The following is a 144179-nucleotide window of genomic DNA, read 5'->3' as shown; positions in this document are numbered from 1 at the left end:
GTGGTTCTCTAAAGAAATCCTGGAAGTGTGACCGGTGTAGGAAGGCCTCACAGAATGCTGATGACTCGGAGAGGCCATGCAGAGAGAGCGGCTTAGCAGCGGACCTCTTGGCAATGGAAACCAATCTTGTTTCTCTCCTGACCCTCCCTAAAATTGTAGATGAACTTGACTCCAGCGTGAAGTCAATTCCTGTCAGACAATATCGACGAACTTGAGGATCGTTTTCTAACTCACTCAAGGGAAAGCGACAAATGAACTGGTCAAGCGCTTGGATCAAAGAGAAGAAGCCGACTGGTCCAATGAACTACATCAGATAAACCAAGACGTCGATAGCCTTGAGTTTCATAGCCGTCGCTTCAAGATTGAAATTCACGGCGTTCCAGAAGCTGAAAACGAGAACTTGCGAGAAAGAAATCAACGAATAAGCCCCTAAACTTCGCATTCATCCATTGACCGACCGAAATATCACCGCACTGCATCGGCTTCCAGCAAACGCAGGCATAACACAGGGGCATCATTGCTCCCTTCGTCAATCATGGGCTTCGTGATGCCTGGCTGGCAGAGCAACAGAAAAGTAACCTCGAGATATGTTCATATGTGAAAACATTCCACGACTTTCCCGCAATCTGTTATCCACAGTAAAGAGAGAGAAGAGAGGTAGAGGAAAGGCAGCGAGAATAACCGGAAGTATGTTCCGGTTGACTACTGTGCACGGGGAACGAATGGGTGAACAGTGCAGGCTACGCTTTTGTATCGCACAGAAACGCTAAAGTGCTAGTTTTAAAGAAGAGTGGTGATAATGCTGTTGTCATTCGCACGGCATATCACCTATACGATCTGCACAAACTTGGATTGGTTTGGATTGGATGTGGGGCTTGTCCCGGGAGGAAATTACGCCAAAGTCCTAGCCAAGTTTGAGACGCTACGCCGGAGTCTGTCCCGCCGTGTCTTCAACGCCACCTATCGTTTAAAACAATTTTCAAGGCGGCGTTTTGTAGTTTCGACCGCCCTTTGTGGCATGTTTTTGATTTCTATTTCCTAAAACTTTTCCTCCACAATGAAAAAACCAGCGTACACTTTCACTCTTTCATCTTACTGCCAGGAGTTTACGAAACAGATATGATGAAGTAATGTCTTTTTTTCCGAACATGGACAGTCTTGTGACATTATTTGTTTTACAGAGACATGGTTTTCATGGGATGATGAGTATTTCGCATTTTCCAGCTAGCATGTTGTATCTGTTTGTCGTTCTATGAAGTGTGGTGGTGGTGGTGTCGCCATATACAGTTGCAGATGATTAATGATAACTATGAGCGCTTAGTTGTACAGTGCTGTAATATAGTTTTTTCGCCTATATATAGTCCTCAAGCTGTTTCAGTCAACGATTTTGTACATTTTACTGAAAAGATACAATTGAGCATTCAGCTCGAGTTTGACAGTGTTCTTGTAGGAATTTCAATGTAAATGCTCACACTGAAAATCAGATTTAGTGACAAAGTGAAGTCGAGAGTTGGACAAAAACTCGTCTGGTCGGGAACAATCATAATAAAACTTAAAAGGAGGACGCCGACCAAAAGTAAAAAAACAAAAAAACAACAAAATGACGTTTCGGCTCCCGTACGGGACCCTTGTTCACAATGAGAAGGATTAGAAAGTGCATCAGGAAAAAATACGTTTGAAAAGAGGCGCAGGGAGCGAGCGTATACAGGAGTTAGATATCCAGTGTTGCGATTGAGGGTGCGATTAGTCGTTTGAATGAATAATGATTCGAGGTGAAGGCGACGGTACAGATTCTTTTCAGTTGCCAGCACGTGTGCCCTACCCCAGTCAATATCGTGGCCAGTTGATACGGAGTGTTCGGCGATAGCATTAGAGTTCACTTTTTTGTTTTTAACGTCATTACAATGTTCTTTTAGGCGTCTATTAAAATCACCAGTCTGGTGACAGATAGTGACAAAATTAATGGGTTCGAATCCTGGCAGGCTCGCGATTAATTTTGTCACTATCTGTCGAGAACGTGAGTCAGAACCAGAGAGGTGTACGTCTCCAAAAACAAGATTTAATCAAACAATGCACATCAACTGCAAAACTGAATAATAAAAAGGTGGTTTACATCACATCGATAAGCATGCACAAATCAGTCAGAGTTTCCACGCGCAGGTGGTGGTAAGAATAACGCCAAATAGTTCTAATTAGAGTCTTTTGAGTCAATGTAGAATAATGAAAACAGTCCAATCGGTACTCAAAGTGGTTGGTGGTGAGGAATGTCGCTGGAGGAGACCTCGCCGGGGCCTCCGGAGCGTAGCCGAAGGAGCGTCTCGACGGTCCGGATCGTTGCCGGGGTTGCGTCGGCCCAGGAGGGCAGCCTCGGTGCGTGTTTCCTACACCGGCGTCAAAGCTCGAGTCTCTTTGTCCCAACTCGGGGCGGCCGCACGGAGGGGATGCCGTTGCATACCGTTCTCCTCTCCCCGCGGGTGCGTTGCGCCCATGTATCTTCGCGGCCGTGGATTCACACGCACTTGCGGTCTCCGGAGCCGTGCGCCCAGCCCACGCCGTCTGCTTTTCCTCCGTCTCCACGTAAACGATTATTGCTTCCGCGCAGACGCGCGCACTTTGCACCGTCTGCTCCGTTCCCTCCCAGTGTCTATGTCGGTTTCGTCCGCTGCGTGCCGTGGTTTCTTTGGCGGTTTGACTTCTTGCCGCGGCGTCTCGCACTCACTCGTGACACAGCCACTAAATATCGTGCATCATTGCGCTCTGAGTATTGTTGTCGGTCACAAACTAGCGCTTCATCCAGTCGACTCGGCGGGGCTTTGAAATCCTGGTCATCCCTGCGGTGTGGAACACAACGTTATCGTCTGCCTTGATAGCTTTGTGCGGGCTCAAATCTGTACCTTTGTTGACCGAGCAAAGTAATATAATCTAGGCTGGGCTGTCCTGAGGTCGATGTATTCTCTACAACTGCCTATAGAGATGAATGACATAAAACTACCAGAGATGTCCGCCATTGTGGATGAGTGGCGTGTAGTTGGCATTCGAAGAATTTCCGTTAGGAAAGGACTCTCTTCGGCCGCTCGGGTGCCGAAACAGGCACTCGGGTGCCGAAAGAAGCGTCGCAAATTGTGTTTCAATGGTGACCGCGAGTTTGAAGGGTCCTCAAGTACTGTACTGATGCTGAAAAAAAAAAAAACGCTGAATGAAGGTATGCTTTGATGTAACCTTGTGTCGATATAGCACATCGTTCCAACGAAAGAGATGCTACTCTGGTTGAAAATGAAGCTTTTATAAGCTAGACTTGAAATGTAACAATAAATGAATCAGAGGTATGCTCCAGCAGTGGCCATTTTCGGAAGCCAACCGCAGTGCCCCAAAACCGTTTTGTCTGAATCTCGGATCCCTGAGGCCATGCGCCACTGCCATTCATTTTCCAACGGTGATCACGGAGCTCTGTTCGGCTTGGACGTCACGACTCTGAACGGAGTGAGGGGCGTGAAAGGGTTTCATACTTGGAGCCAATTTGCTCAGCATTCAAAATGCCCCTTCGGCCGAGTGCGAACATATCGGAGGAACTGCATCGAGAGGCGTCCTTCAAGCGGCGTCGGTGCCGGACTGAGCTTTCCCGCGGACAAGTCCGCTGCGGCCCCCATTCGCGTGTCCCCGCGCGGCCGGCACAATGGCGGTGAACGCCCGGCCCTGTTTCCGTCCGTTTTTGCGCCCGTGGTCGTGAGCGCGGGAAACAGCCTAGCGACGATCCCCTCTCCCATCGAGGCAGAAATCGGGCCCTGTGCGGCTTATGTTCCCAAGTTCTCGCTGGAGGCTTATGCGAAATGAGCCTGGCGTCGGAAGGAACGCGTGGAGGCGTAGCGCGCGGCGAAGGTATGGGCCGTTCTTTTCCGAAGCCGTGTGCCCTTTGCTCCAGCGGGGCGGCGACCAGCGTTTCCGCAGGCTCGCTCAAATTGCGCAACTCCCCCGATGAGTGGCCATGGATGGTTGTACCTCGAAGCGTCGTCTACCGAGCCGGTAATTAAGGTGCCTTGTGGTATTTGCCATGTCTGGATGCGCTTTGTTAGAGAGAGACACTTCAAAGAAGAACTTACCGATCGCGTTAGGTCGCCGTGACCTCTTCTTTACATCTGCTGCGTGAACACATGGCTAAACAACGGAGGGGTATGCGAAAAGCACTTTTTCCAAACCGAATCGAAATCTAATACTGGAGCTTCGCTAACGCATCAAGTGCGAATAGCGCAGCTGTGTTCGAATATTCGCCACTTTGGCGAACATTTCCTGCCCCTGTCGTCCGACCAGAAAAATTGAAGCGCTAGGTGCAGCGCTGCAACTCCCAGAATTTAGCGACAACTGTGAACACGCAACACTAATTTCCTCAGGGCGGAGGCAAGGCCATCGTATGATACGCACAGGAGAATTAGCTTTTGCTGCCGACGGTGAAAGCAGTTTAACTGATAGGTCCAAATAGCGGTAGACCAGAGGGGCGCGAGGCATGAGCCAACGCCCCCAATCTTCGAGGCCATGTTAGGGAATCGTGAACGCCGCCACGCAAAAGGACCGTGACGCGGCGCCGAACCCTCTTTGCCGGGCCGCAGACCGATCGCGACAGCACGCTGCACTGTGTCGGAGTCGGCCCCGTTTTGCGCAAGTCGTCGAAGAAAACTGTGCCGTTTCTCCGCGCCAATTATTCCAAAGCTGTACGAAAGCGGATCGAAAATGCGACAACTTGTTCCAACAGTTTCGAATAATTTTGCGTGTGCACTGTTAGGTTCGTTGAACGAGGTGAACGGGGGATGTTCGATTCGCTGTCCGAAAATTTCGAATATTCGCACACCCCTGCTATGACGAAGACAGACGTAACACTGCTATATCGTATTTACACGCGTCTTGCTTGAACTGGAGCGTAGAGACGCCATTGGCATTGTTGCCTGTGTAGTGTTCGTTCGGTGTTGAGGGTTACCTATGCCGATTTGTTATTAAGTGCTGCTCGGAGGCACGGCTCCTGCTGTCATCTCTGAAGAGGACGAGAATTAAACACGGCTTAATGGAAGAGATCATTTTCCTGCGGTGTAACTGGTCAGTGCGGAGAAGACGTCTCTCAAGCTGGCAGTCTCCCAGGCTGGCACTCAGGCTGGCAGTATTCGTCTAAATAAATACATTATTAAATAAATAAATGTCTCTTTGTGACATTGACCCGCGCGGCAAATAGCGGCTTATGGCAATGGTGAGGGAATACCTCTAGGACACCATGGGTTGCCACTATCGGTGACAGTCTGTGTTCGAATTTGAATGACAGCTGCGCGATCGGCGGTAGTCATCCCGCTTGGCTTCATTCCACTTCATATCGGAACATCTTCAAATGGAGTGTAAGCAGTGACAGCGAGAGGACAGCTATCATTCTGGGTTTTTTGCGCAAAAGACACGACACAAAAGAAACGAGGTAGACAGGACAAGCGAACCCAAAATGCTTAGGCACCAACTAGCCTGCAAAAACATACTCGCAGCTATCACGAGTGTGCCGTTATCACGCGCTCGCGAGTCAACGCAACAGGTCTGGAAGCCGTCGCTTCTCACCTTACACCTCTCTGCCACAAACAGTGAAGCCGTTCGAACGCCGCGATCCGGTAAGTGCGTCACGTCGGCTGTATGAAGGTGTGGAGGCTTCGAGATCAATTTGCGCCACCTCGAGTTCTCTACCGCGTGGCCCTGCACACGAGTCCCTTGCATTTCGTCGCGACCGCGGGAGGAGCGCCCAGCAGCCGAACACCTTAGCCACCGCGGCTGGTCTGGCGTCGCAGTCAGGTGGCGCCTGAACTGACATTGACGTCCCTGCTGGACGGCAGTATGCAAAACAATGCACGCGACTGGTGGGTTGGAGAGCGTCTGGCGCATGTGAAAATCCGCACGCGCCCTTGTCATAAAAGCTATTCGCCCGTGTGGCAGCCGTGTCATAAGCGTGTAGTTTGCGGAGACTGAGTACCGTACTGTCGTTCGTAACGCCAGCTGGGATCGGAAAAACAAGCTAAAGGTTAAAAGCGACGCGGTTTTTGGAGGTCTCCTAAAGGAACACAGACCTTTGGGCGAGTTGGTGCATTGCAATTATATACAAGCGCAAAAAAAAAAACAGGGACAAAGAAGGACTGGACAACACGAAGCGCTCGTGTTGTTCAGTCCTTTTTTGTGCCTGTCTTTTGCGCTTGTACTACATGATTCGTAAAGGAAGAAGCGGGGAGCTTGCATCGACCCGGTGGTTGTGCCAACGGCGCCATTCGTATGCTGCCAAACATACTTCAACTGAAAATTAAAAGCACACTACTGTAAAAAAAAGAAATCAAGCAAAAAATGCAGAGGTGGTCATACGATGTGACGGCACCAATCTGCGTTTGCAGTATTTTTGTATTTCTTATGTTTGCTGTGATCGTTTTTCATTACGCATTTCAATGGGATTTTGACATCCCTTATATTGATCCACTCTTGCATGGGGTTGTGGTGGTGGAGGCTTCTGGAGGGTAAAGGTGGCTGAAAGGTGGAGTAAGGGGGTATGGCGGGTGGAGGCTTGTAGGTGGAAGAGGGGTGGTTGCTCCGAAGGAGGCATCCTCCGAACCCTGTAGGTGCCCTGATCCGTTCCGATCCGCTAGCGGCGCAGAGGAGGGAAGGTGAGGGAGGAGGGTGAGGAGGGGGCATAGTGTTAGAGGCTTCACACACGTCTATCATGAATTTTTGAAAGTGAAAAACGAAACAAAAAATGAGCCGCGTCGCAGTGAAGAACCAAAGTTTCCAAATGTTCTTTTGAACAATGGAGTAAACATTTGCGTGTTTAATCGTTCAGAACTTTATGAACATGAAAATAATACTTAGCTGCACTGTGCCTTTTAGAAAAGCGTGATACCGCAAAGCGGGAATTATTTAGGAACTACGTGGAATTCCTGGTTCACTTTGAAATCGGCGTTTCAAAAAGTTACTCGTGGTTTAGCTCTGCTTAACCCTGGTCGAAAGCGAAAAGCTGCACCTCCCTGGCTACGTTTATGGTCGAGCGACTGGCGGTTTCCATTGGTAGCCGTACTGACGCACACACGCAGTAGTAGGCATTTTAAGACGAAAGCCTTAAATGGCTCATACTCGCGGCCACGATCCTGTCCGTCCGTTGTCACGCTCTTCTGCAACTCGATTAGAAAAAAATCTTTGTACACGATGGGATTCAAACCACCATCCTCCCGTTCCACAGCCGAGCATGGACTACGCTACTTCTTTTTTTTTCTTTATAGGACTACGCTACTTCCTGCCCACGCATATGTTGTTCTCCTTGTCTAGGACGCTAGAGAGTGTTCTCGTAAAGGCATCGAATCAGACCGATGCCTCCCAAACGCCCTCCAGTGTCTCCAGCATTTAAGATTCACACACAATTGTGTACTTAATAAACATCTTAAGCACACATCAGCGACACAAGCAGCAACACCGCGCTAAAGGCTTTCGCCTCACCGCACTCTAGGTCAACGAAGTGCCCCCCTGAATATTTTTGTTATTGCTTAGACATCTTGCTTTCTTTGAAGCAACATTAAAGGTATGTGAGACAGGTGTCATTTCCTTTCCTTAAAACCAACTTTATTTCACTTTCCTTCCCTTGCGGCGCGATTCGGGTGTACACCGAGATATGTGAGACAGGCGTCATTTCCTTTCCTTAACACCAACATTAATTCACTTTCCTTCCTTACGGCGCGATTCGGGTGTACACTGAGATATGTGAGACAGGCGTCATTTCCTTTCCTTAAAACCAACTTTATTTCACTTTCCTTCCCTTGCGGCGCGATTCGGGTGTCTACCGAGATATGTGAGACAGGCGTCATTTCATTTCCTTAAAACAAATGTTCATTTCATTTTCCTTCCCTTACGGGCACGGTTCAGGTGTCCACCGAGATGTGTCAGACAGGCGTCATTTCCTTGTTTGGCCTCTAGCTAGATTCAAGGCCAAACTTGCGGGCCCGCTGACGGCTGGAAAAGCTAGGTTAGTGAAGCTTTTCGCTTCAAAATGCCGCGGTGCTGTAGGCCGCACGAAGAAAAGGAATTGAGATAAGATAGACATTGGCGTGCAGTTCCCGATCTTTTTATGCCATACCATTTAAGCTGTCGTCGAGACGAAACCCTGGCTTTCTCTGTGACGGAATTCAGTGAGTGGTCGAGAACTGGGGCGTCATCATGTCACGTGACATCAAGGAAGCAATCACATGATGGCGCCAAATTTCAGAATCCATCACCACCGGACGAGCTGGGAGGCGGCGACAGTATCGACATCGTTGTCGGAGAGGGAAAGCGTTGCAGGCGGCATCAGAGTGTCAGGTGAGCGGAGGACGGATTAGAAAAAATAAATAAAAACTTCATGACCGGTAGCAGGTTTCGAACTAGCGGCGATGCGAACTGACCAGCGCCCCTAGCAACTACATTACACCACTGCACCATCGCTGCTGTTTTATTAATTCGAACAATATGTACACAAGAAGCGCCGCCCAACCTGTGACTGACGTAGGCGCGGGTTAAAATTCTCGAACTGTGTTTAAGGTTTTAATGTACAGGAGCCAGTGGGGTGCCGGGTCCTCGAGTTTGAGTATTTCAATATATCCTACGAGTCCTTTAAAATGCTTTTTAACTGGCCAGTATTTCGCGCTGTACTTCGGACCTCTTTGTCATCCTCGTCAACTTCCATCCGTGCGCAGTGGATCCAGAATACGTCGCTATCGCATTTCCCCCCTATGGTGCGTTAAGCGGCTCCATAATTTTTATATCCTGCCTGCTCTTGTGGAGACGGAAACGCACTACGATTTTCAGGCGTTTAAAAATTTCGTCACCATCCACGAAGTCAATGAGCATGAAAGGAGCAAAATCTGACAGCGCATTACATTTCCTCCCGAGCCTGTGCAAAGATGTTCGGTCATATAATGAGCCTTTTTCTGACGAAAACTAGAAGTAATCGTTTCTTGTTCGCCCCTTGCTCTCCTTTGAAACGAAACGGAAGCAGATATTTGCGTCTGTAACGTGTGAGTACTTGCAGATGGTGCAACAGCATTTATAACAATTAAAAACCGCCTGCTCAAAGCTTCTGCTGCTGCTTCCAGAGTTCCAAGAAAGGAATCGAACGCCTTATGTAGCGCGCAGATTACCCCATTATTGCCTGCTAGTGTCCAGAAGCACGCTCGCGCCTCGGAGGTTACAAGGGCACCTTCGCCACGTGTTTAAGCGTTCACTGAGCGTGTGGCTCTAACCTTAAACTGCGCACGTGTCATGCGGAGCTTATTCCTGCACAGCTAACTCGTTAGGATAACAGGCCCGGGATAAGAATAGACAAAGTCTGTCGTTTGTGGCCACTCGTGTGAGCGCAAATGGGATGCCAAGAGGCGTCTGGCGGTAATTGGGCCTTATCGATCCGTGGTGCACCGGGGAAGTGCGAGCGACTCATCCCAGCCCGCGCTCTTTTCCGAGGCGTGAGCGCCAGTCAGCTCCCAACAGGGCAGACCCGCTCCCGAAGAAGACGCGAAGGGACGCATCGCGTTGTCGACACCCCGCTCTGAGGAGACGCTCATCATGCTATTTGGCGATTCCCGAAGGCAGCCCAGGCGTGGACCGTGCTAACGCTCGTAGCAATATTGGGACCCCTGGTTGGCACTTTCAGTGGCAACAGACTGGCACACAGCAGGTAGCGTGAGAGGTTCATCTGATAGGATTTTGTCCACCGCGTGCTCCCTTCGCGTGTTGCGTACCGCACTGTTTTCAAATGCCCCCCCCCCCCCCCACCCCATCGACATCACTCGCGCGTTTCGCTTATGACAAGGCTAATGATGCCGGCACGTGAGGGATGTGCTTGCGCTTTGGAAAATGTTCAGGGGCAATAGTGCTCCATTCATATTTGAACAGCGCAATAAAACAACGGGACACAACGAAGAAGGACACCACAAGCGCTGACTCGCAACTAGATTTTTAATTCATGTCCAACCATCTTAAATACTAAGAACGCCAAACACAAACAAGAGGAAAAAACCAAAAGAAAAACGACACAAAGCTGCTAATCATGCCCACAAAGGTGACAATCAGCACGAGCGCGAGACTACACATCTTGGCCGGATAAAAACATCATCTCTTTATCAGTTAGTGTGACAGAAGGATCACTAATGCAGCTATCAGGTTCCAAGCAGATGTGAAAAGCCTCCAAAATTTCCCGCGTTAGGCTGTCATTATGTTTTCCTAGGATGACGGTGTTAGACAACAGAGGGGTGCAAGTACCTTCTCTCCAGTGGCGGGCAAGGTTACAAGAAGACCCATTATCTCGGGACCTGTGGTGCTCACTAAGACGAGCGTTGATGCAACGTCCTGTCTGGCCAATATAACTCAACCCGCAAGTGCACGGAATCCTGTAGACAACCCCCACATTACAGGGCACAAAAGGGCTCTTATGGTTGGTCTGACAACCCCCAGTCTTTTTCTTCGCGGTTGTTGCCTTAGTCTTCTCTTCCACCTGCCTGCAAACACCTCTAAGTTTTTTAGGCGCTGAAAAGACCACATCAACATCGTATCTCGCCGCAACATGCTTCAAACCATGTCCCACACCATGCGTGTAAGGCACCACCACAAACTTCTTTTTTTCCCTTTTTGGCTTATCCCCGCTCTTGATCCATCTAAGAAGCTTATCGCATTCCCTGGAAATCACATGAGAAGGGTAACCGCTAGATTTTAATCGGCCAGCTTGACGCAAAATACTTTCATTGATTCTTTCAAGACATGACTTGTTCATGGCAGATTTCAGGCTAGAAAAAACAATGCCATTTTTTACCAGTTTTGTGTGGCTTGATTGGTAATTTAGAAAAGACTTGGTAGAGCGAGGGAAATATTCCCTACACACATGACGCTCTTCCGACAACAGTCTTAAGTCCAGAAATTGAAGTACATCTTGTTTAGGAAGTTCAGTCGTGAAAGTTAGTCCCATCGCGCATTCTCTGAAAACCTTCAGTACATCTACCACGCTACGCGTCAAGTAACCCTTCTTAACAAAAACAATATAATCATCGACATACCGAAAAATCCTCAGAACCAACCCGTCACATCTCCTGTCTATGGATCTGTCTACCCTGGCAAGGAAGATATTGGCTAACACAGGTGCTACTTTAGATCCTATGCACACTCCATCATTCTGCGCAAACGATTTCCCTTTCCATTCAATGACAGTTGAACGGAGGTAAAAAGACAGAATCTCTAAGAAGCTCTCAAGAGACACACCACATCTAGCAATAAAATCAGTTTCATTGTTGTAATCAGTGATGCACATTTTTACACTTTACATGAGGTCATCATGAGGTAGAGGATAATATAGGTCTTGCACATCAATGCTGAAAGCATCACACCTTCCCGGGTTATTGGATTTTAGGAAGTCAACCATAGCACCGGAATTAGAGATGTGAAAAGGATCCTCATTTATCAAACACGACAAATGCTTTTGAAGATAGCTAGACACGAAGAACTGCCAAGTGCCGTGCTCAGACACGATAGATCTGAAGGGAACATTGTCCTTATGCGTCTTTGCAGAAAAGAAAACCTGAAAATGCGATCCTTTTGCGCTCTTAACAGAAGCCGCGAGGCGTTGCAAGTTGTTCTCTTCCAAAAGACGAAGGGCACTTGCCTTGACTTTGTTAGCTCTGAAAGTTACGGACTTGAAGTTCTTCGTTAAGGCTTGATGCGCTTTTTCTTCAAAGGTTCCAGCAGGGAGAACGACGAAGCACCCTTCCTTGTCGGCGACCATTATCCTGAGACCACTAGATGCAGCAAAGTCGACGAGCTTTTTCATGCGGTGGTAATTCCGTGGTTTCTCTTTTGTTCTTTCGAAAACTTCGACACATTCCGAGATGCATTGAAACTGACTATCTTTGCCTGCCAACCGGAATATTTTCTTTGACAAGGCAAGTTTCTCGGTAGCTTTCAACCGTGGCTCATATGCAAACTTCGGTCCCAGCCTGAGACTTGCTAGGTGTTCTTCCGGCACGTCGCATTCGCCCAGGACAACAACCTTTCCTTGCTCCGCAGCGTCCTTCTTCTTTCTCGGCAAGCCTGTCCGGACTGAGTTCCAGAGGAACTCTGTAATAAAATCCATCGCCCCACACCACTCCGGGAACCCTTGCTGCCGATCTGTCCTGCCACAAATAACCCGTAGATGGTCTTTGATGAACCGTGCTTGACGCCACAATTCGGACTTCATGATTTTGCAAATTCGCCTGGTGTGTCCTCTTGACGGCTCCAAAAAACCACACACCATTTGAACGTCAGGAGGGCAAAGCTCGTACCTGACATGCCAAGAGAGAACTCTGGCCCTGCACACACACACAGCGATGATCGACACAATGACAGCAGGATTGCCTACCGAGAGCTGGTTAGAAAGATTACAAAGATTGAAAAGAGGGGAGCCCACGGTACTAGAAATTACATTCATTAAAGCTGCGAACTGGGCGAGTTGGTATTGATTCATATTTGAACACCGCAATAAAACAACGGGACACAACGAAGAAAGGACACCACAAGCGCTGACTCGGCACTTGGCAGTTCTTCGTGTCTAGCTATCTTCAAAAGCATTTGTCGTGTTTGATAAATGAGGATCCTTTTCACATCTCTAATTCCGGTGCTATGGTTGACTTCCTAAAATCCAATAACCCGGGAAGGTGTGATGCTTTCAGCATTGATGTGCAAGACCTATATTATCCTCTACCTCATGATGACCTCATGTAAAGTGTAAAAATGTGCATCACTGATTACAACAATGAAACTGATTTTATTGCTAGATGTGGTGTGTCTCTTGAGAGCTTCTTAGAGATTCTGTCTTTTTACCTCCGTTCAACTGTCATTGAATGGAAAGGGAAATCGTTTGCGCAGAATGATGGAGTGTGCATAGGATCTAAAGTAGCACCTGTGTTAGCCAATATCTTCCTTGCCAGGGTAGACAGATCCATAGACAGGAGATGTGACGGGTTGGTTCTGAGGATTTTTCGGTATGTCGATGATTATATTGTTTTTGTTAAGAAGGGTTACTTGACGCGTAGCGTGGTAGATGTACTGAAGGTTTTCAGAGAATGCGCGATGGGACTAACTTTCACGACTGAACTTCCTAAACAAGATGTACTTCAATTTCTGGACTTAAGACTGTTGTCGGAAGAGCGTCATGTGTGTAGGGAATATTTCCCTCGCTCTACCAAGTCTTTTCTAAATTACCAATCAAGCCACACAAAACTGGTAAAAAATGGCATTGTTTTTTCTAGCCTGAAATCTGCCATGAACAAGTCATGTCTTGAAAGAATCAATGAAAGTATTTTGCGTCAAGCTGGCCGATTAAAATCTAGCGGTTACCCTTCTCATGTGATTTCCAGGGAATGCGATAAGCTTCTTAGATGGATCAAGAGCGGGGATAAGCCAAAAAGGGAAAAAAAGAAGTTTGTGGTGGTGCCTTACACGCATGGTGTGGGACATGGTTTGAAGCATGTTGCGGCGAGATACGATGTTGATGTGGTCTTTTCAGCGCCTAAAAAACTTAGAGGTGTTTGCAGGCAGGTGGAAGAGAAGACTAAGGCAACAACCGCGAAGAAAAAGACTGGGGGTTGTCAGACCAACCATAAGAGCCCTTTTGTGCCCTGTAATGTGGGGGTTGTCTACAGGATTCCGTGCACTTGCGGGTTGAGTTATATTGGCCAGACAGGACGTTGCATCAACGCTCGTCTTAGTGAGCACCACAGGTCCCGAGATAATGGGTCTTCTTGTAACCTTGCCCGCCACTGGAGAGAAGGTACTTGCACCCCTCTGTTGTCTAACACCGTCATCCTAGGAAAACATAATGACAGCCTAACGCGGGAAATTTTGGAGGCTTTTCACATCTGCTTGGAACCTGATAGCTGCATTAGTGATCCTTCTGTCACACTAACTGATAAAGAGATGATGCTTTTATCCGGTCAAGATGTGTAGTCTCGCGCTCGTGCTGATTGTCACCTTTGTGGGCATGATTAGCAGCTTTGTGTCGTGTTTCTTTTGCTTTTTTCCTCTTGTTTGTGTTTGGCGTTCTTAGTACTTCTTAGTATTTTGGTTTTATTGCCTAGACACACTTTAATCAAATCAAAATGGAGTATCACAGCTTCGTCCTACCAGAACGCATTCGACCACACTAACGTTCTCTAAAAACAGTGCTACACTTTAATGCTCGTTCTGCTCATGGAAAGCACGATGACATTATTTGTTTATTAAGTCAGTTTTCTTTTAAATTCAGCATAATCATGATGACTGAAACCTGGTACTATGAAGGCTGCGATATGCTTCATCTCGACGGGTATAATAATTTTTTCATGAATCGTGAAATTCGATGTGGTGGTGGTGATGCGATTTATGTACAGTTGTGTACAAAGTGCGAACTTCTTCCGGAATTTTGCAAGATTACGAATGAATATGAGTTTCTCACTGTAAAAAATAACTTTGAAATTATAACTGTTATTTATCGTCCACCAGAAGGAAACTTGGTATCGTTTTTTGAATTCTTTGATCGGCTCCTGGAGTATGTTCGAAGCTATAACTTTCAGTTAACTTGTGGAGGAGACTTCAATATAAATACTTTGCTTAATACTCCAAATGTTGTTGACTTTACAACTCGTATTCATTCTCTGGGTTTCATAAGCGTGATTAATACACCAACCCGTGTCACTTTATCCACTTCATCTGCACTGGATTTGTTCATTGTCAACTCTGAAACCTCGATTCACAGTGCTGGCACAGTAACATCTGACATCAGTGATCATTGCCCAATTTTTATGTTTTGTGACCCTGTAATGAAGGTGAAAAGTACCTCTGAGGAGATAACTGTCCAGCATATGACTGAGGATTCCCTGAGGGCGTTTCAGCATGACATCAGCCAACAAAACTGGTCCTCGGTGTATAGCAAAGCGAATGCCAGTGAGGCGTATTTAAGATTTCTTGAAATTTTTTCTCAAATCTATTCCAAACACTTCCCAATAAAAACCTTTAAGGTATCAAAAAAGATAAGAAAACCTTGGGTGACCCATAATCATTTAAAAGCTATAAAGCAGAAAAATGCTCTTTTTCATACATTTCTGAAAATGCGAAGTCCCGATGCGCTAAAAAAAATTCAAAACTGCCAGAAATAAATTAAATGCTGAACTCCGACGAGCAAAGGTTGCTTACTATGAAAAACTTTTTGTAAACATCTATAGACACCAACCAGCTGCAGCGTGGAGAGTAATAAATAGTGCACTAGGAAGAGATAAAAAAGATGCACTCCCTGATCAATGATTTATAGAAACCACCCAGTTACCGGTCGTGCTCTTGCCGACTTTTTCAATAAACATTTCATCGGATCTTCTGCACACGCTAGCAGTTACATAACTAGCGAAGATATAGGACACTCACGGGCTGAAAGTATATTTCTTCAGCCAACAGATCAGGCAGAAGTATACAGAACGTTTATGTCCCTGAACAATAGTAAAGCGCTTGATATTGATAATATCCAAATTAAACCCATTAAGTATATTTTAGAGTACATAACTGCTCCACTTACATATATTTTCAACCTATCTATTGAATCGGGAGAATTTCCCGCTGCAATGAAGAAGTCTAGAGTGTCAGTTATATATAAAGGAGGCGATAAAAACTTACCAAAAAATTATCGTCCAATATCAATAATACCTACGTTTGCTAAAGGTTTCGAAAAGATATTGCACTATCGTTTTAACCAATTCTTTGAGAAGAATCATCTCATTTCTGATGCACAATTCGGCTTCAGAAAAGGACGTTCAACTGAGCTAGCTTTATTGGGGTTAAAGGAACACGTGCTGCAAAATATACAAATGAAACTAATAACCCTTGGCCTCTTTATAGACTTTAGTAAGGCTTTTGATTCCCTTGATCATGGTATCCTAACTCATAAGCTCTCAGTCTATGGGATTCGTGGCAACCCTTTATCTTTATTAAAATCTTACTTAGCTGACAGGCAACAGTGTGTATATATTCGAAACCACCAATCATCTCTACTACCTATAATCAGAGGCGTACCTCAGGGAAGTGTACTAGGCCCTCTGCTATTTAATGTCTATTTAAACAGTATTGTGAACATTGACCAAGGTTTAAAATTCATTATTTACGCTGATGACTGCACGATTTTGTTCTCTGGTCCTGATGTGAATGAACTAGTCACCAAGTGTAATCAACTTCTTAATCGGCTTCGTGAATGGTCTGATATTAATCTACTAAAAATTAATCCTGCAAAAACGAAAGGTATGTTATTTTGTGCAAGAAACAAAAATTTTCGTCTAGAAAAAAAGATCATTTGTGGTGGTGAAGAAATTGAAATTGTTCACGAACACACCATACTAGGTGTAACATTTTCTTCACACCTTACATGGGATTCGCATGTTGAGAAGATAATAAAAAACCTCTCGTTGGTAACAGGTGCAATTGCTCGTTGCCGCGCATTCCTTCCTGGTAAAATAAAGCTACAAATATATAATGCATTATTTGTCTCGCAAATAAGCTATTGCTCATTAGTCTGGTGGACAACAACTAAGACCAACCTAGAAAAAATTTACCTTCTGCAAAAGAAAGCTATACGTCACATTGCCAATCTTGATTACCTAAGCCACACACGGCAAGCTTTTGAAACATTCAGTGAGTTAAAAATTCAAAGTATGTATGAATTCCGAATATTGCTTTCATTTCATCTGTCGTCATCCTTTAGGTCTATGATAGAAGGCACTGCGCTACTGAAACAGAACGATCACACAGTTAATACTCGCAACACAGACACTTGGTTAGTTCCCCATTTTCGGACTGACTGTAAGTTCCAAGCACTACAGCACAATCTTCCAGTAATTTTAAATAGATATAAAGACATAAATAACCCTACTAAGAAAGCATTGCGTGAATTATTTCTTCAAAAATAATTCCTGACGTATAATTCGCGCCCAAGTACAGCTGCTCCCTTGTATCTTATGTAAATATGTTTTCTGTATTTCCCTAATGTAATTTATTGATGATTTTGTGCTTTCTGGCTGTCCTGTTTTTTTGTGAAAACTGTAACCTGACTGTGTGTTCGTTTTTTTTGTGTGTATGTAAATGTTCTCAACAAGTCTGCTTCTATGCCTTGTAACGGCTGCCTGGGCCTCGTCAAGCTGTATACCTACAGCTTTTAGTCCAGGCAGCCGCCAGAATTTTCTGGAAAATAAATTGAATTGAATTAAAAATCTAGTTGCGAGTCAGCGCTTGTGGTGTCCTTTCTTCGTTGTGTCCCGTTGTTTTATTGCGCTGTTCAAATATGAATCAATACCAACTCGCCCAGTTCGCAGCTTTAATGAATGCAATAGTGCTCCAAGCGCCGCTTGGTGTTGGAGGAGGGCGCGCATTGGGAGTCGCTCAGCTGGGCGGCTACTGCGGAGTTAATACATGCATGCCTCGCAAATGTGGAAGCTCCCTAGAGAAAGGCTCATGAAGCAACCAGACGCCTGAAAATTTTCCAGGCAGAATTTAAGCCTCCTGTACCGTCCTGCACACATAGCGGAGGGTCGGCTCGCCTTGCCTCCGCCGTCGTACCGGTGCGAAGGCTTAGTGCGCCGGAGAGGCATGCCCGAGCCCGCGTGACGCTCTTGTCTTTCAACCAGTCTGCCGATGTTTAAGAGTGCTTGAAATTTTTGCGGTAATCGCTGTACGGTTTTGATAAATGACGCCTTCGCTGTCGCCAAAGGAGAAAGCTTACTCTTTCCTCTAAGGGGCCCCTGACAGCTGTTCTAATTGTGGCAGTAGGCAGCTTCGTCTGCACAAAAGCTTCGTCTGCACAAGGAAAGTGACCCCCTCCCTCTCTCTCTCTTTCTGACACACACACACACACACACACACACACACACACACACACACACACACACACACACACACACACACACACACACACACACACACACACACACACACACACACACACACACACACACACACACACACACACACACACACACAACACACACACACACACACACACACACACACACGCGCGCGCGCACGCACGCACACGCACACGCACGCACGCACACACCTTTTCTGCCTATGTGGTCTCAAAGCTTCAATGTCTACCGTGGGCTTGAACCTGTTGTGGTTTCCATAAACAAATGTAAGGAAAACCTAGCTCTCCAAATTAAAACCGCTGCCCGCGAGCCCCTCAGTACAAAACCCTGTTCACTTTACTTTTTCTCGCTTTCAACAGAGCTTTGGAGCAAGAAACGACAGCATGCCACGAAGCTGGGCATCTCTATTCGCCCACAGTGTGCTGCATATCAGAATACAACCTCTACACCTGCGGTGGGATCACCTAACCGGATCTCCGTACATCCTTCCAATCCCCCGTAAAATGCACTAGGATATAGGGACTCAGTGAGCCACGGAGCTAAGCCTACTACACAGACGCTGTCTTCTCTGACTAAAATGTCACAGTGCACATGACTCCCCTTAACGGTGTCCACCATGCAAATGCGTTGCTGTGTTCATCACAATGCACACGGACTATCAGAACAGCCCGCGTGACTTTATGCTCCCGGGACACATCCATAGCCAACTGAACACCTACATTCAGATGCAGCCTGAACTACCTGTTGATCAGGAATAGGCACCTGGTCAACAGGATATACAAGGAAACGAGGAGGCTTATTGCCTCGCTCGAGGAACGAGGTCTGGCGACCTCGTCTCTCTGTGGAAGATCACGACCTGAAAACTAGTGAAACGTCAGCCGCCAACATAAAAGACGTCATTAAGGGACACAAATGCTTGTGAGAACAAGGCCAACACGCCCAAGGTCGGCTCGAGGTTAGCTACCGGGATTCGCTCAGAATTCAGACTAACGTTAGACAGCCTTAAATTTGGCATTAGGACCGATACGATTGTCCAATCGCTAAACATAAGCCAGAAACAGCCCGCAGTGAGGCCCCCGAGTATTTCAGAGTTTTGTTCGTCAATCCCTCCTACTGAAGTCAAGGAAGCTGACCACCATTTCAGTAAAGCCTGTGTTACGGTGGCAGCATATGCAGAAAAAAGCCATTAACAACATAAACCAGGTGAATGGAGCCAACAAAAGCAAAGGCAGTTCACTCACCACGGAACCTGATGCATCGCAGACATCATCAAAATACATGTCATTGTCCGCTTTTATATACCCCGGTTCCCTGTACAAGCCCCGCTCCCGTTCGAACGAGTTCTCCGTATCTATATTGGTGAGCACAGCGCCACATGCAGACACGGACAGGAAGGGAGCCGAACGAGCGCTCACCATGTCCATCAGCGACCGCTATTCGCCGTTCATGTTTCGCCCTGGTTCAGCGTCCGTTCGTCTCATTGCCTCCCTCTCTGTGCCTGTTACAGTAATGGGCTCACAAGCAAGGAGCCGTTGAGGAATAACAGCCAGAAGAGGGTGGCGAGAAAGTCCTCCTCGCTTGCTTCGGTGTGGAGAACGTCACATTTGGCGCAGCCGAGAAGTTGTGCGGGTCGCGAAGTGTAGCAGCAGGGTTAAGTGGAGAGCTACGAACTGTCCGTTGCCACGACAGCGGGCCGGACATTCTAAACCTAATCAATGTCTGCGAAGCGAAAGGTGACGACGGCGGAACTCTCCACTAGAAGGCGTGGCAAGAGCCAAGGTGAGGATGGATGATTTTGACAGCCTTTTGAAAATTTGTCGGCGTCGTGAGCGAATGCTCCCCCTAGAAGCGACTAGGTGGGCCACCTAGGTCACGTGACCTTGTAGCGTCATCACAACCTGCCCACCAGATTGTGAGCATACCGACCACCGTGGCAGGTGGCTGTTGATTGGTTGCGAGAGGTTGCACGGGAAGAGCAACCTGGGTCGCACAAGCCCCACCGGTTGCAGCACCTGCCATCGCAGGGCAGTGGCGCTTAACCGCTGCACCACAGCACCAGGAGTGGTATCAGGGCTCCCAGCAATCTGTGAATGTAAAGCGGAGAATGGCCAATTCCGCATGGGAGTTAACACATTAAGGCTGTCGCGTCGTACCCTTAAAGCGGAGTTTAATGTCCCATGCAATTTTTATGAGGCAAGTGGCTGAGCAACATCACATGGTGTCCGGCCGGCCGAAGCGGCGGTTATCACCGTGATGGCAGGCGTCGCAGATGACGCAGGAGCGTCGCTTCGTGACCGTCGTGACGGATGCGATAAAGGGGAAAGACTACAGGAGCGTTCGTCCACTCGAAAATTTCCCTTCGTTTTTGCTTTCTTTCTCGATTGAAGTGCAGCCATTTTCTGGTCAAAACAATAACAGATGGGTATTGCATGCAGTGGATTTAGCGAACGAAGACAAAGTTAGGCAAAACAGCTTTGCACAATAACGAAGATAACAAAGGAAATTCGACAGCTACACGAAACAAAATTCTTGACAAACAGTATGTAGGAGTAGCTTACAAAATACAGCATGCAGTTAGGAAAAAAAAACAAAAAAACAGACCGGGCGGTAATGAAACCTGATGTGAGAAAGCTGTTTGATTTACCCTCGATGATTGCTCTGATGTTTTTACCCGAATGATTGACTTTGCAGGGCCGATGAAGGTGGGTCGAGGGGCGTGGGGGATGCTTCGTTCTGTAGGGCAGCTGACGTTCCTACCGAGTCTTTGAATTCGGTTTCCTCGTCGCCTTTTCGTTGCGCCGATGCGGGGGCTTCTAGTGGGTGGAGGCGTTGTGCAGCATAGAGGCTTCATTCACCGAGGCTGCCCACTGATAACGCCGGAATTTTCGCCAGGGGCCACTGTTGCAGCTGTCGAAGTGAAACGGAAACAGTAGCTAACATACCTTTGAGTGCATGAAACAGAAAGAAATATAAGTAAACAGCTCATAACAATGTCGCTACCGTTTATTTGCAGCGTCTCATCATCATCAGCCTGACTACGCTCAATGCAGGACAAATCCCTCTCCAATATCTCACCAACTAACCTGTTCATGTGTCAGCCTGCGGATACCTTATCCCCGCAAACGTTTTAATCTCATTCGCGCACCTAACTTTCTGCCGCCCTCTGCTACGCTTGCTTGCCTTCTCTTGGTATCCACTCCGTTACCCTTAACGAACATCGGTTATCTTGCCTTCGCATTAAATGCCCTTCCCAAGCCCATTTGCTCCTCTTCATTTCGAACAGGATGTCATTAACTTGCATTTCTTCCCTGGCCCACTCTTCCCGCTTCCAGTCTCTTAACTTTACACCTATCAGTTTCCTTTTCATAGCTCGCTGCGTTGTCCTCCATTAAACGTTCAGTCCTTTTCGTCATCCTTCACGTTTCCGCCTCAGAGGTGTTTTCTTTTGAGTGGTAGCGGTAAGCTGCCATTCATGACACGAAAGTACCTGCGAAGTGCGCTCCATCCTATCTTTATTCTTCTACAGTTATTTCATTCTCGTGGTCCGGATCGGCGGTCAGTGCCTGTCCTAAGTAGTCGTATTTCCTTTCTACTTCCAGCACATTTCTACCTATCGCAAACAACTGTTCCCTTCCAAGACTGTTGAGCATCGTTTTGGTTTCCTGCATATTAATTTTCAGACCCGCCGTTCTGTTTTGTCTAAGTCATTGATCATGCTTTGCAATTCTTCCCCTGACTTATTTGCAACGTAATGTCATCAGCGAATCGCAGATTACAGAGATATTCTCCATGAACTTTTACCTTCATTTAACCCAAGTCCCCGAATGCTTTGCTGTAAACATGCGGTGAATAGCATTGGAGAGATCGTGTCTCCCTGCCTGACACCCGTCGTTTATTAGGATTTTATTGCTTTCTTTATGGGGGACTCTGGAGGCTGTGCAGCCTCTATGAATGTCGTTCATTATTTTTACGTATGACTTTTCTGCACCCTGACTTCGTCGTGCCTACATGGCTGCTGAGGTTTTGACTCTGTCAAATACTTACTAGTAATCTATGAAGGCTCTATATGGGGGCTGGTTATATTCTGCGCATTTCTCTGTCACCTAATTGATAGTGTGAATATGGCCATTGTCGAGTAACTGTTACGAAAGCCTGTCCGGTTCTTTATGTGAAGCGTAAGGTGTCCTGATTCTATTAGCGATTACCATAGTAAATACCTTGTAGGCAACGGACAGTAAGCTGATAATTCTGCAATTTTTCAAGCGCTTTGCGTCCCATTTCTTATGGATTAAGATAATGTTAGCGTTCTTACAAGATTCCGATACGCTCAAGGTCGTAATGCATTGCGTATACAGGGTGGCCAGTTTTTCTCCCTGAATGTCTCCACCGTCCTTGAACAGATCTGCAGTTAGCGGATCCTCACCAGCTGTTCGCCTCTTCTGCATAGCGTCCAAGGCTAACCAACTTGCTTAGATCCAGATCGTCCTGTCGAGAACCGCTTTTGCATTTTACAGAAAGAACACGCGTCACGGTTCCTGCACGAGCTGAACGGCGTTGACCCAAGCTTGAAGTTTATGGTCGAATTTCAGCAAGAAAACAGCCTTATATTCTTGGTTGTTTTGGTCCAACGACAAGGTAGCCGCCTTTCCTTCACGTTGCATAGAAAACCTACGCACACCGCCGGGTACTTGGATTTTAATTCAAACAATATGGGTGCGCACATCTCCAAGTAGCAAGACGATCTCAAAATTTAGTTAGAGTGCGCTGGGAACTTCAGCGAACGGTTATCTGAGCCACTTCACAACGAACATACACGAGCAAGCCACGGATGAGTCCACCACTGATCTTGGACTTTTCGCGCACGAGCAGGTATCCCATACGTAGTACATGGCATCAGCGAAGAAGCGCTTTTCGTGTATTTTCGAGATTCGACTTGCGAGTGAGCCACGCGCTACCGAATAAGCGGCGCAACGAGCTATAATGAACGTAAAACGTAGATTACCACAGAACACGGTCCAAGTGTTTTCAATATGATGCCTTGCCTTAACTGCAATCATGCCTACAGCGGTGAGAGTGGAAATTTTTCTTGACGCATAAAGGCGTAACCAATATTCTGGCTTATGCTATGGCCTCCGAGATTCCCGATTTGCTGATCTCGGAGGCTATGCTCTCGCGCTCCTAGTTCACAAACCCGCCAACACGCGCCGCAGGAAATTGACCTCCGCCTCCTCTTACATTCATCCTCCCTTGTTTGGGTGATCGACGCCAGTAATCTTCGCCCATTGTCCACTTGATGCGTCTTCCGCTCACAACCAGTATCTCGGGGTCCCGTCTGTGTTTATATGTTTCTTCTCACCAAGCGTGTTGAAGGCGCGCTGCTTCTACGGCTCCCCTTCTCGCTGCCTTCTTTACTGGCGTGCAAGAAATGAAAGAAGCCGTCTTCGTTAGACTTAGAGCTGTGATATGTAAAAAAAAAAAATTGGCGGTTTATTGTTGCTAACCGAAAAATATTGTGCGAACGCAGGCTTTTGCAGGTGGGCACCAATTCCACGTACCTGAAAGCGCGATTTAAGCCCGTTTTCTTTCTTTCGTGACTTCCACGCAGATGGAAGTCGATGAAGTTGACGACGGGCTTATGCACTGCGCGAGAACGTGTTGCAGTTTAACGCGAGGTGTGGTCTGCTGCGGCAGTAGCTTTTTCAATGTTATCCATCAATGATCAATCGGCCCTGGGTCAAGGTATTGCTGCGGCGACAGCCGACAGCAGTACGTATCGTACAGTCATCCAACGTCTGCCTGCGGGTAAGCTCGTCTTCAATACTGTGTTTCTGCATGCGGATCTTGCTGGACGTCCCTACCTTGCTCAGAACTTTCGAGACGCTCCGTCATCGACCTGAGTGATATTAGCCCCATCGGACTGTTTCATGTTTCAGGTATGGATGGTTAGCTGCAAGTCAGCGTTAGCAAAGGAAAAACTCATTAGCACCGGAGAAGTGCTAGTAAAAAAATTAATGTGGATTACCTCGGCTAATCCTCGATATACAAAGCGAAACATGTCGGCGTTCACTGTGGTGTTGACACTGTTCTAGAGGGCGATGGCTTTGAGGAAAGGAAGGGCGCATAATTAACTGGCTCCGTGAATATGCGGACGCCTCATTCGTGATACATGTGGCGGTGCTGAGATAGAGATGTGGCCTGAATGCATTAGCGCTGACAGCGTTGTGGCTGACATGCGGCACTGCAGCAATAGCTAGGCCGCAGCGTTCATTTGATGATAAATCTCTCGCGATCAGCCATTAACTGCACGCCACCTCCCAGGGTGGCACGGAGGGCGCGCTGCCTATCCAGTGTGCGGAACGCAATCAAAGCAGGCTTTGCAGTTGGACACCAACGCCACGTACATGAAAACGAGATAGTGGTTTCCACTGACCCACGGAGCCGGTTGTGCGCCTTTCCTTTTGTGAAAATAAACAGCCTTTGCAAAGTTGTCAACGCCAATGAACTCTATGAACGCCATCGGGTCACTTGTTTTGTTTGCTTTTTGAGGAAAGGAAATGGCACAGTAACCGTCTCACATATCTCGGTGGACACCCGAACCGCGCCGTAAAGGAAGGGATAAAGGAGGGAGAGAAAGAAAGAGAAAATTGAAAGCGGTATTTTCAGGAAAGGCGCGACGCTGCGCAGCGGCGGAACACCAGTGGCTCGGTGCTGCTAGTGGCGCATGCGCAGTAGTGACTAGGGAGCGAGAGAGAGAGAAATATCCGTGGCTAGGCGCGCGTTGTGACGTCATGTGCCTCCTCGGAGTACCGCCACGGTGAAATCGCAAGTTCGCGGCCAGTAAAGCTTTTCGCTTTGAAATGGGAAATGCTTAAGCTTCGCCTTTAACAGTGGAACGCGACAGTGTGTTGCAGCACTGCTAGGGAGTCCACGGAACGCCATCGCCCGTTCGGCGCGATGCCTTGCCCGTTAAGGGCGGTTCACATGCAAGCGATTGAGCGAACTCAGCGACCAGCGGCACGGCGCAGCGATGCTTTTCGCAGGGTTCCGTTTCACATGCGTCGCTCCACAGCGTTTACTGCCGCTGCGAATCTCAGTGTTGCTGGCAAAGAATACGAGCTCGCGGTTGGTTTCGGTGGTTTGCAAACGTCAACATGGACAATGTTTATGCATTATTTTGCCATGATTACTCAAATTTTGCTAAGAAATAAAGAACTCTTCTTTTTTAAATATCAACTACTTGTTATCTTGATGGTAATAACATCTTTTTTTAAGTCCGTACGTGCGGTGTAACCATTGGCCTGTGCGCTGCAATTGCACTTCGCACGGCCTGTATGTCCCTGTCAGCAGCCTCAACTTCCTGCCGCCTTTTCTTCTGTCGCTTGTTTCCCCTATGTGGGAGAACCTCTGGTGAAGTTGCTGCCATACAGGATGGTCCTGGTTCATCAGGAAGGCCTGGGACACTATACATGCATTCAAATTCATTTGGCGATGCTTCTACTTCTTTCGAGCCTGGCGATGCTGGGCTGCAGCTGGCGTGGCTCGTCTCGGCTGCTGCGCTGGCCACCTGCACGTGGCTCACTGCGTCGAGGTTGCAGAAGCTCCTGAGTAGAATGTACAGGCTGTTAATTGCTGTCACTTACACATTCAATTCATCATTAGTATAATTGCTTACCGTCTCGTTTCCATGGAGTCCCTCAGGAACTCCATCTGCTTTAAATGTGGCCAGGCCGTCTTTGCAGTGGCTCCTGACCCAGTCTTCTTCCCATCTTTTTCGTGTTTAGTTTTTCGCCTGTACGTATCTTTTAGATTTTTCCACCGAGCAATAATCTCCTCAACTGTTACTGAAATATGGAGCAGTATAGAGCAAATTAGGAAACAATGGCAGACATGTGGCCCAAAGTTTAGCATGAACATGTACAAATTCTCATCTGTTAGCACACAAGAATATTGCAGAAAATGTTTACAACACACGATTCAGTACGGAAGCACGAGTTTTTTTTTTTCTTCTAAAAGGCAGTTTTACTGATTATGCATGCATGCATGACTGAACTGAGGCACACACATGATGAATGATTTATTTTGCGGACACGCACGAGATGATTTTGCGCGGTTCAGAAGCTGCAGATTAATGCTACGTACAAGACTACGATGAGCGGGCAGTGCCGCGGGACGGAGCGCTCGCTCTACATACACGCAAGAGACGATTTTACTAGGCTCTCAGCGCCCGGATTAACTCCACGCCTGAGAAAGGTCGCCTCCCGCAATTACAAACGTAGCTGAGAACATGAAAACGTGCACGTCGTGCATTTCACGATTGAAGTGAAGGGTACAAAATGTTGCAGCTAGCGTGTCTTAAGAACCAAAAACATTTGCTCACGGCTGCGTGATGCCGACAATTCTCATACAGCTCATCTACGCACAATAGCCGGCGCACCGAAAAATAAACACCGAGCAGTACGCAGGAATGCGCGGGGACATAAAACAGTTTTTGACACGCTGCAGAATCCTGCCAGTGTGACGAGGAAAATTTGTTGGCTGCACAATGAAAAAATATGGCTGATAATCTTCGAGCTCGCCACAAAGCGTGCTTTCACTTACCGGTGTCATCAATTGCTCGAATTGCGTCCCTCACTTCTTCCCAAAGGGACTCCTTGGTCGACTTATTGCGGAAGTTATCTTTAACATCCCATAGAAGTGGGCGCTTGGATACTTCGATGATCAGCACCTCATTGAACAGTCCACGCGACATGTTGTCGTGGTGTCGGAAGCGCGTGTAGCATACAAACATTGTCGTCTTTCCCGCACGAATCCTCTTCTTGTCACGTGGCTTTTCCGCCGTGCAGTCATTGGTCAGGGGGCGGAGCTATCGCTCTGTCGCTGCGAAAATTTCCAACTCGTTGGAACCCCGTCGCTCCGGCCCGCCGAGCCGCCGCGACGGGTCGAAACAGGTTTTTCCGTCGCTGCGACAGGATTCGCTGGCATTTTCGCTTGCATGTGAAACGGGCTTTAAGCCCCAACTCGATGGACACATTCTACGCGTACCGGCGGAGCGCCTACGCGCATGGTCGTACGCTGGATCCTGTCTGCGCATGTGCAAAGCGCGATGCGCGCGCAGGGCGCAGATATCTGTACATCTGGACCCCGCTTGCGGGCGTGTCGGAAGCGGGGTCCAGTTTACAATAGGAGGCCCGCGGGGCTCTCGGGGACTTTTCTTCGTGGCTTGAAGTTCTCTCAGGTTCTTGGAACTTTTCTTCACGGTTTAAGTTGTCCTTTCAGCGCCCCCAAATCCCCTTTTTTCACGCTTGAAATTCCTTCGGTCGGACGAGAGGGGGAATGCGCCAGCACAGGGAGCATGGAGGTGGATGCCTTTTTTCGACGCCCGTCGCGGCGCGGCGCTGGGCGCGTAGGCACTCCGCCGTACGCCTAGGATGTGTGCATCGAGTTGTGGCTTTAGACAAATCGCTGTGCTGCGTAGGGTGAAACGGACGCGCGGAGCGGCAAACCACGTAGAACAGCGCTAGGCGCCTTGCCGAAACGCGCGGGAGTCAAGTTGCAGTCGTAGTTCGTTCTCGTACATCGTTCTCGACAAACCCGATGCCAAGAACGCCAGCATGCCTTCCGCGCCGAACGAACGGGCAGCAAGCCGCAAGCTTCGTAGTGAACGCGCTTTGGATGTGCGCTGCGTTGTTCGCCGCTCACCGCGTGATTCCTGCGTGCCCGCACGGCCCCACTGCGCCCGAACGAGACGATCGGGAGTCGCTGCCGTCGCTTGCTATCTGTTGGGGCAGTGGGGTACATTGCGAGGAGGAGGAGGGAGTGGTTTTAGTGGGCGCCGCCTGATGGCGCTACGTGCGCGCTTCTGGGATTTTTCGCTCACAGCTAACGCCGCCGACGACACCGGCTTTTCTGCGACACGGGGCACTTAACGCTATCGCGTTAAAAACCGTCGGTGCATTGTAATTGACCCAGAGCCGAAGGCAGTCAAGATGAAACTCCTCTGGATTCCGAACATCTGGAGGATGTGTACATTCGGGACGCCCTGCGACCTTGCGGCAGAGTTATATCGATTCAATGCGCATGGTAACTAGCACTAAACACAAGGACAGGCGACAGATGGACACCAGGAACGCTAGACATCGGCTGGTTTTTATTCCAGACACATTCAATATATAGGCAAAACATGTAGAAAAGATCCCATCCTAAAGCGCATGTGCAACGGCACCTTCCGGTTCAAGAATTGTAATTTTTTCGATGACAATGATAAGGATGGGTTGCTTTCGCACGACTGTCGTTCCATGTAAATGAGGAAGCCTTCCAGTATTTCACGCTCCTTCTCCTCTGAACTTGAAAAAATGACCCGTGTCTGATTATACATCGGAGCACACTTATCCTCACAACATTTACAATGTGCCGCCAAGTGTCCCGAACACAATAGTGCATCGACAGCCAGCTTGTGATCCATTAGCCGAACATTGATACAACGGCGAGTTTGGCCGATGTAGTAATTTCCACGTGACAAGGGAATTCTGTACACCACATTGGTCGTGCAAGCCACATACGGCATTTGATGTTTTATCAGGCAATGTTTTTTTTTTCTGTTTTGAGACATCTTTAACAGCCTTGCACAGTTTGCCGAGTTTATCTGGTGCAGTAAGCACGACTCGGACGTTGCCGTTCTGCGTCACCTTTTTAAAGCGGTGTGTCAGCCGGTGCGCTCATGAGCCTGAAGGTCTTAAAAATGTGGCCCATAGGTATAAAGTTGATGTGGTTTTTTCGGCCCCGAATAAGCTCAGTAAAATTTGTTCAGCAGTAGAAAATAAGTCCCGCAACCCCAAGAAATCTGTAGCGTCCTGTGGTGTTAAGCACGCTAAAAGTTTTGTGCCGTGCTCCAAAGGGGTAGTTTATAAAATCCCCCTATCCTGTGGTCAGATATGCATTGGGCAAACGGGACGTTGTATTAACACACGACTCGGAGAACATCTCAATTCATTAGAATCTAATCGCTCCACTAATCTAGTTGATCATTGCCGAGAGTGTCAATCATGTTTTCCGTCCTTGCATTTTACTGACATTTTGTACAAACACCCCGACCAGTTGACCAGGGAAATTATCGAGGCGTATAACATGACAAAGAAACCAAGATTATGTGTCAGCCAACCATCCCTGCTCCTGCGTGACTGTGAGGTTGCATATCTGGACATCACATAGTAACACATGCGTTCTGATTTTGTGTTTTTTTTTCGTTTGCTGTTTCCTTTTATAAGTGTGCTTCCTGTGATTAAACTTTAGTTGAGAGTCAGCGCTTGTTCCTGTGTATTCTTCGTCTAGTCCCCGTTTGTTCGCGCTGTTTTTTTGCATTATGCCCACTTGTCGTTGCCTGTTTCCCAGCGTTTATCGTTTCTAACAGGCCTTCAGCAACGGATGTCACGAGCTGTCTTGGGGAGCCTAGACCTGGGAGATGACAACGTTTGCGTCACACTCTTTCAGCGGGTTGTCTCCTGTTTCTGAAAACGAGCATGCCCTATTCTGACCTTGTGTACCGATTAGATACGGAGGGTCGGTTCATACGTTGCGACTCCGATGTATGGCGAGTTGTGGCGGTTCATTACGTCTATGCTTTCTGCGCTTAGGCAAAGAGTAGTTGTTTTTTAGCGTCACGTCGTTCTGATGGGGAACTTTAACTGCGTTTGTAGCCCTAATGACAAAAAAATTCGAGGGGACAGATAAGGGTATGACGCGATAGGGTGAATGGGTTAATAGAGAGTTATAGCATATCGTTACTGTGTTTACGTTACCGTTTACCGTGTTACCGGACGCCGGATTTTCCGGTTAGCGCAGCGCACGCCAGAAGACGTTTTAGCGTACCGTCTCTCTCGTAACAAGTTACCGTAGGGCTAGAACGAGTGATGATGATGGCAGATGCCCAGCTTTTAATGATAAAAACGGATGCATTGCAATCATTTCTATGAAGTGTAATGCTACACTTTAATAATCCTTTTCTCTGCATATAAAGACGTACCGACTACACTTCAGCTAACAGCCGGCTCAGCGGCTTTTCAAATGTGCCCGTGAAGCTAGACACCTTTGCCTACCCTGGCCAGTAGACAATTTCACTACGTAGACCTCACTAAACTTGCATACACAGCGCACGTTGCGTTGCGAGCGCTGTAAAAAAAAAGCACAACTACGACACCTCTTCGCCATGCCGCAGCGTCGCTTTTTTGTGTGTTTGGATGGGAACACTGTGGCGCCATCTAATGGCAGTAAGTTAAAGCGCGCCAACACCGGGCCGGAGAAACTTTTTATTTTCTGAAATTACTGATGAATATTGCCAGAGAATTACCAGTCTTTTTTGAGGAAAAAATCATGAAAATATAGAAAAATGTTAAATCGGGCACGAAACTGAAGAGCTGCAGTGTAGTCGTTGCTATTTGGCTATGTACACGACAGATAGTCAGGCTTAACTGCTCAAAAATCGGCACATAATCTCAAAAACATGGCCTAGTTGTTACTCAAACCTCAACGTATGAATGAGAGTTTGCAAATTAAAAGCGAATGCCTTCATATATAGCGAGAAATGGCGCCGAAGAACGCGGCGGCGGTGCTGTATTTGGTCCGAAGCGGCCGTGCAGGGCGCCGCCATGTTTGTTTACAAGCGACCGCTAACTCTCCGCAACGATAAAAGGGATTCCGTAAAGTGTTTGCGGAACGGTACGTGGCGGCGCATGTGCAGACGTCGCTTGCCGGGCCCGGTAAACGGTAACGTAAACATGGTAACGATATGCTATAACTCTCTAATGCCCATATATGCGGTATTGGTCATACTCTACTTTCATTCATCTATCGCTCAGAGTCCTCATACCACTCCTGGCGCAGTGGGCCACCGGTGGGGCTTGTGCGACCCAGGTTGCTCTTCTCGAGCAACCTCTCGCAACCAATCATTAACTGCCACCTCCCACGGTGCGCAGTTTGTTCACAGTCCGGTGCGGTGGGCAGGCTGTGATGACGCCACATGACCTAGGTGGTCCACCTAGGTTGCTTCTCGGGATTTTTCGCTCACGGTCGACGACACTGACGCCGACGCCGGCTTTTCTGCGACACGTGTTTCTTGACGCTATCGCGTTAAATGCGCTCACGGATCACGCACACGACAGTGGTGGATGCCTCTATCTTATCCATAGAGTAGAACACGATGACGCGCCTTCTGCTTCAATCCCTAATCACCAAGAGAACGCAAACAGATTTAAACAAAAATGAAAGCCCTGTGCCAAGCACCTGCACCAAATCATTGCGTCATGTTCTTCGTATACAAATCCGTCATCTCTTGTGTTTTGCTCACTCTGAACAGGAAACCCGTACGTGCTTCGAAACGACTTTTATTTTCTCGACTCCAATGTGGTCATTGACTGCTTCATTTCATCGGATCACCATGCCTGAGCAAACTGATTTCCGTCGAACTCTTAACTGTGCCAATTTATTTGACGGGCGATGTGGGAGAGATTTGATGGAGGCGAAACACAAAGGTGCCCGTGTGCTGTGCGATGTCAGTGCACGTTAAAGATCCCCATGTGGTCGAATTTATTCCAGAGCCCTCCACTACGGCGCTTCTTCCTTTCTTCTCTCAGTCCCTCCTTTATCCTTCCCTTATGGCGCGGTTCAGGTACCCGCCGATATGTGAGACAGATACTGCGCCATTTCCTTTCCCCACAAACCAATTTTCACTTTCATTTTCATGTGGGAGGCTTGAAGACTGGTTGACCGGTTGGTTCATACTACCCGTTGTGTGCAAGGTAGGTTTAAGGTAATTCCTGGTAGACCCAAAGCACCGTTTACCTGAGTTAACTGCGTAAACAGCCGCCGCGGTCGCTCAGTGGTTATACTGCTCGGCTGCTGACCCGAAAGACGCGGGTTCGATCCCGGCCGCGGCGGTCGAATTTCGATGGAGGCGAAATTCTAGAGGCCCGTGTACTGTGGGATGTCAGTGCACGATAAAGAACCTCAGGTGGTGGAAATTTCCGGAGCCCTCCACTTCGGCGTCTCTCATAGACTGAGTCGCTTTGGGATGTTAAACCCCATAAACCAAACAAAACCAAACCAAATGCGTAAACAGGTTGACTTACAAGGACCTCTCTCGCTATCTCTCTATCACGATCTCTGCGCATGCTTCACCAACGTCTGCCCGGAGCTGCACGGCGAAGCCACCTGCATGACGCCGCTGCTTTCGGCACCGCGCAGGCGCAGCCTAACACATGGGGCTCGTTGCTCGCACCTGGGAACGTTTCAGTCTCTGACCTGTACAACCGACCTCGAGACAACTTTAGAAATCGAACGCGCAATATTAGAGAGTTATAGCATATCGTTATCGTGTACCGGGCCCGGCAAGCGACGTCTGCGCATGCGCCGCCACTTACCGGTCCGCAAACACTTTACGGAATCCCTTTTAGCGTTGCGGAGAGTTAGCGGTCGCTTGTAAACAAACATGGCGGCGCCCTGCACGCCGCTTCGGACCAAATACAGCACCGCCGCCGCGTTCTTCGGCGCCATTTCTCGCTATATATGAAGGCATTCGCTTTTAATTTGCAAACTCTCATTCATACGTTGAGGTTTGAGTAACAACTAGGCCATGTTTTTGAGATTATGTGCCGATTTTTGAGCAGTTAAGCCTGACTATCTGTCGTGTACATAGCCAAATAGCAACGACTACACTGCAGCTCTTCAGTTCCGTGCCCGATTTAACATTTTTCTATATTTTCATGATTTTTTCCTCAAAAAAGACTGGTAATTCTCTGGCAATATTCATCAGTAATTTCAGAAAATAAAAAGTTTCTCCGGCCCGGTGTTGGCGCGCTTTAATTTACTACCACTAGATGGCGCCACAGTGTTCCCATCCAAACACACAAAAAAGCGACGTTGCGGCACGGCGAACAGGTGTCGTAGTTGTGCTTTTTTTTTTACAGCGCTCGCAACACAACGTGCGCTGTGTATGCAAGCTTACTGAGGTCTACGTAGTGAAATTGTCTACTGGCCAGGGTAGGCAAAGGTGTCTAGCTTCACGGGCACATTTGAAAAGTCGCTGAGTCGGCTGTTAGCTGAAGTGCAGTCGGTATGTCCTTATATGCAGAGAAAAGTATTTTTAAAGTGTAGCATTTCACTTCATAGAAATGATTGCAATGCATCCGTTTTTTATCATTAAAAGCTGGACATCTGCCATCATCATCACTCGGTTTAGCCCTACGGTAACTTGTTACGGGAGAGACGGTACGCTAAAACGTCTTCTGGCGTGCGCCGCGCTAACCGGAAAATCCGGCGTCCGGTAACAAGGTAAACGGTAATGTAAACACGGAAACGATATGCTATAACTCTCTATTATCACCTTTGACAACGCTGCCTTTGCGAGGCAGACGCACGTTATGGGCGTTTTAAACCAACTCTAAACAGAGCGCCCGACAAAGTGAGAAAGCCTCTTCCACAGTCTCCGTCGCGTAGTTCACGTATAAACGATCTCGGAGCAAGCATTCACTAATCGTGTTGGGATTGAAAAGACGGGCATTTCGCTGACGCCGCCTCAGTGCATCTGGCAGCATGTGTGCGTGCTGTGTTTAGCGCAGGGCTTTTTCCGAACAGGAGAAAGGCGGAAAACGTTTTTAACGACGTGGTTGCAAAACGCTGAAACGTTTCCCGAGTAAAGGCAGTTGCGCTAGCTCCGCTACAGATGTCATGTCGGGGTGTTTGCTGGTTTTCTTATCAAGCTCACTGCGCAGCGTTGTCCGGCAGGTATGCAGCGGCAGTATACCACGACTCGTGCTGACGCTGAATACGCTATATGCGTGTACCTGAGAAATCTGCGCGAGTGCGGCGGCCTTTGCGGATGCCCATTTTGCTGAAAAGTGCTGCTATGGCTCGCAACGACGCAAGAGACTGAGCGTGGTACGCTGCCACCTCGTAACGCATTCTGTTTACGGTCGCTCACAACTAGCTGTTGAGGGGACGTTTCCCGGATGTGATTGGAATCCTTCAGACAATGGTGGGTTTATAGGTTGCCGCGGGGGCTGGTACTGCGTACGGAGTGGAGAATCTGCGCTCGCTATTTCAATGCCGGAGCGGCGCTTCCGCAGCGGGTGGGCGGTTCCCCTCTTCCCGGATAACAGAAGCGTCTCCCTCTGAGCTGGCCGGTGAGGAGTGCGTTGTCGACGGGACGTAGGGAGAAGCCGGGGGCCTGGGCTTTTCAGCGGCCTATTACGTGCGCACGTGCGGCGGTTCATTGGAAAATGGGATTGAAATGGCAGACACGAGCACAGCGCTTTCGCTCGACGCTCATTGGCGCTCCCTTCCGTCGTCGTGCGGCTGGAGGGGCGTCCGTAGGGCGCCGCTCAGCACTGCGCTCCCTGGATGCGCTGCTGGCGCTCCATTCGAGGCGGTGTTTCTGTGCTACGGACTAGCGGCGGTCAAACGGCGATTCTGTGCTCCGTTTCCGCGTTCATCGCTGCCAGGCCTATGAATCAAAGCTCACATAATATGCGTAGTTCGTCACTGTTTCAAACAACTCGAAATCGGGTTATATCACACTGAGGAATACCTGGGGTCGTTTTAAGTCTAAAAAAAATGATTTGGCAAACTTTCCTCTCTTCTTTCACTCCCTCCTTTATCCCTTCCCTTACGGCGCGGTTCAGGTGTCCAACGATATATGAGACAGATACTGCGCCATTTCCTTTCCACCAAAAACCAATTATAATTATTTCTTATCAAGCTCACTGCGCAGCGTTGTCCGGCAGGTATGCAGCGGCAGTATACCTCGAGCAGCAGCGTGTGTTGAATGAAAACCGGTATCAGAGTTCAGTGAACAGCCTGCCTTCCCAGCTGCGGCTCTGAAATTCAGAATGTGCTCGTGATGCCCCCGCTCGGGAGTCACCCTCCGCCAGCTCATTCCAAAGTCTGACAGAGTGCCTGAACCCGGCACTGGCCGCAAATGCGGGGTGTCTCAGGCAAGACTTTCAAGAATTTTCGAAAAGTAGGCTTTTTGGGGTAAAAATATGGCTTTTGCAGCTAATGATTACCAGTGTTGGCGGACACCGGAACGCTGGCGAATTGTCTTATGTAGTAAGCTGGTTAACTAATTTCTGATACCTAACTTTTTACCTATCACAGATAGGCAACTGGTTGCAATTAGAGATTTGTAGCTGGCCGTTAGTAATAGCCATATCACTTTTTAGAATTTCGAAAACGCTATTACCCTCGCCGCTGTGGCTCGACAAAATTTGGCTACATCGTACCAAAATACACGCGCTCTCGAAAAACATACATGCAAGGCAACCCCTCCAGTCCACGTAACTAGTCTAAAAAGCCCAATTTTGTCGAGCCACAGCGCCCAGGGCAAACGCGTTTTCTAAATTCTAAAAGCTGATTTGGCTATTACTAACGACCGCCTACAAATCTGATTGCAAATAGGCGCCCAAGTGTTAAATTTAGAGATTTAAATATTAAAAAATTCGGTAGCCAGCTTACTCCCTGAGACGATTCACCGGTTTTCTGGTGTCCGCTAGCATTACTGATACTATGCCGCAAAAGCCACATTTTTTACCCCAAAAACCCTATATTTGAAAATTTTTGAAAGTTTTGGCTTAAACGGCCGGTACGTATTTGTAACCCTGGCGCTCGCCTGCGCGCGCCGTTCTGATGAAGGCCTGAACTTCTTGTCTTACCCGTGGGGCCGTAACACTGGCCGAGATATACTCGTCAGTGCGCACTCACGCGTGGGTTTGCTGCTGCTGCTGAGAGGGTGTTTCAAGACAGAGGCGGGGGCAGTGGGGCGCCGCTAAATGAGATCCATCTCTCAGACTTGCAGCCGGCTGCTCCGATTTCAACCCGAGCAGTCCGACTTCTCCACGGATTGACCTTTTATCGCCAACCCCGCTCGCCGAGACGCGTGGCTCGTGATATCCGCCATTCAAACAGCCATGTTCCATGAATGTTGTAAAGCGAAGCGCGCCGAATCTGCGCGACGAAATCTGCACTAATGATCTTGAAATACGCGGGTCGTGTAATTGCTTCCAGGCTTCTCTACAGGAGTTTTGTCTAAGGTCTTCTTGCAAGATGAACAGGCTTAATCAGCATCGTCTCCTTATCTTTAGAATTCGCGTCTTTATTTTCGCTCGGCACCCAACCTTTAGCGGCCGCCAGTCCAGCCTATCTTTTTCTTCAGGTTTAGGGCAAAGATGGTGCGTCTCAGGCGACATTCTCCCAGCCGGCTTCCTCTACGGCGCGGCGACGACGGAGCCGAAAACAGCGACAGCAACGGAGCGACGCGGTGTTCTTATCGAAATAGGCGCCGGAGACCGGCAAACCAGTTAGGGCGGGTGCTCGCTCCTCCCAAGTTTTTCCCGCGTGGAAAAGAAAAAAAAAAAAGGCGGTGGCGGAGTCCGAAGGAGATGCCGAAGGTGCGGTGAAAGTCGTCTGTTGTCTGCTTGCGCGTTGCTTTGCTTGACTATTATCGCAGAACAAACATGCGATCTCGCAAGCCGTGGCAAAAGTTAGAAGTCAGTTAAATAACTTTGCGGAATTCCACATTTTTACAGCGAAACACCACGCGTACAGCACCAAAACATATTTATACGAATATAGCAAGGTACTATTAAAGCGCTGCGCGCACTGCAGCCACATTGTTCTGGCAAATGTGAACGAAATCGAGCATATGTAGGGGGTAATGAACTCTGTTATCAATACAGGAATGGTTTGTCAGGTCTTGCTAGATTGTTCTTTATACTAACGTTCGAGAATTAGGCTAGCAATACGGTTTGGAGAATATTTTACCAGTATCGGCTAATTGAATCAATGAGGCCCTAAAGGTTAGCAACAACTAAACGGGGTTTCTACGCAGCATTCATCGCGGGAAGCGGCTAAAACCCGTCAGCTCGGCGGGTTGGTGGCGGCCTTCGACACAGCGCTCGTGTCGTCGTGTTTGTTCCGTCCTCGTGTTTTTGCGCGCTGCTTTACCACGGATAGTAGTAACCAACTTGCTCAGCTTTCCGTACTTCTTCCAATGTTATTCCTATGATACGCTTTTTTATTACTCCGTTGTTTTCATCTCACGTTTCTTGATCCTCTTTACTATCTTTATAATGTTTTTATTTGAGATTGTTTTTCTGTCCTTTATCTTATCTGCCCGATCAACTCTATCCTCCTTTTTGTCTTCATCACCTGAATGGTTGTTCTTTTCATCAGCCATCCCCTTCTCTTCGGTTTAAACCTGGTAACAGGCTTCCACCCCCCCCCCCCCCCCCCCCACCTTCGTTACCGTCCCGAACTCCCTCTGTTCGCCATAGTCCACGGGCCGTGTTTTTTTTTAAGGTTTTGTCTAAGTTAAGGTTTGTTCTTCGGCTCCACAACAGGTGCCCCGCCGTCCGAGGCGGTATAACAGACGAGATCAGGCAACACTTGACTGAAGGAAGACAAACTGAATCTTTGTACAGGAATTCACATATTTACAACAGAATAAACGGCGAGGGATTACGTGGAACTGGCTGAGAGAAAATCTTCTCTCCTTGGCATCGCCGAAGATGCAATGGATCTAAATCTGGCTCAGAACATTTTTTCAGGCTCCGGAGCCTGGTTTTGAAACCTAGGAGCCTGTCCCTCATTTGGCACCACGCAATCACAACAAACTAACACATGATTTGTATACAAACTGCATGGCATGTCTTCCAGGTTCCGCACGGTTCAAACCCCTCTCCCTAGATACTCAGCACGATAAGAACATCAAAATTGCTTTTAAAAAATGGCATTCCGGGAACGGGCCCTCGAAATGATTGGCCCACTAGGTTTACGTGCCATGCCCCATACTTCCACAGTATCGCTCAAACTCTCTCCCTTACCAAGTAAAAAGAGAAATACACGAAAATGCATCAAAGGCACACTCACATGTCGCCGGCTTCCTGAGAACCCGTGACCTGGCGGCTCCAAGCATTACGACAGTTATCGATCTCAACCGAGCCGGTATACAGCCGCAAGTAAAAAACTACTAGTCTTCGTGCCGACTGTTGACAGGCGTCGCCCCAAAATCTGGAAAGCGGCGCCATCCTGTCGTTGCTGCCTCTGAACGTGCGTAAGCATCCCTTTTGTAAGTACACCTACGTTTCGTTAACCCGGCCCACTTCTCGAGAGCCGTTGGTATGCCCGGTCCTCGGGCTTCGGCACCGCCGCGGCGTCTGCTCGCCGCGCCCGCACCTCACCGTAAGCTAGGCTTATTTGTTCTCAGCATCGCGCGAGCGTCCAGACCCGTCTCGCCCGGCGGTGAGGACCCCTCAGACCTAGGTGGGGACCTCTGTGGGGTTCCGGGAAAAACGTCCCCTCTCCTTCCCTCCAGCTCTGTCTGTCTTTTCCAGTCAACCCTCGCCTGCGCGTGGACAGGTAGCGCGAGAAATGCAAATACACAACAGTGGTGCTACTTGAGCGCAACAGATCAAATTCGCTTATCGTATATCCCGCGACCAATGCACGCACTAAACTCATCGGAGACTCGTTTACCTGGAACGACTCGTATATTGCCAAATGAAATAAAACCGTCATCCGCTCTCTGTTCCTTGGCTGCGGGCGCTTTTCGGGGCGCAAGACACGTGCATCTAACGACAGAGAAAAAAAAAAGGGGGGGGGGGGGGGGGGCGGGGCTTCTTTTCTTGTGCCCGGTGGTGGTGGTGGAAACTTTATTAGACACAGGGGAGTTTAGGACGCGCAGGTCCTTGGGCACTCGCAAGGCCCCACTGCACTCAAACGTTCATGTCCCGGAGACTTATGACGCAGGCAGCCCGGCCTGTGGCGATGGCTTGCTAGGCCGGGTACTGGGAGCCCGCGCACCCACGCATCGCCGCCGCCGAAGCCGCGACGCTCGCCAGCCCCATCTCGCTAGCAGCAAGCAAGCCGTGGGTCACGTGAGGCGAGCTCGCGCTGTGACTGGCCCGATTTGGGGGGAGAAACCGGTTCAAATTCATCCCCCTCCTGGTGCGTTCACACTTGGACATTCGGCGGCGAGAGCGAGCGGAATCCGCTGCCGCGGCAGAGATTCCGCCGGAATACCCAGCGGAAAGGCCGATCGGTCCAGGACCGAATTCTGCCGCCGGGAAAAAATCCGCCCAATCTCGTCAGCCAATAGGAAGGCGAGTACCCGCGGCGACAAACATGGCGGCTCCCTTCGATGCAGGACGCCTCGCTTCGGACTGAATTCGTCGCTGTTACTGCCTTTTTTAGCGCGTTTACTGGTCATAAAAGAGCTAGCGCTCTTTCGATTTGTCTTATTTCGCCCATAAGAAAACGTTTGAGCGATAAATTTGCTTTAATTTTTATTTCGGGTGACGATTCGCCTTTTAGGCTTAAGAAGGGCGTCGGTTTGTTGACAACAATGGTTCCTGTCCTGTCCACCAGATGGCGCCACTAGGCGTTTAAAATGTGAGAATGTTATAAATGGCTTAACATCCGACAAAATAGCTGCATTTAGCGTACGCAAGCGTGCATACGGTGTTGGTATGTAGACAGCATCGATTAAACTCTTGCCACATCTCTGTACGCCGTGAGCAGACGACACACAGACGATGAGCGGCGACGCGGTGGCCGGGAAGTGTGAACAAGACAGCAATTCGGCGGCCGCGGATTCCGCTCCCTCGCGCCATCCGTCGGCTCCGGCGGCGACGGAGGTTATGGAGGAAGCGAAAAACCGGCTGTGAGAATGTGGCCTTAGAATGTGGCCTTAGGCCACATTCTCACAGCCTGTTTTTCGCTGAGGCCACATTCACCTAATGTGGCCTAAGGTCGAACAGACGCGGCGGGGGCAGCGGAGACAAAGAAGAGGAGTCGAGCAGAGACGGGCGAGGCGAACGGACGCAAGATATCGCGCTGGTCTATAGTCAGCGAAGCCGGACCTCAGCGTCCGTAGCAAACTGACCGCCAGCCGAAACGCCCGAGTCCTATGGCCTCGACCCGTCACAGCACCGCCAGCCGAGAGACGCCGGGAAGAGAGGCAGACCCCGGGACAGCCGAAGCAGCCGCGGCCCGCCGACGCGAGACGATTGGAGTGGAGCCCCGATCTGCCGGACCTACAACCAGAGGCTCCTGAAAGCCAGCGGTGAGCGGACCACCAGTTTAGCCTTCAGGCAGAGAAAAAATATTGTTTTCCCGGGTTACCGCCTTGTTGACTCATTTCTCCTCGCTTCAGCAGGACCCGTAGATTCTGTGACTGACCCCCCGACATGTGGGAACGTCACAGTGCAGTGGGGCCGTGCGGGTGCCCAAGGACCTGTGCGTCCTAAACTCGCCGGTGTGTAATAAAGTTTCGACCACCACCACCGGGCACAAGAAAAGAAGACCCCCCCCCCCCTTTTTTTTTTCTTTTCTCCGTCGTTAGATGGACGCGTCTTGCGCCCCGAAAAGCGCCCGCTGCCAAAGAACAGAGAGCGGATGACGGTTTTATTTCATTTGGCAATATACGAGGCGTTCCAGGTAAAAGAGTCTCCGATGAGTTTAGTGTTTGCATTAGGCGCAGGATATACGAGAAGCGAATTTGCACCTGTTGCGCTCAAGTAGCTCCACTGTTGTGTATTTGGATTTCTCGCGCTACCGGCCAACGCGCAGGCGAGCGTTGACCGGCCAAGACAGAGACAAAGCTGGAGGGGAAGGAGGAGGGACGTTTTTTCTGGAACCCCACAGATGTCCCCACCTAGGTCTGAGGGGTCCTCACCGCCGGGCGAACGGGTCTTGACGCTCGCGCGATGCTGAGAACAAATAAGCCTAGCTTAAGGTCAGGTGCGGGCGCGGCGAGCAGACGCCGCGGCGGCGCCGAAGCCCGAGGACGGGCATACCAAAGGCTCTCGAGAAGTGGGCCAGGTTAACGAACCGTATGTGTACTTACAAAAGGGACGCTGACGCACGTTCAGAGGCAGCAACGACAGGCTGGCGCCGCTTTCCAGATTTTTTTTTTTTTTTTTGGGGGGGGGGGGGGGCGCCTGTCAACAGTCGGCACGAAGACGAGTAGTTTGTTACTTGCGGCTGTGTACCGGCTCGGTTGAGATCGATAATTGCCGTAATGCTGGGAGACGCCAGGTCACGGTTCTCAGGAAGCCGGCGACACAGTGAGAGTGTCTTTGATGCATTTCGTGTATTTCTCTTTTACTTGGTAAGGGAGAGAGTTTGAGCAATACTGTGAAGTATGGGGCATGGCAATGTAAACCTAGTGGCCAATCAATTCGAGGGCCCGTTCCCGGAATGCCATTTTTTAAAAGAAATTTTGATGTTCTTATAGTGCTGAGTATTTTAGGGAGAGGGGTTTGAACCTTGCGGTACCTGGAAGACATGCCATGCAGTTTATATACAAATCATGTGTTAGTTTGTTGTGATTGTGTGGTGCCAAATGACGGACAGGCTCCCAGGTTTCAAAACCGTGCGCCGGAGCCTGGAAAATTGTTCTGAGCTAGATTTCGATCTCTTGCATCTGCGGGCGATGCCAAGGAGGGAAGGTTTTCCCTCAGCCAGCTCCACGTAATCATTCGCCTTTTATTCTGTTGTAAATATGTGAATTCCTGTATAAAGATTCAATTTGCCTTCCTTCAGTCAAGTGTTGCCTGATCTCGTCTGTTAAGGCGCGCTCACACTAGCGGGAAGCTTCCCGCAGCGGCACAGCGTCAACGTCGACGCTGCCCCCTCGCAGCTCCTCGAATGACGCTCACACTGCGCGCGTTTTCTCGCTGCCGTTGTCTTGGAATGTGGAGAGAGGAGGCGCTGAGGGAGGACCCGAACGAGCAGAAAGAGAAGGGGATAGTCACGTGACACCAGAGAAGACTGGAAAGCGCACCCTTTTCTCGCGTCGTCGTCTTGATCGTCTGCTAGCTCCCCTCCCGTCGCCCTTTTTGTCACGAGGATGGCTGGTTCGAACGATGAGCTGTTCGCTACGGTAGCTTCTGCACCGTCTCAAGTCGCATGTCCGTGCTGGCAAAGCAGCCGCCGAGTGCCCGGCCGGCCGGCCGGACGCGCGCAAGCCTCCGCCTCCGCCGACGGGGTCACTGAACTGGACCGACGTCGCGGTTCACGGTCGGCGCCCCATTGGCTGTTCTCGTCAGCGGCACGGGAAAAATAGGTATACGGACCCGTCGCTCTGCGGGACGGCACAGGAGGCTGTCCGCGGGAGAAAAAACCGGCTTGTGCGGGAAGCGCGCGCGCGGAAAACGTCCTGCGTTGCGCGTTTTCCCGCTAATGTGAGGGCGCCTTTATACCGCCTCGGACGGTGCGGCACCTGTGTGGAGCCCGAAGAACGAACCCCTACTTAAACAAAACCTTAAAAAAAACACGGCCCGTGGGACTATGGCGAACAGAGGGAGTTCGGGACGGTAACAAAGTGGGGGGGGGGGGGGGGGGGGGGGGAGCCTGTAAAGGCGCGCTCACATTAGCGGGAAAACGCGCAAAGCAGGACGTTTTCCCGCGTGCCGCTTCCCGCACAAGCCGGTTTTTCTCCCGCGGACAGCCTGCTGTGCCGTCCCGCAGAGCGATGGGTTCGGTACCTATTTTTCCCGTGCCGCTGACGAGAACAGCCAATGGGCGCCGACCGTGAACCTTGACGTCGGTCCCAGTTCAGTGACCCCGTAGGCGGAGGCGGAGGCTGCGCGCGTCCGGCCGGCCGGCCGGCCGGGCACTCGGCGGCTGCTTTGCCAGCCATGAACATGCGACTTGAGACGGTGCAGAAGCGACGGTGCAGAAGCAGCGAACAAACAAGTAATAAGTACGTTACCGTAGCCAACAGCTCATCGCTCGAACCAGTCATCCTCAAGACAAAAAGGGCGACGGGAGGGGAGCTAGCAGACGATCAAGACGACGACGCAAGAAAGGGTACGCTTTCCAGTCTTCTCTAGTGTCACGTGACTATCCCCTTCTCTTTCTGCTCGTCCGGGTCCCTCCCTCAGCGCCTCCTCTCTCCACATTCCAAGACAACGGCAGCGAGAAAACGCGCGCAGTGTGAGCGTCATTCTGAGGAGCTGCGAGGCAGCGTCGACGTTGACGCTGTGCCGCTGCGGGAAGCTTCCGCTAGTGTGAGCGCGCCTTTACCAGGTTTAAACCGAAGAGAAGGAATGGCTGGTGAAAAGAACAACCATTCAGGTGATGAAGACAAAAAGGAGGATAGAGTTGATCGGGCAGATAAGATAAAGGACAGAAAAAACAATCTCAAATAAAAAACATCATAAAGATAGTAAAGAGGATCAAGAAACGTGAGATGAAAACAACGGAGTAATAAAAAAGCGTATCATAGGAATAACATTGGAAGAAGTACGGAAAGCTGAGCAAGTTGGTTACTACTATCCGTGGTAAAGCAGCGCGCAAAAACACGAGGACGGAACAAACACGACGACACGAGCGCTGTGTCGAAGGCCGCCACCAACCCGCCGAGCTGACGGGTGCTTCCCGCGATGAATGCTGCGTAGAAACCCCGTTTAGTTGTTGCTAACCTTTAGGGCCTCATTGATTCAATTAGCCGATACTGGTAAAATATTCTCCAAACTGTATTGCTAGCCTAATTCTCGAACGTTAGTATAAAGAACAATCTAGCAAGACCTGACAAACCATTCCTGTATTGAGAACAGAGTTCATTACCCCCTACATATGCTCGATTTCGTTCACATTGGCCAGAATAATGTTACTGCAGTGCGCGCAGCGCTTTAATAGTAGCTTGCTATATTCGTATAAATATGTTTTGGTGCTGTACGCGTGGTGTTTCACTTAAAAATGTGGAATTCCGCAAAGTTATTCAACTGACTTCTTACTTTTGCCACCGCTTGCGAGATCGCATGTTTGTTCTGCGATAGTAGCAAGCAAAGCAACGCGCAGGCAGACGACAGACGACTTTCACCGCACCTTCGGCATCTCCTTCGGACTCCGCCGCCGCCGTTTTTTTCTTTTTCCACGCGGGAGAAACGTGGGAGGAGCGAGCGCCCGCCCTAACTGGTTTGCCGGTCTCCGGCGCCTCTTTCGATGAGAACACCGCGCCGCTCCGTTGCTGCCGCGGTTTTCGGCTCCGTCGCCGCCGCGCCGTTGAGGCGGCCGGCTGTGAGAATGTCGCCTTAAGCCCGGGATACATGCGACGTTTTTTTCGACGATGTTCGCCCGGCAGAAAACGTCGTGGCGGCGCAACGCCCGGCCGGAGATATATGGAGCGAATCAGCGGCAGCCCGCCGCCGCGTATCTCTCAGCGCGAAAGCAATGCGATCAACAAGTGGCAAATACCATTGAGCGAGGAGCTCTTTGAGAGCAGCGACGCTGTCTTCGCGGTTAGAATAACGAAATTGTTTATTTAGACATCACTGCACTGATTGCAGCATGCGTGCATAGATATCTACAGGGTTTTGCATGCTCGAATGCATGCGGTCGCGTACCTTTCGATGCCCGCTCAGCCGTGGCTACCATCGGCTGCGGTTTTCTTCGGCACCTTCGCTTCAGGGGGAAAGACAGAAATATCGATCCAAGAATCGGTCGTATTCTACAAAAAAAGTGACATTTCACGTCTCGTGAAGCGTTTATTTCCACGATAATAACATTTCTCTGCAATAAACACAGCAGTGCTCGTCGGCCATGGAGGCCATGTTGGCGGCGGCGGAGGCAGCCAAACCGGAAGAGCAGGCTTTCTGCGCTGCTATTGGCTTGCTCCGGCTGCCGCTTCCGGTATCGCCGGACGCCGCGCGTCAATATCTGGTGGGGCCAGATCGGCGGCGGCGGACGTTTTTTTCGAGGCCGGGCGTCAAATGCGCGCCGTCGGGCGAAAATCGCCGACAAAACGCTCCATGTATCCCAGGCTTTAGAGTGAGCAATGGCAGCGCGTTATACAGTAAATTTGACGACACACAGCGCTTACTAACAGCTGACGCTGCGGGGCCTCGTTGAGCATTCTGCTCGGTTGTCCCGAGAGTTAATCTCAGCGCGCCACCTGCATTGCATGCTCATCGCTACGGCGCTTCTGCTTTCAGGCGCACCGATTCTTCATGCTCTAACCACACATACCCGCGGCGCGCGAAGGCACTTTCGCAAGGAGAGGGCAGGCTCGAATACACAATGTTTGCATGAGGCCACTGCAAGAGGACTCGGGCAACAAAATTAAAAGCAAAAAGCACAACCCCGCCAGCCGTTAAGCATCAGAGCCCAAAACGTCGTCTCAAACTGGCGTTCGGTAACCCTCTGCTATGATTCCTTTGGCTGATGGTGTGCCGGAAAATGAGGCTTGAAATGCTTTTCTTCTGCAATCGATGCCCGTGTTTTTCAGTAAATTATCGCCGCTCTTTGGCATAGAATGTGGTGACAAGCAATAAGTTGCCCTCTCTACTCGGACTGGCCCGAAAGAGATTCGGTCAAGTATCTCTAACAGCCACGGCCAGGATTCTTGCACAAACAAACGTGAACATTGCAAAATTGTAAGGTACTGTTATGCAAGTCTTGAAGGTGATGATCCATTATTCTGCTATGTCGTAAAATCTTTCTTTTGAATTGTTTCCAGCGATAGCATCGAACAATTAAGGCTGCCATAGAAAGCCAATGGGAAACGCTTTTGACGACAGCAGAAACGTGAATAGAAAAAACGTGCAAACCGGCCGACGGCAGATCTGCGGATATATTGATGGTCATAGTGAAATCTTACAATAAATGAAAAAATTGCGTTTATAAACTCTTTTCCGTTTAGAAATGCTTTTGTTCAGAATTGTTGGGGCGTGGTGTTTATTCTCTGCCTGCTTAGTAGGTCCCCTCGCAACTGATACTTAAGTAAACTACCATTAGTATAAAAGCTTTAGTTTTTTTTTACAGACAGATCGAGCTCCGTGGTTTTGTATCCATTCTAATATATTCAAAAAATTAGCTTGCGGGTTCACAACCACACAGGAAGATTCTGTTATGGATCTTAAATTAATCAACACATGTAGTACTTTTATTTTAAGAGGTGCTTTCCTGGATTTACGGCTGAAAAAGTGATAATTTTACAAGCGATTGCCGATATGTGTCCAGCCGGCCTTGTCAAAGTGAGATTGGATGAGAAACGAACTCCAAGGTGTGTAAACTTGGTCACCGGCGACACCTGTACATTCTACAATGTGTGTTCAAATCAGTAGCGATTGCATTTACGAGTGAAAGGGACAAGTCGATATTTAGAGTAGTTTGGGGATATTTTCCGACTTACACACCAAGTCCAGCTTGCGTTACACATAATGAATGTCAGAGTAACACTTAAGGATGTTATAAATTGCGGAGCCATCTGCGCACACACACATTTTGCACGAAAGATATTTAACTATTTGTAGCATACCTGGAAACAGACGGTTGCGAGACACGATTTAAAACATTACTCATTTGTAAACCATTAATTAAAACACGTTAGGTTTTGTCATCGATAAAACATTGAATCCACACAATTAAAGTCGGGTGCAGATCAAAGAAGGATGATTGATGTAATAGCAGAACATGGGCAACCGAACCAAATACTCTTTTTTTTTAAATCTAGGAATTTGTAGTCCACGTGTACACTAAGATCAAATGAGGAAGAAAGGTTGCGACCAAATTTTTTGAGCTGATGGAACACGCAGAGCTGGACCTAACAGTGCTATAAAAAGCGATGATGTTCCGTGCCAACGCCAGGACATCCGCAAAAACGCAGTGCAACGGTAACGGAACTGAGAGGGTTGCTTTTTTCCGAGAAGGCATTATTCGAAGGACGTGTTTTTTGTCGCAGTTCTGGTGTATCATAATCAAATAGCATCCATCTTCCCGGAACGCCGAGGGATACAGTGGTCGTGCTTCGTCAGTACGCCGTGATCCAGAGAGAAGACCCGCTTTCCGGGCGGGAAGAATAGGGTGCTTTGGTTAATTAAAACAGAAATTTTGACCATGATTCGCCTTACGATGAAGAAACATGCTCGAAAATTGTGCCAAGGAAATATGTACGGCCATCTTGTACAGCTTGGTGGAAGCCCTTGCTTTTCTTCGCGCTGACAAGTTACGCTGAAAATTCTTGTTGGTTTGTTTGTTTTTCACTTACAAATTCATCTTATTGTCGCTCATTGCTCTGTACAAAATACGAAGGAGTCTTTGTGCTTTGTAAAAACGTTCTTACATCTGAGCGTTGCAGTGAGGCACACTGTTGCTCTCTCACTTTCAGCTCCGATCCGTCGCTGAAATCTGTCCGGTGTAAAAAACTGCTCTCAGTTTTATGGACTATAGTTTCTCAAGGAAATCTCAATCCCCTGAGTCACTTGGAGCGCGTAATGAAAGCAATGGGCTGCATTTTCCGAGCATCACTGCACGCGCTTGGAAAGAGTAATTTCAGTGCATAATCGTGCAGCGACTGCCTTGCACGACGCAGCGCCGTTCCGCGGGTGTGCCTGCATACGTTCGGTCGCACTGTGAAGAACGTGCACTGCTGGCGTCGTGCGTCGCGTACTTCCACGCGCTCATTGAAGCTATACATTATGCAAGTTGTTTGCGCCTAGCTGCAATTCTTATATCCTCGCTGGAGTCAAGATCCGCTGCCGACGCCGACACCTTCGCGTGTCGTTAACAGGCCACTAATTAGGCGCGCAATGCTTAGCGGCTGCGGTGGCATGGAAGCCGGTTTAAGCCCCGGTGATTGTAGATTGGGGGGTTTTAATGACCCGCAGCGATTCAGGTTGTGACTGACTCCGTAGTAGAAGGTTTCGGATTAATTTAGACCGCGACACAGCACAGCTGAAGGGTGTTTTTGTATTTCGCATCTTTCGTACTCGCGGCCTTGGTATCACCAGTCTAACGCCAAAGCCACTGAGCCTCTGCGGCGGGTTAAACCCCGATGAAGTTTCCGTTTCTGGCATGGTGTGTTAAATTTGCTTGCGATATTTCCAGACTGCATCCGGTGCTTTTACTACGAAAAAGCTGAGGAATGTAACGACTGTAATCGCGCTGCGCTACCATCGGTTGATCGCCGGTTATATGTGCGTGCGACACGAAAATTCTTAATTGAAAGAAGGGCATGCCGCCTTTGGCTGCGAAGATCACCCCGGTTGTCTTCGCGACACGCCGCTTGCGCTGCGCCTCACGATGAGCCTCGGGGGCTGAGCGCTAGCAGCTCACGTGCGTTTTGCTCAGCCATTGCGCGCATCTTCAGCCTGCCATTTTTTTCTTCCCTTTGCAGCCATAATAACGCCACAGGGGTGACAGCTAGCGTATGCGATGACTTTCTCGAGCCCGTCGCTTTTCTGAACGAAGATGGCGCCTAGGCCCACGCTGCTCTCATCGATATGAATTTCAGTCTCGGCCTTTTCATCGAATTGCGCGAGGATCGGTGGCACTGTAAACTGAAGTTTATAGAGGGCCTCCGCTTGCGGCGCTTCCCATTTATATGGCACGTCTGCCTTTGTCAGTTGGATCAGAGGTTAGGCGGTACGCGAAATTTTTTTGACAAATCGCCAGTAATACGCGGGCAGCTTCAGAAGTCTGCGCTCAGCTTTCTTGTCGGTCGGTTCTGTGAGTTTGGTTGTACTCCATTGCTGATTACGATGTGGCCTAGAAACTGCATCTCTTCAAAGGCAAAGTGGCACTTCTCTGCTTTCAAGCTTAGCTTGGACAACCTGATTGCTTCCAGCACTGTCCGAAGCCTTTTTAGGTGGTCACAATGTTCGAGGCGAAGACAACGGCGTCATCTAAGTGTACGATACAAATCTGCCACATCAGACCTGCCAGCACTCTACCCGTTGCCCGTTGGAACGTCGCTGGCGCGGAGCAGCAACCTGCTTTTCGGTGCATTCAGCCCGCTGCACACGCCGCGCCTGTGTATTTTCGCAGCCGCTAATGAGGCTTACTCAGTGCGCGCTGAGGTGGAATTTATCGCGACATTTTCTTTACTTCCCCGTTTTTGATTTCTGTACTCATCCCAATATGTGCATAATGATACATCGTAAGCGGCAAAGCTGGGGGGGGGGGGGGGGGGGAGAAGGGGCGCTCGGAATACCCCGGCCCACTGACGCCTCTCCGCCGGATTCTCCGCTAGCTGGTGCTCCTGCTGCGGCTCAGGTGATCCACGCGGGATGAGCAGCATATTCCACTCCTTCCTTGGCGTACCCCGGCTTTCGCATTCCTGCGCTGGTTTCCTGCTTTGACCTTCCCTCCCTTTCACTCCTTGAGATGTGCTTGCGGAGGGAGTTTAAGGCTGGGAAGCTCTATGAGGTACAAAGTGTGTCAAAAGTTCCCGGGCCGCAGGTCCCTTCTGACAATATTCTCAGAGGTGAGAACGACGCTTCTTCCACTCCCTCCAGCAGTCGTAAATGCCTTCTACAGGGCTCAGACGCAAACCCCGTGGCCTGGGGACGCATTCGGTGGGTCGGTAAAAAACGCCACATTCCTGCTACTGGCGGGTGAAGCTTGAGGGACTAGTTTACTCTAAAGGCTCAGCATATCGGTCGGGCCGTGTCAGGCCCACTGGCCACTCTGGACTCCTCAGAATTGCTTCGGGTGGCACGATCAACGCTGCAATGTAATTGACTGACAGCCTAACTATGACCGATGTCGTAACAAGCTCAACACAACCGTTTGGAAGGACGCAGATGCGAGCTTCCTTTGCCAGGTGCTGCATTCGATTCGGTGCATTCAGACGCACGTTTTCGAGAGAACGTTTCTTCAAATGTCAGTTGTCTTTCATAGCACGAAGCGAACCGCAGGGTTCAACTGTGAACCGGCGCTGAAACTGAAAGGCAAATGCTCGCTGCAGCTCAGCTGCGTGAGCCGTTTGGAAAAGTCTTTCTGGCGTTGCGAGATTAAGATACGCCACGCCAACTCAGCTACGTAAGGTCCCTTGCAAAGCCTTTCGGACGTTGCGGCATGGCATGGTGAATACGACAAGAAGGGATTTATATGAAAAGGCCATGTCAAAGCGTAGTCGACGATTTTTGTACTCCTTGTTTTTCTGTTGCTCCTGCTCCGATCAGAGTCTTTACTCTAAAGGCCATCGTAAACATGTTGCGTCTGCATGGACACAAGGCTGGTCTTTTCTGTGACAGATTGCACGGGTGTCTCGCATATATCTGTGCGTGCAGCCAAACTCTATTTATTGCCCTGTCGGTGCTATACTGCTGCTTGATTACTTCTGGCGGCATAGTTGTTTGGCCAAGCGAGCAACTTTGTTAACTGTTTAAGCAATGATGTCTTTACGAAGCTCGTTTCAAAATCCTTGGTGTGCACATATCTTTGTGCGCAGGCCCCCACTGCAGCGGCCGCCTGTCCAATTGCGTCCCTGTGCGGTGACCGGCCGTCGGTGGACAGTTCGCTGAAGGCTTTCATGGCGCAACTGGTGCGAGCGCCATCTCCGGACAGCGCCTGCGAACAGGACGAACCGTGGAGCTCCCGTGAGTATACGGCCTCTCTTTTCCTTCCGCGATGGCGTGCCGTTCGCTCGAGCCACTGCTCAGTGTACTTGAGGGGCAGACGGGCGAAGGTCGAGTCGACAGCGCGTTTGCTCAGCGGCACCGTGCACTCTCCAGCGCACTATTGCCAGCTTTGTTGTCACTGTGCGAACGCTGTCTTCTCTGCCGAAAACCTTTTTCCTGCTACTCCGCATTCAGTGAGTAACAAAACAAAGAATAAGCAACAAGGAACTCGAAACCATATCTGAGCAGTAATTTCCGATATATGGTTCAAACGTTTTAGTTTCATTGTGTTCTTGTTTCTCTCTTCGGCTGTGCTTTTCTTGTGCCCAAGCTGACACCCACGGGCGCAGATGTTCTTAGCGCGAAAGGCTTTTAGCTCTCATTCTCGGCAAACTGAGGCGAATGTCGACCATGAAGCCGGACCTTCCCGAAAGATTTTGAAGTTTTCCTTAGAATGGTATCTAGCAGAAAAAAAAATAAAGAACTTTATCGTACCTTAGGGGATTAGGAACATCGCTAACGCAAACAAAGCAGATTCATCTCTGAATGCCTTCATCCACTTAATCATCGCCGCAGTTTTCTCTACTTATAGCACTGAAAACAACTCCCTCTCTCATTCCTGAAGTAACTGCGATCCCGGCATACGCTCTCTCAGCCGCGAGGAAGCACACACACGCGTTAAGAAAGGGTAGCCGTTCAGAATTAGCCAAGAAATTTCTGGCCAGCCCCGGTTGAACTCAAAGAAATATTACACCTGATTAATGTCCGTCCAGTATTGTAATATGGTTGTTCTCCATGGGACTCCTACACGAAGCAAAACATAAACGAGCCTGAGCATGTCCAGAGACATGCAGCACGGTTTGTATCTGGTGATTATGTCTTGAGAAAAAATTGTATACTAAATCGAAACCAGCGCTGCTCGCCACTGCTAGAAAATGGAAGTAAATATCTCAGATTGTGTCTTTTCTATAAGATATTTCAGGGCACAACGGGCATTGATCAGAACATAAACATTAAGCCACCAACTTACCATCTTCTTCTTCTTCACCTCAGGTATATGGCACATACCCACGCGGGGGGATTGGCCAAGGTGTAGTTGAAGAAACAAAGAAGTTTCCATGGAAGATGACAAAATTGTAGCACCAATCGTGAATTTTGAAAAATAAATGAATAAAAAACCGAACAATATTGACAGTTAAGTAACGGACAGCATCTTGGTGAAAAAAGAAGCGCTCGTAGAACTTTAAAAGAATTAGCACATCAACCGACCAGTTGCAATTATGTAATCGTGGAGAAACCCACAAATAGAACCCAATGCAAATCCCTTGGCGTTCGCACCAAACGATAATAATACTGGCAAAGATAAAGGGAGCCCTAACCTGGAGAGAGGGACCTCCAGGTAAATCTTTCTCTGAAGTGCGAACTCTGGGCAGTAGAGGAGAAAATGGTCTAAAGATTCAACTTTACCACATGCGTCACATAGGTTCGTCAGTGTCAACCCACACCTGCATAGATATAAATTCAAACTTGGAATCCTGCACCGCAACCGCGTCATTGTTACCTAACACAGCCTGGATTTACACGGACGGACGTTCCAATTATATGCTAAGTGCTGATAGTCAGCGGTATTTAGTAAGTGATCTCGTAACCTGGCTGATATATGTAGGAACCGCTGAAACCTGGAAATCGCCAGCAGGCTGAAATTCGGGACGGGATGTGTCACTGACCCGTCAATAGCCGACCTTGCTAAGTAATCAGCCACCTCATTTGAATGAATACCTGCATGGCCAGGGACCCAGAAAAACGGACCACCTTCAAAGTGCATGGGACAAAAAATCGCAGGATACGGCTCAAAAAATCTTCTTGTGAAGTGTCAAGGGAGACTAACACTGACAAACAATCAGCAAGAATAATAACATGAGACATATGGCATAGAATTTTGTGAAGGGCCATTCCAAGAGCCAAAAATTCCGCAAAGAATATAGGAATATAATCTGGGATGCGGACAGAGCTCCATGCCAAATCCTGCGAAAAGATGCCAACTGCAGCTTTTTTGCAGTTGACGGGGGCATCGGTAGCAAGCACCGTATGATGGGGGTATTCCTCTATGTGATCCGAAAGAATACCGTTTAAAATGTTTGCGGGCATGTGTTTCGCATGAGATGGGAAGATGTGGTCGAAATGGAATTCCACTGCTGCCGGCGTGTCATCAACCCACTGCAAAGAACTGAGATCAACACCAATCGGTGTTAAAAGGTTCTGCGTTAACATAATTTGTGGCATTTGATACTGTGGCCAATGATGAGAAAAGAATAAGGCCGGCTGAGACACAAAAATAGGAGTACTGACATCAGTCACTGGCTCCATCAACCTGAGGAAAGTTCGCACCGTGAGTATTTGAAAACGGGAAGTTAGATCAGGGATACGGGCTTCCAGATAAAGCAGGGCATTTGAAACTGATTTTGGGAGACTAAGGCAGAGGCGGAGAGCGCGCCTTTCCAGCAAGAGTAAGGGTTGAATCTTGTAGCTTGCGCTACCAGAGAACAGAATGCAACCAAATTCAAGTATAGGTCTTACGTAGGCTTTGTATAGCAGCAATAACGTGTCGCGGCGCATCCCAAACTTTTTATTGGCGATTCTTGTCAGCCGGCCTAGAGCGCGTTCTCCTTTAAACGCATTGTTCTTTATATGAAGGCTCCAATGTAATGCTGGGTGATAAGTAACAACCAGATATTTTACGGATTCCACTTGTGGAATCTGGAGAGAGCGATGGACTAATGAAATGTGCAAAGGCCTGTCTGGAGGAAATACCAAAACTCCGCATTTGCCTACATTCAGGTATAAATTAATACCCTGCAACCATACTCCAAAAGCATCCAAATATCCCTGCAGAATGTGGTAAAGGGAGTGGATATCCCTGGCCGAGGCGAAAAAAGCTATTTCATCTGCATACACAAAAACTGTTATATCAGGACGAATGGGGATGCCACTGACCAAAATATTAAAAAGCAGAGGGGATAGCACCGATCCTTGCGGCACACCTCTTGATTGATAATATGCATTTGAACATAGGGTTCCCTCGGCGCAGTAAAAGAATCTGTCCTTCAGAAATTCAGATATCCACGTATAAATGTAGGTTGGATGATATAACTGAGCAAGTCTGTTAGGTAAAATAGTATGCTCTACACTGTCATAGGCCTTTGCTACATCAAGAGTGACCAAAGCTGAAACTTCTGCGTAGCGAGAGCTGGATTCGGCTCTCTAGATCCACATGCGCGGACCATATAGAGCACCCACGACGAAAGCCAATCTGGGCTGAGCTGAGACCGTTGAAGTCATGAACATGTTTTGTGAGGCGACTGTGCACTATTCTTTCCATTAATTTGACTAAATTTGAAGTCAGCGCAATTGGCCGAATATTATCTAAGATGTATCCTTTTCCTACATATTTCATTAATAAAATAATTTCCGCCGTCTTTCAAATGCTTGGAATCCATGCATTTTCCAGAGAAGCATTGACCATATCTAAGAGGGCACTTGTAAACTCCTGGGCTAAAATTTTAATCATACCAACAGTGACACCATCTGGTCCAGGAGCTGTAGTATACAACATTGCCAGGACTGAGAGGAGCTCTGATGCGTCAACCTCGGTATAATCCGTAGAGGGTGAAATTGTGCACAAAGGGACGTTTCTCTGCGTCTGGAAGCGTAACGCCAATCCCTGAGCAATACACTCCAGGCTCTCCTGAGCCTTTTGTGGTGATAACACTGTTGAACTAGTGAGAAGAGGGACGGCAGAACTCTTCTTAGGTTCCATGAATCTATACAGGGCATTCCGATGACGAGGATTTGAGAGATATGTGTTTAAATTTTGGTTGTACTCCTCCTTAGCTTTTGCAAGTGTTCTTTTGAAAGATGCAGAGAAGAATTTGTAATTTAACCAATTAGCCGGACTCTGGTTGCAGGACAGCCTCTTCCAGGCCGCTTTTCTGCGACGATAGGCCTTTTCACATTCTTCTGTCCACCAAGGAGACGGCTGTTTATTAGAGGCTGCTGCGGGCACAGCGAATATTGAGTGGTCTATTGCATTTTGCAAAAATGAAACCGTCTGCTGAGCTCTGTCATCCCGGCTTGTATTAACTATAGAGGCAAGTGAGGCGGACATCAGATTTTTATAAATTTTGTGGTTGACAAATTTATGGGTTACACAACTAGTTTTAAGAGGAGATAACCGGATAGTGAAAGTTATAGGAAAGTGATCAATAGACGTACCCGAATCCTCTGTCGACCAATCAGTCACATCTATCCTACCTGCTGATAAGGTTAAGTCAATGGCTGAGCGAGCAACCTCTCGCATAAAGGTTATTTCTCTAGAATTTCAGCAGCGTATAGCATTGGCCGAGAGCCACGACCAGAGAAGCTGGTCGCAGGAATCAGTACGACCTCCCCAGTCACTATGGTGAGAATTAAAATCTCCTGCGATGACTGCACTGTTTGGACTCAAGTTGAACTCAATGTCCCCAACAGAAGCGCGCACACGACTAGCATATGAATCTTATTCACTAAGTTTTGCGCAGTTGGCATCATCAGCTGAGTGACTGTTGCTGCAGAGGCAACAATGAGGCTGCTCTGAGTTGCAGTTATCAGCAGAATGACCTTTTCACATAAACGGCAGCGGGTCTCCGACTTGCATGCTTTGTGCTATGCCCGAACCGCCAACAGTTGGTGCATTGAAGAGGGCGGGGTTCTAGAGGGTCTACACGGTATACAATCGGCCAGATTTTTAGTTCAGCAGGGCAGGAAGAGCCAGCAAAAGTTGTTATTACAGACTCAGTAGCAACACGCGAGCCGTTTACCTCTCTGCTGCAGCGGTAGACTGAAAGGACCCCAACGCCTGCATCCTGAAATTCCTGTGGAATATCTTGCGGGGACGATGCTGGGTCGACACCTCTTACGATACCATTGACACATGCAAGCTGTTCGGGAATGAATGCTTTCACCGGCAGCGAGCTGAAAATTGAGCACTTAAGCAAGTCTGCAACACAAGCGATGTCCGAAGACTTGCACACAATTCCTCGACGGCCAAATGAACGCACTTCAGAGATCTGCAGGTATTGGGCAGTCACTGATCTTAGCTCCGGTTGAATTAGTTTGGGGGCTTTCATTTTGATCGCACCCTCACCGATTGGGACGATAGCCACGGGAACCGCATCAATGCCATTTTTGTGGAAGGACTCAAGTGCCAGGCTTTGGGCTGGCAAGCTGGCAAACCAAGCTGCCGACCCTCCACCTGGGGAGGTCAACGACATCTCTCAGCAAAACGCACTCTCAGGTTCACATGAACTGCGTCTTAAACTACGTCTTCGCCAAAACCCCCCCAACGTAGTACGGGCTCACCAAGGATGAAGAAGCCGGAACCACCAGAAGATGCAGAAAACAGCAGCGGCCAGCAAGAACACGTCAGCACGTCCGCTTCGCAGGCTTGGCTCACTTGCGATTCTTCTTCCATCACCGCTGCTCCCTCATCTTTTTCTATTCACCTGCAGCGTTTCATGTCCAATCTCTGATGCATCGTTCTATCTCCACGGCGCCTGGTACAGTTTCGTCTTATCTGTCGCTTTATATTTTTATGTGCTCTTTGGTCTCCTACGGAGTCTGCCCATTAAATATGTGCAGTGATATGTCCTTTTTTCTTGTGCTGTTGTTGTTGAGTGTTGTTGACCTGTCAGTATCCGTGTTGTGTGAGAACATACTGTTTAATTATGTGTGCACGGGTTACTCTTGCTGATTCCCATTGTTGTCTAAAGCCCTCCCACCTACAATAATGCCCGTCTGGACGCTGTAAATAAATAAATAAATAAATAAAAAACGGCCGTGGCTAAGCATGGTTAAGCCTGGTGATTGCGAAGCATGTTCTTCACGTCGTTCTACTACAATGTGTCCTTCGGGTTGAGTCGAGCCAGCCTAGGTGAGAGATTTCTCCTGTCTTTTCTTCGAACGCTCTTGTCTCTGCTGGGGTGTTTCTTCTGCACGCTGTTTTCTTCGCTTTTCGCTTTCCTTCTCTCGAAACGCACGTTCCTTCTCGAGCCGCTGCTGCCGCTGTTCCGGGGTTTCTTGGACACACCTCTGCCGTTTAGTCGCGTTCCAGCGTTCTGAACTAGTAGAAGGAGACTCACTGTCGGGCAAACTCATAATTTCTTCCTTTGCTTCTGCTGTTTCTACAGAGGAGGTTGCACGTTGTCGCCGAGCTGCATACTGGGCACGCCGCTTAGAAAGTCGTTCTTCTCGTTCTTCTTCCGTCTCCGTAGCTCGCTGATGCTTCCTCTTTGCATTCTGCCGAGCTGCCTTGTTCGTAGGCACCATAGTAACATCTGGCTGTATGACTGCCTTGGCGAGAGGAGCGGAGCTGTTTTATACAGCTGGTGTGACGTCACTCTGACCGTAGCGCCCCTGGTGAGAGGAGCGGGAGTTAGGCCGCCGTTGGTGGCTACCGCCTCGTCTTGCGACGGCGTGAGATGGGGCCCCGTTTTTACAGCTGGTGTGACGTCACACCGACCGTAGCGCCCCTGGTGAGAGGAGCGGGAGTTAGGCCGCCGTTGGTGGCTACCGCCTCGCCTCGCGACGGCGTGAGATGGGGCCCCGTTTTTACACAGCTGGTGTGACGTCACTCTAGGTCACGTGGTGTGACGTCATGCAACGAGGTCACGCTAAAGGTCAATGGTGCCTACCACCGCCTCGCCACGGAACGGGCTGAAGTGCGACCTAAAGTAGTACTGCTTCGCAATAATAAATAACTCATTGTTGCACTTACCTTTCGTTACTTCGACTCCACTTTTGTTTTGTGATTTTTCCCAATGATCGTCCTTTGGCATTAATATACAGGGTGTGTCACCTAAGACTTTTCACAATTTTTTAAAGTAGGCATTTCGAGTTAGAAGAGCGCCTTTTTTTGTCGTAGCATTGTCAGCGGTGTAGCGCATCAAAATCATCGTGGTCATCGATGTGGTCCTTTAGTCCGGTCAGGATGAGGTGGATAGCAGCCATAATCCGCTCGCCTTCGGCAAAGTACCGCGATTCCGCACCACAACCTAGAAATCCAGGCGCGGCACCAAGCGAGAGTGCCGCCGCGGACCCGGTTAGGACTGCCATTTTTGTGTACGTTGTGCAGTATTGCGAGACCCTTAGTTTTTCCGCAGTTGCGAACAGTTGGTTGAATATACTGCTTCTGCGTTGCCACATGGTGATAGTTTCGTGTAAATTTGTGCGCAGTTGAATGAATAAAGATATTTGGGAGTCGAGGCTAGTCAATGTCGTTAATGTTCGTTGTCCCACTATGTTTTCGCCGCACAGTCTGAATGACGTAGAGCTACTAGTAGTAGAAATTTTCGCCCTGTCTGCGGTGTTGTTGACTACGAAACATGTGAGATTTTGGTCGAGCTTGCTCTAAGATCTTTTCTATTGTTTTTCCGAGGCTCTGGCTTTGATGTCCAGACCCGAACACCGAGCTGCCTATACCAGCATACGTAGACGACTTATTTTAACTGCTCTAGAGCGCAATATTCTTCCGCACGCGTATTGGTTTCAGTGTCCATGCGCGCGGTTCAGCATAAGATCTCAACTCCTTCCCCGTTTCGCCACTTTTCTTTCCTCACAGACATTCCGGACGCTCAGCGCCGGATACCTCCCGCCGGAAAGGCCAGCGCGAACCAGGACAGCGATGGCGACTCTGGCATCGACGGTTCCGTGGAGCGGTTTTCCCATCGCATCAGTTCTACCTCGTCGGCTTACACCGAGCCCTGCTGCAACCTACCCGACAGGTGAGACGTATAGGTCATCTATTCCTTGCTGTCTAGACTTCACTGCAGCATCAGGCGGAATCACGCAAAAATCGCAAATGAGAACGTTTTTCTCATCATGTTGACCCCGACTTGCTATGTGCATCAACCTTTAAAGGCGTGCTTTACTTGTGCCATTGAGCGAAAACCAGTGCTTGCTTGCGTGCGTGCGCATTGTGTGTGTGTGTGTGTGTGTGTGTGTGTGTGTGTGTGTGTGTGTGTGTGTGTGTGTGTGTGTGTGTGTGTGTGTGTGTGTGTGTGTGTGTGTGTGTGTGTGTGTGTGTGTGTGTGTGTGTGTGTGTGTGTGTGTGTGTGTGTGTGTGTGTGTGTGTGTGTGTGTGTGTGTGTGTGTGTGTGTGTGTGTGTGTGTGTGTGTGTGTGTGTGTGTGTGTGTGTGTGTGTGTGTGTGTGTGTGTGTGTGTGTGTGTGTGTGTGTGTTGACACTCGATGGCGCCCATAAGAGATTACGTCCTCATGCAACCTGGCAGGTAGCGGTTAAATGAATGATTGGTCCCGCGAGGTTGCTAGGAACAACCTGAATCGCACAAGTCCCACCGGTGGCAGCACCTACCTTCACAGGGCAGTGGCGCAGCGCTTGACCGCTGTACCACTGGGCCTGGAGTCGTGTGAGGACTACCAGGGACCTGCGTCGTCGTCTTGCGGCAAAACTTCTATCGCCTGCGGGAAACGGTTCTCGAAGCAATCAAGTCGTCCGGACGAACACTGAAGCCCAAGAACTACAGTTTCATCCATGGCAAATTCCTTTTCCGATGCGAATTTCCTGACAAAGACAGAGAGCACCTTGCCCCCAAGCTGGCAATGACATGAACTGATAGAAAATCTCTTCGTGGACTGTGCCACTATGCGCCTATTGCAATGCGCTTTGTAAACGACTTTTCGCGCGTTTCCGAGCCCCGGGCACACCCACAGTTGGAACAGTGTGCAGCTAAGTTACCCGCAGTGGGATACTACAGGGAGGAGACATGCGAGAAGGCACGCGTTGTCCGTATACCGCGATGATGCAGGGACGAGGACGGCAGGGAAAATTTTCAAGGTTTTTCATTAGGGGGCTGGGACCTTTCGTCAGGTCACTGGTACCTTTAGTCCTAGTCTCCACTCGCTATGACGAAGAAATAAAGTTAATTCATTCAATTAAAGTCAATGCATGCGTGAGCACCCCGTACTATCATACTGATGAGGAAATCCGCAATCCAATCGGCTTCTAATTTCAGTTTGTTGCTGTTTCATACCACTTTCATTTTCATCACAATTTGCTCCTCCGCTTATATTGCCTTCTGTGATTTTATTTTACATGCATATTATTGTTTTTGTCTCCAATTTGTACTTTTCGAGGATTTCTGCGGGCATAAACTTACACTCAACTAGCTCTTCCCGCTTTTCCTCATTACATTATAATTCTTGTCTTGATATATCTTGCTTTTTGGTTGTACACGAAGTGAAAATGTAATTCTTCTGAATGGGTCTTTGCTGGCATTTTTTTACATCTTTTTCTTGTTTCTGCAACTTGCATGCACTTTATTCTGTCGGCTCTGCGTCGCTCTGCCATCTACAACTGGGTGCAGGCCTCCTCAAGCCCTTTTTATACCCCTGTCACACGGCCAGTTTCAATGCCCATCGAGTCGAGGGCCTTCGAGATTCTCAATCGGCATCGAACTCGAAGTAGTAGTACCGCTGCTACACGGCAAATCTCAATGGTCATTGATGTGGTTCTCGTGTCTCACGCCAAGCTTGTGTGGCGCCACAATCGCTACTTCGAATTTTGGAAAATAAGAAAAAATATTCATGAATGTGTACTAAATGCTTAAATACACGCATGCATGCATGTCGTTTAAAACCATTCTAATTGCACGTACGCGACGGACAGATGCAGACACTGCTGTAGCCACTCTAATACAAGACGAGCCAAAACCAAGCCAGTCCAACTGGGTCAGAGCGCTGCTTCGTCAGGCTTAACACCTGGTAAATCGCCTTGATATCTGAGAAACAAAAGCTATTTGTCTCTTGAAACTTTATGCGAAGGTAAGAATGGGCAAATCGAAGGCGAATACAACAGTTTAGAATACGATATTGCTTTGAGGGATTAGCGACGAAGCTGTTATCGCTGGGAAGCGGGCGGGCAGGGCGCCGCCGTGTTGTCAGCGCTATGTACGGACGCAACGCAAAGACCGAAACGCAAAATAATGCGCTTAATGCGCTTAAAACCTGCACTAGGCATGCATAACACCATTCAGGAACTAGTTGACGCGCACCTTCAGACACAGTACCTTAGACTTGCCACGAGCGCCAATGGCCGCCATATACTCTCCTCCCTTCGCATCAACATACCCGCTAACCAGTCAACCCTTATACCCATCCCTCGACACATCCATACACCTCTCGTTGTGAAACCCCTTCCTCGAAACGTCCATCCCCAATATCACATCCCTCGCCGCGTAGCTCGCGCTAATGCCCTCCATAAGTACTATGGGCAAGCCCACGATGCCGTTTGGGTAAATGCCGCATGTACAGCGCATGAAGCGGTAGCAGTTGCCTACAATCCAACCTTACCTCACCCCCTAACTCACCGTCTTCCCTCGGGCTCTACGCCTGAGGAGGCAGAGGAGACCGCCATCGCCCTAGCCCTTACACATTCGGACGCCCAATACATCTTCAGCGACTCCAAAACGGCTCTGTCCAACTTTGCCAGGGGCAGGATTCACGCCCCTGCCTGGTAATTGTTGAACACCCCTACCCAAAATTTACCGCGCAGGGTAGAGCTTCAGTGGGTGCCGGCCCACTCTGGGAACCCTCGAAACGAGGCTGCCGATAAATTGGCCCAAGGGCTCATTTGCCGGGCTCAGGACAGTCTCGATCCAGGATTCTCGAGGGAGCGGGTGCACACCTTTGCGGAGCTCACGCAAATACCCCGTTTGGACCGTCGGACTTACCCTCCTCCCCACCCCTCTCTTACGCACTCCCAACAGATCCTCTTCAGACGCCTCCAGACCCGCTCTCTGTCATCCCCTCAGCTTTTATCCCACTATTGCGGCACATCCCCTGCATGCTCCCTATTTGGTGACCCCCACGCCACACTCTCCCATATCCTTTTCGGCTGCCCTGCTGACCCTCTCCCGCCGGGACAGCACGCCATCTCGAGCTGGGAGGACTGGGAGGTCCTGCTTATGTCTGCAGACCCGACATCGCAGCTTGCTGCGGTGACTCGGGCTGCCGACGTCATGTCCCGGCATGACCTACTTGATGCAGTGCGGGACCGCGCAGTGGCCCAGGGACCCAGCTGGGTCTAAAACTCACTTGCTGAATAAAGTTTTTCTGTCTGTCTGTTAAAACCTGACAGATACAATTTTAAAGTTATTCTACAGACTGCTTGCATTAAATTTTAGGCGAATAAAGTTTGTGCATGCTTTTGTGCCGTGAATGTGTCGTTTAAGAAAGTGCGCTTGGCGCCGCTTGAAGCAACGCTAGCAACTTTGGGCAGCGCTCGAAGGCCCTCGAAATCTCGATGGAGTTCCGCGCTGCTCCGTTGACTCTATAGACTATTGACTCTAGTGCCATTGAAATTGAGACTATTGACTCGATTGCCCGTGTAGCAGCGCTCGATCGCCTTTGAGTCGATAGACTATCGGTTCGAGGGCCTTTGAAATGGCCGTGTGACAGGGGTATTAGACTTCGTTCTTGCCCCCCTCCCCCTTAAAATTAAACCCGTCCAGTGGACGTTGGGTGCTGAAAATAAATTTGACTTTGACTTTGGTAACTTTCACTTTTATCATTCCTTTAGTCGCTATCAGATGTTGTTTTTGCACCTTGTCGATTTCATTTGCTTTTGTGATTTGCTACTTGTGTTTAATCGCAATGTCTTACTTCTTTCTTGAACGGTAACTTTACTTGCTCTTGAAACCTGACTCCAGGTCGTACTTGGCGTTTGATGAAATCATCTGTCGAAAAACGCCAATAATCTTGTCCACTCTGCACAAATAAAAAGCAGCAGGTACTCAGCGCCCGTTCGTGTCGCTACCTGGGAGCCGTCTTTGTTTGAGCTTGCATGAACTAACTGGCCCAACAGCGTCCTCCTGGGAGCGAAAGTGGTATCTCCAAGTTTCGGCACTGCCTGCTGTCGAGGCTATCGAGCAGGTGAAGTGGCCATTTATAACTAAAAGGATGTCAGTTTGCTCGCTTCGACCCGTAGCGCTCCTATACTTGGCAACGAAAACGCCGACAGGTGTAGCATGAACCGTGAGTCACGCCATCGTACGTGGTGTATGCATCACTGTTCTTCTGGACGGCACTATCCCAAAAACAGTTCTCCAGCCTATGCAAATAAAAAGAAAAAAGTCGGCAGAGATACTTAAAACTGCTTCCTTCTGAGAAGGGTTGAGCCCGCCCGCTTTCTTTGTGAACGCAGTCGCTGCGCGGCGTGATGTAACCCGATGCCACGCAGCTGGTAATTCTACCTCTGCGTGGTTCTACGTTGGCCCGCCGCGACGCCGCCGCTTCCCTCCTGATCTGCGAGCTAACTTCATGAGGGCAGTGGCCGCCGTACCGTGGCCCGCGCTACGCCTTGAGGGTATGACGCGATAGCTAATGGGTCAGTTCCCATATATGCAGAATTGGTATTTCTCTACTTAACATTCATAGGTCCCCGAGAGTCCTCGTACCATTCCTTGCGCAGTGGTACAGCGGTCAAGCGCTGCGCCACAGCCCCGGGACGGCAGGTGCTGCCACCGGTGGAACTTGTGCGCACGCACGCACGCACGCACGCACGCACGCACGCACGCACGCACGCGCGCACACACACACACACACACACACACACACACACACACACACACACACACACACACACACACACACGCACACGCACACGCACACACACACACACACACACACACACACACACACACACACACACACACACAACCCTATAGCTAAGCAAGGTAAGTTGGCACTCCTGGCCAAACTCTTCGTTGTGCTGTTCAGTCGGCTGTGTTCGACCCAGTACCGTAAGGTGCAGTCTTTTTTTCTGACCAAATGACCAGCGATGTCCGGTAATCTTGGACGGCTGGATATCGCTGTCCATCGCCCGGATGGAGTCCCGATTGTTCCCGGGCGGGTTCACTTTCTCGCGTCCAGACGCGGTATACAGGGGCTTCACTGTATGGGTCGTGCGTATTCGGCGGTGCTCATGAGATGGCTGGTAGCAGCTGTTATTGCAGACGTTAACCTGGCAGAAAAGTATAATGTGAAAAAGCTTCGGAGTTGGCTGCGCCTATGCCTTTGTAGCGCTGGACTCGTGTCAAAGCTAGGCTCGTGGGCTGGTATCAGAGGGCCTTTGCGGATGCATTTGAGGTGGCGAATGCACTGCTGACTTTGGCGGTTCTGACCTAGAAGATGATTTTGCCTTTTAAGGTCTCTTGTATTCCAGGCTAAAGTTCGTGACCAGGAAGGCTTGTCCATTCCAGAAACGCACGATGCCTCCTGCTGTCTCGCTTTCACGACTGAAAGTGTTGCCATTGAGCCAGCCTTACGGATTCTAAGGTCTTGTCCGGTTCAACTTGTAATTGTGAAGAATTCTAAATCTGGTCTTCAAAGGTTAGAGCATGAGTTCCCCGCCTGAAGGGTTGTGTCTTAGCTCTCTGCGCTTGCTGCATAATATGCACGGAAGGGGCTTCTCTGTACGTTTTCAATTGGCGCCCTCACACATGGGTGTCTTGGGCAGCGAGGTGGCAGCTCAACCTCGCCCATGAAGTGCTCTCTGGGAATCCACCAAGAAAAGTCCCAAAAGATGTGAAGAGATTCCTGAAAGAAACGCTGCTCAGCCAAGCTATATCACTTCCCTGCGGTGTTCACCCATCCAGCTATGTGTGACCAAGGAGACCTCAAGCCACTTTACTAGACTGCATTCGCACGGATTCTGCTCGTATCCCAGAGAGTGGATGCATCAGACGGAACTCTCCACTGTATTCTTCATGGGGTGTGTGCGGAGATGGGGAACATTATCGTGTGTGCGGCCCTGATTACAACGCGATGACGTATATTTTGCTCTCATCCTTCCTCAAGATGGCAGGAACGTCACATGGTCGGCTTCAAGACGTTCGGTACCCGGCGGAAGTCAGTAATATAGGAAGGAAGCTTCCCACCTTCCAAAATTCATTCGAGACTCATATGAACTCCAGATGGTGACAGCAGTAGTTGATGACATTTTAAAACCAAACACTGGCCAAAACGAAGAAAAATGGGGTAAAACAAATGACGGTTCGGGACCCGTACTGAGGCCTTGTTCACATAAGTAACGAAAAGCGGAACGGCCGCGTTTATACGCGTGAAGGTCTTTGCAATGAGTATGCGTATGCTGCAGGCACGGGCCCACGTGCCCGATTAAGTGCACGCGGAGTTGATTGAATGTCAAATGATTCTAGGAGTAGACGGGAAGATAATGCTTTCTCGCCGGCAGTGCTGGCTGAATCCCAGGCGATAGTGTGATCGGTGTGTTTTGGGGGATCTGCCAAGATGTCTGACTCGGCGTGTCCCTGGGCAACGTGGTTTTTATGGTCCCTTAGCCGCCTCCTGCAGTCCGCAGATCCGCCGATGTATGCTGCGTCGCGATCCCGACAAGGAATTCTGTAAATGACGCCGGGGTGACTAGTGCGTTCTAGCTTGTCTTCTACCCGCACAGGTTGTTGTCTCAGTTTGCTTCTAGGCACGTCGCACATTTCACCTTCGTAGTCACCGAAAATTCTTGACAAGAGTTTCACTCACCCCAACCGCGTGCGGAATGGCGACTCGCTTCTGTTCTTTCTTTGGTGCTGTGGGGGGTCTCGTGGATCTGCGTTACCGAGTGTTTAGGATTTGCCTAGGGTAGCCATTTCTAGAGAGTTCTTCTTTTTTTCCCCTTCGCGCTTGTGGCGATGAGCATGGGCGTTCTGCGCGTGTGAAGAGCACTGATGTCACGGAACGCTTGTGTCCAACCGGATGTGCAGAGGCAAAATCCAGGTGTTGGCCTGCATGGGTTGGCTTCCGGTAGACCGACATCGCGAAGCCGGTCGCTGTGCGCTGTACTAAAACATGGAAAATAGCAATGTGAGCGGAATTCTCTTCTTCCATCACGAACCGTATGGGCGGCTGGAAATAGTTTAGATGCTGCAGTAGTGCTGACGCGTCTTCCCGGTTCAACACGCAGAAATAATCATCTACAGAGCGCAGGAATATTTTTGGTCGACGGTTAAAGGAAGCAAGGGCGAGTGCTTCGATTACTTACAGGGCAAGGTTGGCGCGTGTAACTGATATGGAGGCACGCATATGGTTCAGAACACCTGCCTGTTGTAGAATTCGTTGTTAAAGACAAAGTACGTGCTTTGCAGGGAAAATTTCAGGAGGCGGCATAAGTCAACAACTTCAGCCAGAGTGCGGCGAGCAAGCGATTTGTCGTTTTCAAGAACATCTTTCCAGCACTGAACCGCGAAATCCACCGGCAGACAGGGGAACATGGAGTTAACGCCAAAAGACACCATGATGTCGTCTGCTTGAATGTCGACATTACGTATCATCATGACGAAGTGGACAGAATTCTTCACATAAATCGTCGTTGTACTGACCACTGGACGCAGGATGCTCTGTAAGTACCGAGACAGGTTGTGCAGGGGGAACCGGGTTAAGTCTACCACTGACCGTACAGGGACATCCGGTTTGCGTATCTTGGGAACACCGTATATGGCTGGACCTGAAGCAATCTGACATAAGAGCCGGTAATACAGGTTCTTGTTTTGAGGTGGAACAAATTTGAAGACGTCCGTCAGCAGTTTTTGAAGCTCGCTTTCAATTTTGTTTGTTGGGTCTCGTTTAACATATGTGGACTCGTCTTTCAGTAGTTCGGCCATTTTTGAAGCGTAATCCTTGCGGTGCAACACTACTGTGGCGTCACACTTACAGCCGACAAGGAACGGTCGTCCCGCTAGTCCCAACGGTGTCGTCAAGCTTTCTTCACACCACTTAAACACAGGTGATCTCAGCGTCCTCAGCCGCTGTCTGAACGAGCACTACATGCATACGCGATGGCGTGCGCTAAGGGGCTAGCCGTGCGCTAAGTTGAGTCTTTCCGCCAAAATGAAGCACGCACGTGCGCCGTTGAGCACTTTCCAAACTCTCAAGTGCAATTAAGTCTCTTTTGCTACCGGCACAAACAAATGCCATGAAGAATGAGTGCATTGTAATCTTGCCGGCTGATGAGGTCAACACCACAGTAGTGTTGGACCTCAAGGATTCCGCTTCGAAGATGGCCGAACTACTGAAAGACGAGTCCACATATGTTAAGGTTAAACGAGACCCCACAAAGAAAATTGAAAGCGAGCTTTAAAAACTGCTGACGGACGTCTTCAAATTTGTTCCACCTTAAAACAAGAACCTGTATTACCGGCTCTTATGTCAAATTCCTTCAGGTCCAGCAATATACGCTTTTCCCAAGATACGCAGGCCGGATGTCTCTGTACGGTCAGTGGTATTACCCGGTCCTCCCTGCACAACCTTTCTCAGTACCTACACAGCATCCTGCGTCCAGTGGTCAGTACAGCAACGACTTATGTCAAGGATTCTGCCCACTTCGTCATGATGATACGTAATTTCGACATTCAAGCCGGCGCCATCATGGTGTCTTTTGGCGCAAAATCCATGTTCCCCTGTCTGCCGGTGGATTTCGCGGTTCAGTGCTGGAAAGATGTTCTTGAAAACGACAAATCGCTTGCTCGCCGCACTCTGGCTGAAGTTGTTGACTTATGCCGCCTCCTGAAATTTTCCCTGCAAAGCACGTACTTTGTCTTTAACAACGAATTCTACAACAGGCAGGTGTTCTGAACCATATGCGTGCCTCCATATCAGTTACACGCGCCAACCTTGCCCTGTAAGTAATCGAAGCACTCGCCCTTGCTTCCTTTAACCGTCGACCAAAAATATTCCTGCGCTCTGTAGATGATTATTTCTGCGTGTTGAACCGGGAAGACGCGTCAGCACTACTGCAGCATCTAAACTATTTCCAGCCGCCCATACGGTTCGTGATGGAAGAAGAGAATTCCGCTCACATTGCTATTTTCCATGTTTTAGTACAGCGCACAGTGACCGGCTTCGCGATGTCGGTCTACCGGAAGCCAACCCATGCAGGCCAACACCTGGATTTTGCCTCTGCACATCCGGTTGGACACAAGCGTTCCGTGGCATCAGTGCTCTTCACACGCGCAGAACGCCCATGCTAATCGCCACAAGCGCGAAGGAGAGAGAGGAAAAAAGAATAAAAGAACTCTCTAGAAATGGCTACCCTAGGCAAATCCTAAACACTCGGCAACGCAGATTCTCGAGACACCCCACAGCACCAAAGAAAGAACGGAAGCGAGTCGCCATTCCTCACGCGGTTGGGGTGAGTGAAACTCTTGTCAAGAATTTTCGGTGACTACGAAGTTCAAATGTGCCACGTGCCTAGAAGCAAACTGAGGCAGCAACCTGTGCGGGTAGAAGACAAGCTTGAACGCACTAGACACCCCGGCATCATTTACAGAATTCGTTGTCGGGATTGCGACGCAGCATACATCGGCGGATCTGGCGACTGCAGGAGGCGGCTAAGGGACCACAAAAACCACGTTGCCAAGGGACATGCCGAGTCAGACATCTTGGCCGATCCCCTAAAACACACCGATCGTACTATCGCCTGGGATTCAGCCAGCATCACTGCCGGCGTGAAAGCATTATCTTCACGTCTACTCCCAGAGTCATTTGCAATTCAATCAACTCCGCGCACACTTAATCGGGCACGTGGGCGCATGCCTGCAGCATACGCATGCTCATCAGTGCAACGGACTTCACGCGTACAAACACGGCCGTCCCGCTTTTCGTTTCTTATATGAACAAGACATCCGTACTGGTCCCGAAACGTCTTTTGTTTTGCCCCATTTTTCTTCTGTTTGCCCAGTGTTTGGTTTTAAAGTGGCGTTATTTCCTCGCCTAATGAGCTTTAGTCAAACTCTGGAGTAAGTTGATGACTTCTGTGGGGGATTGCGCGCAAGGCGGCGAAGCTAGATCAGCTAGCTCACAGACTGTGCCTCAGATTTCCTATTTTAACTAGCATGTAAGATTCGCTATGGTGGAGAAGTTGCCGGCACAATTTTCGCAAGGCTAATCCTACCAGTAGCTTACAAAACAACCTCAACCTCTTCACGTTCGAGCAGTAACTGCCCCTTCCCTAGCTTAGACGATACTTTCGTCATTCTCTATTCACACGCTGTGACGATGATACCCGAACGAGATGGGGCGCTTAATTCCTCAAGTACATGTAGGGCAGCGTGATGTGTCAGCATCGTGTGTTGCTGTAGGGCCTGGACTGTTCAGAGCGTGACTGAATTGTATTTATGGACAATGAATGCCTAAAGTTGGCTAAGGGAATCAACTTTTCAAATTACGTCGCTGGAGCACTGCCGTGGTGCTACGAAGGTCGCAGGATAAACGTGTACGTTGGCCATGACTCGTGCCGTCCATCTCGCCTACTGCATCATAAAATTCTCTCCAGCAGTGTGGAACTGCGGGCCGAATCTTTTGACTAGAAGGCGTCCCACTTGAGCTGCGGAGCAAAGGTCATCGCAGAATAGCCCGCCATTTCAGTAAGCTTGCCGCCGCCGATAGCCATCTGTAGGTCGGTGGATTCTGTTCTGACGCCACATCGCACGTCGGTTCTGGAGTGAGGCCATGAATTCGTCGGGTGTTCGAGCTGCGGTTGGAGCCAGCGTCTTTGGCATTACTTAGCAGCGTGAATGCGGCTTCGCTTGGGTGTGTAATCGTGGCGTCCAGCGTCGTGCATGATGACGTCATAAGTAGAGAATATTCATCGTTCTGTCGGAAAAGAACCGCACCCATAAAGCTTGCTTAATTCTTTTAGCTTCTCCTTCGAATACCGGGGTACCTTCTTTTGTCACGTGAAGAGACGGACAAGTACACGGAAGAGGCATGCAACAAGGTTGAACAACTGAGGGGTTGCTTCGAAGCGGCCAACAGATATAGGATACGTCGAAGAACTATCCGTATATATAAAAAAAAGATACCCATAGTGTTTCCCTGATACGGGCACAGCAGGTGTACAGCCTTCGAGGTTTGCCTGTCGGCCACTTGTATGAGATAGTGCTCTTCTTCCCTAAGTGAGTGCTATCGGTGGAGAGGTGACGCAGAAGCTGTCATTAGAGACATTTAGTATAGCGTACGCAGACATACGCAAAGGCATAGCGTACTCTATAAAATAGCGTGCTTCGTACTGCGCATGCGCTAAACACCATTCCAAACCGAGGTTTAGCGTACGTGCGCGTTACGTACGCTATTTCTCGAATTTAGCGTGCGTGCTCTTGCGTACGCTAGGAAAAATAGCGTTGTTAAGATGGCGGCGCCCACGTCCCCCGCTTCGGAGAGAATTCGTCAATGTTATTGGGTTTTTAGGCATATTCATAGCTTTAAATGGCACACGTGATATTCGCTTTGCCTCGCCTCACCAACAGCATAAAGAAAGAGGAATAAACTTGCCCAATTTTCGATTCTGTGTAACGATTCCGCACCTCTTAACCCTAACAAGACAGAACCGACTGTGGATTGCCTTGATTTGGATTGTTAAGGAAATGTTTGGAAACCATTTGGCCACGCAACCGGCTATCTGCGTGATGCGACTTGGATGACCTTGGCCATGCCTTGGCTAAATAGAAAAAAACTTTCTCGCAACATATTTTGACAATTTAACACCAGATGGCGCCACTGCAACCTACGCTATCGTTGCGTTCAGGTTGGCATACGATAAACTAAAAGTGGTCGTGCGACCTCCTCTGTTACCTCCGGCTAAATGCTTGCGTATAGCGTACGCAAGCGCTCATACGCTATACTAAAAGTCTATATTGTCGTGCATCGCTAGCGTTGCGATGAGTTCGCGTGCCAGTTGGTTTATGTTTTTCGCCAAAAGGAGGGCGTCACGGTGTTTTGTGTTGCATTTGCGTTGTCGTGATTACAAGGGTTGTGACGATTCATGTTCTCAGGCATGTTTATTAATGTATTGCTCCTTGTTACGGTATGTCTTTTCCAGCGTGACAACAGAATACACATCCGCCCTAACGGCACGCAGGACGTTCTCTTGTTGTGGCTTGCCGCGATGACTCTGGGGTTGCAGCATTCGGCTCACGAGCAGGAAGACACGGAATGAAATCCCGGCCACGGCAATCGCATTTTGATGATCGCGAAATGCGAAAGTGCCCGTTTGCCGCGCTATGTCAGCGCACGTTAAACAACCCTGAGTGGTCTGAACTAATCAGGAGCCGTCCCTCATAGCCTTCCATGTGTCGCTTTGGTGCGATAAACCTAAAATATACCGTATACCGTGCCACCATAACCAATTTTGATTTTATCCTTGCCCTGTGGACAGTGGAAATGAAACCCACTGCTGCCGAAAATCATTACTCTGGCTAGAACCTGAGACATGCTAGATAATCACTAGATAATCGGGAGGCACTTGCGATGCTAGCCAACGGCAGCCTTTTTTTTTTTTGGCTCTCCATCTATTGCGCTCACTAAAAAAAAAAAGGACAGCAGTCACAGACACGTGAACTATCGGCAAGCTTGGAAGGCAGTATACCGGCTCTATCGAAAGCCAAGAGCCACAATGCGGCCCCCCCCCCCCTTTTTTTTCTCATATTTTTCGTCGTGCGTGTGTATTTCGCTCTGGGAAGCAAATCCTTCAGTGTATCAGGTTTGTGTCGTGTCTTTTCTACATGCTTGTACGTCTGTCTAGGAGACCAGGGGCGGTATTACGGATCGCTCTCAATCGAAACTGTCTCAAAAAGTCTCTCATTTGCTCCTCTCCTACTGGTCGGCCGTGGGCGGCGGCCATTTTGATTTTTTGCGTCACTGACAGACGTCGTAAATGGCCCAGAAGTGTTGACGTTGCCCACCTAATTATGCGGGCAGATTGAGACAATTTTTTGAGACTGGGAAATTTAGTCTCAAAGCGTTTGAGACACAAAATGGCGGCTGTTTACATCGCCGTATACGCGGGTGACCGCGCGAGCAACGGTGTAGGAGGATGCCTGAAGACGACTTTGACGCGCAGGACGAGTTATTTTGACGCTTCGACTTCAGAAGGAGACTGCGCAGTGGCTGTGCGACGAACTCGCCGTTGAACTGAGAGGTGCGCCGGTGAGTGCGCTGTCAGTGGATCGGCAGGTGCTGTGCGCGCTGCGCTTCTTCGCCACCTGTGGGTTTCAAGGCACCGTAGGAAATGAAGAAAACTTCGGCACAGCCCAACTGACTGTGAACGTAAAGGAGGCCAATGTCAACGTTGGGTCGCAGAAGGGGTGTGTTCCCTTTCCGATGAGACCCGAGGAGAAGGCGGCGGCGAAGGAAGGCTTCCTTTGCCTAAACTTTCGCCGCGGCAGCATCTCCGGCGTCGTCGGGTGTGTCGATTGGGAACTCATCACTATCAACTAGTCAGGGGGCAGTGCTGCGAACGAGCCGCAAGCGGTTCTACGCTGCGAACGTGATAGTGAGTATACCTCGGCCGCTGTTTTTGACCGCATGAGTTCAGCTACAAGTGCGGGCCTCGGCAGCTAGAGTAAGTTCGTGCTGTGTGTGTTTTTTCTCAGATCTGTGGCGCGAACATGCGCAATCTGGCCGTGAACACGCGCTGACCCGCATCCTTCCACAACGCGTTCGTCTGGTGGCACTCCAAGGCGGAGGAAGGCCTGCTGGACGACGCTGAGTTTTTTTCTGGGTAAGCAGTAAAAGAGCCGTGTCAACCGTCGGGCTAACTCAGTCACATATTTCCAGCACTATGCATTTGCCCGGATCTGCTAAGGCTACAAGAATGAATCTGGCTAGTTACACCAATGCAGACACGTTACAGTATGACCCACTGTATTGCCACGCTTTTGTTAATTATAACTGCAGCAGAAACACAGGACACATATTACACTGTTGAAATGCATAGCCTTTCCTGTTGAAGAAACAAAAGCAAAATGCACCTGACAGCACTTGTGTTTTGTAGGCAATCATAGCGCATCATTTATATCAATATGGTGGTAAAAGACTGACCTTACAGCAGTGCTCACTTATACATCTCAATCCTGCATGTCTGTATGCTCTTGAATGTCATATTCAGAAAAGCCTGGATGTGGGCTACCTGGCATGAGTCTTCTTCTGTGTAGACGAGCGTCCTGTAAGGCTGTTGAGATCACCGAGAAAGAACATGCTTTGCTGCGTCATTTTTTGTTATGCAGGAGACTGTCTACCCACTGGAGCCATGACTGCTTGCACCAGCTGCGTGGCATCACAGACCCGACTCAGCAGTTGCGGTGGAAAATCTAGCGTCCAGAGACGACTCACCATGCTGGCGTGGAGAGTCATATCGGCCACTGTTCCGGTTGCCACTGCCATTGCCTCATGTCAGTGCACAACACACATCTGCAAGTGTGTGAGCAACTGTGTGATGTGGTTGTGCCCTTGGCCAAGCTATGTGCGGCCAGAAGCCTGCAGTGACAAACAAGTGCCCCCACTGGCTGCCACTTCATTTTCATTGTGTTTTCCAGTGTACCTCCCAGTCCCTCAGCAGCGTGTTGCACAGTCTCTTCCTGAAGGCGGAAAATGTGTTGAAGCAGCTTGCACAATTTGTGAAAAGCTTTATTTTAATTCTCTTTTGTCAAGGCTTATGTCAGCCCACCTGCCCCTTCTCTGCTATCTCCTTCCAGCTTGGTGGAGTGCCTGTGGTCATTACCCGTGTGACAAACATGCATGAACCAAAAGCTGGAATAAGGCACGAAATATTTGTGATGCTTGGTGTAATCACAGAGCACCACCCAAGCTGTTCTTTAGTGCATCATACATTCTCAGTAAGTGCATTTTTTTAGGCACAGCATTTGACACGAGTGTTTCTATTGCATAAAAGGCAGTGTACATACAAGCATACTTTACCTTGATGTACAATTACCATATGACATTTCCAAGTGCAGCTAAGAAAAAGTTTTGAAAAATTGAGTTCAAAGTGCCTCTTTTCTTTCATACAGATGCTACCCATACAATAAATACTGCATGGTACAGTGTACATAATGAATTTTCAGGACTAGAAAATATTTTGCACATATAAGATATCTAATTACCAAAGCTAAGCTTTTAGCTTGATGGTATGTGAATAGGGGTTCCACTCTGTGCTAAAACCTGTACCTACTGCAAGGAGACCACTGTGAAACAATGCATAATAAATGTTGTAAGGTGCAGCGGCTACAATGAATGCTGAATGACTAGAACATCTTCACTGATAGACAAAGACATGTAAACATCACAGACACATCATCGAGGAGATGGTGTGTGAGTAGAGGCTATTTTGCAATAACAAAACATGCAACACCGTTACTGGGAATGCTCTACAGCTGTAAGGATATACTGGCAGCTCCATTATGGGTAATTTTGAGCACTCCGTTATTGCCCCATAATTGACACCTAGCTTGGTTTGCGATAACACAAGGCTATGAAGTCTTGTCCATGATGACATGAGATGGTGACAATGCCTTATGCTGCCGCATATGTGTGACAAGTGTAACCGTTTTCAAGCTACTTTTCCTCTAGCTATTTAATATCCTAGTCATTTTCAACTGGTTGTTCTCATTCCTACTGGAGCGGCCTGTATACAGGGTGCCTCAGATAAGATGGACGATAATGAAAAAAAGACCTGTGTTCTTCCGGGCAGAAAGGAAGTGCATGTTGTTAGAAGCTATGTAAAGTATTTAAAGCCCTTCTAACACTGCCCCCATCAAACTTAGCTATACCAACATCACTATGCCTGCTGCACAAATGCAATAACATTTTGCACATCACTGCCCTGTCCTACCTACCTCATTGCCCTGGATCATATGCAAACTTGAACATTGCCTTTACACATTCATTGTGGAGAATTAAAGTGCTGTGTACCAGCGAACGTGAACAAACTTGCTCAACTTTCTGTCCTGTTGCAATTAGCCTTTACACAAGCCATACAAGCATCTTCTTCTTGCCTGGTTGACCCCAGTAAAGAGCAGCAAATAACGTTAATGGAACAAGCTCGTTTTCTCCTCGGTGACAATAGTAAAGTTATCAAATCAAGTGCTTCCTTTTCTCTAGACACACTGAGTGGAGCATACACATCGCAATTTCTGCATCTTGCACAGAAAAAAAAAATATACCGCAACTGCTGAACATCAACCGAACGGAGCTACAAAAACACCAACGGGACATCAAGTGCTTAGCCCGATGTGGGCGGGATCACTTGGTTACGAGGCAGAAGAGTGATTGCTGCCACACAGGCAGATCGTGTCGGCTCTCATTTCCCGCACCGAGATTGAAAGCTATCAGCAGCTGCACCTGTCGGCTCCCGTCTGTCGGCAGTTGCTTCTGTGTGATTATTCATGGTTTTCTGGTATTTTCTAAAGAAAAACAGATCCACACGTCACTCGGTCGTCGATAGGCGCCGACCGAGAACACATACTAAAGTTGTCTTTATCGTTTCGAGCCGAGCGCTGCTTGTAAGTTAATCTCGGTAGGCCCGTAGCATTCACTGCCTTAAAACAGATTTTTCCGCGCACTTAAGACATCCGCAAAGTACCTTGATTTTAGACGACACGCAAAAAATCGGGAACTAGCCGTGGAATCGGCTGTTTTCTTGCAGGCCGCCATGTTCACGCGATACCACTGCCAGCGCACCCTCATGGCGGAAGAAGTTACCCTACAGCAAATTTATTTGAAAAAAATGAGAACGCTTCTAATTTTTTCTTCGTGTTATTACCTTCAAAACACAGTTTATTACCAAAATAAAACGTTACTTGTTTTCTTCATTGCGTTTCTGTTTATTTTTCTACTAACATGTTCACGCTTTACCGCTGACAGCACACCTTCGCGGCAACGAAAGGGACTGAACAGCAAACTTAATTGCAAAATTTACAACACTCCTTCTTTTAGTTGGTGCTGTTGAGTTTAAAATAGTTTCTCAGCAAAATAAAACATTGCTCTTTTATTCACTGCGTCTTTACAGCAAAGCATTAGTCTACGGTCCCTTGTCGTGCGAATAAATGGCTCCGGGGCGGAGCCCTGCTACTAGCCACCGCAACCTTTCTCCTCATTGGCCGATTCCGCGGTCGGCATCTCGGGGTGTCGTCATTTTGACGTCACGATTTCAAAATTGAGACAGTTTTTGAGAGCAATCCCTAATACTGCCCCAGGTTAAACTTAGGCGCCAACTAACTCAGCTGCGCACTCCCCTGCGGACTGCTGACGCGCATATAGCGATGTCGAGGCGACGCAAGACGTGAGCTCGACGGCGTTGGTGATATGAACGGACCGGGGAGCACGTATTCATTCGGCGGCAGTGTCGCTGGCGCTGTATGTACCAAGCGTCTTCTTTGCGTCCTCATGACGCAGCTCTTCTGCAACGTTGTCGCTTATTATCTTCAAGAGCCCGTTCCCTCTTTCAGCGGAACAGTCGAAAGGCGGCGGCGTTCTGTCGTTGAGCTCGAAATCATAAGTTGTGCATCTGGCAAGCCGTATTCCGATGCGGGCGAAACAAGTCGCCCGTGCGCTCAGATTCCACTGCCTCGTAACAATATACCAGGTTCTTCAGGGAAGCCCCCCATTAATTTTTAAAAATAGGATTTTCCGAGGTAAGTAGAAGCTTTCTGCGGCATAGTGATACCAGTGTTGGCGTAAGTAAAAAAAAAACAAAAACAGGCGAATCTTGTTAACTAGTTAGGCGATTAATTTACTTACGATAGGTAATAAGGAAGCAATTACTAATTCGCATCCACCCAAAGCGCAGCCATACGGCTACAAAACAATGCTATACAGCTTTCTCAGAAACTTCGCAGTTAAATAAAAGTTCGTCCTGGTCCGGGTTTTGAACCCGGGACCACCGCTTCACCGGAGTAGTCGCTCCACCAATTGAGCTAAATGGGGCGGCAAGCTTAAGGTAGTGCGAGAGCGAATTGACCAATAACTCGAAGTGGGAACTGTGTTAATCCCGAAGTGGGAACCCCGGACCAGAACGAATGTTTCTTTACCTGAGAAGTTTCTGAGAAAGCTGCATAGCTTTCCTTTGTAGCCGCGCTTGAGTGCATGCCAATGAGTAACCGCTCCTGATTACAAATCTACTCCACCTTGGGGGACTCCCCTTAACATTAAACGAATTCTAATACCTGACTTTTAAACTATTGCGAATAGGCGCCTGATGGCAATTAGCGTCTTGTACCCGGCCGTTAGGAATAACCATATGAATTTCTAAACTTTGGAAATACGATTGCCCTCGCCGCTATCAATAATCAAATTTGGACCATTTCTCGCGCCACTCGAAACCAGCGCGCTTGCAGAAAGCGCAAAGCGAAGTCTATCAAATCTCGTCACGTACTTGCCTCGTTGCAATTTCTGCTCCGCCTGCGCTGCGGCGCTCCCCGCCACTTGGTTGCTCCGGTGCGGGGGGGGGGGGGGGGGGGGGGGGGGCGAGACTGTCACGTGGCTCGTGAGTGGCGCCACTTGATGAACGTCGCTGTGCGCTCTCTGTAGGCGCGCCGTTTTCGTATGACTTGAGAAATGGCCCCAATTTGTTTTGTCGGAGCAGCGAGGGTAACTGCGCTTTCGATGTTCTAAAAACTGATATGGCTATTACTATAACGACCAGCTACAAATATACAGTTGCAGTCAGGCTGCTAGCGGTAGTAGTTAAAAACTTAATTCAGTTAATGCCATACTAGTGAACATCGTTCGCCTGAATTATGACGTCGGCCTAAATTTGTATTACTATGCCGCAAAAACCTGCAATGGCCTGCTGGTTAGCACATCTCAGCTGTATTCTGATGTACTATTCTGCTGACAGTGCTATGGCGAAAAAAGCGCTTTTCTAGCTCAGAAACCCTATTTTTAAAAATTGCGTAAATTCTTAGGTTATACGGCCTGATATATAGGGACAGAGAAATTAAGGGCTCATTATACATTAATATGAAGGAAGCCAACAGTCAGCAAAACCAAGGAATGTATAGGGGAATACTTTTTTATTTACGGTGCTGATATTTTGGAAAGTAATCGTGTAATTATTTTATGGCTCAAAGATAACTGCTTAGAAACTCGAAGAAAAAACAACCACTTGCCACCGGTAGGATCCGAGCCCACGAGTAGCTCAGTTATAGTAGAGCACCGTACACGAAATTCGGATATCGTGGATGCGGATCTCAGGTGCCGCCGATACAGTGATGGCAGATGCCGATGTGAGCAAAAATCTTTTAACTTCTTTTGTTATTATATTTTTGATTAAACACTTACTACTACATGCGGATCCTACCGGCGGCATGTGGTTGGTTTTTCTTCTACCGTTTTAAGCCAAAGAGCATGAGGTAATGGTTCTTTGCTTTTATATTTTAATGTTTTGGCGTTGAGTGCAAAATTAACAGTGTGATTAATTAATGGCTGAATGGTAATTGATAAGAGTACAAGAAAAGTGTGTGGTGTGTGTGTGTGTGTGTGTGCGTGTGGGTGCTTGCGTGTGGGTGTGTGCGTGCTTGCGTGTGAGTGTGCGTGCTTGCGGGTGCGTACGTGCTTGCGTGTGTGTGTGCGTGTGCGCGCGTGGTGGGTGCGTGCGTACTTGCGTGGGTGTGTGTTTGTGTGCGCGCGCGTGTGGGTGCGTGCGTGCTTGCGTGTGCTTGTGTGTACGTGCGCGCGTGTGTGCGTGCCGAAAGACCGACTTCCACTTTATTTACGATGATGTTATACCAGACTGGCTCAATGCGCCTTACTGTCATTGAGATGGACCTTGGATTCTTTATTTTTCCTTTAGAGCGATGAAGTGGCTTGGAATTCTCCTATTTGTTTTATGTTGCAGTCTTACTTTTTACTTTAAAGCAGCACATTTAATATCCGAGTGTCACCTCTTTTCCTCATGGGTTTGCTTTCGGTGCCGTGCAAGGGTTACCTGAGCCTCGTACCAGCTCCAATATTTCTGGTGAAGTAAAATTCAGATTTCTCTTCGCAGGCTGTGAGGAGGAATGCATGCGGTGAGCCGCCATGGGCGAAGGCTGTTTCCTTTGTTTTATTCAACGAAGCGCTGTTTCTCGCGGTACCTGCTTATCAGTACAGTTGAAAAGGAAATTTTTGAACAAAGACTGCCGAACATAAGTGGTCACGGCGTGTACTCTGTTAAAGGAACGTATGGAATGCATTCGTATAGAAAATGGTCGCCTATTGGAAAAAAATTAACACGCCAAGAGATGGCCAGGGACGCGGAGATTCATAGTGTCTTCACTAAACCACAATTCTCAATGCACTCTACCAACGTATACATCGAAGCAGCTTGAGGCAAAACAAAAATGCTATAGGGAGAGGGTTGTAAGCGAGAGGGGTAACATGGAAGCCCGGTATTGTCCGCAGTGCGTGTGTCGGACAAACAGAACTTTGGCCATAAACAGTTTGAATACCGGTATACTCATCAAGGCGAAAATTTGGGCGAGTTGGTAAGTGTTCATTTTTGCTCACAAGCGCAGCAAGAACGGGGCACGAGATGAAAGACTGACACAAACAAGCGCTGACTATCAAATGGTTTTTATTGAAGAACTAATATATATATATATATATATATATATATATATATATATATATATATATATATATATATATATATATATATATATATATATATATATATATATATATATATATATATATACCCCTTTACGTCTGTATATATACGCCTTTCGTTCTTGAATAAAAAGACCAGTTGATAGTCAGCGCTTGTTTGTGTGTCTTTCATTTCGTGCCCCCGTTCTTGTTGCGCTGTGAGCAAAAATGAATTCCTCTGTACTATCGCTGTGCTGCCTAAATAGCTTTTTGCCTTTCCCAGTAGTGCATTTTGTGTGGGCTTGCTTGTCCATTTAGTACGCTTGCTGTCGTGTCACATGTGGGAGACGTAACCAGGTTAAGTACTTCACGGGATCATCGCCGTATATTACGGCGCGTGGCACATGCTTCTTCATGTACCCCACTCCAGTAGAAATAAAACACCGAAGCCTGGTAATGAAGCTGCGGGTTCGGCTTTATTTTATGATTGGCTTGAAGGAGTGGTATTTAAGTGAAAACAGGAAAATGGAAGACGCTGATCGGAATTTCGTGCTTACGCTGCGCAACCGCCTCTGACGCGACCTTCATCAGGTTGCCAATCGGCATTTCTGCCGGGAAGGGTAAATCAAAATACTCTACCGTGCGTGTTTAGGCGTCCAGCTGAGGTCAGCATAAAGCAGAATACCAGCGCGCACAGCTTGCAGTCTTGTGGTTAGCCGAGTGTACACAGCAAGCGCGTCGTATGCGCTGACGAGATTTACGGCTGGGGAGCGTCCCCTTTGTTGACGGCCCGGCGTAGTGACACGTGAACCGGCAGTCTTCCGGGCTCCGGTGGCAGTTGGATGAGGGGAAGACGCGGTGGCCGCAGCATTCGCAGCGGGACAAATGGGTTTTCCGCTCGTAGATGCGGAAAACCACATATACACGTGTGTTCCGCAGTCGTTCACAATGCTTGATAGCAGCGGTGCGCGAGTGGTCTCAGTTGCGAAGCGAGCGTCCTCAGTGGCGCTCCATGACCCGAGTCTCGCTACGCAGGCGCCTGGAGAGCGGCGACAGGACAGCGCTCCGGTATCCGGACGAAGGCCTCCCTTCTCGAAGCAGAGCATGCGGCGCTCCTGTCGGCAGCTCATGGCCGCCCTGTACTCCTCTTCGACGCTGGACCCGCGCACCGCGGGACGGTACCGGAGCTTCACGCTCCGCGAGCAGGATGCCAAGAGGCTTTCCGTGCCGCACGCGCTGCCGTCGAGCGGCGCTAAGCTGTCCGTCGCCTCGGCGATCGACGGCGCGGTGGCGCCCCAGTGGCGATCGTCTCTGGCGAGCGACTGCCAGCTGTCTTCCCTGCACAACTCGGCCAGCCTGCCCGATCACGCGACGGGCAAGCACCAGGCGTCCAGTGTGCGCGATGTGTTCAAGGTGCCCCAAGGGAGCGCCAGACGCTGGGCCACAGGCACACTTGAGAAAGCACCTCGTGCGAAATGCCCCTTCTTCTCAGCACTGCACGAAAGAGGCAGTCGTTGCGAACGGCACCACCGGTCAGCCTGATGAGCACAGCCGACAAGCGACGCGGACGAGTATTGGCCACGAACTGGCGCGTGGCGCTTCTGCCTCGGAGGCCCGTGTCCTTGCCTCCGGAAAGTGTCCGGCGGACGCGCGAATTTCGGAGACGAGACCATCCTGCGACCCGAGGACCACCCTGTCTGCGCGGACGACCCCCAGGGATGTGACCGAGTGCAGCCAGCCGTTTCTAGTCACTCAACGGCGTCACTGTCGGGACCCAAGACGACGCTGCCGCCCAAGGCATTACCACTGTCCCTGCCGGGTGAGAGAGGGCTCTTATGCATGTTTAGTTTTCAGTTCGTTATTGGTGATCACATTAATCTCACACTAGACCACTTCAGCTGTAGCCTGTTTACATTTAGTTCTTTTTTATATACACTAGAAACTAAGCGAAACGGAGCAAAGTTTCGCCTTATTTTCATTTTATGCTGTTTTTTATGCTCTCATTTACTCTGAAACAACGCAGGACAAACGGACAAAGTACAGGACGACGCAAGCGGGCGACTAGTGTCGCCCTGTTTCTTGCCTTTCCTGCGCTCTTTCGTCGGTCGTGACCGGGCTACCGATGTGCCCTGACAACCATTTCAACAAACACTATACTTGCTGCGTTGGCTTGATGGCTGTGGCGTTCGCGTGCTGACCACGATAATATCGCGGCCGCCCCTTCAGTGGAGTGCAACGGCAGCAACGCTCTTAGTCTGTTCGATATCAGAGCACGTTGGAAAGCGCCCATTATTCTGGGCCCTCAAATACAGCTTCTCTCGTCGCCCTCGTGCAGGTTCAGGAGGTTAAACTCCGGACACCAAACCATTACATGCTGCAACCAATTATCGATTGAGTATACACTCTTTTAACACATTAATTCAGTCCACCATCAGCCATTGAAAAAGTAAAGCAATTCCTAGGAGGAGCCCTATATCTTGCGCCTCGCAGGATGTAGGACGCCTCCACCCGTTGCACCCACCACCACTGATCAGTGAGTTGCTCCGCCCAGAAGGTAGGTGGACATAGGTGATAGGTCTCCCGCCCTACGTCACGGATGACGTATTAGTGTAGGACAGAAAGGCCTTGCTTGGCTTGGCTGGGAAAAAATTTGGTACCTGGCGATGTGCAGATTATGAGGTTTCCGTAGTGGCAGTTTGCTGCGTCTTTCCTGATGCCATCGAGATATTGCTTGGCGGGATGACCTAATCGATCGAAGATGACTAGCGGCATACTTTATTCTGCTTTGCGAACAGCGAAAAGAGACAAAAACGGATTTTGGAGCCGTGCATATAGGGCGAAGTCACTGACTTTAAGCGCTGGCAGGATCTGCGGCATGCATTTGGTTGTAATCAGATCGGTCTTGCTGGTTCTACTCTTGTGCATACTTATTTTTGTTGTTCAAGCAAGGAATTTATTTTTCTGCCCCCCCCCCCCCCTTCAAAAAAAAAATCGTACCAGGAATCATGGGCGATCTAGCGTTCAAAGACCCGGGTGGCATGCGATCGGTGGAAGTACTGCAAAACTTCTTGTTAGGCATTTAGTTTTATTCCAGTGCACGAGATCCTGTTCAAGGAGCTAGCCTCTGTTGCCGAATGGCTGGCACGGACATGCTAGCAGCATCACCGCATCATACCGCATTCTAGCACAGTCGTGGCTTTCGCCTGGTTACGCCGGCAACGATGACGACGCGCAAGCCCGGAACAGGCACCTAAGAGTTGTGCTCTAAAGCGTTTGAAGTCGCCCAGCCAAGCACGCGACGTGCCTCGTGTGTACGCTGCTGTCTTCGCTCACGAGCACTCGGCAGTCGCTTTGGAAAGTTCTTTAGAGAGCAGGGCTCAGGTCTGAAATAATCCCCTTTCCGGCATAACCTTCCGCTGCGAGGTCGTACGTAATTTCGGTGTCTCAGCACTTTACCGGCCTAAATTGTCTCCGAAGCACTCGTCTGCAGGGCACTCGGGATCATTGTCCCAGTTACCAATCGCTTATGGGTCCGGGTATTGACGACTGTGCGTAGACTGTACAAGTACACTCCATGTACATGACACGTGTACATGGGCCTTATGGAAGTATCGCTAATGCATGATTCTAGGTAGAAAGTTAACACACAATCGGACAGCTGCGTGGCACTCATCACAGCGGTTAGGCCTGACCGAAAGTACGCTTTTGCCAACCAAGCTGGTTTTCTTTCGGCGCGTCCACCTGGACAGTAGGGAGGCAGGCCTCCCTCACAAAAAAAGGACAGGAGGAGAGCACGGAAGGGGCCGGTTGGCAGCCGTCGAAGAGGAGGAGGTGAGATTAAAGGGAATTTACAAATATTTTGCACCCGATATACTATAAGCTAATAAACCTGCAGTTTTAAAAGCTTTAATAACTACAGGTCGAGTAGCGGTACATCGTGTACAAGGTGTCTGTAAATTGTAGGGCTTAACGGATCGATGAGACTTACGCTCTATGAGAAACACCGTAGTGGGCGGCATTTAGACCACCCGGGGTTTTTTCATGCGTGCTGTACCGCGCACAGCACACGGGTAACTTCGCATTTCGCCTACATAAGAATGCGGCCGGGATCAAAGCCGGTACCTTGGGATCATCAGCCGAACGCCAAGTCAAAGCCACTGAGCCACCGCGGCAGATCCCTGTACAGGATATGTACCAGGGTAGTTGTGAACTAGATGAAGGCAACGCTATAAAATTAAACCAGCTCAGGGAATGGAGAGATTTCTGCAAGTATTGCTGGACAATGATTTATATTCACGTCTTCAAAGTAGAGTGAAATCTGGGCGATACATCGTGCTCTAAACTGGACGTTTCATGTAACAAGGTCTAAGCTTAAAGGGAGACTGAGGACGGCTCTCTCCGATTTTTCTCAGTAATCATCGTTTGTCTGCCTTTTTGAGGCTGTTTTGACTTGTTCATTTTGGCGGTAAATACAAAAAAACTGTGTTTATTACTGAGAAATGTTGAGCTGAAAGTCGAATATCTTTTCTTGCCACCCGATTCAAACTCATGACATCGACGGTTAGACTGCTAGGGTGCCATCGGAGTGTCAAAGGACGAAAAGGATTATCGGGGATGGCTGACAGTCAGACACAGTAACGATCTTTGCAAATTTGATGCTGTAACGTGGCCGCGTCTGCCTGAAAACAGGAATAATTGAACGTAACTTTGGAGAGGCCTTTTATCTACGGTGAACTCGGCATGGATGATGATAGCGAACGTTGGCGCACGAAGCGGTGACCGCCTAGAAGATAGGAAGGGGAGGAAGGGCCTACTTGTTCCCATGTAGGGGCCTGTTCTGCCGGTTCCCGGTGCAGTATATGGGCTGACTCCATACAGGGACAGCCGACACGAACGTGGCACGTGTTGGCAGTGTCTGTGAGCGAGTGCTCAAGAATCTGCGTGGTAGACTAGGCCACACGGTATTAAGCTGAGAACGCGCCGACACGCGTCTCGCCACTCAGTGTGTATGCGTTCGTGAGTAGCATTTTAGGTTGGTGTACTCGTAGAATGCCACGTTTCAAAGCTCGCCGGATCTTCCAAATGCAAGGTCTGAACGAATGAGTATTCCATTGCCGCGATCCACGGCTTTCCTGCCGAACAGGACGGATGCTTTCAGGGAGCTCGTGTAGCAAGCTGGAGACGCTCGCAATGCGACATAGCTCTTGAGTGTATACCTACTGCGTTGAATGGGATCCATAGCTGCCCGAACGCGCTGGAGTGGGTGCAGAATATTCGGTAGCCATGTAGCCAAGGATGCGGGAGTCTCAACAGATGGAGAGAAGCGGGTTGCGCAGTGCGGCTTGCCGTAAGTCGTTTCTCCAGTGCGTTGCTCATGCTTAAGGCTTCCTGCGCAATAGACGGGAAGAGCGAAAGTCCCAGAGCCAGTGCATTGAAGAGCACCCACAGCTTTACGTTCAGTCTGCAAAAAGGCTAATGTGGGAAAGGCAATATCGGAAGTCTGATTATTTGGCGCCGTTGCGAGGCTTCGGCCATCGCCCTTGCCTGGGTTTGGTTGCACGCGATAACGCATGAAGCACTTAATGGCGCCGTGTGCTGAACCGTTAAAGTAGCTGTCTAGGTTTGGCGTCACTCTAGGGAACGGGGGCGAGAACTTAAATGGGGCGCTGGAGGAAAACGGGTTCGGATAGGAATAAATTCGCTACAGGAATGCTCTCAACGTCGCGACTTTCCAGGCCGAGCAAGTTCTGACCCACATCCTGATTTATTTGGCGTAAAGTGCACGTTGTACATAAATAAGGACCTCGAGGCGTTCTGGGAGGCCCATCACTGAGATGTTAAAAACTAGAGTGAGCCTTATACACGGTGCAGCGATAGCACACTGGCGCGTCAGGTAAGAAAACAAGAGCATTGGTGAATCACTTACGTAGTCTGTGTCCGTTACTGACGGTTTGCTAGATAAAAGGCGATGGGACGTGTGAAAAGCCCCTTTCAGAACAATCCTGAGTGCAGCACGTAACTGAGCCGAGCTATAGGATGGGCCACAATAACCTGCTTTAGTCAAAGTCGGAAGGTGTGGGTGGACATTTAAACGTGGTATTCGGTGAGCGTGGGTGGTAAGGCGTTTCAGCGAGAGATATGTGTAGCCGCAGGCTGATGACAGTCTAGATAAATGCACCGAGACAAGAAGTGAAGAGTTGGATAGATGCTGCCGAGGGAGGTCTTATCTGGTGTGAGGATAAGATTCGTGGAGAGCTTTCATTCGGTTGTAAGTGTCCGAGAATCCTAGACTTCGTCCATGTACGCGACACGCTGCACCAAATGAAGGTCCAGGGGGGTGAAGAACGCACCATAGCGAATACCACCAACGCCGGCGCCGTATTATGTTAGTCGAGAGATAGCTAGGGTCGTCTTAACGTCCACAACCAATATCGGGTGTCTAATCTATAGAATGGTATTTGGCGACCCAATACGGTCCTTCACTAGTGTGGTGACGCTATCATTTCTCTAGCTTCCCTCGTTTCCTTGACAGAGGTGCACTGGTGAGAAAAGTTTTTCGTCCACGACGCGCTCGGGTCAAGCTTGTAGAAGGGACGAAAACCGCTGAGCGTTTGGGTTCATGCTGCTTTGGTCGCATACCTCCAGGCACGCCACCGAAGAGCCCGAGCCGGTGCGGACCAAAGAGCGCTCCTACGATGCGAGTGCTGTTCGCGCGGCCCGCGTCAGTCGTCCCGGACACCCCATCAGCGTCGTCCCAGCGACGCGGGGCGGCGCCGCATTGCTCGCGGCGCGGTGTAGCCGAGGGCAATGCTGTCAGCAGGCCGGCGGTTGGGAACAGTTTCGAAGACCTGGATGAAGACGCATCGCGCACCCAACCTTCCTTCACGCTGCTGGATTTGCCCAAGAGCACCAGCCTGCCAACCCTTGTCCAGCAGGCGGCGGACGGCAGAGGTGGTAAGTAGGCCAGCAGGCCACCCTGGGGCCGCAGTATCGAGCCAGGTCTTTCATAGCGCGCCGTCTGCAGTGAGTCTCCGAGGGTTCTTTGATTGATGCTATGCGCTCCCCGGTCAAACGCCATCGTGTTGCGGCCGCTGAGTGGCCGATAAGATAGCATTGTGCGCCGTCAATAGGGCGTCTACTGCAATGAGTACCACCGAAGGCGCGTATTCACACAGCTCTTGGCGCGTTTCTCTTCGGGGCGGATGGTCTTTTTGCGACAGATCGATGCTTCCACCAGTGAGTTTACGTCGCAGAGCTCTCAGTGCGCAGGCTGTCGCAGTGTCTTTGACACTTTTTCGCCCTGGGACGCGACCTGTGATGTGACGGACTGGGCGTCCGATATTACGCGCCTCTGTGCAGCTGAAAGCTTAACTCCTCAGCGAGTGCACTCGTGACGTGGCGGCGACTCTCACGTATCGTTGTCGTCACCTGATACCGCGTTTCAAATGGACAGACTAAGTGCACAGCCGTAACGCTCTTTTTTGCTCCTCGTCGCCATACGGCGGCACTTTGGAGCAAGCTTTGCATTTTTTGAATTTCTCTCAAGATGCACGCCTCTCACATTGCCTATCCCGGTGCAGAAGCTTGCCGAACTTGGAAGTAAATCCGCCGTAGTGGTGCGCTGCTAGGGCTTCTCGCGGTGGTTGCAAATCGGTCCTGGCGCGTGTTTGTGCAGCGCTGAGCGCCGAACATGGGGTGCAGGTCCCGGCAAGGGCGGCTTGGAATACTCCGTACTGGCGCGCAAGTACCACCATGCTGTGCTCTCGCCCATCCCACGCATCACGAGCTCCCCGTGCGTCATGGACGACGCCCCTCTGGCGCTGCCTCGCCAGTCCATGCACAAAAGGTGGGTCATCGGCTGTTGGGTCTGCTGTGCAAAAACACTGCACCACTTTGTAGTGTGCGCGTCTTCGCTGCCATGTGCTGACGGCATTTATACGCGCGTCGGCAAAATCCGCCGCGGACCCTGTTGTGCGCGTCCTCTGCTGGCAGCGTCCCTGAAGGTCAACGTGCTTGCTGCAAAGAGCGTTGTATGTACACTTTGCAGCGGAACGTTGCGCTCAGGTTGCCTGCACTCAAGACCGTCAGGGCTCGGATCTTTTTTACTGCGAAAGTGGTACGCCTGATGAGAGCTTAGTTGCTCATAATGAAGAGGAGGATGTTAAAGGGTAATGTGCAGAGTTTTTTCCAAATGGGGCCTCAAGCAGCTTCAAATTTCTAGTGTGTTTTTAAACACTTGGTGAAGTTCTTAATTAGCACGGTGACTCTACATTCAGCTCTACAAAATCCTAGCTCTGCAGGTTCCTAGCTCCGCAGCGAGGGTTTCGCCAAATATTTTAAGAAGGAAAGCCAGCAATGACAAATGCTGTCATGTGCGTCTTTCTTACCTGCAAGCTTCTCCCAAACTGTATACGAGAATTTTTGTGGAGACGGATAAATTGCGCACAGTATCGTGTATGAAACAAAAATAGGGTCAGAGCGAAATATTTCATTCAGAAAGAAGTTTCTTATTCATTCAGGTGTCGAGACGGTGTTTTTAATACAAGCATTTATTATTTAGAAAGAAAACAGGAAGTTTACTGGCATTGTTTCGCGCGCTGCCAAAGGATGCGACAAAAAAGAAAAAAACAGCGTGTCTCTGTGCCCATTTAGCCACACACATTTACAGCGCTGAACTGCCAAAGATGCAGAACTCTAGCATTGAAATTGCAACCGCGGAGAGTTAGAATACGCCGAGTTGGTATTTACGCTTCATCAGGCGAAACTCTCGCTTGTATCGTTCCCATAGTAATGGGTGGAAGTGATTGCTGCCCAGTTCCTTGGCAATTGCGGGGATTCAAATTTTCGTTGAGACCGGAAACCGATCCTGTAGCTTCCTGTCTCCCATTTAGTGGTAAGCTCTGTGCAGAGTTCACCGCTATCCCATGTTTTGGCTTCTGTCAGCACGCACATCTACGATAAGCTCTGGTGCAGGCGCTTATCTGCCTCGCAGAGAGATGAAGCGCAAGCCCGAGCGACATTCCGCATTGTAAATGTGCCTATCCCGATAATGCTTTTTGTTGGGACTGAGAGCTCAGAAAGCAGGAGCTGCGGAGAGCTGCAAGCAAGCGATGACGTGTGCGTCGTTCTAAAATTCATTCGTTCGAGTTTCATTTGATGTAGTTTTAGTGGTTGCAACAACTAATCAATGGCGAGTAAGATTTCTTCCTTCTTGTTGATGCATTATCCTGTACTGTGGACTAGGTTTTCAGTTTTTGATAGAGAAATGCATTCCATTGGGGTTTCAAGGTAGAATTTTGCCCATATATTGCACCTGCACTGTCGAGCTCACCTGGACAAAGTTGTGATCGCCCATGTGTTTAAAGCGTGCATTGTGCATGCGTGGTCACGTACACCGTACGCTGTGAATGTGTCCACGTACGCACGACACGTTATGTCAGTAGGCAGGTCATTCACTTCATCGACGAAAAAAGGTATTTGGGAGAATCTCTTCAGCGGGTATAGATTTCAATAGAGGCAACAGTTGATCACTAGCTCAGCCACCATGCTGCTACGAAGGACACCTTGTCAGCTTTCTGAGAAACTTGGCAGTTTCTGGCTGCGCTTGGATGTGTGGTGAGGAGTAATTACTCCTTTATTTATGATACAGTAGGAGTAAGGTCATATGGAAAGCTTAAGAAAAATAATGCAGATCACTTTAGAAAAAAAGAGGATATTTATTATGTTTCGCACTCTCTTTCCTGGGCGCCGAGTTCGTTTCTAAGACAACGAGCGCGAAGAGTTGTAGAAGCGGTTCGCCTCTTGACGCACGAAGAGTGAGCGCCTTCGCCTCTTTGTGACCATGAGGGCTTTTCCTTGCACAGTGATCTGGCCCTGCACTCGGTGGGCAGTGGCTCCTCCGCGGAGCGCGCCACGCTCCTGGGCCGGGTCCAGGAGCTTGGGCGCAGCGCGCGGTCCGCGCTGCTGCGCGCCTTCAGCACCGAGCGCATCTACCGGCCGCAGAAGACCGAGACAGCTGCCAGGGACGGGCCGGTCGGACTCAGGGCCCGCATGAGTCTGCGCAAGCGGCGCCCGACCAACGCAGCTCCCGAAAGGTGCGTCGCTCTTGACGGCCAAGAAGGTGGCCCTCGCAGGTCACATTGTGGGATTGGCGCTGTTTCACTTCGTTTCCAGTTTTGTCATGCTGATGCTATGCTTCTAGCATTAGAAATATTTCGCGCAGTGGCGACATACTAACATAAATGCCATTTTAACACTCTGTGCGCCCCGATAAGCCGTTTTAGTGAGTGCAGTTTTCTATAAAGAACAACAGCTATTGCAGCAGGAACAGAGGTAGGGGTCTCGCGGGCGAGCCCATGTGCGTTTTAACTTCGTGTAACTGCTTTGTGGCCAATTAACTATCCGACAGTTGCGTTTAAACCAAGGGGTGGTGTCGTGTGATTCGTCAGAGTGGGTGAGGTATGGGGTGGTTGGGTGTTTGTGAAGAGTCTGTGCACTTTGGCTGTCGGTGAGCATTACGAAAGTATGGCGGGATATGACAGGGATGTCGTTCGCAGAGTGGACGGGCATTGGATGGAGAAAACAAATGCCAGGTGGTGATATCCTAGCAGAAATCAAGAAGAGTATATGGACAAATGCAGACATGTAATGCGAAGGTACGATAGCGGATGGGCTCTCAGGGTAACTGATACCCCTGTCACACGGGCACTCTAAAGGCACTTTGAACTAATGCTCCTTTACACTCCCAAAGGAGCACTACTTCAAGGGAGTTCGTCCGTGCTACACGGTCGCGGAACGACCTTCGCAAGAACTTTTTAGCGCCCTCATCGGCGAAAAGCGTTATTTAAATTGCAAACCTCACTGCACATGTAAATACATAAATGTCACATTTTTTAGTGAATTAGTTTTATAACCGTATTATGTTAAAGCAACGCAATTTTAACTGCAATAATGACATGATTTTCCAAGTACAGAGCATAACATCACAGTGCTGGCCACACTGAGCCCAACCCGCTCGTATATCTGGAACAAGAGTATGGCGTGGTGAGACTGCCACAAAACAAATGATCTTATATTTTAGAACACCACTAATCTTATGGAGTGAATTTATAAAACGGAAATTGAACGTTTCTTTTCTCAACTTATTTATGCTGTTAACTCGCTGGGAGAGAGAGTACTCCCTTGAAGCCTCGAAGGACGAACTCGAGCTGCCTTGTTTCGAGGCTCCTTTGAGCTAGGTGCCCTTTGGCGCGTCCGTGTGGCAGCGCGCGTTCGTCCTTAGAGTAATGGAGAATTAGTTCAAAGTACCTTTACAGTGTCCTTGTGTCAGGGGTAGGAGTGAATTCCAAGATAAGGAAACCACAGCAGGGGCTTGCGGGGAATGAGGTGGGCGGGTTAGATTATGAAGTTTGCCTGGACAATGCGGCCACTGCTGGCACAGGGCGGGGTTAATTGGAGGTATGTGGGGGATTATTTTATCTTGCGGTGGATGTAGATAGGCTGATGGTAATGATGAAGTACGACTGCTTTGTTTTGTTGGTGCAGTTCCATGATATGGCGCTTGTGAGGGCTTACGCTTCCAGTGCTTGTTATTGTGGGTACCCTGGCATACAGCTTGTGTTCGTTCTTTTCGTGATGCGGCGACTGCTATGGTTTCGGCTTTGTGATATGGCGTTAGAGAGCATCTCTTAATTATGCATCACTGCTGTTGGGTCCTTTTTGTAGGCTAGTTAGGCTTTTTACACACCTTTATGTCTGCTAGCTTCATGCTGTGCAGGGTGCATGTTGGGGGTTTGGTAGACGTTTACGCGGTGGGGATTTCACATGGTGACGAGGTTCTGGAATTGGGCGTAGATGATTACTTTGATTATACAGATAGCGTGCCAGACGGGTGCTAAGAACATAAGGCTAACACAGAGAACGAAGACGAACGAAGCGCGTACTTTCAACTGGTTTTATCAATCGGTGTATGACGCTTTTTGTACACAAAAAAGAGATCAAAGTCAAATGTGGTTACGTGACTATTTATAGAATTTGAGAAAACACGAAATATCCCATTACCCTACCGCCTTGACTGTGCCCGATGACGCTCAGCATTCTATTTCGCTATCTTCGAGAGTGACTGACACAGTGCTGATAAAAGTTTTGTTCTGGCTGTCCTATTCTTGAATGCTTCGATTCTCTCTTCGTTTTTTTTTGCATGACCAAGGAGGGTGGTTTCATTGAGCTGAGGTTCGCATTTTTTTGCGACGATGACAATGTTCAACCAGGTTTGATTACCACTTGTGGTGTTGTCTTGTTTCCGTGTCTGAAAGCATTTTGGAGTGAGCCAGGTGTAGCAGTGTGTTGCTTTGTGCCGTCCACAAGACCTGTGTAATAGAGCGCATGAAAAATTAGCACCTGTGCACTGCAAGAGCCAGCCTAGAGACATTTCCGGGTCGTTATTCTACTTTTTACAGCGTTAGCTTTGGTGGCCTAGTGGTCCTGTACATCTGGGGTAGTACATTACATGATACGTGAGGTCAATGGGTGCCTCTGATGTTTTCTGAGTTGGTCTTTAATTGCTGGTTTAGTCTGGTTAACCTCCTTAGAACACCCATGATTTCATTGGTTTTACAGCAAGAGCATTCATGTTGCCGTCCTTGCACCTCCCTTTCAGTCTAATCACTGTTCAACTTGCTTTTATTGTGGCCGCTTTGTCTGATGAACTGGCGTGACAACTTCGGTCTAGAGAAACAAGAGACGCTTATTCCAAGACGTCACCGCTTCAATGCTGGACACCTTCTGAGTGTCCGGGCGTCACGCTCTCCGTTTTGTATCTATGACGCCACTGCCGGTAGCGCCAGAACATGTCACCGCATCGCATCACTCGATCGTCAGACTGCGGCGCCTACCTCACACCACCGAGTCACTCGCGCGTCACAACTGGGATACCCATTTATCAACTTTGTCCTCTCGAAGTTTGAAGCCGTTGATGCGTACGCTGCATTTTTATAGTATGATCTGGGTATGGCCTATTAGATAAATTTTGTTTTTCATCTCTTTCTGCGTTCCACTCATGGCTGCTATGTATTCTGATTTTGAAGTAACTAGTCGAGTGCCTGGGTTTGTATAGTGGTGATCACCATTACCATGCACACGCGAGCCCGTGCCTTTCTGTGCTATACCAGTACCGAAGTAAAACTGTAGCAGTCACTACCAAGTCAAAGTAAAAAAATTAACTGCAGTTCAACCCCTCTGAACATAAGATGAGTGAAAGCCCTGTTAGGGTAAACACACGAACTTAAGGACGCGTCACACGCTTTTATATAGCGAATGGCGCGTCACGCGATTTCCGGCCGTTGCGAGTGCCGTCGGTTCCCCATACGCAGCTGTGGCGCGGCGTGGCGAGTCACGTGGTTTGACGTCAGAGCCGACCCTCCTCTCCTCGTTTGACGGTCAAATTTCATAGCCACATGAACTTCAGCTTTGCACGAGAGAAGTAGAGCTTTCGCTCTAAATTGACGTTTCGAAATCCGTACGGGTTTCTTCTTCAGAATGAGACTAACAGGGCAAGCAGTCGACACTTAAATACGCAGAATACGTCGCAATGATTGCATGTACACGGGTGGCATCGTCCCTCTTTCTCCGTTCGTGATATCACGCGTCGTTTGGATGAGCCATGACTTAGTCGCAAAGTTTCGCTCTTTGGATTGCATTTCAGCGTTGTCCCAGTCGATATCAAGCGTCTTTTTTTTTTCGTGCGCGTGATGGGCAATCACATTGATACCCACTTTGTAGTTTTTGGGCATCGTGCTGATGCTTTCATTCTTCTGGGGAATTTTCTAGTTTCGCATGTGCAGACTTGGTTGCAATCGCCGCAGAGAACTCGATACAGAACGCCGGGAAAGTGGTTGTCTGACAGGGGGTCCTTGAGTTTCACCAGCATATTTAGAATCTTTCTGAATGGCACGTGCCCAATGCGCAGGTTATACTCCGCTAAAATATGGGACAATGATTTGCTTACACCATGTAGTACAGACTAACCTGATTTTTAATAATTTAGTTCGAGCGTCGACCAAAGTGCTGGTCAGCGCCTTATAACGACGATAAGTGCACAACACGGCGACACTTCGCGCACGAAGGGACGTCTGCTACGCTGTTCTGATCACGAGGACACACACCCTCCCACAATATCTGTTCGCAAGAAACCGGAGGGCAGTAGAGGACATGTGCATGACTAAGTTGTCACACAGACGTTTGAATGCTGCGATGCTTTTTTTATACCGTCCAGACACCGAAAGACTGATTGAAGAGCTGTTGGTGCCCCTTTTATCGTGTTCCCACCTCGCAGAGGGCTGCTCAAATCAGAAAGTGGGCATTCCGAGCAATTGTTTCCGCGTGCTACTGTATTTCCTTCCTTTTATTTTTTCTTCACTCTGCTTCGCCTGCGCGGCCTCCTGTAATAGGGAAAAAAATAGAGGGAAAGCACGTCTCAGTGTGACATCTTAGTCACGCACATGTGCTCGACTGCCCGCCGGGTTTTTGAGACGCAATATTGTGGCAAGGCGTGTGTCCTCGTGATCGGGAGAGTGTAGCAGACGACGCTCTTCCTTTGTGCGCGTGCGCCAAATCTAGCCGTGTTGAACGCTAATCGCCGTTATAAGGCCCTGACCAGCAGTTTGGTCGACGCTCGAGCTACATTATTAAAAATCAGGAAGGCTGTACATACGGAATGCCAGCAGTAGTCGCAGTGAAAACCTAACGATTGGCAGAGCTCGGTTGCAAGATCTGTTTTAGGATCATTTCCCTGAAGTGGCCGGGATTGCCGTTAGAAGAAAGCTGTCGCTTACCATTTGAAGTACAGCTTGCAAATCGTCTTTTTTTGCAGATTCGAGTCGCACGCGTCACCAACGACGACGCAACGGATGAAGTTGGCGAACCGGTTTATTCGAATTAAATTTTAGGTACTTTCTTGTGTGCGTTGGTATCCGGCACACATTGAAGGAGAGTCCACTTGCCTTGCGTTGTACCAAGAGGTCGAGGAATGGGAGACTGCTGTCTTTGGCTCGAACGCATTCAGTTTTTGCAGTAACCGAGAGGATGCAAAAGCAATCATCCACGTAGCGGTAAAAAAAGCTTGGATTGCAGTATGAAATCACGGACAGGTTTCCGTTCCCAGTGCTTCGATTACAATATTTGCGCCGGTTACAGAAATGCAGTCGCCCATAGCAGTACCGTGCGTCTGAGAGCAGTACTTCGAGGAATACGTAAAATACTTAATGCTGATGCAAAAGCGGAGTAAATTACAAGGGTCGGGGACGTCCCACGCAGAGCGTTCAGCGAGAGCGCCGCGGCGTCCATTTGTAAAGTTCTTCGCACGTATAGAGACGGCCAGGTTGACCGGAAAACTTGTGAATAATGACGTGGCATCGAAGGACACCATTGCATCTCCTGCGTTCAGCTGTACGTTGGGTACGTTTTCAGCAAACTCGCAGAAATCGGCCACATGTGTGCGATCTTTCCAGCCAGATGACTTTATACACAGTGAAGTTAACTGGAAAGGCTGTAAATTGGAGACCTGCTTAAATCTAGGGTAGACCGCAACGGCTCGCCTGGTTTGTGAATTCTGGGTAGCCCGTAACTTGCAGGGGAGGAGCTATTTGTGCACAGTAGGTGGTAGGATAGCCTCTTCCTGTGCTGAGGCCAGAACTGGAAGATGGCTGCCATAAGTTCCTGTAGAAATTTCCTTTAAAACCCACCAGTAGGGTTGCTTGGCAAGGCGGCATGCGTTGCTCGATCCCTCATCAGGCCCCGAATTTTTTGTCGTAGTCTTTCTTGTCTAGCAGCACAGTAGCGTTGCCTTTGTCAGCAGCTAGACCAACAATACTTCTGTGACAGCGCAGACTCCTGATGGCTTGTTTTTCGAGAACTGAGAGCCTCGACGTGTCTTTCCGTCCCTTTGCAAGTACACCAATGGCCCGGGTGCGTACTTCGTCCCGGACTTAGGACTCCAATCGGTTCACAGCTTGTTCCACAGAACAGATTACCTTCCTTTTGTTGAGTGCCCGATCGGTATTAAAATTGAGACCACGGTAGCGGACGGACGCCTTGGCGGTTGTGGACCTGGTATTCTTGGTCATTCCTGGCTCCATACAGCCGCAAAAATCAGGTTTCCTTTCCTGAGACGTTTCCTTCCAAACCCTTTTTGTGGCGATGCATGGTGGCCGCTTTTCACAACATTGTGGAAGGGGTTCTGCTGCGTTGCCTGCTTCTGAGAAATGGTAGAACGCACCTTCCTTTCCACTTCGTTTCTGAAAGTGGCCGCCACGATCCTACAAGTATGGTTCGAGGCTATCAGGCATGCGCTCCCGTGTTCCTGCTCATATTTCTCATAATTTTGCGTGGCATAAGCGAAGCTTTGTCCCGAATTTTCGCGGACTATTAACTACGCACTAGACACATGCCACCCAGCAAACTTCGAAATATGCTGGTGAAAGTCAAGGACCCCCTGCCACACAACCGCTTTCCCGGTGTTGCCTATCGAATTCCCTGCGATGATTGCAACCAAGTCCACGTAGGCGAAACAGAAAAATTCCCCAGAAGAATGAAAGAGCATCAGCACGATGTTGAAAACCACAAAGTGGCTTCCAATGCGACTGCCGAGCACACGCATAAAAAAAACGCATGCTGTCGACTGGGACAACGCTGAAATCGTATCCAAAGAGCTGAACTCACATTTTGCATGAGCCATCATTCATCCTAACGACGCCTGATACCAATAACCGGAAGGAATGGACGATTTCATCCGTGTACATGCAATCATGACGTCATAATCGGCGCATTTAAGTTTCGACTGCTTGCATTTTAGCCTCATTGCGAATAAGGAAGCGTTACAGGTTCTGAACGTATTTTTTTTGCTTTGAATCGGTCAGTGAGCGTTATATTTGTACGTCCTGACAAGACAAACTTTCGTCGGACCCTTGACAATATCGCAGTACTATATCGCGAGATAGAAGACACCTTCGCTGGTATCGCGAAAGCAGAAGCAGCGCATGACGGAGTGCTGCAAGCACCTCGGTGACGTGCTGCACGCGAAATATGTGCGCACCCGTGTTCACGTCAACGCTGATCACCACCGTGCTTATTCTTGCGCGATATGAATTCCTCACTGAATGTCTTTTTCTGGATATGCCGGAGAGCCTTTGCTACCCTAAAGGGTGATGATATCTGCCTTTATTACAAATTGGAAGTCAACCCTCGATTTTAGTCTGCTATCGCTCCAGGTCACTGGGACTGGTCTCAGGATTTTGATTATCTTGGAGAGGTGACCGGGCTTATACACGAATGGTCATTGTAGCTGCTGCCCATTCCCCAAGTCTCTTTACCTACATCCATGCTTTTGTGCTATGCCGATTCTCCACTGTAGTCTTTTTCAACGCTGTAGTCTTTTTCCGCACCCCAACAAGAAATTGTTGGGGTGCGGATCATGATATTCAGGAGTGCAAGGACACTGTTTTTTCTAGCTTCCTCTAGCTTTGTTGTTCTTCTACTGCATGCTGCATGCCATTGAGCTAAGTAGTTTGAGATTTTTTTGTGCATTGCTTTGCAAAGAATAATTTTTTATTCGATCAACAGACTCAACAACTGAGGCCGCAACTGCGAGCAGCCTTAATGAGTGCACTGAGCTCGTGGATGTAAGTGAGCTCAAGTTCGATCAAGCAATCGTAACTCTTCACATCACTGGCGTCCTGGCTATCCGCGACTTGGGCGATGATGTGCTCGCCTGCAAGCTTCCCTGTGGGCTAAGGTCGCTGTCTGCAGCAGAGACACAAAGTCACGTGCGGTTGTCCAATCACGCGTCGGGAAATTCATAAAATGGGAGCCGGAAATTTGGAAAGCTAATTAATTGCACAGATCATCAAGGTCCACGACGGTTTCGTCAAGCTCGCCAGTTAAGAACCGTCAGCGTCATCTTCTCGACGAGAACAGAGCCCACAATGTCGGGAGCAGTTTTTCAGAGGTTTGGTTCTTGATGTCGTTTCACGATCGACGAGCGACCTTTGCAGAGCGCGAAAGCTGGGCCTGTTGTGAAAGAAAAAAGCTTCGTGCCTCCTGTTCAGTCCGTAAGCAGGGAAACGCAACGCCACATTATCGAACTGCGTTGTACACAGCTGGCTCGGCATCTTAAAAGTGCGTACACGTCTGGCGCTCTGAGCGCGGGGTCTCAGCCCTAATGCCAGGCTGCTTCAGCGTGCTTCTTGGGATACGTTGCACGCTGCGCCGACTTCAGATTTTTTCTCGTCTCTTTCGACCGCCTCCCGGTAATATTCAGTTTCACGAAAAAAGGTGTGGTTCTGTCAGCTCCCGGCACCGTCGCGCGCATACAAAAGCGGCAAAACCATTCAATATCGGGCCGATAGCTTCCCTGCACGCCGAAATGAGCTGCATGTCCTCACAGACCCAACTGCAAGCAAACGTGCCAAAGACGCGTAGTCCGGCTTGGCTGCTAAGCTACCGTTGCCTACGTCATTCAAAATCCGCATCGTCATTGGCCGACGCCCCTACGCAGCTCGCAAAGGCCGTGTGGGAATGCTAGCGTTCATGGATATATTTCAGGGGAAGCTACCTTCCTGTGTAGACCGCTCCTGTCTGATGCTCTATCCCATATCGCTACCAATTTTTGTACGATGTACTTGTTGCTGTACATTCAGGTTGTAGCTTTCCAGTGTTCAGATATTGTTCTTTATGGAGTAAAATTCCGACCGAGTGCGATATAATTGGGTTTGAGTGTAGTCGTCATTCGCGGGCTGCCGGTCGCCTGTTGATGGTTCAGGTTACGTTTTCCCGCCTGTTGGTGGTGATTTTTGGGGCGACCGCTCTACGTTTGTCAGCCCATTTTAATGTCATAACGCGGTTGTGTTCACGGGTGGAGCCTGGTGTGTATTCTTTCTGGCGGCGTCGTTGTTTCGATACATGGTTTATAAGGTTTAAGGCCTGAAATCAACTCAGGCTATTAGGAACAGCGCAGTGGGGGACGCCGGATAATTTTGACTACCCGAGTTTATTTAACTTGCACTGATATCGCACAGTATACGGGTAGTTAGCACTTCGCCTCCATCGAAATGCGACCGCCGCAGCCGGGATCGAACCCGCGTCTTTCGGGTCAGCAGCCGCGCATGGCGGCTATTTCGATACTGGGTTGAAGGTTTCTGATATCACGGGAGGTCTCCCCTGGGTTGGTGTCTTGGAGCAGGATGAGGTCTGGCGGTCTGAGGTTTGCATGCGTTATGTGTTGTTGATGTAGAGTTATGCTGTACGATGGCGTCTTGTTTGCTCGAGGGGGTTGGTGTGGGGTGAAATCAGCACTGACGTTATTATTACTCATCTTGCTTCTCGAATTCTTTGTCTGGATGAGTGGGCGGGGCGTCGTGTTCTGGGTTCATTGTAGGCTCACGTCTTATTTTTTTCGTTGGTATATAATTGACCTCAGTTTCGAGGGCTTCTACTTTTTTTGCTACTGCGTGAACTTCTTGGAGTTGACTTCAGTTTCGAGGGCTTCTACTTTTTTTGCTACTGCGTGAACTTCTTGGAGTGCACAGAGCGCTTGAGACACCCGGCAAGTATGTCCTGCCTGATTCCGGGTTTTGCTGTTGTTACTGAAAGGGTCGGAATATCGCTGGATGCGGCTGTTGTGCTTCTTGATGACCTCTATAGAATCTATATGTAGGGTGCCTTTTGTAGTTTCTCTATCAGGTGTTTCAGAAAGTCTGGCACTAATTTTTGAAAATAGGCTTTTTGCGATAAAACGACGGCTTTTGCTGCGAGGTTATACCACTCTTGGCGAACGTTACAAAAGAGTTGACTCATTTTAACTATTGAATGCTGAAGTAAATTCTAATAGTTAACTGTTCACTATAGCAGATAAGCGCCTGATTTCAATTAAAGATTTATGAGTGCCCGTTAGTGGTAGCCATATCACTTCCTAGAATTTTAAGGCCTAAGAAAATTTGGCCATTTCTCGCGCAATTCGAAAATCGCGCGCTTGCGTTGTGCGCAGAGCAACTCCCACAAGTGAACGAAACGGCATGGCGTATGTGCCATGTGACCTTCTCTGCCACGCCTTGAGCAGCACAGCGCGGGAGTGACAGCGTACGTTACTTGGCACGTGTACCATGGAGTCACGCGATTTGATGGACGTCGCTGTAGGCACATCGCAGACGCGCTATTTTCGAACTGCGGGAGAAATGGCCAAAAATTGTTGAGCCACAGCGCCGAGGGTAGCCGTGTTTTTGAAATTTTAAAAATTGACATGGCTATCACTAATGGTCAGCTACAAATATCCAATCGCTGCACAGCGCCTATCTGCGTTTGTTATAAAGTTTGCGATTAGAGTTTATTTAACGAGCTTACTATTGACATGACTCACCTCTTTTGACGTCCGCCAACATTGGTATTACTATGCCGCAAAGGCCAACTTTTTGGCTAAAAAAATTAGTTCCGAGGGACATTGCATGTCGTTATGTGGGCTGACTTATTACGAAGGCATCAATCACCACGCGTCTCTGCACATTTCGAGCGGTACTAAAGTGAGGTTTAGTTTTGTTTTTGCTGTTTGTTCCTTTAACGCTGCTTTGTTTCCTGTGAAACCGCAAGCGCACGGTGTTAGTTTTCAGTATTGATTATGTATAGATAAGAGGAGGGGGCCTGGCTCTGTTCTTTTGATGTGACCAATTTCTTCGCGAATGGTAGCCACCATTCATGTGTCATTCTAAAATCACATGGAGGGAAGGTTGCCTTCGTCACGGCAGACAGACTTTTTGTGCAGCAAGTCATGCCGGTTAGGCTCGGCTGCGAACCAGGAAGATTTCAGTGGGCTATGGGCACGATGATAACAGACCTACAGGCGCAAATATCTCGTTTGCTTAGATTGCGTTGTTCTCTTTGCTTAAGACTCTAATATTAGCCTATAGAGAAGGGAGACAATGCAATTAGCAATCAAGCTTCCCGCACTCGCACTGAAGCTAGCAAAGTTTCTCTGCGCTCGCTAGGATCTGCTGTTCGCGAGCTGCGTTGTTAGCAAGAATGAAAAGTGCGTGCGAGATTCGCAGAAGACTTGAGGTATCCCTCACTTTTGCGCAGCCTTCCTACAATAAACCTGTCCGCACATTTACTGGATTATGCGCCTGTTATACACGGGTTGTAAAAACAGTTTTTCGCCTTGCGTACCCCCTAGCTCTGCTGACGAAGAGAACTCCCGTCTGACAAGAAGTGCCACAACTTGAGGTCTTCAAGAACACCGCAAGCAATCGATTCCAGTCTTCAGGCACATACACGGCCTCAGACTGAGCAGGGCGGCGATGTCTTCTGAAATCGCATAAGCGCCAACTGTTCTGCTTGGTCATTCTGAGCAGCTTTATAGCCTTCAGACGCTCTTTCCCTCTTCAAAACTTCGCCCTCTTGAAGAACATCGCACCCAAGAGGGTCGTGTGTCTCTTCATGATGGCAGTATGCGGAATGAAATGTTACAATCTTTGCATTGCCAGTCGACCACAGACCGTCGCGTGTTTGCTTACACGTTTCATCGAATACATCGCTCTTATTGCTAGCCATGTCTATCCGCCGACGTCCCTCCCTGTGTAGAGGCCTTCAGAGATTGCCAACGACGCGAGACGCCGCTGTACACGCAACGGATCTTCTTTGCCCTGTGCCACTGCCAGAACCATTTTATCAGACCTGATGTTGCCTGCTCCATCCTTTTTCAGCGTTGATATCTGGCATAACTAGATTAATGTGGCGACTGACTACCTAACTCGTAGCGCTGAAGAGTACTTTAGTCCATATCTAAGGGAGCTGGAGCTCCCATTTCGCTTTTTGTGCACATCATGCTGTGTCATTGTGCCTTTGAAGCCCTCATCACAGGCGACATTTCTCGCTGAGCTCACGTGAACGAGGGGAATGTTTTTACTTCATATGGGAGTTTTGATCAGAATGGGAGAACAGCGCAGTCATCTTATATAGAAGGCAAGATGAAGAGACAACCACGTGAAACTGGTGGAATCCGAGCCGACCTCCAAATATCGCGTGCAGGGCTCTGCCATAAGAGCTACGGCTGCGGCTGGCTCACTTTCTACTTTCGAAGGTATCTGCGTTGCGTGTAGCCTAACGTTGAGAGGTTCTCCAGGAGGACGCCTGATTATAGCGGGGGACGTGGAACGTCCTGTCATACTGCAGTAGAACGTTGCCGCGTAGATCGTGGTCGAACTGGTGCCAGTGGCGCTGTGTGAAAGCTCTGCCTTTTGACTTGAAGACTGCGAGAACCGAGGCCCTCGTTATGCTTCTCAACACACAAGGGCAGACAAGTGAGAGGCCCGTTAGATTCCTCACGGCGCCTCGCGGAGTGTTTAAGCCAATCGCCTTCGCGCTGGCTGTGTGCAGTCAGTGTGAAAAAAAATTTGTGGAACCTGGCATTTCGTAGTTACAATGCTCTACGGTCGCGATAACGCACTGCCGGCGATTTCAACTTCTGCAGAAAGAGGAGGGGGCTGCTAGCATGCCTTGAGAATGTGCTAACCACGCTAATCATGTTCTTCCTCGTTTAATCACTGAAACGGCCTTAGATCGCGTGTGTAGCTCCCAAAAATGAATGACGTTTACACTTGTTGCGTGAATCCATCGATAGCTAGCGTAGACGTTGTCACCGTTGACATTGTCAGTTTAACCTTCTGCCGATAGATGCAGGATCCGAGAGGCCTTTTGGCGGCTCCTTCCAACTACTCACCCAATGACGCCGACAAAGGTTGCGCGGGCTACGTACACGCTGTGTTGACGTGATCGCGGGTGAGCCGTGTACTGCCCTCCCCCTGTAGCTTCGTACTTTCCTTCCACAAACCCTCACCTCATCCCTGCTAACCTTAGCTCGCTCTCTGCACAGAGAAAGAGAGGGAAAATTTTTACCCTCGCATTTCTTGGCTTTTTGTGCAAAAACTCCGCCACCATCAGAAACCCGTGGCTGGCACGCGTGGCAGAAACGCGGCACGCTAATGACGTCATCACCATTCCTGGAGCAATAGAACGCCGGCGGTCGTTGGCGTTGACAGCGTTGCTGCCGCCGCCATCGTCTGCATATAGGCCAAGCCAGGACTTGAACTATCAATAGTCGAGCCTGAAGTGCGGACGGAGAGATGTGCGCTGTGGAGTTTTCCATGTGGGACTTGTGGTTGTGTGCTTATGCGTGGCGCCAAATATGTCTCAAACGGACGCGGCAGGGTTCGTGTACAGGAATCTGGCTTCGGCTCTACACTGCGGCACGTCCATGCTCGTCGTATAGGACACTTCAATGAGGACGAACGTATAACGCACCGTTCATCGGGACGATGCGTGCCGATCTGGTCGTAAAGGTGCACTAAAGGGGAATCTGAACATGTTTTTTTACCGCGGGAACTCTGTCTACATGATCCGGGCATTCTTAGAAACTTCGAATTATTGTCCTGTGCGGCCGATTGCCAGTCCAGTGGCGGCTTGCTTGCCCTTTTATTTTGTTTTTTCGGTCTCTGTGAATAAACCGTTTCAGTCGCAGACAATATAGCCGCAAATCAGGCCCATGGAATTAAAAATACATGTGGACTGGTTTACGTATCAAGCCGCTGCGGGACTGGCTGACGCGTTGGTTTACTCCTCCTACCTACCGCGTTGAGTTAAAAAAAGGCGGAAGCCGGGACGTTTAATCCGATTTAATTAGGACAATCGGCAGCACAGGACAATAATTCGAAGTTTCTAAGAATGCCCGGAACGTGTAGATAGAGTTCCCGCGGTAAAAAGACGCGCTCAGATTTCTCTTTAGTGCACCTTTAAGGCTCGCCTCTGCAATAGATGCAATCGCCTCTTCGCGAGGCATCGGAATCGACTTGGCTTTAAAGAACATGCCACGCACAGTGCTCGAAGTAAGGTACGCATCTACATACTATTGCGATTACAAGGCCATGCGACTGTCGATCACCTTGGACGCGCAGACGTGTTCGCCGGAGCCCATAGAGACAACGACGACGAAGATACAACGGGCTTCTGGCACCCGTCGGACGACGAATACGACCCCCCCCCCCCCCTTAGTATGAGGTGGAGTTCGCTCACGAACCCCAGAGATCGCAATATGGCCCTTTTGTCGTCTTGCGTTGTCGCGACCTCATAAAAAGTAACACTACGCGCGGAAATATAACACAGCAGCACTAAACTCGGCAAAATTTCGCCGCAACGCTAAACTCAGTTACATAACTCAGCGACAAGTAATTCTATCGCACTTAGACATCACAGGAATTGCTTAGGTGCCCCCAAATTTTTTTAACCAAAAGAATTTGGAGGTGCGGGAGGGTCGGTGCCCCTAGTCCAGGGCTCCGCTGGCGGCAGCTGACTTGCTGTCTAGCTGAATAATCCAAGCTTGCTGGCCCAGTTTGTCACTGGTAAGGGCCTCCTCCCACTGCTCATGTGTCGGGTATTGCACTGTTAAGGTTTGGCCTGGTTTGTCCTGGTATTCGAAAAAGGTATGGTAGAGTGTGGGGCTTGCTCCGCACTAAGGAGAGTAACCTGGGCATTTTTTAAAATTTATCTAGCTGAATGCAGCTGTTGTTGCAAAAGGATGCGCTGACACCTAGTTTTTGTGGGCATAGGTTGCGTGTTCGCTGTATTAGGGGGCGTCTCAACAACATCTTGTGAACCATGTGCTCCCCCTCTCTTACCCCGCTTAGAAAACTGGAAATGGCCTAGCCACCCTCTTTTTCCGCATGTCCGTGACACCGCTGCGCCGCGCGCCGCGATTTCCTCTGCAACCACGGATGCCGTCCCAACAAATACAAAACCTCCCAGAAATATCCCATCAGGACATTTGGAATGTCTCCAGGAGGTTCTAATTTTTTCCGAAGACGTCTAAAAAACGTCCCCATAACTAGCCGTATCCAAAAAGTTGTGCGTCCCAGGGACAGCCCCAAAAGGTTAATGCGAGATTTCTCGGCTCTGGCTCAATAAAATTATTTCTTCTTTTTCATGCAGACTTCAGGCATTTAAGCGCACATATGTGCCAAATTTCAGGCACATGCTTACGTTACAGTTGGTGTAATACATCTGTCCACTCGCGTGAATGCTTGCTGGCTAGGCCATTCAGACTTACCTGTTTACATAAAATGTGCTTTAACAAGGTGAAAATTTGGGCTGGTTGGTGCACGATCTTGTGACGGGAGCAGCGCAGCACGAGACAAAGAGAGAGGCGGGACACGACGCTGAATAACAACCAGATTTTTATTGCATGTTCGTGAATATATACATCTAGCTCGTATAACAAGGAAAAAAAAGAAGTATGAAAAACGCTTAAGCAGTACACGTGGTGAAATATTAAGACATCGCGCGCAGATAATTTCTCTGTCACTATTGAAGGTATGCAGACGCATATGTCGCTCTTTGGTCGGATGTTGAAGGCTTCTTCAATCTCCCTGGTCCGTTGATCAAAATACAACGGGATGACCATTATGTTGATAAGCTGCGGAGCGCATTCGTGCTCTTGGCAATGTTTTGCTAATTCACTGCTGATGGCGCCCTTTATGGATCTTTTGTGCTCTCGAAGCCGTTTTTTCAAACAGCGCCCTGTTTGACCAATGTTTGTGCATCCGCATGACAGAGGTATTTCATAAACCCCGCTTTTCACACATTTCACATGATTTTTAAGGTGTTTTTCTAGCATTGATTTTTTCTTTGGTCGCTGTTGACTTTGGTGCACAGGATCCTTAAATTGTTGGGTGCTGACATGAGCACTTTTACACCAGCTCTTGCTCTTACTCTTTTGAGACTGTGGGAAATGCCATTAATGCCAGGAATGACCGCGTACGGCTTCCTTTATTGTGATGTGATTGTGACATATTGTCTGCCTCTAGGTGCTTGCAGGATCCCTTCTGCGACACTGGATAGCAGTCTCGTCGGGCAACCTGCTGCTTTCAGCCGACGGTTCTGGGTGTCAAAACTGCCTTGATCTTCATGATGACAGGATCTCGTCAATGCGGCTCTCATTGTTGTTTTTTTTCTACCCCAGCTTGATGATATTGGAGTGCGCAGATGTGTAGGGGAGCAGTCCCTTCTAGCTTCGTGGTCCGTACCGCCAGCATATGTCAGCGCCTAGAAAGGCTAGCGTCAAGTCAAGAAATCGCATAACGTTGTTTTCTGGGAGTTTACTTGTTATTTCTAGTCCTAGTTCTTCTAGTCCTTCTAGTCTTTAGAATGAGAGCCGCATTGACGAGATTCTGTCATCATGAAGTTCGAGGAAGTTTTGACGCCCGGAACAGTCGGCTGAAAGCAGCATTTTACCCGACGAGACTGCTATCCAGTGTCGCAGAAGGGATCCTGCAAGCACCTAGAGGCAGACAATATGTCACAATCACATCACAATAAAGGAAGCCGTACGCGGTCATTCCTGGCATTAATGGCATTTCCCACAGTCTCAAAAGGGTAAGAGCAAGAGCTGGTGTAAAGGTACTCATGTCAGCACCCACCAAATTATGAAGCCTTTGCGCCAAAGTCAACAGCGAGCAAAGAAAATTCAATGCAAGAAGAAGCACCGAAAAAACAACGTGAAATGTGTGAAAAGCTGGGTTTAGGAAATACCTCTGTCATGCGGACGCACCTACATTGGTCAATCAGAGCACTGTTGGAATGAATGGCTTCGAGAGCAAAAAATATCCCTAAAGGGCACCATGAGCAGTGAATTAGCAAAACATTGCAAAGAGCAAGAATGCGCTCCGCAGCTTATCAACACAATGGTCATCCCGTCGTATTTTAATCAACGGACCAGGGAAATTGAAGAAGCCTTCAACATCGGGCAAAAGAGCGACGTATATGTGTCAGCATACTTTCGATAGCGTTTCGTGACAGCGAAATTTATTATCTGCGTGCATTGTCATAATCTTTCCCCATGTGTACATCTTATGCGTTTGTCATGCTTCTGTCCTTTCCTTATTGCACGAGTGAGATGTATTTATTCGATCGAACGTAGATTAAAAATCTGGTCGTTAGTCAGCATTGAATCCCGCCTCTCTGTTCTTTCTTTCGTGCTGCGCTGCTCCCGCCACAACAACATGAAATGTTCTGGAATTTTACACAAAAAGGAAATATTAATTCAAAAAGTCGCCCGATCCCGCCCATATAACAGGATATAGCAGCGCAATACAGATATAATTTCAGTTTATTAGATGTGCTCTTGGCATTTAAATGAATACAAACAGGAGGCGCATATGCATGCACCATTTAATACACAATATACGGAGCACTACGACTCCAGCAAATAATAAGGGCCAAAATTTTCTCTAGCTCTGAGAAATCTAAAAAAGTTAGCAATAAAAACATAATGCAGGCTGAAAGTTGATGCACCTTAAGCAAACATTCTAAAGGGTACAAAAGCATATATGGACACGCAAAAGCAAACGCATGTAAAGAGCAACCCGGGTGCCAAAAGAAAAGACGACATGGGCGTACAATACAGATACGCTGTTTCAGGTTACGGAGATTCTGCAGGGTGTAACCTCCCTCTCGCTTTGCCTCTCTCACGAGCCTCGGAGTAATCTTGAGCGTGTTATGAAAACAGGAAAAAAAATTAATTCTACGAGGCGAAAATAAAAAAAAAACGATCATAAACCACATACCTTGACGACGTTGCCAACAAAAACCTGGGGATGAAATAAAATGTTGCAACTATATATATGAGTTCAACGCAGCTTTCTGTCCTGCGCCTTCTCACGGCACAGCGAACGCTCAAACATACGCGTTACATCCTCGTTACACCCCCGTTTTATTTTGTGACTAAGTGTGGAGATAAGACTGCTTGGAGCCGGATGGAAAGGGGGACGTCTTGAGGTAGGAACCCTAGTGCGCCGCACCCATGCTACAGCAGACCACGTGTGCGGCACATTACGGCGTGGGAGGCGAGATCAAGGTGATCAAGGCACATGTAATCCGGTGGGGGTGCGTTGGGAGTCAGCGACGCGAACTCAACACAAACTATACCGCTGCGACAGGACGGCAATGTAGGTAGAGCAGCTTAATCCATGGGCACTCGCAGCAAGAGTCTGGTGGGCTTCCGAAGATCTCTCCCGCCTATGACCGCAGTGGACGGCCACGCTGCCACCAACAACACGCCACAGTCGTCGGAGGCGCTGAGGGATGCAGAGTGCGCGCTAGGAGTCGCCCATTGCCTTGAAATCCGCTGCCGCGAACGACGCCTGTAAGAGCGCCATTATGGTGTAGGGCCGTGAAGCTGTGCAAAAGACTTGCGATGTGCCGCGCGCCGCTGCACCAGTTCCAAAAGGAATTATGTGGGCATGCCGAGGTGCGCAGGAAAGCTGCCATGAATCCGCAGCTACGACAGCCCAGTGATGAGAGCAAGAGCTGCTGCGCGCTGGGGCTTGCGCGCGAGCGGCTAGGGGCTGCGCGAATACGTGTGCGCAAGATGGCTTCCGTCCAGCGAGGAAGCCGGGCGAGCGACGGGAGGCCCATTACTGCGCCTCAGCTAGACAGAGGCGCAACGAGGATTGCTGGTAGTTGGAGATGCCTGCAGGGACCGCCGCACCGTGCTGAAGTTGGAAGCACTATTGAAGACGGGCACGTTAGTGACTGCCGCTCCCGTCGATGCGATGAAAAGGCAGACCGCTGTCGCCTGCCTGCAGCATGGGGCCGACGGCCCACGAGAGAGATGCGGGGTGAACTGCGCTTCCTTCGGCTTTTCGAACCAAACTGTTTGATCTCTCAAAACGGCGAGTGCAAGCGCAAAACCTTCTCTCCCCGTAGCTTTTGGCGCGAGGAAGAGAGAAAAAGGAGCGAGGAGTCAATTTGTATTTTTTGTTTAAAAGCATTGGTCCAAAAAACGTTCTCCCAGATTCCTTTCTGGGACCAAAATGCTATTTGTTTTTGTTTCTGCTTAACACCCTCGAAAAGACATTTCTAGGACATTAGTGGGTGCACTTCCCTTTTGCTTGTGTTTCTATGTCCTGCCTCTACGGCCTGGAAATGTTCGATAAATGTTGTACTGAGGCAGGGACATTCCATCCTTTCTGGGCGCTCCTGGGGTGGTACGTTGTTTGCTGGGGTGCGTGTAGTCTTCGCTCGCAACATTGAGGTGCGGGCGATAACATCAGTTATTCATAGCAGAGAATTGCCTTGGTGCTGTGCACCTGAACGTATCTGACGAAGGCAGCGTGGACGCTGCCGCCTTCCTTTATCGCACATTCTTTGCCTAAAGTATGCGGGCCACCGGGCCACGCGTGGTGGGGCTTTGGCTTCACGACTGGAGCTCCCGTGCACTGGAACAGTGACGGCAGTAGTTCCCTGCATTTGCGAGAGAATTGGAGCACTGGCGATGTGAAACTGGCCCACTGCGTAGCAAATAAGCAAGCCAGCAATCCTCTGCATTTTCTCACTACGGCTGTACTGGCGGCGGCGTGAGAAAGGGAACCCACGATGAGCATTGAGCTGATGATAATCCCTCAAGTGGGAGCGACAGGCACACTTTTTCTTTTTGTGTACATATATTCCCTCTCTGGATGAATATCGGCCATGAGGTACTACTCAACTTCTTTGCAAAAATTGTTCTTCAGTGCAAACTGACTGTTCCGTTTCTTGTTTGCCGCTACCTGTACGCCAGTGAACAGCCCCCCGTAACCAGCTTTGCTGAAATGGCACGCGGGCTGCTGCGCCAGCCTATGCCGCATGCTTAATTAAGCCTTTAACGCTCACAATTTTGAAGGAGCCGAAGGAAAACAACCCTAATTGCCTCATAAGGGGGCCAGTGTGGCCACGTTGGAATACTGAGTTCGAAAATTTGCTAGCGCCCATGGAAGTCGAAAAAGAGGTATGTAGCCAATTCGCGATAATTTGCATTTGTAATACCAATCGTTGAGCAAGTTGGTATTGCATTTTGAAATCAGCAGCGCAAACATATCAAGCTAGATGAAAGAAACGAACTTGGGGTTGACTTGGGGAAATAAGTGCGTTCTTTCCACTCAATCTCTGCTGACACGGTTCAAAGCCGCCCGGACCCCACCCCGTGATCGCGTACGCTACCGAGCGCACGCCAATCAGGGCGGGCCTTGCTCTGAAGGAACAAAGGAACCACACGTTGGCTGACACAAACAGGCATTTATTGCTGTAGCAACAATAACGCCAGCTAGCAAGATGGTACGCTAATGAATCAAGGTCGTCCGACTCACCAGCAAGGTTCCGAGCGAATTTTCGCCCGCGCTAGGGCAAGGGATACTCCGCGGCCTGGACAGGACGAGAATACGGGAGCGGGTCTCCCCGTCACTTCCTCGCTCCGCCTGCGAAGAGCAGAGCCGCGAGCGACATGTCCGCTCGCGCCGACGATCCCCGCCCAAGAGCCCCATGCCCCCTCTCCCGCGCGCGGGCTTCAGCAGTCTCCCGCGCAGCGACGCTGGCGCCCTCTCTTGCCAGTTAATGTAACTGACAAGGGAATGCGTTGCTCCTCGAGGTGAGACTGCTGCTGCACGGTGCCTCGCGGGAAAGCAAACACGGGGGGCTGCAGGGCAGGTCCCCACAACCTCCAGCATTGATTCCTAACCGAGGACGTATATACTGACGGAAAGCAGTGCCTGCAGCCGAAAGAAGCATGCAGATAACAGTAACAAAACAAAAGATATCAGCCAGGTGTTTCTAAATATCACAGCTCTTTTTTAATGCAGGAGAATTCACGGAACGCACGTGTGTTTACTCTTGCAGATATGGTAGGCTTCCGAAGCTTGCCGAACAAACTGATCAGTATGCCTAAACAATACAGCCATGTTATCACACAGGGGGTTGCACCAAGGTCAATCTTTACTGTGCCTGGCGAGATGGTTCCCGAACAAACCGATCAGTATGCCTAAACAATGCAGTCGTGTCATCAAAGAGAGGGGGTCGTACCAAGGTCAATCTTTACAGTGCCTGGCGAGATGGGAAAATGGCGTTCTTTCCAAAGACAGGCTGTCCTCCTGCAAGCGCGAATTTATGCATCGGCCAGTTTGTCCAGTAAACATCTGGCCGCACAACAACGGATTTCTGTACACAACCGCGTTTTCGCATGCGACGTACCGTGTGGCGTGCCTCACTGAATACTCCCCCAGTGTTTCACGCACACTTTTGGCACGCTTTTCTGCGCTGTGGTGAAAAAACGCTCCAAAGATTTGCGTGATTGAGCAGGGGAGTGTTCGGGGAGGCACGCCACACGGTGCGTCGCATGTGAAAAGGCGGTTGTCTATAGAATTCCTTTGTCGTGCGGGCAGACACATACTGGACAAACTGGCCGATTGAATTTGCGCTCGCCGGAGACAGCCTGTTTTTGGAAAAAGCGCAGCAGCAGCAGCAGCAGCAGCAGCAGCAGCAGCAGCAGCAGCAGCAGCAGCAGCAGCAGCAGCAGCAGCAGCAGCAGCAGCAGCAGCAGCAGCAGCAGCAGCAGCAGCAGCAGCAGCAGCAGCAGCAGCAGCAGCAGCAGCAGCAGCAGCAGCAGCAGCAGCAGCAGCAGCAGCAGCAGCAGCAGCAGCAGCAGCAGCAGCAGCAGCAGCAGCAGCAGCAGCAGCAGCAGCAGCAGCAGCAGCAGCAGCAGCAGCAGCAGCAGCAGCAGCAGCAGCAGCAGCAGCAGCAGCAGCAGCAGCAGCAGCAGCAGCAGCAGCAGCAGCAGCAGCAGCAGCAGCAGCAGCAGCAGCAGCAGCAGCAGCAGCAGCAGCAGCAGCAGCAGCAGCAGCAGCAGCAGCAGCAGCAGCAGCAGCAGCAGCAGCAGCAGCAGCAGCAGCAGCAGCAGCAGCAGCAGCAGCAGCAGCAGCAGCAGCAGCAGCAGCAGCAGCAGCAGCAGCAGCAGCAGCAGCAGCAGCAGCAGCAGCAGCAGCAGCAGCAGCAGCAGCAGCAGCAGCAGCAGCAGCAGCAGCAGCAGCAGCAGCAGCAGCAGCAGCAGCAGCAGCAGCAGCAGCAGCAGCAGCAGCAGCAGCAGCAGCAGCAGCAGCAGCAGCAGCAGCAGCAGCAGCAGCAGCAGCAGCAGCAGCAGCAGCAGCAGCAGCAGCAGCAGCAGCAGCAGCAGCAGCAGCAGCAGCAGCAGCAGCAGCAGCAGCAGCAGCAGCAGCAGCAGCAGCAGCAGCAGCAGCAGCAGCAGCAGCAGCAGCAGCAGCAGCAGCAGCAGCAGCAGCAGCAGCAGCAGCAGCAGCAGCAGCAGCAGCAGCAGCAGCAGCAGCAGCAGCAGCAGCAGCAGCAGCAGCAGCAGCAGCAGCAGCAGCAGCAGCAGCAGCAGCAGCAGCAGCAGCAGCAGCAGCAGCAGCAGCAGCAGCAGCAGCAGCAGCAGCAGCAGCAGCAGCAGCAGCAGCAGCAGCAGCAGCAGCAGCAGCAGCAGCAGCAGCAGCAGCAGCAGCAGCAGCAGCAGCAGCAGCAGCAGCAGCAGCAGCAGCAGCAGCAGCAGCAGCAGCAGCAGCAGCAGCAGCAGCAGCAGCAGCAGCAGCAGCAGCAGCAGCAGCAGCAGCAGCAGCAGCAGCAGCAGCAGCAGCAGCAGCAGCAGCAGCAGCAGCAGCAGCAGCAGCAGCAGCAGCAGCAGCAGCAGCAGCAGCAGCAGCAGCAGCAGCAGCAGCAGCAGCAGCAGCAGCAGCAGCAGCAGCAGCAGCAGCAGCAGCAGCAGCAGCAGCAGCAGCAGCAGCAGCAGCAGCAGCAGCAGCAGCAGCAGCAGCAGCAGCAGCAGCAGCAGCAGCAGCAGCAGCAGCAGCAGCAGCAGCAGCAGCAGCAGCAGCAGCAGCAGCAGCAGCAGCAGCAGCAGCAGCAGCAGCAGCAGCAGCAGCAGCAGCAGCAGCAGCAGCAGCAGCAGCAGCAGCAGCAGCAGCAGCAGCAGCAGCAGCAGCAGCAGCAGCAGCAGCAGCAGCAGCAGCAGCAGCAGCAGCAGCAGCAGCAGCAGCAGCAGCAGCAGCAGCAGCAGCAGCAGCAGCAGCAGCAGCAGCAGCAGCAGCAGCAGCAGCAGCAGCAGCAGCAGCAGCAGCAGCAGCAGCAGCAGCAGCAGCAGCAGCAGCAGCAGCAGCAGCAGCAGCAGCAGCAGCAGCAGCAGCAGCAGCAGCAGCAGCAGCAGCAGCAGCAGCAGCAGCAGCAGCAGCAGCAGCAGCAGCAGCAGCAGCAGCAGCAGCAGCAGCAGCAGCAGCAGCAGCAGCAGCAGCAGCAGCAGCAGCAGCAGCAGCAGCAGCAGCAGCAGCAGCAGCAGCAGCAGCAGCAGCAGCAGCAGCAGCAGCAGCAGCAGCAGCAGCAGCAGCAGCAGCAGCAGCAGCAGCAGCAGCAGCAGCAGCAGCAGCAGCAGCAGCAGCAGCAGCAGCAGCAGCAGCAGCAGCAGCAGCAGCAGCAGCAGCAGCAGCAGCAGCAGCAGCAGCAGCAGCAGCAGCAGCAGCAGCAGCAGCAGCAGCAGCAGCAGCAGCAGCAGCAGCAGCAGCAGCAGCAGCAGCAGCAGCAGCAGCAGCAGCAGCAGCAGCAGCAGCAGCAGCAGCAGCAGCAGCAGCAGCAGCAGCAGCAGCAGCAGCAGCAGCAGCAGCAGCAGCAGCAGCAGCAGCAGCAGCAGCAGCAGCAGCAGCAGCAGCAGCAGCAGCAGCAGCAGCAGCAGCAGCAGCAGCAGCAGCAGCAGCAGCAGCAGCAGCAGCAGCAGCAGCAGCAGCAGCAGCAGCAGCAGCAGCAGCAGCAGCAGCAGCAGCAGCAGCAGCAGCAGCAGCAGCAGCAGCAGCAGCAGCAGCAGCAGCAGCAGCAGCAGCAGCAGCAGCAGCAGCAGCAGCAGCAGCAGCAGCAGCAGCAGCAGCAGCAGCAGCAGCAGCAGCAGCAGCAGCAGCAGCAGCAGCAGCAGCAGCAGCAGCAGCAGCAGCAGCAGCAGCAGCAGCAGCAGCAGCAGCAGCAGCAGCAGCAGCAGCAGCAGCAGCAGCAGCAGCAGCAGCAGCAGCAGCAGCAGCAGCAGCAGCAGCAGCAGCAGCAGCAGCAGCAGCAGCAGCAGCAGCAGCAGCAGCAGCAGCAGCAGCAGCAGCAGCAGCAGCAGCAGCAGCAGCAGCAGCAGCAGCAGCAGCAGCAGCAGCAGCAGCAGCAGCAGCAGCAGCAGCAGCAGCAGCAGCAGCAGCAGCAGCAGCAGCAGCAGCAGCAGCAGCAGCAGCAGCAGCAGCAGCAGCAGCAGCAGCAGCAGCAGCAGCAGCAGCAGCAGCAGCAGCAGCAGCAGCAGCAGCAGCAGCAGCAGCAGCAGCAGCAGCAGCAGCAGCAGCAGCAGCAGCAGCAGCAGCAGCAGCAGCAGCAGCAGCAGCAGCAGCAGCAGCAGCAGCAGCAGCAGCAGCAGCAGCAGCAGCAGCAGCAGCAGCAGCAGCAGCAGCAGCAGCAGCAGCAGCAGCAGCAGCAGCAGCAGCAGCAGCAGCAGCAGCAGCAGCAGCAGCAGCAGCAGCAGCAGCAGCAGCAGCAGCAGCAGCAGCAGCAGCAGCAGCAGCAGCAGCAGCAGCAGCAGCAGCAGCAGCAGCAGCAGCAGCAGCAGCAGCAGCAGCAGCAGCAGCAGCAGCAGCAGCAGCAGCAGCAGCAGCAGCAGCAGCAGCAGCAGCAGCAGCAGCAGCAGCAGCAGCAGCAGCAGCAGCAGCAGCAGCAGCAGCAGCAGCAGCAGCAGCAGCAGCAGCAGCAGCAGCAGCAGCAGCAGCAGCAGCAGCAGCAGCAGCAGCAGCAGCAGCAGCAGCAGCAGCAGCAGCAGCAGCAGCAGCAGCAGCAGCAGCAGCAGCAGCAGCAGCAGCAGCAGCAGCAGCAGCAGCAGCAGCAGCAGCAGCAGCAGCAGCAGCAGCAGCAGCAGCAGCAGCAGCAGCAGCAGCAGCAGCAGCAGCAGCAGCAGCAGCAGCAGCAGCAGCAGCAGCAGCAGCAGCAGCAGCAGCAGCAGCAGCAGCAGCAGCAGCAGCAGCAGCAGCAGCAGCAGCAGCAGCAGCAGCAGCAGCAGCAGCAGCAGCAGCAGCAGCAGCAGCAGCAGCAGCAGCAGCAGCAGCAGCAGCAGCAGCAGCAGCAGCAGCAGCAGCAGCAGCAGCAGCAGCAGCAGCAGCAGCAGCAGCAGCAGCAGCAGCAGCAGCAGCAGCAGCAGCAGCAGCAGCAGCAGCAGCAGCAGCAGCAGCAGCAGCAGCAGCAGCAGCAGCAGCAGCAGCAGCAGCAGCAGCAGCAGCAGCAGCAGCAGCAGCAGCAGCAGCAGCAGCAGCAGCAGCAGCAGCAGCAGCAGCAGCAGCAGCAGCAGCAGCAGCAGCAGCAGCAGCAGCAGCAGCAGCAGCAGCAGCAGCAGCAGCAGCAGCAGCAGCAGCAGCAGCAGCAGCAGCAGCAGCAGGGTGTCAGTGGGCATGCGCTGAATAACGCCTCTCGGCGCATGCACTGAGCAGCTCCAGTGTCCCCAGTCTAAAACTCCCTATTGTCTCCGTAGATCCTGCGCGGCTTAGGGTAGAAGAGAGTTCGAGCAAGGTGCTCTTGCAAACTAGAACTTCACTCTGGGAGGGAGGGGGAAGCCTCACTCTTCTGATCAACGTTTCGACAAAAGGAATTGCCTTGGTCTGGGTCATTCGGGTTATTTATTAGAACCCGTCCATGCCATGAAGAAAGGCCAGAGTAGGAGGAGGCAAAAAGGTGCTGTCTGTGGGACTTTTTGCTTTGACTAGGGAATTCAGGCTTCCCACCTCCTACCCCAGGTTGAAGCTTTTTCCATGTGCACCAGTTGTCACGACATCTTTTGACAAGACGCGCATCCTATACTATTCCGGACCAGTGACAGCAGGTGGTACACGTATTTTGTGCAGAGAAAGGCGGTGGTCACCCTGCCGAAGGACCTTCAGTGTATTGTTTTGCAAAAGTCAAATGTGACATGGGTGCACAGTGCCGTAAATTCGCGACGAATATAAAATAATAAGTTATATACCAAAACGAAGTTTTTCAGCCTCTCGTTTCCACACAGGCAATCTTCAAGGACCGAGGGAGAGTTAGCAATTTTTTTGTGTCGAATTTCTTCCAGCAAGAGTTTTCGAAAAATGACAGATGAGGAGTCGCTGACAGCAGGCCGGACGGCGCCCACACATTTGCGCCTCCTTTTAATGCGCTGTAAGACTAGAACCCCCACTCGTCGATTTCGCCGATGTTTATCTGTCCGGTCCTTCTGAGACCTTTAAGAGCTGAGTGGCAGGTAGACCACCTATGTCACCTGAGCTTGTAACGTCATTTCAACCTGTCCACCGGATTGTGAGGAAACTGCCCACCGTAGCAGGTGGCAGTGCAACTGATCATTGGCCTCGAGAGGTTGTTCAGCAAGAGCAACCTTTTTCGCGCAAGCCGCGGTGGCAGCACCTACCATCGAAGGGCGGTGGCGCATCGCTTGACCGCTGCACCACTGCGCCAGGAATGGTATGACTCACAGTGATCTATGAATGTAAAGTAGAGAATGATCAATTTTCATACATGTGCACTCACCCATTAAGGCTATCGCTTCATACCCTGAAGGCAGAGCTTAAGTGTCCCCTACAGTTTTATTTAGCTAGCAACAAGGCCCCCACTCACCGATTTTGTCGATATTTGTCAGCCTCCTGCTTGAGCTTGGGAACCAAGCCTCGACACCTGAAACCGGAATGAAAACCGAAGTTCTACTGCACCTAATTCACATTTGGCCTAACCACGCTAAATCGTCCGTCATTTTTTTTCACGCAGCTTGCTCACAGTGGCGCCAAAAGTTTTGGTCAGGAAGCACTGGCTGCTGGGAGCAGTGCGTGCAATGTGTATGTCTCGAATTCGCGATAAGTGTTAAAGGGTTAAGAAACAGCAAAACTGGCACCCTGCATTTTCAGTGCGGCCCGCTAGCCACAGGCTGCGGTGAAGTGGCGACCGGCCGCGAATAGATGCCGTAAAGAGCTGCATGCTATTATCTGTGCCTGAAGAAAACTGAAAAATGAAGTTCGTGATGCATTAAGTGCACGTGACAACATTGTTACCGTTGTGTGAAATCTTGTTTATTTTTGAGTTTCACACCAAGCTGGCGTACGTTTGCATAAACTTTTAAAGTGAAAATTACTACTACGTATTACTTTTTTCTCATTATAAGTGCAGGCATATTGTAGTGGACTGTTGCGCTTTATTTCGTCGCTAACCACTACGTCACTGAGCGGTGGCAAAGACAGTATTCGCAGCAATTTTATTGGATCGATGTCCGCCCTGAGCAACCGTCTCCGCTCGCAAAGGTGGCCGCCGGTCGCCTTACTAACTGAGCTGTGTCTCGTCGGTCGCAGTTCGTGCAGCGACCCGCTGTGGGCCGGCGGCCATCCGACGCACATGAGCGCACAGCTTCTGCAGCAGAACCTGGACGGCACCCAGGTGGTGGAGCTACGGCGGCCGCCCGGCCGCTCCTTCGGCTTCTTCCTGGCACGGGGAAGGGTGCACGCACACCACGGGGTCTTCGTGTCCCGCATGCCGGACTCCCGTACGCAGCAGGTGAGCGGATCAAGTGTCTTCAGCTCTTACAGTGTGGTGCTCAGGCCACGTGCCTCCCTTTTCAGCCTTAAAGTGGGAATCGTGGCACCATGAGGTGCTTCTAGGTAACCTTTCTGTGTTCACCTTCTCAAGCGCCGAAGCTAAGGTGGCTAGCTTTTTTAATGCCGTAAATTGTTTTATTTTAGTATTTTACTGTTCTCTTGAGTATTTTGTACTGATTGCTCTTGCATATGTTTTTGTTTACTAAATTCACCTTTATTAAATAAAAGCATCAGAACCTGTTACTAATCACAGTTCTACTTGTTTCTGTTTGCGTGTACTTTTCCTTTGCTCAAAGCTTTAATACCAACAATCCAGAGGTGGTGCATTGTTCATTAGCTCATTGCGTCATTTTGAGCTAGCCCAGACATGGACTGGCGGGCCACATCACCATGACTCGGGCCGGCCTGTCTACCTTGTTGTGTAAAAAGCACAGAATTCTTCACTCTGCTGGGGAATCATTGTAATTGATGAATGGTGCCGCTAGGACGTGTGTTATCCTTCTGTGTTTACCTCATATGTCATTAATGAAGCACTCGAAGAACACTCATTTGCGTGCTAATTTTAGTTATTCTTCCTTATTTTTTGTATTTTCATTGTAACGTCTTTATTCCAGCTTCAACCAAAGAGGCTACAGTACACGGCCGCAAACATTACGCTAGTGCTTAGAGCTGTTTGGATGAAATCGATGACCATGCTCCATGTTTTGCTCTTCAAAAGTTTCCGGCGCTGGACAGGAGGCTAGCTCTTCATTCTTGCTTTTCCTTTTGCACTGAAACAACATCAGTATGACGCCATCGCGTCGTCGTTTCTTTGCCTCTTGTCACCTTCTGAGCCTCATATGACGCATTGTCCAAGCATTGCGGAATGCTGTCGCTCGTTCCGCCCCTCCCCTTACCTTTAAGTCCCATGTAGCCAGATTTTGTCCTGGCCAAACCATTTTCTGGGAAGTGCACTGGCCCCCGCCGTGCTAGGTGCTATTTTCTTAGTGATTTTAGGTACCCACCTTCTCGCACCTGTATTCCCCTCGCGCCCAGCTACACGCAGCCCGATCAACCACCCTCTCTGGATTTCGCTCTAGCCACTTTTGTGCTGCTCTCACCTTTGCTACAACAAAGGCACCAAAAATAGAATTACTTGAGCCTGGCGTTGTGGGTCGAGTTCGGGGGTCGAGCTGAGAAAGGTCAACTCAATTCGATGAATGTGTACATGAAGTCGATGCTAGCGAGTCGACTCTCGCGGCGCGCCCTGCCAGGTGCGATCATCGCACGAGTAGTAAACCGTCGCCTGCTTCTGTTCTCCCCCGCAGAAAATTCTTTCCCCTAGCGTGAAAGAGGATTAAGTGTAATTTGCGAAGGGGGCTGCGCATCAACCCACCCATTGCAGTCGGCCAGACTCGACGGCCGCTTAGCTCCGCACACTTGCTGTGGCGTAGCGCAGTGCGCCTCCAATCCGCATCCTCGACTCGACGTGCATAACGGCGAACGCTCGCGCTGACGCCGTTCGTACTGTGTGCTAGCGAAAATCTTCATCTGCTTCGCTATGGAAGCTGCCACGTGATTCACTATCCAGTCCTTCAAGATTTTATTCGTGAGTACCAACTGTTCTTTTATTTTAAATGTGTTTGAAAGTTAGTATAGCTTTGCGAGTAATTGCTGCTTTGACTACTGGTTCCCTCTGGCAGGAAAACAGAAAGCGACAAAGTGCTGGGACGAGTTCTGTGTACCAACTTGCATTGCAAAATGTCTAGCTTGACGTTGTGCGCAAAGGACTGCAGCCAGATTGGTGAAAACTTTATTTTTCGTCTTTTTTTAAAAGGATTGGCCAAAAGTTGACTACCTTTCAATCTTTGGGGTGGGGTGTCATTGTGGCCCGACATATGTTGCGTTTATGAAGACGTTGTTTGTCTATAATTTGTGCAAAATGGCAATCAGAAATGCTTATTTTCCCACTGCACCAGGCCAGTTGAAATATGTGTAACAGTTTCATACTGTTTCTGTGTGATTGTCCACTTGCAGGTGTGCCAGAAAATACTGAATTCCTGGTTTGAGCTGGTTTTGCCTAAGTTGACTGCGATTTAAAAGCTATGGACTGTGAGAGGAGTGCATTCGTGTGATTTTGAAGTAAGAGTTCCGTGTCCTATGTTACATGCACGCGAAGCAACGTAGATAAACTGTTGACTTTTTTTTCAATACAAAAGTGCCCTCAGTCCCCTGTGTTCAACGCATTTCGAAAAACTGTGGAAGCAGTCTTTGAGTGCAATCATTTATCCATACAGATAAAAATTTTGTTTAAAATAATCAGCATACAAGGGAATGGAAACAGGTGCTCCTAGTGTTTGTTTAAAGTAGTTGTTTTGACGTCCAAGGGTAGGAGATGCTACCACTTATGACATAACACTGCCGGAATAAAAAGTAAAAAAACTGCTAGATTTTATATGATATAAATCAAACTATGTTCGTTTGCATTAAATCTTATATTTATGTTGTGCCTCTTTTAGTATGTGTGCTTCGGAGTGTGACACTGGACATTAACATTTGAAATCGGCATTTCAGTCAAGGCAAATTTGATGAATTAGTTTCCAGGTTTTGCAATTAATGTGGCAGTAGTTCTTAATAATCATTTACAAATCATTCTGTAGAGATGTTTCAGAGTACCTTCTCGCACACTGTGTGCCACAAAATTCAATCTATTTAATAATATTTGTCTTTTTCCTGTGGTGGTCACACTTATGCTGATGATCATGTGTCTGTTTGCAGCTTCAACGTATTGCGAGGTCGTCTTGCAAAAGCTGGGTGAGGAATTTGTTTCAAGGCACTGCAACTGCCCCATCAGCTTGCCAAGCTGCGTTACCCAACCTGGATCGTCAGAACGGCAGGAAATGACAGTAAATGGTGTGCAGTAAAATATGGCCCATAGCACTGTTTCAGTCACTTAAATGCTGTAAAGTGAAAACACATTGCACGAAAAGATTTCTTGCAGTCTTATATGAGAGTTCTATGAGTTATAGCAAATTACACATTATACAGGAAAAAGCCCCATGGTATTAAAAACCATAGACTGGGTTTCTAATTCCGTGTTATATATCTACAATCGTGTTGTTGGAAAAACCAATCGTTTGCCATGTTGGGAATGCATGTAGGCGGCCAGGTTATGCCAATATCTGAAAAAAGAACTATTCGATCATTTAAGCCATGCTGTGGCAGTCACCTTGGGGCCAATGTTGGCAGTCACACTGGCTGAAAACTGTTGTGTCACCGTGGGGCCGTTATTGGCATGATGGCTGGGGACACGAAGACAGGTGACATAACACTGGCCTCTGTATTGCGCCACCAGTTCTTGTGCTCCGTTTGTTTGATCACGTTCTCCTATCACCAACTAGCCCAACTGCAGACTTTTGTGAAGTGAGGGGGTACTTTAAAGGGAAAAGCTGATATAGGGAGTGAGTGGTCCCCAAGCACAGTTACGACGCAGCCTGAGCGCTCCTCACGCGCCCGTGGCCGCTTCGCCTTCTTTGGGGCCCTGAACGGACGTCGCACGGGGCACTAATTATCACCAATTAGTGTCAGTAATTTTTAAAAACAGGCTTTTTAATTTAAAAGAGCGCTTTTTACGGCATAGCATTTTCATTGGTGGTGTGCATCAGAAGACAACTGATACATGTTTTATATGCGAAATTGATGTTTTATATTTTACGCGAAATTCAAGCACAGGTCCTGTATCTGCTACGGCTATTTAATCACAGCCCACTTGATGCTTATATGGAGAAACAGCGCTGCCGGCAGTGCCATGGCTGGCTCTTTACCTGAGATCTGGGTGCTGCATGGAGACTTGTGCATAATGGGGCATGAAACATTGTTTAATTCAGTAGTGTGCTCATTAACCTGCAATATACACGTGGCCTTAACGCAAAGGTCGTGTTAGCAGACGGCACTCATTGGATTTGTGCGGCGCTTTTGTCACTCGTATGGCTTCAGTGAACAGTGCAGGTTTAACAATACATTGCGTTATAGTGCACTAGGCTGAGCACCAGCCCACGTGAGATTTTAGTGGAGGGTCTAGCGCACGGCTAAGCGTCTGCGATTGTGGCCAGTGAACTCAATGCATCGCGCTGGCCTTTGCTATGCCAGTCACCACTGCGTTCATTTTTCGGATGCACAGTACACTCGATTTCGCTCGCGATACTTGCACGAGCTTGGCCCGGACGGCATGCCCCTCTTAGAAAGATTGCTGCTGTATGTAACTGATGGTACATACAGCTTTTGCACGCGCTTGCTATGGTACTATAGTTCCAACTACCATATAGTTCTTGTCGCATTTACCAGCTAAGCATCACATTTTTCAGGTGGCGTTCGACTGCGGCTTGCCTTTCGCAAACAGGAAACTGCAGCCGTTGGCTCACACATTGCATCAGATGAGCTTTGGCCGAAGCAAGAGTCTTTGCTGATCATCCAAGTCTGCGAGGAATTCAAAGAGAACCTCAGGAGCCAACAGACGACGAGAAAACAAATTTGCGAAATGCTGGCGGCGAGGATCAATGAGGTATTCGGAGGCAGCCTAGCACCAAGTCAAATAGAAAACAAGTGGCGAACGCTTAAGGGAAAGTGTGGGAGCACAACTGGAAATGACCGTCGGTCATGCGAGTTTCAAGAGTGAGTCTATATACTGTTACGATTCTCACCTGAGTTGACATATAACTAGGCACCGTAATTGCTCCTTTCATATGTTTGGTGTGGGCATAACAAACTGCTTGTAAGCATAAGAAACTGATGCGCATGCTAATGTATATAGGTGGGCTCATAGTTTTTTTATGCCGAGGGAGTTTAGTGAGCAGTGGATAAGACCTACGTCGTGAAACCGCCGTGGTTGCTGGGGCCCGGGGTTGCGCGGAACCAAAACGAGTATGTTTATGGCCTGTTAATTTCAAATCAAATCAATTTATTTAGCATTTCAATACAGAAATAATTGCAAGGATAAGAACAAAAGTCTGCTTCTCGAGCAGCTTGACAACGATTCTTCCGTCGCTGGTTTTAGTTATAGTTATATATTTGCTGAAGTGGAAGCAACGGAAAGAAGCTGCAGAGAAACCACGCTGGGATTTTTTTTTTCGAAGTTGTCAAATCTTCCGCAGGCCGACAAATTTTTCTCCTCATAGTGCCAATTTCTGGCAGTTTTTGCTTGCGTGTTTTCTTCGTAATGCACGCGCATTAGTTCGTGAACTTAGGTCACATAGCGGTACTCGTTTGCGACTGTTAAGTGATTGATGGTTGAATATTTTCTCATGCTCTTTCGGTTTCACCACGCTTTCACATAAACGTTCAGTATAGCCTACGTCAGGCAGGGAAAAACTGTGAGGTGATTTATTTTAATTCACTATACCGGTAACGCCAGCTTAGCCTCAAGAGCCGGAGTTATAACATGCAGAACCAGTGATCACATCGCAGTTTGTTTTGGAAAACCATTTTATTATACCACCCTTGGGGTGGTATAATATAACGGTTCCCCGACCAATTCATGCCATTTTTGAATTTCCCGCCCTTCACCGTTGGCTGATGTGATGCCACGCCTCAGGCTTGGTCTTGGTTATTGGTTGAAGCCTAGGGCATGGCGTCGCTTTAGGCAGTCTGGAAGGACGGGAAATTCAAAAATGGAAGTGATTTAGGAAAGAATCGTTAGATTATACCGTCCCAGTATGGCTTCGTCACTGCCTGGTGAAACTGATGGAAACAGCATGAGAAAGTTATAGCTCTTGTAAGCGAACACCACGTGCAAATCATGCATACCACTGCTTTGCGCACTCTTACAACGAAGAAATCTCGAACCAAATTTAGGTCATCAATACTGCTTTAATGAAGCACTAAGGATTTTGAATGAAGCTTTGAATCATGTATACAGGTATATTCATGAAAAATGTCAGTTTTCTTCAAAATTATTTAGTTGATATCAGCTTTACTCAAGTGATACTTTTTTATTGGCACTGTGTATTTACAGCCCATCTTGTCTGCAACCCGCCACCATCAGCATTCAGCAGAGCCCAACCAGGGGAAACCAAAGCACCGTTGGCAAGGATGTACCCGTTGACAATTCATCCCAAGAGCAACCACCCACTGCTAAGAGGGCCCGCCTGGTTGTTCAGGGTTCTTGAGCCACCTCCGCGAAGCTGAGCTGAACCGCCAAAAAAGGCATGACGGCCACATGACTGCAGGCAGGCAGGCCCATGTTGAGCGAGTTGCTGCTCTCGGAAAATTTGCTACAAGATTTGAGCGTCACCACTCCACACCAGATGTTGGGAATATGGAGCAGCTTACTTAGAGTATCCTGAGGTGAACAACGCAATCCGTGACACTGACACAGAGGACGAAGAATGAGAATGAACACAGCGCTGTGTTCGTTCTCATTCTTAGTCGTCTGTGCATGGGTCTCGGAGTGGGCTGTTTACCTCATGCTGACCCGTAAACTAGCCCGCAAAAATCTCTGTTGCTTACGGTAATCTCATTCACAACATCTTGCATCCTTTCTGTGCATTTATTTAGTGTTTATTTTTCATAATGAAGCAAATTTGTGAGTAATTTTGTAGTTTTTTTTCTTCCTGTTCATGATTTTTGCTAATTTCCTTTTTACTGAAACATCCTTGAATTGTGTTGTTTAAAGCAATTGCTGTCATGTATATTTTATGCCCACTCTGCTAAAATGTTGTTAAAAGGTTGCAGAAACAATAAATAAATAAATGAAAACTGTGCCTGTGCTATAGCGAAAGATTTTTCCTATCTGATAAGAATTGAAATACTTAATTTTAAGTGCCCTGCTTTTCATATGTTTCCAGGGGGGTAAGTACATGTCAGGTTGCTAGCTTTTATTCAATGCCTAGTTTTACTCACTGTACTCTTAACATTACTGCTCCCATGTTGAGCTTTCAAATGGTTCTTTGTTCAGTTAAAAGCATTCTGTAACTTGTTCCTGAGTAATGTCTGTTGTACGGTGGTATTTACTGTTCCGCTTTACAGATTTTATTGCAAATTTTTTATTTACATTAATTTGTTTGCAATCAAGTTACATTGTACTGTTGCTTCAAACAGTATTGTTTACATGTTTAATAAAAAAATATCATACAATAGTTTTGGCTGAGTGTTGGGTGTATATCTGAAAATGTTCACTGGGACAGTTCATGCAGATTTCGCACAACAAATGAGCAAGTCGTGCTTCTTGGTTGCATCACTTCATAGATTTTGTGCTATGCTGTCCCATAAAGCAACCGCAAAAGCAGGTGCTTCAAGGGAGTCGGTGGTTTCAACATCGGCCTCTTAGTGGTGTGCGGCAAATCCTCCAGTGCGTGAGCCTTGCCGTATTGTGGAGCACACATGCTGCCAAGACAACATATGCAGCCTTTAATACAACCCACGCATAAATGTAATTCAAGCGCTGAAATGTTGCATTGACGAGGCCAAAGGTGCCTTCAATGACGACTCGCTGCCTAGTATGGGCATTATTGAAAGTAGCCATCCCTGGTTGGGGGGCCAAGCTCCTGTTTGGCGATATGGAGGCAGAAGACGTGGCAAGAGTGGGTAAGCTGTGTCTCCTAGCAGGCAGCCATTTGTAAATGCTGCAAATGGTTACCGGGACTATAAAGTAGGCTTAGGGTTTATGGGGGTTTAATGTCCCAAAGAGACTCTGGCTATGAGAGACGCCATAGTGAAGGGCTCCAGAAATCTCGACCACCTGTTGTTCTTTAATGTGCACTTACATCGCACAGTACACGGGCCTCTAGAATTTCGCCTCCATCGAGGGGACTATATAGTACCCTCTACTATTGTATATGCTATGCAAATATAAATCACAATTGCACATATTCATTTACAAAATCAATAGGAACGTACGAAGCTGTGGGGTATCTTTTTTGTATCGATAGCTACATTACGGTCACATTTAGAGCCTTCAGGGTGGCGGCGCCGTGGCGGTGTCGCCACTCTGTGGCTGCGCCGCCACCCCGTTGCTGTGCCGCCACGCTGTCACGTGGTTGGTCACGTAGTGCAGAGCAGCTGCCGGCGGCGCGAAGCCGTGGCTGGTCACGTGACCAACCGCGTGGCGAACGAAGCTCCACTGAGCAAGTTCCACTCGGCCAGCTATAGCTATCGCGTCACTCCAGATTTAACGAGAGCTAAACCACCGCCAATTTTTCTTTCTAGATTCGTGTTGATAAAGGAAACTATTACGGCAGGTTTTCGTGCTCCTCATCATTTACAAAGTTTGGCAGCCATGTACCATACATGTTCTAATGCAGATCAATTTTTAGGTGTTTCATTTCGGCGCTCTTAGGTTTGGTCTATGGTTTACGGGGTTTAACATCCCAAAGCGACTCGGGTTATGAGGGACGCCGTAGTGAAGGGCTCCAGAAATATCGACCACCTGGGGTTCTTTAACATGCACAGACATCGCACAGTACACGGGCCTCTAGAATTTCGCCTCCATCGAAATTCGACCGCCGTGGCCGGGATCGAACCCGCGTCCTTTAGGCGAGCAGCCGAGCGCCAGAACCACTCAGCCGCCGCGGCGGCCTATTTCTGCGCCCTTAGTTGACATATGCTCCCTGTGACGCCACAAATTAACGCTGACGCCTGCTCCCCGACACCTCAAAAAAATTTTGAGCCTTGTGAAAGGTCTTTGCAGCTACTCTGATTATACATCTGTCTCCGCATGGGTGCCCGCTGTTGTCGGAGTATATATGGCGGAACGAATGTATACATGTGTAGCGGTTCCGTAACGGTACAGTCTTCCTACCCGTTTTAGGATATTTTTTGGTGACGGGGAAAAGAGATTAGAAGGCACAATCAATTTTAATGGCCGCCATCCTGGATTCAAGAAACCGAAACTATGCTGCCATTCCATTCCAAAAACCTTTATTTCCATCAGAAGGGAGGCCCCCTACTCCCTACCCCCGGCACGCAGGCCTAGGGGGTAGGGGCCGGGATCCCCGCGATTAAAGGCAGGCAAAGAGTTGCTGGCTCTTCGCGGCCTCCACCGCCAGATGAATGGCTTGCTTCTGCTTTACGGGGTCCGTGCTCCGCAGAAGGGTCTCCCAGGATTCTCTACTATCAATTCCTTCGTTAGCCCCTGGGGAGTCTACACATTTCCAAATTACGTGATCGATGGTCCCCCTCTCCACATTTTTTGCACTTATCATCTATGTCTTCGTCTTTGAGGACGTGCGATGCCCAGACCGGATTATAGTAATTTCCTGCCTGTAATCTGCGCCAGATCGTCGCCTCTTTGTTTCCGAGCTCTCGGTCCGGTGGAGCGACTAGTCTCCTTTGTAATCTGTAGTTTTCAGTTATTTCCGTGTAATTCTGCAGTCTCTCGTCTAGTTCTTTGCAGTCGGGCGGTTCTGCTCCGGCTCGGAAGTAGAGATCTCGAGCCTGAGCGTGTGCCGCTTCATTGCCTGGAACTGACGTGTGAGCTGGTGCCCATCCGAGGCTAATTTTCCTGTCTACCTTTCTTCCTGTTAGTATCCGCACCGCTTCTGGTGCAATCCTACCTCTACCATAGTTATATATGGCCGTTTTGCTGTTGCTAACTATGAATTTTGCCTCTGTCCCTATGCAAGCAAGCGCCATTGCAGCTTCTGCTGACTCCGCATTGCGGCTGCGTATGGTTGCTGATAAGACTGCCTCACCCCGGCCATCCACCACCGAGGCTACCGCCGCTCCCAGCTTGCCACTCGCCGCGTCCGTGTATGCTACTGTTTTCTCGTTTGCCACGCTGAAGCGCCTGACTAGCGCCTCAGCTCTCTTCTCCCTCCTTTCCTTGTGAAAGGTGGGGTGCATATTCCTAGGGAGAGGATCCACCCTAAGTTGTTCTCTAATTATTCTTGGGATGTCCTGCTTCTTTTGCATACCCCTGTCAATTTGTAGTCCTACCATGTTTAGGATAGGCCCACCTGTGCTGGATTGGCTTAGTCTTTCCAGCTGGGCTGTTTTAACAGCCTCGGCGATTTCCCTCCATGTGTTGTGAACTCCCATTCCTAAGAGTCTTTCGGTTGAAGTGCTTATAGGTATACCGAGTGCTCGCTTATAGCATCTTCTGATTATCGAATTTAGTTTGTCTCGTTCCGAGGCCTGTATATTAAGGTATGGTGTGGCGTAGCTCAGACGGCTAATAACGTAGGCCTGCACCAGCTTAATTAGGCTCCTTCCTCTCTTTAAGCCCTCTTTCCTTGAGGGCTATTCTCCTAAAGATTCCGATGACCTGTGCCGCATAGCCTTCCAGGTGCTTTATAGTCGCATCATTATATCCATTGCTTTGGATATGGAGACCAAGGATCCTGATATTGTCTACCTTGGGGACCGGTTTACCCTCGACTGTGATGTTAAAGTCATTGCTTTAAGTCTCAGAGATTTAGGGTTGGACACCAGGAGCTCTGACTTCTCTGGTGAGCAAGAGAGCCCCCTAGCTGCTGCGTAGTCCACCACTATATTCGTGGCTTCCTGCAGCTTGCTCTCGATGTCAGCGTCGCTACCCTGGTTAATCCAAACGTTTATATCGTCCGCATACATGCTGAAGTTTAGGTTTTCTATCTCTTTGAGTCTCGTGGGGAGGCCTCTCATTGCGAGGTTAAAGAGGAGCGGGGATAGTACAGAGCCTTGGAAGGTACCTCTGCTTCCCAACGTGATTTCCTCTGATTCTATGACCTGATATTTTATACGCGCTGTCCTATCAGACAGGAAGTCTTTTATGTCGTTGTAGGTTGTACAGCCTACACCTACTTCTTGCAGTTCTGCTAGGATTGCCTCGTGCTTGACATTATTAAAGGCTTTTTTTAAGTGTAACCGTAAGATTACCTTTGCGTCTCTCGACCGCGAATCTATGATGTGCTGAAGTCTCAGCATTACATCTTGGGTGCTCAAGCTCGGTCGGAAGCCGATCATCTCGTTTGGCCATAGCTCGTTGTCTTCCATAAATCGAGTCATTCTCGTTTGGATCACGTGCTCCATTAACTTTTCTACGCAGGACGTAAGAGAGATCGGTCTAAGGTTTTCCAGCTTTGGTGGTTTGCCTGGTTTAGGAATTAGTATAATACTAGCTTCCTTCCACTGCTTGGGGAGCTCACCCTTTTCCTACACTTGCTGGGTGTAGTTTGTCATTGCTGTGATCGACTCGTCGTCTAGATGCTGCCATTTCGTCGCCTGACGTCATACTCACATAGTTCCACCTCTATCCACCATACTGGACCGTGACGTCATAATTGGCACGCAAAGGTGGTTGTTTCTGCAATGCTCTTGTAGATGGCGCTGCAAGAGTCAGGTACCACGAGATAGACATGTTGTGCGTTTCGTGCGGAGAGGAGGAAACGGCTGAACACTAGATACTTTTCTGTAAAGGGCTTCACCCTACAGTGGAAAGCAGCGGGGCTGATTTATCCAAGGCATTGGGGTTTAAGGACAGTGAAGGGAAAGTAGATTTTAAGTGGGTAGAAGTAACCAAACAAAGGTTATCTGATTGGCGGCTAAAATCAAGACAAGAGTAAAATTTCATGTCATGGCTGGGTGGCTTGAGCCACCGCCCGATTCAAAGGGTTCAGCCTTATCCTTCCATCCGTCCGTCCATCCGTCCATCTATCCATCCATCTGGATGCGCTGTTTTCTATTTGCAGCCACAGATGACGCTTTGATCTCCGGTAGTTAAAGTCACTGGAACGGTTCCAGTGACTTTAGGGGTGGTAGCAGACCTCACGAAATCTCGAAAGGTGGTGAGTAGTTGCTGCCACAGATGGCGCTGTGATCAAGGGCTGCAGCAGACCCCACGAAATCTCGAAACGGGATGAGTAAGAGCTAGCGCTCTTAGAAGCTAAATAGAAAGAGGTTGTGCACTTGCCGCGGCAGCTTTACTGCTTTGCACTGGAATTCTATGTATGGCACGCACAGGCACGGCGTGAACACTATTATGCAGGCGTTTCCTAATCGTCAAATGTTAAAAAAAACACATCCGGCTTCCTATAAATGCTTCCTATGTCAAGGAACAGTATGCTGCACGTTTTTTTCACGTTCGACCTGCTGCGTGTTGATGTTGGAAATTTCGCATACATATCTTGCACAATTTGCGGCACCATGAATTAGCAAGGGAGTATTTTAGCACAATTTCCAGCCTCGAGCGTCAACTAGTGACTATAAAAAAGGGCCAAATATATCCCCTGAGCTCAACAGCTGCTCTGTTAAAGGGAAACAAAAATATTCCACGGCTCCATTCACAGGAACATGAGAAAATATTTATTGTAAATGAAGTTCCTGTCTTGGCTCTCCTTTAACCTACACGGCGCTGCGCGTTGAAGCCGTTATAGTTGCTATCCTGAAAATGTACAAAGCACTGGATGCAGAGCGGGACGCGACATATTTCCTTCCAAGTAGTGGAGCACCAGCGGGACAGTTTTCCTAACGAGCTGCACGGAGGATGGCGGCTGGTGCCTGGACAGCGCTCATTTATGTTCTTTCTGAATGCGCCAACGCTTTTTCGTTGCCTGATGTGTTCCCATGCATTGATTAGCTGGTGGCCCAGCAGCAATCGGAACCACTTGAAGGTTGCCTATTGGCGCGCCGATTCATGTGTAAGCCTGGTAGGTCAGTGTCGGTGAACATTTAGCGCTCATGTTCTAGTGCGAGAGCACTAGTTAACACGGTCCCAACCAAAAATCTCGTGTAAAGCCTCGGAGTAACTTGGGTAAGCTCGGGTTAGTTCGGAGGAGCGCCGTGCCAGCTTCCGCCTAGTGGAGCATGAGCGCTCGTCCTGCGTCACCCCTCTCCTGTCTTTGTTTTGTTGTGCTAAGGTTCCCTTCGAAACAAACTTGGGTATTCAGCGGCCTCTGGAGTGGTATACGTGGCAGAGGGATCCAACGCCGCGAACAGCTGGAAAAAAAGCAATAAGGAAAAATTCGCCCAGACAAGGCGTGCCTTTACGGCCCCTCCTCTCTCTTTTTCCACTCATGGTCTCAATTTGTCTTAGACGAGAGCAGACATCGAAAGTAGGCGTTAGCTTGAAATGCGAGAAAGAACCAGGTACGCAAGACTAATGTTCGAAGGTATCCTGCAACAGTCAGCAAGGTTACCTGGTCCCTCAGCTGCTATTGCAAGAAAGACTTGGCACATTCGTGGACGGCTTACAAATATGCGGTGGTTGCCGGTTTCGGGCATCCCTTAGGTGTTTTGGCTGCTGGACGGGCCATCGCCTTCGCATGCTTCTGTCCTTCGACCCGAGCAGCGCGCATGGTCTCCTTGGCTGCTTTCGCGCCTTGACTAGGCGCCGCCATGAGGCACTTCTCTTCCAGCTGAACAGCGCGCTCAGCGTCCTTCGCTGCTGGAAGCGCCACAGAGTTCGCCCCCTCTTCGCCTGTAACGACGCGTTAGGCCGCGTAGGCAGCATTCTCACCTGCGTGTGCGGCTGCATGGAGCAGGCATTGCTCAGACAGGCGAGCCGCTCTGTCTCTTGACTCAATCGGCTCCACTGCACGGCTATGGCAGTGGCACCGCTGTCTCCGAGTATTTAGTTGCGGAGGACAAACGTATTAAATGTGACGAAGGCGACTCTTGAAACATGTAGCGCGCAAGGCTGCGACGATGGCCAAATCATTTAAGATATCGCTGAACAAAGTAGCTCTGCTTGTGCTTCAGGTTCGGCTTCATGTTCAGCTTCCCTCAAGGCAGCCGCGGTTTCCCGACGATGTTGCCTGTATTTGCCGAGAATGAGAGCTAAGATATACGTCGTGCTTAAAGACTGGTCGCATTTTGTTGCCTTATGTGTCATTGATATTGTGAAGCAGGCCTGTCTAAAAGAGCTGCTGACGTCACAACGTGCTTGGTTATTGTGGCCTCTGTCATGGTACCGATTCCTTTTTGAGCTTAAATCAGTTCTTAAGAAATTGAGCAAGGCCGACTCAGTTTTATAAGTTGCACCTTGATTTGATACTATTGCATATATGGTAATGGGATATGGTGTGCATATATGACACAGCTCGTGCTCGTAAATCTAGTATGACTTGGGGCGAGCGCTGCGGAAATCGTATGAGTGTGTTACCTTGCATGCAATCACGGGCGCTTTCTTACTGCATCACCCTCCGCGGTGACTCAGTTGCTTTGACGTTCGGCTGCTGCTACCAAAGTTGCGGGGTCGAGTCCTATCCGCGACGGTCGCCTTTCAATGAAGGTGAAATGCTTGAGATGGCCGTGTGCTGTGCGATGTCAGTGCACGTTAAACAACTCCAGGTGATCTAAATTAATACGGAGCCGTCCACTATGTCATGACTCAGCTGTCATGCCAACACTGTGGGCAATCAGGGACACCGTATGTGAAGCGTTCCACATTTAAAGGCACGTTTGTGCTCTGACGTAGCGCCCGCCACGCGGCGACGTCATGTTGGCAAAGTGGATCCTCTGCACTCCAGCGGCGCTTGACCGGGCTCTCCGACGGCGCCCGGCGCCGAATAGAGTCGTCTCGATTTCGCTGCTGCCAGCGCCGGCCACGCCGAACTTTTCCATGGTGTCGTCGTGGCTTGCCGCCTCGCTGATTTCAGGACAGATGGCGTGCCGCACATTCTGCTCATGCGCTTCGCCAGTCGTAGGCGCTTCTCCGCGCCGAAGCGGCCGGTCTGCGGAGGGCCCTAATTGGCACCTGCCACGGCGTCTGTTGTGTCGACCTCAACCGGCGCTCGCCCTTGTACCGAGCACGCTGTAGTATTAATGTGCCTTCACTTCGGCCACCTGGCGCACTTCAAAGTGCGCCAAAATGGCGTTGCATGGAGTTTTACGTCTTGTTTTATTGAAATGTGGCTGCAACCGCGACCGGAACAGATCCCGCGAACTCTTGCTAAGAAGCTGAACGCTGTAGGAACTGAGCCACCCTGGCGGATAAGCGGCTTCACAAAGTTGGCCTAAGGTGGCTAAATATGCGACACATTGTGCATTGTTGCGATTAACATTACAAGGAACTCGATCTAATTTGTGGGTATGACGTGCATGTGTGCATCTGAATCTAAGAAGGTTTGCAAATCGCTTTCTGCACCCGAGATTCAATGCGAGTTGACAAACGTGCTACGTCGCTTTTGACATCGAACTGAGCTAAATCGTGGTGAGGATGAGCTATGCGGCGACACTAAATGCTAGACTGTACAAAACAATAAATTATCTATTTGTTCAATGTTCACTGCAGGTGTTGCAAGGGCTGCTTGACATCGGGGACGAGATACTTGAGGTGAACGGCACCGACGTTCGTGATGCAGACATCATGGAGGTGAACTCACTCATGACCAACCAAAGCACGCTTCTATTAACCGTGCTGCCTTACATCTGCAGAAAGGACGTTTGAAAATAGAAAGCTTGTGTTTTATTTTCTGTGCAAACATTCCATCACTGTCAGCAGTGTTGTGTGTGATATTAAGTGCACCATCCTTGTCACCACTGTTGGAGTAAATTCATTCGGGGCTTCACTGAGCTCTGTTTTCTTTTTACAATGAAGTGTGCAGCCATTTGAGTGATTTCTTACATCACATGGTTATGCCAATATTCCACATTCTATGCTCTGGCATCTCAGCGATTTTTATAGTCTGTTGTTTTCTGAAAGTGGCAAAGTGCTAGAAAGTAGAGCAGCTGTTGTATCTTCTCACCGTAAACTAGAACGCTGCACTTCAGAAGAAGTGCTTTCATTGCACATAGCCTCATTGTTTATACATACCGCACTCATTCAGTGCAAAACCCAAGTGGCCTTTGACTACCACAGTATTTCAGTGTTCCTCTCATGTGTATTTTTGGTGCAAGCATGCGTATCGCAAGGGCCTAATGGTCATCTCATTGCACTACTAAATGCAAGTCTCCTGTTTCATGGGAGCCGTGTGAGCACTTTAACTTTGTATAGAGTGTATTTATTCGATGTGTATGTTTGAGGAATATTCCTTGATAGTTGTGAGCATGGAAAAGAGTGTAAATGCAATGACACTACAAGCAAGCCTCTTATGCAATGTGCTCATCTCTCGATGTATTAGCCTATCTCAAATAGTGATGTCACAGCTGAGAATAGGAAAGTGTAATTTTGTTCATAAGTGCATGCTATCAAAGCAATCACTGTTTTGATATTCTGCCTAAGAAGTGTGAGCTCCCTCTTTGTGTACGGAGCACGTGTACGGTGGCGCTCGCGTCGCCAAGAGCGCTCCTGTCGCCAAGAGCGCTGCTGTTCCATGGATATAGAGGGTAAGGATGACAGCCTCAATGACTCCTGAGTGCCGATGGGAGATCGAAGAGTACTGGCAAGTCTGCATTCGCAGTCTCGCGAGGGCACTTGTCTCAAGGAAAATTCGGAACATCACTTTCGGCAGACAATCAAAAAATGCCGGGCAATCCGCAAAAGGCGTAGAACCCTTTCACTTTTGTGCGGCTTGTGTAGCGTGAAACAAAAACATCCGAAAAGTGTCGGCGCATTTTACGCGTGAAAAACAAAATTATGTAGTCCTATTCGCTCCCGTTGTGTCTGTGCGGCAGAATGCAGTTCCCCTTAGCGTGTGCGTCGTGAACAATCCGAGTGAGGTGAGACAAATACAAGGACAGGAGTACTAGGACAGTGGATGAGAAGGAGAGAGCAAGCATGTCCAAAGCCTTCCCAAAGCTGCCACTATAAGAAGCACTGAGCAAGGGCGGCAAGCAGAGTGGAGGACTGGAGAGCAGAAACCAAATCATTTCATAATTAGCACACCGTCTTAAATAACACCTCAAAGAAATGTAGTTTCTATTCGCTACTTAAAAACTGCATGATCAGATAATGATAAGACTGCACTTCATGGAAGCATCGAGCATGGCTTCCTACGTGCTTTCTTTTCACTCCTTTGGAGGGCTAAGTTGTAGACGCTTATCGAAAGAACTGAATATAAAAAGACTGCATAAGAAACTTCAGGAAGTGGTCATTGCATTCTGCCTTAGTAACAAGAAGCACAAACATCTGCTCTGTGCTTTGCAAAAAAGAGGGGCACGTTGCAGTGTCCGCGTGGTTCTTTTTTTTGCTCCTTGCGCTTCGTGCTTGCTCGAGATCAAAAGCTGTGGGAACTTTACACTGTTTATTTAGCTTCAAAGCAACACTCGTTAAAGGCGATTTCATACTCGCTTTCTACCATTTTAAAAAATGGTACAAATTCCCTTATTGGTCGAGAGGGTAGTGACGTCATATTTGTCTTGCACCAAAGTTAGAGCATTTCAGCTTTTTTTCATGCGGATTTTCTATATGCTGTATGTCATGTATTTTGTCAGAGCGAACATAATGGAAAGGAATTGCGAAAAATATCTTGGCGCTGTACCGACCCTATAATCATAACCATAGCATGTTCAACACAGAAATGGCTGCTCTGAGGCTTCTTATCTGTTGTGTGCTTCCACTTAAGTGCCAAGTTCAATTAAGTAGATATTTCTGAGACCTTACTTGAAAGCTGCATTGGCACGGACGTGTGATTTTCTGCCATTTGACATGGTAACAATAGGCAGTGATCCTGAAATTCTGACAGCATTGACACTGCCCTGATCTTGGTAGATAATGTGGAATCCATTTAGCAGCCTGAATTTTGCTGGATTATGGCACTAGCATCTGTTCAGTAATTAATGTTTAACGGTATGCATTATAATTGTACTACTTTTGTTTTTCTGATGCACAGAAGCACTCAGAAAGGTGGTTTGCTGAGAGCATTTTTTTGTGTATCTTTCGGCTGGAAATCTGAAGGCCATGCTGCATTGGAGAGTTATGGGGAGATGCAGTAGGATGTGAATATTCTTTGTTTAAAATGAAATTTCATGCACCTCATCACTTTTCTTAGACATTTCTTGTTCATAGAATACTAACAGCTGGTACTTACATCATCAGCAGTACTTGAGCAGCACTTCAGTGAAATGCTAATGCATTTGTTCACAAAACTAGCATCTTGCTGAAAAGATGCATGAGCTAATTGTCATGATAACAAAGTAGTTATCTTAACAGTGGCAACTTTTACTGGTGCAGTTGCATTGTTCAAGAGCATGCCTGTTTCATCTGTAACATTGTAATACTGTAACCCATGGGTGTACATGTGTGTATTTTGTGGTTTTCTTACTCCAAGTGATCATTCTCTCATGCTGTCATGTGAAATTGCCACATGTGGAATTCTCACTGTTTGCTGCATGTCGAAAAATTTTTAAGTTTCTGACATATTGTACGTGATGCACATTGAATCACGCACACTTGCAGCTTTCTTGGCATTATCGAAGTTCCTTTTATGATTTAAAATAATATTTGCCTATTCTACGAATTTTGATAGTAGTCAATTGTACTACATTATGTTGATGGACATGTTCATGAAAACTCAGTGCATGGCAAAAATATCGCACAAAATAGAAAATTTGGGCCTACCATGGTTTTGCCTTTACTGCATTGCAGGTGTGAAAGCTATGTAAAAGGGTTTGAATTCTCCCCATCACTAATTATACATGCACTGAGTGTGATGTCACAAATGAACAGTGTGCAATGGTCTCTTTAACAAGTGTTGAACTTAATAAGTTTTGATGAATTTTGTTGTATGTACACTGTACAAGAAAACCTCGTGTGCCTTACAAATAAGCCTTATTTAAAGAACAAAAGACCGAATTAATGGTATCATAAACCTAATAACTGCATCTTGGTCGTGGTGCTGTTCTTTAATGTAAGAGGCAAAGCTTCTATCCTAATAAATAACAGCTATTACACTACCTTAAGTATCGCCTCGTTGCATTAACTGAGATTTCATGAGCCCGAAATATAATGTTTGAAGAATAAAGTTCTCTCCATCGTTTCACAAAGTGCCTTGTGTTAATTCAGGTACTGCATGAAGGGACTTTGTTTTTGTTTTGGTTGTGGGGAAAATCGGGAGCATTGCACATATTTTCTATGCATTGTCGCCGGCTGGCGATGTAATGCAAGAATTTGGAAGACATACATAAGTAACGAGCGCTAGCAGCGCTAGTTGTTAGCGCCATCTATCATCCATGCAAAGTATTACCACGTTACTAGGCTACTTTTCCATACCTCATGGGTAGCGGGCGCCCACTGCCTGGAGGTCGGATGTTTTTGACCAATTTGGGCCGGAAAAGTTGGAGGGCTTTTTCTCCTTACCTCAATGCGGTAGATGAGCGGTCGCCATGAGGTATTAAATTCTGAGCTGCCGAGTGCTGACGTCATGGCCGCCATGTTAAGTCGTACCATAATTAAATATTAACCTAATTAGGCGATATTGGTTCCTAACATGTTCTGCCCATCGAGCCCGTTAGAAATATACCATTAGTTAGGTCATGACTTTAGCGGTTAATCATAAGCAGTTAAAAAGTTGGAGGACGCTTAAGCTCTGCCTTTTAAAGTGGAACGCGACAGCGTGTTCCAGCACTGCCAGGGAGTCCACGGAACGCCATCGCCAGTTGTGCATGACGCCCTGCCCGTTAGACAAATCGCTCTGCTACGTACGGTGAAACGTACGCGCGGAGCGGCAAACCATGTAGAAGGGCTGCCAGGCGCCTTGCCAAAACGCGCGGGACTCAAGTTGCAGCCGTAGTTCGTCGGCATATCGTTCTCGACAAACCCGATGCCACGAACGCCAGCATAGCTTCGGCGCCGAACGAACGGGCAGCAAGCCGCAGGCTTCGTGGTGAACGCGCTTTGGATGTGCGCTGCGTTGTTTGCCGCTCACCGCGTGATTCGTGCGTGCCCGCACGGTCCCACTGCGCCCGAACGAGAGATATGTCAGACGCGTCGCTTCCTTTCCTTATAATAAATTTTTATTTCATTTTCCTTTCCTTACGGCGCGGTTCGGGTGTACACGAATATATGAGACAAGCCTCACTTCCTTCCCTTAAAATCAAATTTCATATCATTTTCCTTCCCTTGCGGTGCGGTCCGGGTTGTCCACCGAAATATATGACAGGAGTCCCTTCCTTTCCTTGTGCTGCGGTGGCGCGCTATCTGTTGGGGCAGTGGCGTACACTGCGAGGAGGAGGAGGGAATTTTCGTTCACGCGGAGGAGGAGGGATTTTTCGCCCACGGCCAATACCGACGACACCGGCTTTTCTGCGACACGAGCTCCTTGACGCTGTCGCGTTAATATAAGCCTAGAAATAAGTAAATATCAACTTCATTAGTTAATCTTGTTGTCTTACGTGTTCTACTCATTTAGAGGATTCCAAATAGCTAATTCGTTGTATAGTGACTCATTAATTACTCATTTATAACAGATTAAATTTAGTCACGTGACTAGCTAATTATGACGTCACAAAGTCAGTGGTCACCAATCAATCGCTATTTCGATATACTGATGATGGTTGCGATATCGATTTTTACTATAGGGGCCGCCATCTTGAATTGCTCGGGCTTAGAAAATTTCAAGCAGAAGGGAGGTTGTAGCAGACGTCAAGAAATCGAGAAACGAGATGAATGAGAGATAACTTTCTTAATAGTTTGAGCTGCGGCGCTCGGCATAAAGCGCCCATGCCTGCGCTGTTTCTATGCCCTTGGTAATGCCCCCGCAGATATCTGCCACAGATTTCCCTGTGCCGCTCGTAACGCTATTGACGGCGCGAAGATCACAGGATCCTGCTGACGTCAAGTGTTCCGATTCATTGCGGTGCTGCCGACTTCATAATAGTAATAAATGGTTTTGGGGGAAAGGAAATGGTGCAGTATCTGTCTCATGTATCGTTGGACACCTGAACCGCGCCGTAAAGGAAGGGATAAAGGAGGGCGTGAAAGAAGAGAGGAAGAAAGAGGTGCCGTAGTGGAGGGCGGCGGAATAATTTCGACCACCTGGGGATCTTTAACGTGCACTGACATCGCACAGCACACGGGCGCCTTTAGCGTTTTGCCTCCATAAAAACGCAGCCGCCGCGGTCAGGTTCGAACCCGGGAACTCCGGACCAGTAGCCGAGCGCCCTAACCACTGAGCCACCGCGGTGGGTGAACTCTGCCGACTTCACAGGTTCCATTTCTGCCATGACCCATTTTCTGAAACTATAACCCGTAAAGCACATTTAGGTTTTTTTGCTGTAAAAAAACGTCGAGTTTCGTTAAGTCGAGGTTTTTACGAAGCTTCTTCGCCTTGCTCTTTACCTCAGCGATCGATACTTTTCAGCATCTTCTGAAGACAGTAGTCAAGGCTTTAGACGTTTTTGACTTGAACATTCATTTAGCTATTATAATGAAGCCACTTTCTTTATCGGAGGTTGACATTGATAGGGATTGTACTTTGAGACAGAAAGCTGTTTTGCCAATTGGAAGATTGCAAAAAAAAAAATGTCTTACAGCGTACGCGCATATCCACCGCTTCTGAAGTGCACCTTTACTGTTCATCACCCGATACTCATCTGGAAACTTGGTTGACCTTTCCATGTAGCTCGGAGTGGTGGCCTTCCGGAATGCTTCTGGCCTAGGTGTTGGTTTATTTTTGGAATTATTCTAAACGTACTGGAAATCTGCGCACGCAGAGTGGAACGGAGACATCTACTTAGAGAGTGTGTGTGCATAGGACTATGCATAATCAACGTTTTACGCATCTTTTCAGGCTCAAAAGACAACCTATTGACAGTGAGCTTAGGAGAGACAAACGTAACGTACTGCAGGCGTTAAGTTTTATTGATGAGTTTTTAGTGTGTTCAGATTGTGACGAACCAACATCGGAAAACCAGTTTGCATAACTATTGTCGGTGTTTAAAACATCTTTGTCTCTGCTAATCCTGACTCACGAACTTCCGGCTGACAGCTGGTTAAGGTTTATATATTTTTATATCGTCTATGGTTTGCTGTGGGTTCCAGCCAACATGAAGCAAAGCCACCCTTTCGATGCATCCCAATCAAAAATGATAAAAAGGAGCACTGTTCAATCTTGTCAACAAACAGTTAACAACTCGTGTGCATCGCCCACAAATTAGTTTCCCTCATAAGATCCGTCGCCTCTGTAAGGCGGGTTATCCTCATCAAGTCTTCACTTCTGTGACAGAAATAATGTCCAGAAAGCTCAAGGAACCCGAAATGTTATTATTGTCCAAAAAGGCGCGTCTATAACCAGGTTTACGGCCATTCTGTATAACCACACCACGTACCACAATTTTCCAATGAAGTAGGAAAACGGGCTGGTGTCAGCGTTCTATTTTCCGTTCCGAAACGTCTTAGAATGACGAGTGCAAAGGTGAATGCAGAACGTCAAAATAGCAGGTGCGTTGAACCACGGCCTGAAGCACGTTAGTTGCGCAAAGAAAGTAGTTTACTCAGTTCTCCTGTCGTGTGAGGCTATATACGTTGGCCAAACAGGCAGACATTTAAATGATAGACTGTATAAGAATCGTTACTATAAAGAAAATCAAATTTCGGGCCACATAAGTGTTCATTGTAGGGTACGTAAATATTGGACAGATTTTAAAAGACTCGCGATATGGAAAAGGCTGAAAATCAGTCAACAAGCGACACAATCGGGACCTTGATAACAAAAAGCGCGCAAATGATGTGTCAGTGATCACACAGTGTCTTTATCGGCGAAGGAGCAGCCATACCTTAGGTTCATTGTGTAACGAAAGATGTGCTGCATGGCGATTTTTTTTTCTGGAGCCATGATTCACTACGCCATGTAAAGCCAAGGTCACCGGGCCGAGCAGGAGACGTTAGTGCGCATGCGCCGAGCAACAGGAGCACCGCGCGTGTCGTCACAGTTGCGCCGTTGTCGCTGCCGCCGCCGACTCCGCAGCCTCGCTGCGGTAGCTACAGGTGCTTTACCCGCCGCAGGGGCTCAGTTGTTAGGGCGCCCGGCTACTGAGCCGGAGTTCCCGGGTTCGAACCCGACCGCGGCGGCTGCGTTTCGATAGAGGCGAAACGCAAAAGGCGCCCGTGTGCTGTGAGATGTCAGTGCACGTTAAAAATTCCCAGGTGGTTGAAATTATTCCGGAGTCCTCCACTACGGCACCTCTTTCTTCTTTCACTCCCTCCTTTATCCCTTCCCTTACGGCGCGGTTCAGGTGTCTGCCGATATATGAGACAGATATTGCGCCACTTCCTTTGCCCAAAAAACACTTCATTTTTTAAAAATATCCTACAGGAGCGCTGCGCATGCGCAGTGGGGCAATAAATGCGCGTCATTGCTGGGCCAATTTCAGAACAGAGGATGCGAAGCGCTCCTTCTTCTGATGGACGATGGGTGAAGAAGCGAGAAGTGCGCGTTTATACTGCGACCGACGTCAACAGCGACTGCGGGAAGCCATGTGAGACGGATCCCGAATTTGTGGCGTGGTATAAACCGAGTCGACAACGAGCCCAAGACGGCAGAAATGCCAAACGCGCGAGCGAGACGCCGAAAAAGCAAGAGGAACGGCATGCCAAAACGATGCCGTCAAGAAGCGTAGAAACGACAGCGACAAGCCGCAAGCCAAGCCAAGTCTTCTTCGGGTCAGCTATCGCGTACACACTAGGTTTAACCGGAGCTAAACCATAAGCAATTGTTTTCCTGGTGCGCATGATGGCACATATTCTCTGTGTGTTTATTGCTTGGCAGAACATATTCATTGCGCTTAAAGAAATAAACCAACACTTGTTAGTGCGCTTCCGTGTTTTTCTCTTGTCTTCTCTCGCCGTCCTTTGTTTTGGCGCCTTTTTACCAAGACAAACCAACTAACCCAACAGTACGTAAGCTCGTCAGTAAGCCCTATGACATCGTACTTAAATGTCCTTAGCTCTTCAAACAGCAGATTGAGCACACAAAATAACAAATGCAGAATAGAAGACTACAACTGTGTAGAGTGCCTCGATGCAGCTTAAAGCTGTATCGGGGCACCATAGAAGTACAGATATTGTGGCGTTCTCTGTACACAGCTGCGCAAACCAGTGTTTTGGCTCGCGCGTCTATGTGCGAAAAGCTGGCCCCTTTCTTTCTTTCTTTCTTTCTTTCTTTCTTTCTTTCTTTCTTTCTTTCTTTCTTTCTTTCTTTCTTTCTTTCTTTCTTTCTTTCTTTCTTTCTTCCTTTCTTTCTTTCTTTCTTTCTTTCTTTCTTTCTTTCTTTCTTTCTTTCTTTCTTTCTTTTTGTCCGTCGTGGCCGCGCGCTTTGCATTTGGAAGCGGAGGAATGTTGCTGAAGATGACGATCGTCAAAGCGCTGTGAAACAGGCTGGCAGCACAACACGTTAGGGTGGGGCAGGGCTAATGGCAGAGTGGTGTAAAGTAGCGGCCAACTACGCCAATATTTTCGCGCCGCCGCAGGTTCGCAAATCTGGCGATTTTTTTTCCAGCGTCACGCTCTCCGTCGACCAATAGCGATTTCATTATACGTCGCCGCATGCCGGGTGCTTTTTCCAATGAGGTTTTTAAGGCTATCGCATTGACAGAATTAAAGGGCTCTGTCTTCACTCTCTAGCTGTTTTCTAGACTACTCAGCTCCATAGCCGGCAAGGCTGATCTTTCAGTAAACTTAAAGGTGGCGGCCTGAAACATCCGCGGCCGCTGCCTCTTGTAACAGTGACAGGTTAACAGTAATGTTATAAGCCGCCTTGCCAGTTGCCCTTGTCAACAGCTCCTAGCAATTAGCGCATGGATTATGCTGTTCAGCAGTGCCACGATCTCCGCAGAGTGGAGAGGACAGTCCTCAATCCCTGATCTCTTCCCCCCCTTCACACTGCAAGACCAAAGCCTCCGCGAGTACCAGTACTTGAGCGCTATAGCCTCTGTGCCTTTGCCCGTGTACCGCCACCGAGGCCCGGCAACGCCTCGGTGACGACACTCGGGCCTCGGCACCAGTCAAGCGTACCATTCTCAGAGAAGCAGAAAAAGAGCCCAAGACGCTCGATAGCCGTGCAACGCCATGAGTGGCATCGCATGACCAGGAAAACAAAGACAGAAGGACACAGTTTTACTGCTCTCTCCGCTCAGGCAGCGTGCTTCACCCGGAAAGCTTCGTCTTGTTGCCAGTATGGGCGTCGGCGTCGGTGATGTTGAAGCTGGGTATGATGGCCCCTGGGTTGTCGTCGATCGGAGTTCCTTCGACTTCTGTGAAGATGGCTCTGACCAGTGGGTTTGTCAGACCACATCGGCCGGTGTGGTCGTCGTTCCCAACGTCCCAGATGAGGACTCCTCCCAGGTACATCTTGTCCACAAGTGAAGCCGTCTTTCGTACGCTGATTTCATCCTCATAGCCCATCCATAGGTTGTTTCGCCACGCGTGCGGCTTCTCACTTTCGTGGTCGTAGGAGAGTGCCCAGTCAGGCTGCCGGACCAGATGGCATGCTTCGCCGTAAGAAACGACGCGAAGTGCTCGCGCGCTGCTCCAAGTGGGCACCTCGTCCTTTTCCGGCAGCTGGGTCACGGTGCAAACGTACCCGGCAAGAGAGACAGTGATCAGCACCTTACTTCGAGGCACGCCGCTCGAGATGACGTGGTCGATGGAGTCCTCGACGCTCCGGCTGTTTTTCTGTCCACGCTGGTGGTGGAAGGGGACGAGTATTCGGTCAGTAGCGTTTGCAGCGCGATGCAGACTGTGTGTGACAACACCAACGTAGTCGAGAAACTTGCTCAGTCTGCCGGGCCTGGCACCGGACTTGAAGATGCCCGTGTCCCACCTTGCGGTGACGACGAAGAGGAGCCCGTGTTTGTGCATGGCCTGCTTCAGGTGAGACAGGAAGACGGCCATGTGCCGGCGGTGCTCGTTCTCCATGGGGAATACGCTGTTGAGCACGAGGCCGTCAAAGCGAGTCTGGATGAGCCAGCGAACCATCTCTACCAGGAAGGTCATGTAGGCCGTGGCGTTGGGAGTGTCGTGAAAAGCCAGCCGGCCCCCGCCGTTCTCGTCGCCGGCCGCGACCAAATACTTCAAGTGCGGAAAGCTGTTGTTTACCTTGTCGCGCAGTTCGATGAGACGGGACTGCACCAGGCCGAAGGTGAGAGGGCTGTCCGGTGTCTCGTTCCCTCCGCTCAGGAACCCACGGAGAGGAAAAACCAGGTGGGAACAGTAGTTTCCCGGAAGCTCCGTGGTCTTGTAGAGAAGCTCAGAGTCGTAGAACCGGGCCACGTTGATGTGGCAGAGGATGGGTGCGGGTCGGTGTTTCTGGGTGCGGACCTTAACGGGAAAGATGGCGGCAGCGGTACTGTCCGCCTTCCGGACATCATAGGCGATCATGAAGACGAAGACGCCCACCAGAACCAGCGTAAAGCTGACGCAGGCCGCCCCGAAATAGGTAATGCATGTCTTGACGCATGGGTCCTTCCGGGACTCCAGGGACCTGGGCTGCGACTGATGAAGAAGCCACTGCTCGTCCTCCATGTAGCGTGACATGCCGGTTCTGCGTCAGGCCTGGCTTCTGTCGCGCTCTGCCCGGGCGCAGGTGCTGTCTCGAGACCCACTTCGTCGTCTTTGACCAGCGCGCGCCCTGCCGCCCAAGCTTAGGCGCTCTACCGCAGCGCCACTGAAGCAGTTATTTCTGCGAACAGCAGGAAAGACCCAGTGAAAGTAAAAGCAAGGAAACGGACAGGACAAGGCACAAGTGTGTTTATTACGGGACGCCGTTCACGCCGCGGACTTTCTAGTCGCCACCCATCGTTTCCTTCTCCATCCTAAGACTATCTTTTGATTGTTTTTGGTTTGATTTGCTGCTTGACACTCCTTTTTAGTTTTTCGTACCACCAAAATCTGCTAGGTTTTTAATCCGTCTTGTTGGTATGCGCCATATTTCGATGGCAGAACAATGACGCGGTAGAAACACATGAGACAAAAAGAAGACGAAGGTATGAAGAGGAAGAAGGTACCTTAAGAGAGAGATGGGCGATTTTTTTGCTTATAAGAGAGACACGAGGGACGCTTATTCAGGTTGGTGCTTCTTTTTGCATTGTGATTATATATTTGTGTAGGTTACTGATCGCGGCGCGATTGAATGAAGCTTAATTATTTCACTATGGAAAGGCTGTTGCCTCCACAGGCGCAACGTAATACACAAGAACCACTCGTTTAATTCCTCAAGGTGTCAGGAACACTCGCAAGCATAGCGACCTGATTGTTTCACACAAGAACTGCCACAGGAAAGTGAAATTTCGGGAACCAAACTCGCTGGAATGTCTTTTTCTCGCAAGCCTCTACATAAGGACACGCCCACGGCCGTTTTTTCCTCTTTCAGAGCCTGTGCGGAGCAGCGCCCACAAGTTTCCATCTGTCGTGCAGCGTAGAATGCCTCGGTCCCGCCGAACTCAGCATCAGGGCAACGAAGCCTTGCTCTGTCTTATGGGGACGTCCGGCGCGCCTGCACTGGCAGGAGGGTCCTTTCTTACTACAGTGGACGCAGCACAAGACTGAGAAAGCTGTAAGCCCTTGAACAATTTTCTCGATATCCCCTCGAGCCGAACGGTGGCCTCGTTGGGGGCCAAATGACGAAGAGGTCGGCAACGAGCCGAAACAGCGAAACGACCGCGTCAGTGGCCACCAGCACGTTAACGCCAGGTGTTTATGGGAACAGGGGAATCCGCTGGCTCGAATTTTGGATGCGTGTACATAACGTTCCAAGGAAACGCTATTGGTACATCACCCGAGAAATCTTCAAAGCGCTCAGGATAAGTACTAATTGACCACAGTGTACCCGCCGCTGTTTCGGGTCGCAGGAAGGCCCTACTCTTGTGTGCTTCGCAAAGTAGCTCGATCGAAGCCCTAAAGGTAACACAAGGGCAATAGGCTTTCTTGTCCTTACCGAAGTCTCTCATGTTCAGAGAATGAAGGGCGATGTCGGCATCTCCCCAGTCAACGACAGGCCCATACCAAAACCAAAAACAAAGCGTTCCAGGTTTTTTCGTGGACCGATAGAAAAGCCGAAGCAGTTGGAGAAATCGCCTAGTTCAAGTGTGGTGCGAAACACGAAATTAACCGTGTCCAATGCGTCACTCAAGTCATCA

The 144179-nt window shown here is 49.3% G+C and overlaps 3 protein-coding genes across 3 annotated transcripts; 2 read left to right on the top strand and 1 right to left on the bottom strand.

Annotated features, from left to right (window-relative positions):
- Positions 1-23615: 23615 nt before the first annotated feature.
- Positions 23616-135087, top strand: LOC144128638 (uncharacterized). The gene is made up of 10 exons (XM_077662187.1): positions 23616-23717; positions 50140-50287; positions 57963-58125; positions 79734-80297; positions 80334-80593; positions 85420-85728; positions 86476-86620; positions 88638-88868; positions 116034-116235; positions 131461-135087. Exons 1-10 carry the CDS (start codon positions 23631-23633, stop codon positions 131614-131616), a joined length of 2265 nt encoding a protein of 754 aa, XP_077518313.1. The 5' UTR covers positions 23616-23630; the 3' UTR covers positions 131617-135087.
- LOC144097228 (uncharacterized) lies at positions 110559-114457 on the top strand (the record flags this gene model as incomplete). Its single annotated transcript, XM_077630240.1, has 8 exons — positions 110559-110624; positions 111189-111248; positions 111654-111719; positions 112284-112343; positions 112749-112814; positions 113379-113438; positions 113844-113934; positions 114423-114457. Coding segments are annotated over 8 exons (504 nt in total), but the record flags the coding sequence as incomplete, so codon positions are not given.
- Positions 135088-141170: 6083 nt separating the features above from the next.
- On the bottom strand, positions 141171-142644 carry LOC144107121 (chitinase-3-like protein 2). The gene has a single exon (XM_077640111.1). The coding sequence runs from the start codon at positions 142576-142578 to the stop codon at positions 141190-141192; it is 1389 nt and encodes a 462-aa protein (XP_077496237.1). The 5' UTR covers positions 142579-142644; the 3' UTR covers positions 141171-141189.
- Between the last annotated feature and the right edge of the window lie 1535 nt (positions 142645-144179).

Source organism: Amblyomma americanum, chromosome 1, assembly GCF_052857255.1.
Source record: "Amblyomma americanum isolate KBUSLIRL-KWMA chromosome 1, ASM5285725v1, whole genome shotgun sequence".
NCBI lineage: Eukaryota > Metazoa > Arthropoda > Arachnida > Ixodida > Ixodidae > Amblyomma > Amblyomma americanum.
Note: the sequence above shows the minus strand (reverse complement) of the source record. Positions and strands in the feature narration are given on the sequence as shown.

Coding starts and splice junctions, on each gene's coding strand:
- LOC144128638 (XM_077662187.1), top strand. CDS start 23,631: ATGATCAATCGGCCCTGGGTCAAGGTATTGCTGCGGCGACAGCCGACA. Junction 50,288..57,962: donor GGACGAACCGTGGAGCTCCC/GTGAGTATACGG, acceptor CTTTCCTCACAG/ACATTCCGGACGCTCAGCGC. Junction 85,729..86,475: donor GGCGGCGGACGGCAGAGGTG/GTAAGTAGGCCA, acceptor CATGGGGTGCAG/GTCCCGGCAAGGGCGGCTTG.
- LOC144107121 (XM_077640111.1), bottom strand. CDS start 142,578: ATGTCACGCTACATGGAGGACGAGCAGTGGCTTCTTCATCAGTCGCAG.